This window comes from Desmodus rotundus, chromosome X (genome assembly GCF_022682495.2).
Source record: "Desmodus rotundus isolate HL8 chromosome X, HLdesRot8A.1, whole genome shotgun sequence".
NCBI classification, from domain to species: domain Eukaryota; kingdom Metazoa; phylum Chordata; class Mammalia; order Chiroptera; family Phyllostomidae; genus Desmodus; species Desmodus rotundus.
The window spans coordinates 61416510-61558015 of record NC_071400.1 but is presented as its reverse complement, the minus strand read 5'-3'; the positions used below and the strand labels follow the sequence as shown (position 1 = coordinate 61558015).

Here is a 141506-nt window from a genome sequence, read left to right as displayed (position 1 = left end):
ATAAGCCAGTCAGTGAAAGATAAATACCACATGATATCACCTATATTTATAATCTAATAAACAAAATAAACTAATGAGCAAAATAGAATCAGAGGCATAGAAACATAGAATAGACTGACAGCTGTCAGAGGGGAGGGTGGAAGGGGCCTGGATGAATGAAGGTGAAGGGATTAGGTGAAGGGATTAGCCAAAGAACATACATGCGTGACCCATGGCCATAAACAACAGTGCGGGGAATGCCTGAGGGAGTGGGAAGGCTAGGTGGAGGGAGGCAAAGGGGGTAAAATTGGGACAACTATAATAACATAAACAATGAAATATAATTTAAAAATAAAGTTCCAGTGTGCCCTGGCTGGTGTGGCTCAGTGGATTGAGCACTGGCCTGCAAACCAAAAGGTCGCCAGTTCAGTTCCCAGTCAGGAAACATGCCTGGGTTGTGGGCCACATCCCCAATGGGGGGCATGTGAGAGGCAACCACATATTGATGCTTCTCTCCCTCTTTCTCCTTCCATTTTCCTGTCTAAAAATAAATAAATAAAATCTTAAAAAAGAATAAAATATAAAGTTCTAGTCAGTCTTTATCAGTATAATGAAATATTATATAATGAAATATATTAGTAACCATTAAAAACTCTAAATCAATGGAGAGAAATTACAAATGCCAGAATAAATAAATGGTTATATCATGTTCATGATTGGGAAGCGCTGATACTTTTAAGATATCTATGTCTATTTTCTCCAAATTTAACTGTAGATTCAATGTAGTACCAATCAGGTTTCTAGAGGCCTGTTTTTCCATAGAAATTGATCAGCTAGTTGTAATATTTTCATGGAATTCAAAGACAACCTGAATACCTAAAATCATCTTGAAAAATATGAATAAACATGGACGGCTAATACCACCTGATTTTAAGGCCCACAGAAAACTATGGTAATCAAGACAGGGTGTTATTAGACTAAGGAGAGAGATTTGGATCAATGGAACAAAACAAAATAAAAAGTAAACCAATAAATATATTGTCAACTGGTGTGTGTGTGTGTGTGTGTGTCTAGGATGGAAACAAATCTTTTTTTAAAATTTTAACCTGTGAACTAATGCCATATGTGGGAATTCTGATTTAATGAGATCAAAGTCACACATATAATAATGATATGACTCCTCACAAAAAAGACCCTATAACCACACACACTGACTAGTTATTTCATTGTTTTTGCAGCTGCTTTTTAAAAAATCCTCTCATTATTTATATTCATTTTATTTGTTATCTCCACATGCAATTTTTATTATTCAGCCATCCCAGACATCCCTCAATTCACTGATGTCTTCTTAAAAATTTGTTTTTAATTATAGTTGATAAACAATATTATATTAGCTTCATGTGTACCACATAGCGACTCAACATTTATATCTTATAAAGTGATCACCATAATAAGTCTCGTAATCATCTGCCACTATACAGTTATTATTGAAAATATTTCTTACGTTATACATTATATCTCCATGTTTTCCATTGATTTTTGAGAAATGTACCGAGGTAACCCATGGAGAGAGAAATTTGTTTTTCACAAATGTTGCAGGAACAACTAGATAACTATATGAAAAAATAAATCACTACTCTTACTTGTCATGAAACATAAAGATGCTGCATAAAATTCCATCGTGTAAACGTACCATCGTTTTTTGATCCACTCATTTACTGATGGGCACTTAGGTTGCTTCCAGCACTTGGCTATTGTAAATTGGGCTGCTATGAACATTCGGATGCATAGGTTCCTTTGAACTGGTGTTTCAGGGTTCTTAGGGTATTATGTGAAATAAGCCAGACCATGAAAGACAAATACCATATGATCTCACCTTTAAGTGGAACCTAATCAACAAAACGAACAAGCGAGCAAAATATAACCAGAGACACTGAAGTTAAGAATAAATTGACAGTAACCAGAGGGGAGGTGGGAGGGAATGAAGCGGTGAAAAGGGGGAGGGGTTTTCAAGAACATGTATAACGGACACAGGGACAGCACCAAAGAGGGCTAGGATCAAGGGTGGGAGGAGGGGATGATTGGGGTGGAGGGGAGTAGTGAGGGGAAAATGGAGACAACTGTACTTGAACAACATTAAAAAACAACATAAAAATGCATTTTTTAAAATCTTTTTTTTAAACATCAATGTGTGGTTGCCTTTCACACACTTCCTACCAGGGACCTGGCCCACAACCCAGGCATGTGCCCTGACTGGGAACTCAACTGGGAAACCCTTTGGTTCACAGGCTGGCACTCAATCCAATGAGCCACACCAGCCAGAGCTAAAAATGTATTTTACATGGATGATAGATCTAAACATAAAACTTAAAACTTCAGAGTCTCTAGAAGAGAAACGGAGAATATCTTTATGATGTTGAGATAATCAAATATTTCTGAAGACATAAAAAGAATCATAAAAAATTTATCAATTGGACTTCAAAATTAGAAAATATGATACCATTAACAAAATGAAAAAGCAAGTCATAGAATAGGAGAAATTATTTCCATAATATATCTAATAGAATTAATATCTAGAATATATAAAAACTATGAATCAATAATCAAAAACAAAGAAAATCATTAAGATGGACAAAATAGTTGGACACTTCAAAAAAAGGTATTGAAATGGCCAATAAGTATGTGAAAAGTTATTTAGTCATCGTGGAAATGTATATTAAACCACATGCTATATTACTAGAAAGCCACTAGAATGGCCAAAATTTACAGTATTAACAGCAGTAAGTTAATATTTATTATTATTATTTTTTATTCTGACCAGAACTTTAAGTACCTAGAATTCTCATACATTGCTGGGATAAAGTGGTATAGTGAAAAAATTTTGGCAGTTTTTGTTTTAATTTTTTTAATCTTCAACCAAGGATATACTTATTGATTTTAGAGAGAGAGAAACAGAGAATGTGAGAGAAACATCGATCAATTGCTCCCCATACATGCCCCAACTAGGGATCAAACCTGCAGCCTAGGTGTGTGCCCTGACCAGGGATGGAGCTGCAACATTGTGGTGTATGGGATGATGCTCCAACCAACTGAGCCACCCAGTCAGGTCTTGGCAGTTTTAATTTTAGACAAACACCTAGTATATGACCCAGACATTCTACTATTTACCCAAGATATATATCCACAATTGTCCACCAGAAGACTCATGCAAGAATGTTTATAGAGCTTGTATGTGTATATCAACTTAACATTTATTTTTAAAATAATGCATATGAAGAAATATATTTTCACATAAACAAAAATAGTTTATCACCAACACAACAAAACTAAATAAACTTCTAAAAGATGTACTTCAGGGAGAGGGAAATAATTCCAATGCAAAGAGGGATGGTAAACAAACATTTTCTAAACACATAGCTAAATGTAAACAAAAAGCTTCTATAAATACTGATACTTTTAATTTCACAGGTCTAAAATGTTTCACCACAGTAGCATACAAGTTGGTTAGAAATGCCCTTGTAATTTACAAGTATTCTAAGGTCCTGCTGTTCCTTAAGAGGAAAGATTAATAACGATAAAAAAAAAAAATTAAAAAAAAAAAAAAAACAAAACAAAAAAAAAAAAAGAGGAAAGATTAAGATATTAACTTTAGTTTTTGATAATTTTGAAGGATAACTAATAAAACAAAAGAAATACAGTGTATCACCTCCAAAACATTAAATTGAAGAATCTCAAGAGTATTCAATGTTTATATTACTTGGAAGGTTTGAATGATTTAGTTTAGGCTGTAGAGAAGTTGTCACTTTTTTTTACGTCTAATTTCAAATCTTTCTTCGATACTTCCACATAGATTGTCCCTGCATGAAAGATATACATGTAAATCTTTCATCATTTCTCCATATTTTTCTCCACAGTTACAAAATAAATCATAAATATTACACACAAAACTCTGGTCAATCTTCTCATTAGTAGGTCAGGCCTCCTAAAACAAACATTTAGGAACCAGGGGGCCCAATACATTGGCCGAAGACTGAAGGAGAAAATCTTGTGAAGACTTCTAGAAAATGCCCTGACTCGTATGGTTCACTTGGTTGCACATCACCCTGAAAGGCAGAAGGTTGCCGGTTTGATTCCCGGTCAGGGCACACGGCTGGGTTGCAGGCCCAGTCCCCGGTTGGGGGAGTGTGAGAGGCAACCAATCAATGTTTCTTTCACACAGTGATGTCCCTCTCCCTCTTTCACCCTTCCTTCCCCTCTATCTAAAAATAAATAAAATCTTAAAAATAAGATTTCTAGAAAACAGCACTCTCAATCAGTAAACATTTGGATCATGATAATCTCCCATATGCTTAGCTATCCTTATCCATGTTACCACTGCCTTCTTCCACTTACATGCTCAATCTGTTTTCCTCATAATGCCAAACTTCTATCATCTATACATCCACTAGTTGAGAGTCTCCTTATCATTTGATACTCATTGCATACCAAAACCATCCATCCCTGAATTAATCATTCCCTCCTCTGACTTCCCATGGTGCTTTGTGCTTTTCTATCTGTTCATATGTCTGTCTGGAATATCCTTTCCTTACTCCATTGACTGGCTATCTATTTTAAATCTTAGTATTCAACTTAGGTATCACTTCTTTGGGAAGTTGTCCTTGAAACCTCCAGGCTGAGTTACTTGCCTCATGAGCACTGATCACAGTTGGGTTTCTTAAATGAATGAGTAAAAGAATTGCTGAGAAGCTACCAGGACCCAGTTGACATTTAATGACACAAGGTTGTAGAGGACCAGGTCTGCACAGATCTGTGTCTTTCTACAATGATGAAAATGTTAGAACTAGTTTTTCTCGTATGAGAGACCAACAGTGCAAAAAAGATGTATATATTGTAAAACTCAGTTTTAACACTGGTCCTGCCTCCAGTGACTGTACATCTCAACCAAGGCCCTAAGGAACAACTCAAACATACCTTATTTCTGGTTGATGAAGTGGAAATATTCTGGGCCCTAAGCCTGGTTGGTTATAAATCACGGATTGAGGTTTCACTGAGAAAGGAGATCCCACTGAAACTGGAACCTATGAATTCGAATGGAAAAGAAAACAAAAAGTCAAAAAGTGAAAAGATTTTTTTGTTGCTTATTCTATTACAATTGTCCCAATTTTTTCCCTTTTGTTCCCCTCCACCCAGCTCACCCCCCTCTCCACAGTCAATCCCTTCTCCATTGTCCATGTCTATGGATCATTCATATCTGTTCTTTGACTAGTGCCTTACCCTTCCTTCCACCATTCTCCCCTCTCCCACCCTCCTCCTACAGCTATCAGTCTGTTCCATGCTTCCATGACTCTGGTTCTATTTTTCTCATTAGTTTATTTTGTTTATTAGATTCCAGTTATAAGTAAGGTCATATGGTATTTGTCTTCTACCAACTAGCTTATTTCACTGAGCATAATACTCTCCAGTTCCATCCACATTGTCACAAAGGGTAATAGTTCCTTCTTTCTCTCTGCTGCATAGTATTCCATTGTGTAAATGTACCACAGGTGCATTTGATCCACTCATTTACTGATGGGCACTTCGGCTGTTTCCAGCACTTGGCTATTGTAAATAGCACTGCTATAAACTAGGGGTGTATAAGTCCTTCTGAATTGGTGTTTCGTCATTCTTAGGATATATTCCCAGCAGTGGAATCGCTGGGTAAAAAGATAGTTCCATTTTTAGTTTTCTGATGAAATTCCACACTACTTTCCACAGTGGCTGCACCAGTCTGCATTCCCACCAACAGTGCACTAGGGTTCCCTTTTCTCCACATCCTCGCCAGCACTTGTTTGATTTATTAATGATGACCTTACATCTGTTAGAATGGCTATCATTAAGAAAACTAAAAAGTGAAAACTAGTTAGTATTTAATTTCTCTCCTAATACAATAGTACCAAGAGGACAAGGAGCTCCTTTAGAGTAATCATTACATTTGATGAATGTCAACTGAAAGAAATGTTAAGTGCCAAATACAAAAAAGAGAGAAAAATAGATCTCTGAAGTAGCTGCTACTGATAATGAGTGACATGAGGAGACCTAAAGAATAGTTCTTGAAAAGCGGAGACTCTATGAGAAATAGAACTTCTAAATATAAAGGCCAATAATTCTCATTGGAAAGGGAAGGGAAGGCTATAGGTAGACATGGAACATGTTAAATATATAATGGTGTGTATGTATCTTTGATAAAATATTTTAGTAAATGTATGTGAGTTCATATGAATATTTAAAGTTAAATGTGAAGGATGTACAGGAATTGTCCTGGTGCAAGGAGTGAGGGCAAGGTAGGCACACCAGGGGGAGGGGGTGCGTGAGCTTGACTGAGGTATAGTTGACAAATAAAATTGTGTATGTTCACGATGTGCAATGTCAATATGGAGGTTCCTCAAAAAATTAAAATGGAACTGCTTACAACCCAGCGGTTCCACTTCTGTGTATACAGGTGGGGGCAAAAGTAGGTTTACAGTTGTGAGTGTGCAAAATAACAAATATTACAAATAAATACTATAAAAATAAATAAATAATACAAGAATAAACTCTGTGTTTCATGTACTCACAACTGTAAACCTACTTTTGCCAACCTCTGTATACTCATAAAACCCCAAAACACTAATTTGAAAGAATATATGCACCCCTATATTCACCGCAGCATTATTTCCAATCGCCAAGCTATGGAAACAACCCAGGTATCCATCAGTTGATGAGTGAATAGAAAAAGCTGTGGTACATATATGCAATGGAATGTTCCTTGGCCTTAAAAAACAATGAAACCTTACTATTTGTGACAACATGGATGGACTAGAAGGTAGTATTAAGTGAAATAAGTCAGTCAGAGAAAGACAAATACCATGATTTCACTTATACGTGGAATCGAAAGAACAAAATAAATGAACAAAGTGTAAATGGATTCGTAGATATAGAGAACAAGCTGATGGCTGCCAGAAGGGGGGGATTAGGGACTAGCTGAAAAAGTTGAAGGGATTAAGAAGTGCAAATTGGTAGTTACAAAACAGTCATAGGGATGCAAAGAACCTCATAGGGAATATAGTCAACAATACTGTAATAACTATGTATGGTGCCAGATGGGTACTGGATGTGTTGGGGGGACCATTTTGTAAAGTATATGATTACCTAACCACTATGCTGTACACCTGAAACTAATATAAAATAATACTGAATGTAAACTGTAACGGAAAAATAAAATTCTAAAAATGTACAATATGATAATTTGATATACATGTATATATACAGATTTTAAAATGTATTCAAAAGATAAAAGGACATTTAATGCAGGACAAATATAAGCAGGTTGCACAGACCCATTAATATAAGACTGAGCATCTCCCACCCTGTTTAAAACTCTTAAAATAGATCCTCATTGACTGTAGATAGGGTGTAAACTCCTTGGCACGAGTAACCAAGCCTACTGCTTCTCTGTCTTTATCCACTGTGCTTTTCCCTCACAAGTTGAGGCAATATGATGTGTACTCACAGGCAACTGGGTAAATTAGAAACTGTTCAAAATGGCTCATGTATAAAGGCTAATGATTAATGTGTTGACCTGCTGAGATGTTTCTGGTGATAAGCTGTAGGACTATGTCCTTGGTCTTCTAGGTTAGCTTTATCCAAATTATCAATGAAAATGTAGAGGACAGGTTCACTGAGCATGTGAATAACATTCATTGGAAGGTATAATGACTACATTAAATAGCATCAGAAACCTTAATGTTCTCAACAGTCTAGAGATAAGGTGCCAACTGAGTAAGATGAAGTTTAACAAAAATAAACTATTATGCCTTGCACTTGGATCTTAAAACATACTATGAAGGTGTTTTATATCCCCGTGGGGAAGAAAGGACAAAGACTAATATAATTTTAGTTAGTAGTAAGCTTAAGTTTTTTAAATTTATTGGGGTAACACTGGTTAATAAAATCATATAGGTTTCAAGTGTACCTTTCTATGATACATGATCTGTATATCGCATTGTGTGCCCACCACCCACAGTCAAATCATCTTCTGACACCGTATATTTGGCCCTCTTTACCCTTTACTACCTTCCCACCCCTTCCCTCCTGGTAACCACCATACTGTTGTCTGTGTCTATGAGTTTCTTTTTTATATCCCACATATGAGTGAAATCATAAAGTTCTTGGCTTTGTCTGTCTTACTTATTTCGCTTAGCATAATATTCTCAAGGTCCCTCCATGTTGTCACAAATGGCAGTATTTCATCTCTTCTGATGGCTGAGTAATAGTCCATTGTATGTATGTGCCACACCTTTATCCAATCCTCTATCAAGGACAATTTGATTGTCTCCATGTCTTGGCCACCATGAATAATGCTACAATGAACATAGGAGTGCATATATGTTTGCAGATAAGTGTTTTTGCATTTTTTGAACTGATACTCAGAAGAAGGGTTGCCTGGTCAAATGGTAACTCAATTCTTAATTTTCTGAGGAAACTCCATACTGGTTTCCATAGTGGCTGTACCAATTTACATTCCCACCAGCATTGAATGAGGGTTCCTTTTTTTCTCCACAACCTCTGTAACACTTGTTTTTACTTGTCTTGTTGATAATAGCCATTCTAACACGTGCAAGATGATATCTCATTGTAGTTTTGATTTGCATTTCCCTAATGGCTAGTGAAGTGGAGCATCTTCTCATATATCTGTTGGTCATTTGTATGTCTTCTTGGGAGAAGCATCTGTTCAGGTCCTCTAATCATTTTTTAATTGGATTGTTTAGTGTTGAGCTGTACAAGTGCTTTATATAGTTTGGATATTAACCCCTCATTGGAACTGTTGTATGCAAATATCATCTCCCATTTAGTTGGTGGCTTTTTTGTTTTGTTGGCAGTTTCTTTTGCTGTGCACAGCTTTTTAGTTTGACATAGTCCCATTCATTTGTTTTTGCCTTTAATTTGCTTGCCTTTGGGGTCAAATTCATAGAATGTTCTCTAAGGCCAAGGTCCATAAGTTTAGTACCTATGTTTTCTTCTATGTAATTTATTGTTTCAGATCTTATATTTAGGTTTTCATATATTTTAAATTAATTTTTGTGTTGGGGACAAACTGTAATATACTTTCATTCTTCTACATGTGGCTTTCCAACTTTCCCAGTACCATTTATTGAAGAGGCTTTCTTTTCTCCATTGTGTGATTTTGGCTCCTCTGTCAAAAATTACTTGCTCATATATATGCGCGTATATACATATAATTTATTTATTTATAATAAAAATATGTTTATTAATTTTAGAGAGACAGACAGACATCAGTATGAGAGAGAAACATCAATTGGTTGCCTACCATACGGGTCCCAACAAGGGATTGAAGCCGCAACCTCGGTATGTGACCTGACTAAGAATCAAACCCCCAGCTTTTTGGTGTATGGGATGATGCTACAACCAGCTAAGCCACACCAGCCAGGGCTATACATGTGCTTTTATTTCTGGGGTTTCAATTCTATTCCATTGGTCTGTCTGTTTTTCTGCTAATACTATGCTGTTTTGGTTATTGTAGCTCTGTAGTATAATTTGAAATCAGGCAATGTGATACCTCCAGCTTCATTCTCTTTTTTCTCATATTTGTTTTGGTTATTCAGGATCTTTTGTGGTTCCATACATATCTCATGGTTTTTTTGTTATTTTGTTTTTTTTTTTTAATGACATTGGGATTTGATGGGGATTGCATTAAATCGGTATATTGCTTTGGGTAAAATGGCCATTTTAACTCTGCCGATTCTTCCAATCCATAAACACAGAATATCTTTCCATTTCATTTTGTCTTTTTCAATCTGTTAATAATGCTTTGTAGTTTTCAGTATACAGGTCCTTCACATCCTTTGTCAAGTTTATTTCTAGGTATTTTATTCTTCTGGTTGCAATTGCAAAATAAATTGTTTTTTAATTTCTTTTTATGAAATTCCATTGTTAGCATACAGGTATGTAGTGGATTTTTATAATTAATTTTGTATCCTGCAACTTTTCTGTATTTGTTTATTGTTTAAAATAGTTTTATTCATGAAGTCTTTAGGGCTTTCTACATATAGAATCATGTCATCTGCAAAAAGTGACACTTTTACATCTTCATTCCCAATTTTGATGCTTTTTATTTCTTTCCCTTGACTGAGATTGCTCTGACTAGGACTTCCAGAACTATGTTGAGTAGAGTGGTGAGAGTGGGCATCCTTGTCTTGTTCCTGATTTTACAGAAAAAGCTTTCAGTTCTTCACCATTAAGTATGATATTAACTGAGGGGTTGTCATATGTGGTCTTTATTGTACTGAGGTACCCATTTTACTGAGTTTTTAAATCATAAATGGATGCTATATCTTATCAAATGCTTTCTCTACATCTATTGATAAGATAGTATTATTTTTATCCTTTGTTTTGTTAGTAGTGTGTTACATTGATCAATTTGCATGTGTTGAACCATCTTTGTGTCCCTGGAATGAATACCACTGGATCATAAAGTGTTATTTTTCAAATGTATTGTTGTTTGGTAGAATTCACTAATGAAGCCATCTGGTCCTGGACTTTTATTTTTGGAGAGGTTTTTTATGGTTGTTTCAATTTGTTTGTTTTACTTTTGTTCATGCACAGTTGTCTTCATTTTCCCCCCACCACTCCACCACACCCCAGCCATCCCCACCTCCCACCCTCCATACTACCCCCTTTTGGCTTTGTCCATGTGTCCTTTATACATGTTCCTGATGATACTTTCTCCTCCCCCCCCATCATCCCCTCCCACCACCCTTCTGGTTACTGTCAGTTTGTTCTTAATTTCAGTATCTCTGGTTATATTTTGCTTGCTTGTTTGTTTTGTGGCTTAAGTTCCACTTATAGATGAGATCATATGGTATTTGTTTTTCACCATCTGGCTTATTTCACTTAGCAAAATGCCCTCCTCATTGTTGATCAGTCTATTTAGATTTTCCAGTTCTTCATGATTCAGTCTAGGAACTTATCACTTTTTTCTAGGTTATTGAATTTGGTGGCACATAGTCTTTCATAGTATTCTAGTATAATCTTTTGTATACTGTGATGTCTGTGTAACTTCTCCTCTTTCATTTCTGATTTTCTTTTCTCTTTTTTCCTTAGTGAATATAACAAGGGATTTGTCAATTTTATTAATTTTTTTAAAAAACTAGCTCTTTGTTGTATTAATTTTTATATGGTCTTTTTGTTCTTTATTTCATTCAATTCTGCTCTAATTTTTATTATTTCCTTTCTTCTGCTGACTTGGGTTGCTTTTGTTCTTCTTTTCATAGTTCTTCAAGATGTGATGTTAGGTTGTTTACTTAGTATTTCTCTTGTTTCTTGAGATAGGGCTATAATGATATAAACTACTTTCTTATAGTAGTTTCCGCTGCATCCCAGAAGTTTTGATATGTTGTCATATTGTCATTCTTATGTGTCTCTATATATCTTTTGATCTCACCATTTATTTATTCTTTGACCCAGTCATTTTTTAGTAGTATGCTTTTTAATCTTCACATATTTGTGGGTTTCTTTCCTTCCTTTTCGCAGTTGATTTCTAATTTAAAAGTAAGCTTAAGTTTTAAGTTTTCCTGTACTTCCTCCTGTATTTCCTGCCAGAAATTTAGGAGCAGCTCCCAGCTGTCTTCAGTATACAGGGCTGCCATGTCTGCAGGATGAAACAATGGGCCAGAGTAAGGTACCAGGACTTTTTACCTTACAAACCAGTACTGCTTAGAAATCGTTAAAATTGCTCTTGCCTGGGGACGGAGATCTTGATATACTTCCATGATGCTATCAGATATTGAATTCTGCAACAGCCCCATGCAGTGGCTAGACTAAGCACTTATTCCCTTCTGGGAACCTGGGTGTGCATACCTCCTTCAGTCCACCTGGGTCTGTAGTTACTTGTACCCAAGGAGTGGGATACCCCTTCTGTAGTCCTGCTAATCCTCGGGCTTAATTTCTATCTGGCTCCTGACAGCTCCACTCCCTAGGAAATTGGCTCTATTTCGTTCACTTGTCTGGAAAGAATCCATGATATAACCTGACTTTTTATGTGGCCCTTCAGTTTTTACTCTGCAATCCACACATTTTGCCTCAAGCCCTTTTATACTAACAATAGATGCCTTTTGATTACTGATCACTGACCCGGAATCTACCACTATCCTTTTGGGATTTGGACCCATCATGACTTTCCATTATTTTCTTGTGGAATATCGCAGTTCTTATATTCCTAATATCCCTGTTCCTATTCCTATTCAGTCTACATTCTCCAGTCTTATATCCACATTTACTTCTAGCATACACGCACAACTAGCATTATATAATACTCTAATCCTCTGCTGGGGGTTAACTGAAAAATATAATGATCACAGAAGTTATACAGAGTCTAAGAAGAAGACTGAAAGGAGATGTGAGGTAGGAAGAAAACTAGAGAGTATGGTATTTCTAAAAAAAGGGGGAAAGTGTTTCAAGAAGCATTCTTGTCCCTCAGTGACCATTCCTTTTCTACCTCCATTGCAAGTTCTTCTTCATCTTCATGGGAATGACAGCTCATCCCGGGGCTCACTCCTTGGACCTGCGAACCAGTCTAAATTTATCCTCAGTGATCTCATCCACTCTCTAATGATACTCTTCAAAGCTTTTGTGCTAACCATTCCCTCTCCCTGAAATAATCTTCCACATAGCCTTTTCCCTCTCCTCTTTGAATTTCTGCTCAAGACTGAGTCACATTCTCAATAAAGTTCACTGAATAGCCTATTTAAAATAGAAACTTACCCCAATACTCATAATGCTTCTTCCCTGTTTTAATTTTCTTTACACACTATTTTATTTATTGTTTGTGCCACCACCACCACCATTAGAATGTGTGTCCTTCAAGTACATGGATTTCTGTTTCTTTTAATTATTGCTATATTCCCAGCTGCTAAGATAGTACCTGAAATACAGTTGATGCTTAATGAGTATCTGCTAGCTGAGTGATAAGAGAGAAGAGCTGAGTTAAGAAGGGCAGAGAACTATTAGATTTTGTCACATGAAGTGGGTTGAAAAGTGAACCAGGGAAAAAAACCTAAATGTCCATTAATAGAGTCATTGGTTATTTCTGTCTTCTTTCAAGAAGTATTTACTGAGCAGCCTCTATGTACTAAGTCCTGTTCTAGGTATTCTGTATGCAGTGATGAACAGGACAAAGTCTCTGTACTCAGGGAGCTGATATTTAAGTCAGGGGAGACAGACGATAAACAAACAAACATATATATCAGGTGTTCCTAAGTCCTATGAAGAGAACTAATGCTGGGTAAGGGAGGTGGAAGTACATGGTAATAGTAGGATGCTATTTATAAAGGGTGGAAAAGAAAGGACTCTTTTGGTCAGATTCCAGAGGAAGTATGGTAGTAAGCAAAATGGGTACCTAATAAAAGAGTGCTGCAAGCACAGTATAGAGAACCGTTCCATGTGGTGTGAGGAATGTAGCCAAGCCCCTGATTTGGAAAACTGACAGGGAGCAAGGTCAGTACACAGGACCCACACCCATGGATAGGTTCTCCTGTGGGGAACCAGGCCGGCATTGTACCCAGGCTGCTTTGAGGCTTACTTTTGCTAAAACTCCCTCACCCTGGATTGAGGCAGCAAATGTTTACTGAGTATCTCTAAAGTAACTTCCTAAAATTTGTGCTAAACCTCCCAAGTGTAGAGTGTAACCATTTCAACCACTTCTCCCCTTGATCTGTAACATCCTTCTCTTTGAAGTAATTAGCAACGTTCTTTCCTTTGTTATCTGTAAAAGGTAATCAATCACCTACAGCGAACCTGTGCATAGTAAATGAGGACCATCTTCGATGTAATGTACCCAGAAAAGCAATAAAAGCCTGTACAGGCAGGGGTTGGGGCCCTCTCTCTCATTTAGAGAGCGTCTGTGCCATCCCTTCTCTCCACAGGACTTCTGTAGTCTGTGTGAATTTGTTCGCTGTGGGCTGGAGTCCGCATCAGCACAGGGCACAGTAAGTACAAAGGTCTGAGATGCCTGGTGTGCTCAAAGAACATCAAAGAAGCCCTATGTGTAGAATGAACTATGAAAGGCAAGAGTGCCAGGAGATGAAGGCAGAGAGGTAGTATGGAGAACCTTGGCATTTACTGAGAGAAACAAGGATGGGGGTGGGGAGTAAGCTGCAGCAGAGTGGCTTGATCTAACTTACACTGTACGTCAACCACTCTGGCTGCAGTATGGAAAAGACTGTAGAGACAAGGGCAGAAGCAGGGAGACCAGGTAGGAGGCAACTGCAGTGATCCAGGTGAAAGATGATGGTGACTTAGAAAACTTGAGAATGCATTCTGAAAATAAAGCCCACAGCATTTGCTCATCAATTGGATATGGAGTAAAAGAAAGAGAGGTGTCAAGGAAGACTCCAAGGTTTTTGGACTGAGCAACTGGACCGACAGAATTGCCATCAGCTATGATTGGGAAGCCTGTAGGTAAAACAGCTTCGGAGAGATCAAGAGTTTAGTTTTGGACATGTGAAGTTTGAGATGCCTATTACACACCCAAGTGAAGATGTCAATTAGTTAGGTATATAAATCCAGATAACAGCAACAAGCTCTAGGCTGGTGATACAATTTTGGGAGTCAGTGATACATAAATGTACCTTTAAAGCCATGACTTGGATGAAATCACCAAGGGAGTGAGTGTCCATAGAGAAGGTGCTCAATGATTGATCCCGGGGTACTCCAATATTTAGTACTGGGAAAGAGATTGAGAAGAACAACCAGCTGAGAGCATGATATCCTGGAAGTTAAGTGAAAAAAGCAATTCAAGGAGGAAGGAGTGGTCAGTTGCATAAAACGCCACTGGTAAGACACAATATGGACTGAGAAGTGACCACCGTATATGGTAATATGGAGGTCACTTGTGACTGAGATAAAAACAACAAGGATAGGCAGAATCCTTACTGGAATAGGTGCAAGTGAGAATGAGACAAAAAGAAGTACTGACACCATACAGAGAACTTTTTTGAGAAATTTTTCAACAACTGGATAAAACATACTACTAAATGGTACTACTATATTCATATGTGGAATAGCAATGAGCCATCATAATTAATATATATCAATCTAGATAGATCTCAAAAACATTAGTACAGAACAATGCCAATTATAATCAACTTTTAAAAATCATGTAGAATAGTACTATTCATTTTCCCACAGGAAAAGTATGTAGAATTTATCATAGTCATTGTTTCTGAAGAAGTGGAGGATGACTGGGACTAGGAGTCTGCCAAGAGGACTTTGATTTTATTTGTAAAGTTTCATTTTCAAATGAACTGAAAAAATTATGCTAAAAGGTTTACATTTAGGATTCCGGCCAAGATGGAGGCATAGGTAGATACGCTTTGCTTCCTCACACAACCAAAAGAAGGATAACAGCCAATTTAAAAATGAAAAACAATCAGAACAGCCAGAAGATTAAACTATATGGAAGTCCAACAACCAAGGAGTTAAAGAAGAAACAGTCATCCAAATTGGTAAGAGGGGAGAAGATGGGAAGCCGGGGTGGTAAGGATGCACGACAAGGCAGCAGCTGGCACACCGGGGCAGGCGAGACAGTGGCAGACCATGTGGTCCAACATTCGCGTGCAGATAAGCTGAGAGGAACAATGGGGGAGCGAGACAGATCACACAACCCAGGGTTCTAGCACAGGGAAACTAAAGCCTCAAAATCTCTGGCTATAAAAACCTGTGGGGATCATGGCAGTGGGAGAAACTCCCAGTCTCACGGGAGAGTCCGTTGGAGGGACTCAACAGTTCCTAGAACATACACAAGCCCACATACCACAGAATCAGCACCTGAAAGGGCACAATCCACTTGTGGGAAGCAAGGGAAGTTACTGAAAGCAGGGCAAGAGCCAAGCAAGTGGCATTGTTCCCTCTCAGACCCCTCCCCCACAGACAGCACCACATTGCAGAGAAGTGGGTTGCACCACCCTTGTGAATACCTAAGGCTCCACTCCTTACAATGTAACAGGTGCACCAAGACAAAGAAATATGGCCCAAATGAAAGCACAGATCAAAACTCCAGAAAAAGAAGTCTAAGAAAACTTTGTCTAAGTGACGAGGAGATAGCCAACCTATCAGATGCACAGTTCAAAACACTGGTAATCAGAATGCTCACAGAAGTAAGTGACTGAGTACAGTTGCAAAATAAAGGAAGAAGTGATGGCTATACAAAGTGAAGTAAAGAAAAATATACAGGGAACCAATCAACACTGAAGGGAAGGAAACTAGGACTCAAATCAATGACTTGGAACAAAAGGAAGAAATAAACATTCAATCAGAAGAGAATGAAGAAACAAGAATTCAAAAAAATGAGGAGAAGCTGAGGAATCTCTGGAACAACTTTAAACATTCCAACATCCAAATCATAGGGATGCCAGAAGAAGAGGAAGAGCAAGACACTGAAAACTTATTTGAAAAAATAGTGAAGGAAAAGTTCTCCAGTCTTGCAAAGGAAATAAATATGCAAGTCCAGGAAGTTCAGAGAATCCCAAAGAAGTTGGACCCAAGGAGAAAAACACCAAGACACATCATAATTAAATTCTCTAAGGTTAAAGATGAGGAGAGAATCTTAAAAGCAGAAGAGAAAAGGAGACAGTTATATACAAAGGAGTTCCCATAAGACTGTCAGCTGACTTCTCAAAAGAAACCTTACACGCAAGAAGGGGCTGGAAAGAAGTATTCAAAGTCACGAAAGGCAAGGACCTACATCCAAGATGACTCTATCCAGCAAAGCTATCATTTAGAATGGAAGGGCAGATAAAGTGCTTCCCAGATAAGGTTAAGTTGAAGGAGTTCATCATCACCAAGCCCTTCTGATATGAAATGTTAAAGGGACTTATCTAAGAAAAAGAAGATCAAAACTATGAACAGTAAAATGACAACAAACTCACAACTATCAACAACTTAACCTAAAAACAAAAACAAAAACCAACTAAGCAAACAAGTAGAACAGGAACAGAATCACAGAAATGGAGATCAAACGGAGGGTTATCAGCAGAGAGGGGGAGAGAGGAGAATGGGGAAAAATGGTACAGGGAATAAGAAGAATAAATGGTAGGTACAAAATAGACAGGGGGAGGTTCAGAATAGTATGGGAAATAGAGAAGCAAAATAACTTATATGTATGACCCATGGACATGAACTAAGGGGGGGAATGCTGGAAAGAGGGGGGTGCAAGGCAGAGTGGAATAAAGGGGAAAAGAAAATGGGACAACTGTAATAGCATAATCAATAAAATATACTTTAAAAAGTTAACATTTAGTAATTCAGGATGTTAAAGCACGGATGTTTGCTACCCTTTCAACTTTCCTGTATTTTTTACATTTTCCAAAATTGACACCAACAACAAAAACATGAGTTGAGTGAACCGGTGGTGAGATTTATGGACTGAATGACTTCAAAGTTTTCATTACCTGTACTACGTTACATGAAATTTATGCAATGTACCAAAGTTATAAAAAGGAGTACTGATGGTTACAAACAGCTTTTGAGTATGTAAAGGAAAATTTTAAATTATGAAAACATTTCCAAACGTGCAGAACAGAAATAAGAGACGACAATGAGTTAGAAAACAGTTGGATAAAAAACCTGAAATCAGAAAAGGTTCAGATATCTGACCCGTATTAATAATTTTTCCCATTGGAAAGTCTTGCATAATAAGAAAAACTCAGCCTTATTAAGTCCCACTCAGTTTTGTACTTGCTTGATGCAGAGTGCAAGTGACCCCTAACAGCAAGACGGCAAATAAAATAAAGCAAAATCAAACAACAACCACACTCTGCAAAAGGGAGGAAAACCAGCAGCAAACAGTAGCTTGTAACTCTTGGTGTAAAGCAAGAATATAAAGTAAGTTACATTTGAATCTCTATTACGTGCATATTATTCCTATTTTGGATTATCTATTAATTCTGGAACAGCTCTCCTTAACCCACTACTGCACATCCCTTCTCCTCCCCATTCCTCGGGTTCCCTTCTCTACTTCACTTAGCCAGCTCACAGAGCCTTTGGGGAAAGCGGGCTGTTCTTCCAGCGTAAGGAAAGGATATGGATAAATGGCCTTCCATTTTAAATTATCTATATCTCATTGTTTTCTGTTAGTGCAAGCCATGGGAAGTTTCACCTCAATCTCCTGCTTTCGATATATTAAAAGGTTTTTTCTTACCATTCCATACATAGGCACATGCTGTGAAGTCACTGGACAGGCCACTGGAAGTGGTACCTAGAAGCAAAGTATCAGTTACTATATAGTACATTTTCTACTTATATTTAATAAGAAATATAATAAGATACAGAAAACATTCTGCTGTATATTTAATATTGATAACAAATATAGTAAGTAGTTTATAGCCAGAGCAGTGATTTTTCCCCGAGCATGAGAAATTTAGGAGTTTTAAGGACTTCTAATTACTGGTATGTTGTGTTGGAAATCACAGCACAGTTCAAAGGAGCTCAACTTCCCGAGGAGTGGGACTTGCTTGGACAACATTACACACCCGAGAGAAATATGAACTTTCAGAAAGTTCATATGAAATATGCCAAGAAAGAAATGGTTATGATTCTTCTTTTTATACAGCATAAATAAAACAATAACATTCATAAACAAAATGAAAGAAAAAAGGTTTGGTTTTTTTTTTTTTAAAAAGACAGGTATGCTTTATTTACTTTTTATTTTTTTAATTAAACATTTTTTTAAATTGTAGTTCAATTACAGCTGTCTGTATTTTCTCCCCACCCCTCCACCCCACCCCAGCCAAACCCACCTCCCTCCCCCACCTCCACCCTCCCCCTTGATTTTGTCCATGTGTCCTTTATAGTAGCTCCTATAAACCCCTCTCCCCACTGTCCCCTCCCCACTCCTCTCTGGCTATTGTTAGATTGTTCCTAACTTCAACGTCTGTGGTTATATTTTGTTTGTTTGTTTCTTTTGTTGATTAGGTTCCAGTTAAAGGTGAGATCATATGGTATTTGTCCCTCACTGCCTGGCTTATTTCACTTAGCATAATGCTCTCCAGTTCCATCCATGCTGTTCCAAAGGGTGAGAAAGAAAAAATTTCAACCATAATCTCACTACCTCCAACAAATAAAACTTTCTTTTTTAAAAAAGATTTTTAGTTAGTTCTTTTTAGAGATAGGGGAAGGGAAGGAGAGAAACATCAATGTGTGGTTGCCTCTCACATGCCTCCTAGTGGGGACCTGGCCTGAAATCCAGGCATGCGCTCTGACTGGGAATCAAACTAGCAAACTCTTGGTTCGCAGGCCAGTGCTGAATCTGCTGAGCCACACCAGTCAGGGAAACTTTCTTAATTTTTCAATGTCCCCTTCTAGTCTTTTGTTATGACATCATTAGGATATATGAGATAATGTGAAAAATAAAGACAATTTGGCTTTCACCACAACAGATGAAAAGCAAAGTAATATACAGTATTAGTGCTATCAGCATAACATCAAATTATGCCTGGCTTTGAACCATGACTTATTTTCCTTGCCTATACCCGTCACAAGTTTACTCCTTGGCTTACTCTCTTTGTGTACTGCCGGGCGATATGAGAGACAGCAGTGGGCTTCGACCTTAGACATAACCCAGCATGCTAGTAACTGGCCAGAAGAGACTTGAACAAAGAGGCAAAATACATCTTTGATATCAATCTTTCTGATATTCCAAAGTATTCTTATACCCTGGCTCCTCATTCTGCTATAAAAAGTTTTCTTTATGCTTGATATATAGTATCTGAGCCAAACTGGTAAGTGTCTCATAAATAATTTGTATTCTTGAGGCATGTGCCCTATTACCGGGCACTTGCTACTCAAATCTGATCCACGGACCAGAGGCATCAACATCAGCTGGTAGTTTGCCAGAAATGCAGACTCTCAATCCCCGTCGTAGACATTAGTACATTTTAACAAGACCCCCAGGTGAGTCATATGCACATTAAAGCTTGAGAATAAGAAAGTATAGCAAGGATCTAGAAAAGTCTGTCAAGGAAGAAGTATTCCCAGCATTTTCACAATTTCACTAGAGCATCTTCGTTATTGTTAGGGAGAATGCTTATTCTCCTTGCCTTCTTATTTTCATATCCCTCTCTGAGGACTGAGGAACTTTAATTTAATGGTCTATGTTTCATATACTCAGTGAGTAGGAGTACTGTGCACAAAATCTCTATCATCAGCAGCAGCAGCACCATCACCATCATCATACTGCTGGCTAATATTTATTGAGCACTTACTGTGACCTAGACACTCTTCTAATCAGTTTACATGTATTGCTTCATTTAACACTCACAACGACCCAGTGGTCCACATCCTTTAAGTCCTTGGGGACAAATGTGTTTTGGAATTCACAATGTTTTGTATTTTAGAAAGATAATTACAAATTACACATAGAACATATTAGTAACACTCCAGGTGAGCTGAAATAGCACCCTCTAATAAAACACACTAATATTTCTGCAGCAAAACGCAAGTCCAAAATTCATGTATGAATACTTACACTTAGTGAAATAATGATGATAGCCTCATTATAGTTCAGATAGAGTTTTTCAGCCAAAACAGTTTGTTGCAAACCTCAAGAAAATCTTATTTTCCAGAGAGTTTTGAATTTTAGAACTGAAGACAATTTATTGGAGACCCATACTACAACCTTCAATCTATTAGCAACTCCTATCAATTCTGTGTGTGTGTGTGTGTGTGTGTGTGTGTATAATCTATCTTTCAATCTACTGCCACTACAGCATTCTAGACCAGGCCACTCTAGATATCTTGCTTCAACAACTTGAAAAGATCTCTAGCTCACTTTCCTAATCCGTATGTTATTTCCTTATTATCCATCTTTCACACTCCTCCTGGACTAATGTTTCAAAACTATAAAAGTGACTGCTCATAAGATAAAGCCCAAACTACTACACAAGCTTCTACAAGATCCGGTCTCTATTAAACACCCTAGCGTTATCTCTTGGTGCACCCATTATAACTTATGTTGTAGCCATGTTAAACTACTTATAGCTCTCTGAATAGCCCATGAAGTTTCCTGACTTTGCTCACGCTGCTCCCCCTGCTTAGAATGCCCCATTTGCCAGTGTTGTCAAGTCTCCGCATCTCCTTTTGCCTCACGTTCAGCAACTTTATGAAATTAACCAACACACCCTCTACAGTATTTCACCTTAGCACTTATAATATTCAATGCGTCCATTTGACGGCATATCTTCCTGCGATACAGCGGCTGTCTTTATCTCTCTGCACAGTCCCTGGTGCCTAAGAAGTGCTCAATAAATGTGGAGCCAAAAAGTAGAAGTGAAGATTCTGTGATGGGGAGATAACTATAGATCTTATAGAAGTCCTGAATTTGAATTTTCCCATTTTAATTTATGAAACAGCTTAATATGTCTACAACAAATGTTAGCACAATACATTAAATTGATTAAAAAGAAAACATTTCTTGCTCTGCCCTCTTCCTTTATACAAATTTATATACTATTATTCATATATGCCAAAAAAGTTAAAATTAAAAAGTAAGGTGATGATACATCACAAATTTTACCTTGTACACAAAAGGCTCAATAGAAATGGGACTCAATGACCAGTTCATTCCTTCAGTAACTTCCATCTTTGAAGACTGAGGAGACTTCATGTCAAATCTAAAATGGGATTTATAAATCAGTCTATTTAGGAGAATGACAAATCTACCATTTAAACATCTAGTCAGGATACAGCCTTTGATACAATGTTTATGCTTACGAACAAGTAAGAGATAACAGGAAGGAATCACAAAACAAAGTCCAAAAAAGGCCACTAGCTATTTTCTATATAAAGTTATCATTACAAACTTAATGTCTCAGCTTAGGTTTGATAGATAATTCCAACTTTAAACTCCTCACTCAAAAAATCTGAGAGTCTATAGAAAGAATTCAATAGTAGCACTTCCCTATAAACAAACTGACTTGAGTGAATACATTTTATTCTAAACTATTTTAATAGTTTTAGAGAAAAAACTAGTATTCTCCATGGTAGTGGGTCAAAAGGGCGTAAGTATAACTAGCTGTATAACCATGATGACATAGCTTAACCTCTTTCCTTACTTGTAAAATGGGGATAAACAATGCTTTACTTATCTGCTCTATAGAATGAGTTATTAAAGTTATGAGAAAAATAATGTCATATAGGAAATATTTTATATAAATAAGAGAATGCGTAGAAAGAAGTAGAAACAATCTATCGGGCATCTATTCTTACTAGGCTCTATTAGGTGTTTTCACAATCTTAAATATCATTTAATTTTCATAACAACCATTTGAAGCAAGCATTATAAATTCTCATTTTATGGATGACAAAACAGCCTCAGAGAAAACAAATATGTTGCTTAAGATCCTATAGTTAATGAATGGCAGGACTAGGAGCCTATACTAGAAACTAGTGGTTAAGTTTATTATCCTTATCTTCTACCTCTTTTTCATCTCCTCTACCAAGTCACGTAATACTCTATTCTGCATACACTTTAATGATAATTCTAAGACATGGTTCTTGTCTCTAAAAGCTCATATTTATTCCATATTCACCATTTGACTAATCCACATTTAATTTTTATCTGTGATATAGACTGTAAGAAGTCAAACAGTGCAAAAAGATCTAAAACTAAAACATCAGTCACCAGTTCCCCTTTCTAAAAGTAGCCACTCTTTTCCTTATGGTATTTAATTCCATTATCCTTAAGATGTTTATACTACTATGTCTTAATTTATAAATTTTAGATGTTATTGATTTCCCCTGGATGATACAACACTCTGATACAATACTTCCCACCTCCTCTCATCTTTGAAATATTATACATGTACCTAATATAGAGGTTAAGAGCTCCAACTGTAGAGCAAGACGGCCTGGGTTCACATCCCACTTCGCCCACTTAACAACTATACAAAGTTGGACAAGTATCAGAATCTCTGTATCTCAGTTTGTCCCATATGTAAAACGTGCATTGTACATTCATTGCATTCAATCAACAAAAATCCATTAAATACCTACTAAGTACCAGTTACTATTCTTGGTGTTTGGAATACAAAAAACAGATGAAAATATCTGCCTTCATGGAGCTTAGATCCAGTGGAAGTAATAGCTATCCCAAGTAGAAAGATTAAATGGCTTATGTGTAGAGCATTATGCTAAGTGAAATAAGCCAGGCAGTGAGGGACAAATACCATATGATCTCACCTTTAACTGGAACCTAATCAACAAAAGAAAAAAACAAACAAAATATAACCAGAGACATCGAAGTTAAGAACAATCTAACAGTAGCCAGAGGGGAGGGGGGAGGGGACAGTGGGGAGAGGGGCTTTCAGGAGCTACTATAAAGGACACATGGACAAAATCAAGGGGGAGGGTGGAGGTGGGGGAGGGAGGTGGGTTTGGCTGGGGTGGGGTGGAGGGGTGGGGAGAAAATGCAGACAACTGTAATTGAACAACAATAAAAAAATGTTTAAAAAATATAAAAGATTTAATGAAAATTTAAAAAAATGACTTCTGCGTAAAATAGAATGAACAGTATCTGGCTCAGAGTAAACAATAAAAGTTAGCAGCAAATGATCTGTCATTTTCATTTTTTCCTGAACACATCTCTCCTGGGGCGCTATATCCTTCTGTTCCAATGTAAACTGGCTGCTGTACAAATGTTACCCTGGGACTTCAATTGTTGTTACACTGGGACGCCCACCTCTCATTTAAGTATGGCTTTTTGTTTCCTTGAATCCCATGTGTTCCTCTTTCTTAGTTCATTTCTATTTTGCTGGAGCACACCCTGCAAGAGCTTACTGAGCAAAGGTGCACAGTAGGAATATTTTTTAGGTTTTGGGTGTCTGAAAATGTTTATCTCTTGCATTTGGTTGAGAGCTCGTCTGAGTACAAAATTTTAGATTGGAAATAAATTTCACAAGAAGAATATTTAACAGGTTGAAGTATTATCTTCTATCTTCCAGGATTATTGTTTAAAGGCTCAATGTTCTATTTATTCCTGATCAGTTGTTTGTACTAACTTTTCCTCAGTTCTTGACACACATCTTCTCTATTCAGCCTCCACAATATTAGGATATTTTGAAAGTTCAATTCTGGATCTACCATTATCCTTTTTATTCTCTATCAAGATGAGTTCATCTAGTCTTATGGCTTTAACTACCACATTTATTATTAAAACTCACAAAGTTTTATCTCTAGCCCTAATATTCAGACCCACATGTCTACCTGTCTCTTGGATGTCTAATATATATCTCAAACGTAACATTTCAAAACACAACTTGATTCAACTTAACTACTTAAATTATTTCCCTTCCAATCTTTCTCATCACAATACATGGCACCATCATCCAAAAACCTAAACACCATTACTTAATCTCTTTTCCCTCATCTCTAATACCAAGTACTATCAATTCTACCTCCAAAACACATCCAAGATGCATGCACTTTTCATTCTACCACCTCCGTGACTACCATCCCAGACAAGATGTTTCACATGACATGCTCCAAGAGAAAAGAAGCAGTCTGTACAGGTAGTGCAACTTTAAAATATATTCCTGGATTTTATATGTGAATATTTTATTTAGAATTCTGACATCTATAATAAATGAGATTGGTTAGCAGATTCCTATCTTTGTTGAGCTTTGATATTAAAGTTATATCATTTCATACACTGAATTGTACATCTTTCCTTTTTTCCTAAAGCCTGGAATTGAAATGTCCTATTCTTTAAGGGCTAAAGTTCAACCACAAACCCATGATGCTTCAGCAGATCTTAAATTACTTTTTCAAAAACTTATGTGGTGACTTTTCTAAGTATGCTTTTGCTTCTTCTGAGATGAATTTATTATTTATATTTTGCTTGGAAATAATCAATTTTCTCCAGATTTTCCAATATGTTATAGCCAAACAGTTGCAAAAAGTACTCCCTTATAATTATTTTAATCTCTCCTACATCTGTCATGTCAGCTCTCTTATTCCATATGTTATATACTTTTACAGTCTCTTTTCCCTTTAATCAGACAAGCTCATTTTATTGAACTTTAAAAAGAAATGTTTGGATTTATTCTTTTTTGAAATGTTATTAAGCTTTTATCTTTATGAATTTTTTTAGGTTTTTTATATATTAATTTTTTATTTTTTATTGTACTTTTTCCCCCTTTACCATTTAGTCCCCTTATATGCCCCTCCCCCCAGCAATCACCACATTGTTGTCCATGTCCATGAGTCCTTCTTCCTTTTTGCTCAATCCCTCCACCTCCTAATCTTCACTCCCCCAGAGCTGTAATCCTGCTCTCCATCTATGAGTCTGTCCCCATTTTCCTTTAGTCCAGTTTGTTCATTGGATTCCACATATGAGTGAAATCATATGGTATTTGTCTCTGACAGGCTTAATTCACTTAGCATAATGTTCTCCAGATCCATCCATACTGTTGTAAAGTGTACAATTTTCTTTTTTACAGTCAAGTAGTATTCCGTTGTATAAATGTCCCATAGTTGTTTTATCCATTCATCTACTGATGGACACTTGGGCTGCTTCCATATCTTGGTAATTGTAAATAACTCTTCAATGAACATAGGGGTCCTTATGTTCTTTCAAATTAGTGTTTTGTGTACCTTTGGATATACTCCCAGAAGTGGGAAAACTGGGTCAAAAAGCAGATCCATTTTTAATTTTTTGAGGTGTCTCCATACTGCTTTCCACAGTGGCTGCACCAATCTGCATTCCGCCAAGAGTGCAAAAGGGTTCCCTTTTCCCACATCCTCGCCAGCACTTGTTGTTTGTTGATTTATTGATGATGGCCATTCTGACAGGTGTGAGATGGTGTGTCATTGTGGTTTTACTTTGCATTTCTCTGATTAGTGATGTTGAACATCTTTTCATATGCCTATTGGCCATGTGTATGTCCTCTTTGGATAAGTATCTATTCAGATCCTTTGTACATTTCTTTAAGTGGGTCATTTGCTTTTTGGTGTTGAATTTTGTAAGTTCTTTAGAGATTTTGGGTATAAACCCCTTATCAGATGTATCAGTGAATATTTTTTCCCATTCCATGGGTTGTTGGACCTGGGCTCTCTATTCTATTCCATTGATCTATATGTCTGTTTTTACAGCAGTACCATACTGTTTTGATTACTATGGCCTTATAGCATAGTTTGATATTAGGTATCATGATTCCTCCAATTTTATTCTTCTTTCTCAGGATCACTGTTGCTATGTGGGGCCTTTTGTGGTTCTACATAAATTTTTGAAATATTTCTTGGCTGGTGTAGTTCAGTGGATTGAGCGCGGGCCTGCAAAGCAAAGGGTCACAGGTTCGATCCCAAGTCAGGGCACATGCCTGGGTTGCAGGCCAGGTCCCCAGTGGGGGGCATGCCAGAGGCAACCACACACTGAAGTTTCTCGCCCCCTCCTTCTCCCTCCCTTCCTCTCTCTCTAACCCATACTTCTCAGGGGAAACCCTTTGGCTGTTGAAATATCCCTCTGGAACTTCGGCTGCTGCCTGTTGGAGCCCAACCAGCCCACTCGTGTTTTCTATGCGCTATCAGTCTCATTTTGGTGAAGTGGTTTCTTCTGTCTGTTCATGGTTATAAGGCTTCTCTCCAGCTAGTGTTCAGTTGGTTATTCAGGATGATTTCTCTACAATTTAGTTGTAATCCCAGAATGGTCCTCAGAGGAGGTTAGTGTAGCTTCCACTTACTCCTCTGCCATCTTGGATCTCCTATCTTTATAAATTTTATTATCCTAATACATTTTTGTTATATCTATTTTCTTACTATAATAAAAACTAAATTACTTTTAATTTCCTTTTTAAACAATGATAAAATTTTCCTCCAAGTTTTTCACACTGATCTATTAGCTTTGGTATCAAGTTCACTTTTTCATTAACTCTAAATAATCTGTAAATTTCCTTTTGATTTCCTCTTTGGCAAAAGGATTATATTTAAGAATTTATAAGTACTTAAGATTTTTCATGGTAACTATTTATTATTCTTAATTTTATTGGATTATGAAAAAATATAGCCTATAAAATTGTTAAGTTTTTTGTTATGCTTTTCTTTGTGATTGCTTGGAAGAAAATAAACATTCTGTGTGTATGTACAAGCAAGTTTATTATTTATTATGTATTATTCAAGTTCCTCTATGTCCTTACTTGTGTTTTATCTGTTAGATCTAATAATGAATGAGCTTTACAATCAATGATAACAACTGTATCTTTCTCCAAATAGTTCTAATAATTTTGGCTTATGTATTTAGCTTTATATATACAGTATTAAGACTTTTGGGAGTTCTGGCCAAGATGGAGGCATAGGTAGACACACTGGGCCTCCTTGCACAAACAAAAGAAGGGCAACAGCAATTTAAAAACAAAAAACAACCAGAACTGACAGAAAATCGAACTGTATAGAAGTCTGACAACCAAGGAAATAAAGAAGAAAACTTCATCCACACTGGTAGGAGAGGCGGAGATGGGCAGCCGGGGCAGAGAGGACTCGCAGCAAGGCGGTGGCTGGCGGACCCAGCAAGGTGGCGGATTATGGAACAGGGCAGGCCAGGCTGCAGCTAGCAGACCCCACAAGGTGGTGGCTGGCATACCCCGCGGCCCCACATTCGTGCATAGATAAACCGGGAGGAACAGCGGGGAAGCAAAACAGACCACGCAATCCAGGGCTCCAGTGCAGGGAAATAAAGCCTCAAACCTCTGATTGAAAACACCCGTAGGGGTTGAGGCGGCAGCAGGAGAAACTCCCAGCCTCGCAGGAGAGGTCGTTGGAGAGACCCACAGGGACCTAGAGCATGCACAAGCCCACCCACTCGGGAAACAGCACCAGAGGGGCCCAATTTGATTGTGGGTGGTGGAGGGAGTGACTGAAATCCGAGAATGATCCGAGGGAGAGAGTGGAGCAAGCGCCACTGCTCCCTTTCAGCCCCTCCCCCATGTACAGCATCACAGCGCAGCAACCAGTGTTACCCGGCCCTGGTGAACACCTAAGGCTCTGCCCCTTTACATAACAGGCGCGCCAAGACAAAAAAAAATGGCCCAAAGGAAAGAATACATCAAAGCTCCAGAAAAAATACAACTAAGCAACGAAGACATAGCCAACCTATCAGATGCACAGTTTAAAACACTGGTAATCAGGAAGCTCTCACACAATTGGTTGAATTTGGTCACAAATTAGATGAAAAAATGAAGGCTATGCTAAGAGAAACAAAGGAAAATGTACAGGGAACCAAGAGTGATGCGAAGGAAACTGGGACTCAAATCAACAGTGTGGACCACAAGGACGAAAGAAACATCCAACCAGACAAGAATGAAGCAACAAGAATTCAGAAAAATGAGGAGAGGCTTAGGAACCTCCAGGACATCTTGAAATGTTCCAACATCCGAATTATAGGGGTGCCAGAAGAAGAGGAAGAACAAAAAATCAAAAACTTATTTGAACAAATAATGAAGGAGAACTTCCCTCATCTGGCAAAGGAAATAGACTTCCAGGAAGTCCAGGAAGCCCAGAGAGTCCCAAAGAAGTTGGACCCAAGGAGGAACACGCCAAGGCACATCATAATTACATTACCCAAGATTAAAGATAAAGAGAGAATCTTAGAAGCAGCAAGAGAAAAGGAGACAGTTACCTACAAAGGACTTCCCATAAGACTGTCAGCTGATTTCTCAAAAGAGACCTTACAGGCAAGAAGGGGCTGGCTGAAAGTCATGAAAGGCAAGGACCTACATCCAAGATTACTGTATCCAGCAAAGCTATCATTTAGAATGGAAGGGCAGATAAAGTGCTTCCCAGATAAGGTCAAGTTAAAGGAGTTCATCATCGCCAAGCCTTTATTATATGAAATGTTAAAGGGATTTATCTAAGAAAAAGAAGATAAAAAAAATATGAACAGTAAAAATGACAGCAAACTCACAGTTATTAACAACCACACGTAAAACAAAAACAAAAGCAAACTAAGCAAACAAATAGAACAGGAACAGAACCACAGAAATGGAGCTCACATGGAGGGTTATCAACAGGGGAGTGGGAGGGGGAGAGAGGGGGGAAAGGTACAGAGAATAAGTAGCATAAATGGTAGGTAGAAAATAGACGGGGGGAGGGTAAGAATAGTATAGGAAATGTAGAAGCCAAAGAACTTATATGTATGACCCGTGGACATGAACTATAGGGGGGGAATATGGGAGGGAGTGGGTGGGCAGGATGGAGTTGAGTGAAGGGGGGGAAATGGGACAACTGTAATAGCATAATCAATAAATATATTTTTTTAAAAAAGACTTTTGTATCCCCATAAATAGTACCTTTTATCATTATATGATATTCCTCCTTATTCTGTATAGTGCTTTTAACCTTACATTCCACATTATTAATATTGTTAATATGATCACTCCTGCCTATCTGGGGTTTCCATTTGTCTGTTAGGGGGCCTGAAAATGTAGAGATTCACTTACTGGAGTAATATTGATTATTGTATGATGCTGATCTGGTACTTTTGTTGTCTTTGTTTAATAAAATAAATTATAAGTATTACTTATTTAATACAGTCTATATCATAAAGTAAGAATAAACCCAAGAATACAAAGAACTATGAAGAATGCCAATATTCAAGACATACTTAGAAAAAGAAGATCCTTCAAATGAACCATAAAGAGACTGTCAGAGGGGAGGAGGAGAAGCATGCAATACAGTATACTTTAACCAAGAAATTTACCTACAAAAATTGGATTAGTATATAACAAATAAATTTCCTACTTTAATTAAGTAAAAAATTCACATAGTATAGAGTTTTATAACAAATTATCCGTATATCTAATTTTAAAATAATTATTTTTCTACTTGTTACTCTTATAAGCCTCTTCCTCTAACATGTATTTATTGGCTGCCTTTTTAAAATAATAAAAACTTACTTGTTGATTAGATTCCACATTGAACAAAATAAACTGATAAATAAAATAGATCCAGAGGCATGGACACATCGAACAGGCTGACAGCTGTCAGAGGGGAGGGGGTTAGGGAACTGAAGGTAAAGAGATTAGCCAAAGAACATATATGCATAACCCACAGACACAGACACCAATGTGGTGAAGGCCAGGGAGGGTCAGGGGCTAGGTGGAGGTGGAAAAAGTGGGGTGGAAAATGGGGGACATCTGTAATAGCATCAACAATAAAAACACTTACTTGCTGACTAAGCTTTCTCCAAATTTAGAACTGCTTTCTCCAAATTTACAATCTGTTTTATAAAAAAAAAAAACCTTTGCATCTTTTTTATATAAATACTTTTCTCTTAAAATGAACTTGAAAGAACTCATAGACACAGGAAACAATGTGGTGATTGTGGGGGGCAGGGGTGGAGATGGAACAGGGCATTGAGGGGAATAAATGGTAATGGAAAAAATACAAAAAAGAATAAAAAAGAAAAAATATAAATAAATAAGGACAGTAGCCTCCTGGAAAAATAAAAATATATCTACATGTAAAAATACTAATTTAAAAAAGGATGGGTACTTCCTAGGGGTCTAGTAAATAAGTCATCAAGATGGTTTCCTGTTATTGTTCCATAAGATTGTCTGGCTTCAACAGGTTTGTAGATTTATGAAGATCATATTATTTGTAATATATCACGTAGACAAAATAATCTGAAAATAAAAGACAGAATTAGATGGAAATCTAAGCCAAATTTCTATCAATACAGTAATTACATATACGTACCTTTCCATTACAAACTAACAGGACTTCAAATTATTAGGTTAATGAGTATAAATAAAGTCATGTTAAATTATTCATTAAATAAATTTTAATTGAACAGCTGTTATGTGCCAGGCCCTGTTCTAGGTGCTAAAGATACAGCAGTGAATAAAAAAGATAAAAACCCCCGCTTTCATGTAGTTTACATTCTATTGGAGAAAGAAACTAACCAAGACAAATAACGCATATAATATGTTAGATTGTGATAAATGCTAAAGAAAAAAACATCAGGAAAAGGGTATGATATGTTGGTGGAGGTTGGGGATACTTAAATTTTAGATAGGAAAGGCTCACTGAGAAAGGGACTTTTAAGCAAAGAACTGAAGGATGTGAAAGAGTGAACCGTGAGATCCAGCAGAAGGAACAGCATGAAAAAAGGCCCTGAGGAAACAGTGTGCTTGGTCTGTTTAAAGAATAAAAAGCTTCTGCACGGCTAAAGAAAACATCAGCAAAATGAAAAGGGAGCCAACCATATGAGAAAATATATTTGCAAATGATACCCTGGACACAGGTTTGCTCTCCAAAATATATAAAGAACTCACACAACTCCATTCCAGGAAGACAAACAATCCAATGAAAAAATGGGCAAAGGACCTGAACAGACATTTCTCCAAGGAGGACATACAGAGGGCCCAGAGGCATATGAAAAGATGCTCAGCATCACCAGCAATCAGAGAGATGCAAATTAAAACCACAAGGAGATACCTCTTCACACCAGTCAGAGTGGCCATCATAAACAAATCAACAAACAAGTGTTGGAGAGGATGCGGAGAAAAGGGAACCCTAGTGCACTGTTGGTGGGAATGCAGACTGGTACAGCCACTGTGGAAAGCAGTATGGAATTTCCAAACTGGTGGTTGCCAGAGGAGAGGGATTTTGGGGGACTGAGTAAAAGAGATGAAGGGATTATAAAGCATAATTTGGTAACTGCAAAATAATCACCTGGATGTAAGTACAACATAGGAAATATAGTCAATAATATTATGATAAATATGTATGCTGCCAGTTGGGGCACTAGAAATATTGAGGGGAACACTATGTAAAGTATTTGATTATCTAACCACTAAGCTGTACACCTGAAATTAATACATAATAAAAAAAGGAGGGGAGAAATGGACTGTAGGGGCAAAGACAGAAGGACGTAAGTGGTCAGAAAGCTCTTGTCCAGGTTAAGACACAATAGTAACCTGGACTAGGGCGATAGCACTGGAGATAGTGAAAAATGGTCAACTTTTATATATGTTTTGTAGGTAAAGCCAACAGATTCCCTGATGCATTAAATATGGGGTATGACAAAAAGAAAGAAGTCAAGGAACTCCAAAACTTTTGGACTGAGCAACTAGAAGAAATGAATTGCTATTTTCCATTAACTTAGATGGGAAAACCCATGGATAAAGCAATTTTGGGTTAGAGTACCAGGAGCTCAGTTTGGGACATACTGAGTTTTGAGCCACTATTACAAATTCAAGTGAAACCACTGAATAGACACAATTTGGGAGTTCAGGAGGAATGGCTGTGGCTGGAGATAGTAATTTGGGAGTTCTTATCATGTAAATGGTATTTAAAGCCATCAGCTTGGGTGAGATCATCTAGGAAAAGAATACATACGGATAAAGAAGAGAAATAAGGACAAATCAGTGAAAAAATTCTTTTATAAAAGGAGCCAAGAGTTTGATAAGAAGAAAACTAAAAGGCAAACCTAAGAAAATGTATCAAAGTAGAGGGCTATGTACAATGCTATTGAGGCTTTCCAGAAAGGTGAAGACTGAGAAATTATCATTGGATTCCGCAACATGGAGGTCACTGGTGACTTTGACAAGAGCAATTTTAGTAGTTTGATGGATACAAAAACCTGATTTGCATTACCTAATTACTTAAAGTACTTAAAGTAATTCAAAAGCAAATAGGGGAGATATTAACACATCTTTCTTAGTAATTCTAAGAAGCAGACAAAATAGTCAGTTAAGATATAGAGGATTTAAACAATACAGTTAACAACTTTGACCTAATTGATACTACAATGAGAACAATGACAGGATACAGTTTTCAAGTGCACATGAAACTTCTACCAAAAAAAAAAATTATCATAGGCTGGGCCATGTATCAACAAAGTCCAAAGGACTGAAATTTCCGAGAAGGTTCTCAGACAAAGTGCAACTAAGCTAGAATTCAATAACAAAACAGATAATTAGGAGACCCCTATATACAAGTGGTTTTAAAATGCATTTCTAAGTAACACATGAGTCAGGCCCCGTTCTACATGTACTGACTCATTTATCCTGATAATGGCCTTAAGAGGGTAAGGAAGCTGAGGCACAGAGAAGTTAAGTGATCTGTTCAAAGTCACCAAGTCTATGAATGGTAGAGTGAAATTTGAACCCAAGCACTCTGGTTCTATGACGAATAGTTTTAAATCACAGTGATGTAAGAGAAAAACTGGTTTCAGCTGGCCACAGAATTTGCAACAGAATTGGTTCAAGGAATGATGGTTAGACAACCTGGGCCAAGTGCTCAGGGAAGCATATGTGGAAATCACCAGAAGTCACTTTGGGTCTGTTGGTAATCAGGCCCACAGGCCTTTATAATAACGGTACTAGTAGTTCCCTTAGTCCCCCTACACTCTACTTGGGATACATATTCACAGTAGAGTCAATACACAGCTTGTCAAACACTACATTTAATAGTGTTGTAGTATCTATTGTAAGCACTAATGATTCCCAAACCATAGGGACTCAAAAAAGCAGTCATTCTTTAAGCAAAAGTACAGTTTTTGCTATACATATGGTTTTACTCAAAGGACTTAAGTTCATCATACTTTTGGTTAAACTCACCCATGGAAATTGCAGGTGTATCCATTGAGAATACATGCACAAAAGAAAAACAAAAACATTTAAAATAGATACAGTTGAAGTTTTTGAGTCAAATTAAGAAAAAACTTTAATTCAGATACATATAGCTCATTATAACATGGATGTGTGTCTAGAAGATCAGGTAATGTTGTTGAAAAACTATCCCCCATTAAAAAGCAGAATATGACTGATCATGAGCAGTCATGTGTCAGAAAATGTATAACCACCAGCTCTCCAGGAAAAAAAAACAGAAGGTCTGTTTTTAGTGTTTGTCCATTCCTGTGGTGTAAATACTTCCATCATGGCCAATTTCAAGTTACTAATGTGACATCAAGCAGCTTGTAAAATTCCTGAAAATTTAGCAATGGGATCTTGTAAGCTGGTGTGAGCTGTATCCAGCATACTACTTTAAGTATGAAGCAAACTAACCTTAAGAAATTACAACAGACTTACATGTTAAGCATTAGAAGGTATCACACTGTATGTATGTATGTTTCTTTGTAAAATTTATCTTTAAATTAGTAATTGCTTGCATGTACAAAAATTCAAAAATTACAAACTGGTACACATTGAAGATTCTTTCACCTATCTCTTTCCATGAGCCGCCAAGTTCTTTTTCAAGGAAGGATATTTTATTCATATTTTTGTATATAGAAATTATATAAACATATACATATATTCTTTCTTTTTCTGTTTTCAAAAACAAAGATGTAGCTTACTATACTTTGTTTCACATCTTGCTCATCTTCCATTTCACAATACATCTTGGCTATCATTTTATTTCAGTACATAAAAACAAGCCCCTTATTTATAGTCATTTTGCAATTAGGATGTTGCAATGGATATCCTTGTCAATACACCATTTCACAACTGTGAATATATATATATGTATATGTATATGTATATATGTATATATACGTACATATATATATACATATATATATATATGTATATATATATATATAAAACATAAATTCCTAAAAGTGAAATTGCTAGGTCAAAGACTGCTTTCAGGAAGAGGCACCAGAAATAGTAGGTGGCTATACAGTGGAAGAATTAAAGATTCAAATCCTGTCCTCAATTATTACTGACATTCATATAATATATTTGTATTATATTACTGATATTCATATAATATATTCATATTATATATTGAATATTATAGAATATTTGTATTATATGACATAATCATATAATATGTTCATGTTATATGACATAATCACATAATATTACCTGAAAACAAAGCTTGGCTTGATGAAGCTTTCCCAAGTGAACTATCTGAGATGGAGGGAATCAATGAATGCTGGAGACTTAAGAGATCACAAGAAAGATGAGGCACACTCACAAATAAACAGAATCACATAACTGAACCTACATTTCTTTAATTCATCCATCTATCTACCTTTCAATCGATCCATTCATCCAACTATATACTAATTATACATCTACATGTGATGGAGAGATAAATAAGAAATAGTCAACAGACTTGTTGACTATCAGAAGGTGATAATATATATCAAGTATAAGCAACATAACTAAAAGTGCAATGAATAATACATGACCTTTACAGAAATTTTAGACAACTGAAAAGTACAAAAAAGAAAATTGAAATCAACCATAATTTTCCACTCAGAAATAAACAGTGGGAACATTTCCAAGTGATATACTCCTTGAATGTTATTATTCATACTATCTTGTAGTTAGTTTGCCATGCCATTAAATAATCATCTACAACAGTTACGCTCATTGGTGCAGCCCCTAAGGGAGGAAATCAAATTCTTCAAAAGAAGGGGATATTCCAGTCCCAACCTCTGACTTTGAGAATCACTCAGTGTAATAAAAGATGTTCCTTTGGGAATCAATCACCCTTGTGAAAAGGTGTGAGTCTTCACAAAAGACTGAAAATCTCTATCCTGTATTATCATTTAAAATCACTACACAGTATTCCATCATATTCAAAGCCCGTAATTTATTTAGTCACATGTTGTTAAAATGAGGGAACTTATTTAGAGAGAAACAAAAGTAACCTATACTCAGATATTTATTAACTTACTTGGAAGGAGGAAAATCATCACTTTTCTCTTCCAAAGAAGCTAAATGCTGTTTTAGTGCTTCAAGTAAACCGAGGGGTGCCTAAAAATACAGTTATTATGAAAGAGTTATTTTCTGATACTTTTTAGCAAATTCATAGTCTCCAATATCATAAAAAGTTTGGAACAAAAATTAAGACACCTATATAGAAAATTCATTAAAGCTAAATAACTGCTACAAGTAAATTCACTATTAAAAGTGACGTCATGGTACCAAATCAGATTTTCAAACTATTCGTTTTTGTGCATTCTTTAAAACCAATAGCAAAGGCAGAGGGATCCAAGATAGCAGAGGAGTGAGTGGAAGCCATCCTAACTTCCTCCCACAACCAATCTCAAATTACAACTAAATTGTGGAGAAATCACCCAGAACAAACAATTGAACAATAGTGAGAGAGAAGCCTTGTAACCACATACACAGAAGAATCAGCTTCAGCACAATGTGAAAGGTAGGGAGTATGGTGGAGACTCGAGAGGGCTGGCTGGGTGCCCAAAGGTGGCAACACCAGAGGGATAATTAAGCAGCTGCTTGGATCCCCCTGAGAAGTGTGGGGTCTAAACCCTAAGCTGGGATCCCCAGTCTAGAGCACCAGAGCCCAAAAAGTACACAGATAACATCCAACTGCAAAAAGCAGCAGGGTTGCTCTCTGCCAGAGATGGATGGCTGGAGATGCAAAGAGCCATTTAAAGGGCCAACACATAAATTTTCATTTGCAGGCACTTATCTGGGTCTCTGGCAAAGGTGGGGGCAGAGTGGGCTAGAGATGCCTGAGGAGACACTGGGGATGGAAGATTTGGGAAGAAAACTGAGAAAGTAGCCACTGGGACCCCAGTGTTGAATCACCCCCCCATACTACAGCAGCCATTGTGCTCAGGCAGACCACTCCCCTCCAAGGGGCAGCAGCCTGAGGGGAAGCAATAGCCCTGACCCCAGGAGGGACTCTGCCCCGGCTCTGTGGTGCTTAAGCCTGACTGCTGAGTGCAGAGTGAACAGATTAACAACTGAAGCAGTCAGCCAGGACAGATCCATGGTAGTCTCAAACAGGCTCCCTAAGGTCAGAAGGGGTCACCATCTGACATCACCAGAGGCAGATCCAGAAATAAAAAACAGTGGTAAATGCTAGATGCTACCAAGACAAAAATCCACCGTGATCTTCTCCATGATTTGCAGTATTTTCTTTCCTGCATAGCTTTTCCATGTTCATTTTTTGTCCTTCAAGTTTGTGCAAATTAAGTCACTAGATTTTATACTATAGTTTATTTCAATTCACAGATTTTACCCCTTCCTTCTCTTACCCCACTTTACCTTCTTCTTTCCTCTTATTATTCTCGTTTTAAATTGTGTTTTCTCTCTTGGTACAACTTGTTTCCATTCCTCACTCTTACTATTTCTCCCCCGTCCAGCCTCTCAAAACCAACTTTCTTGTCTGTGGGCATCTCACATTTTTTTTCTCACTCTTAAAATACCTGCATTCTCTCTCCACCTTTTGCAATCTTTCCTTGCTGGTTGTGGATAGGTTAGTTGTTGTTGCATTTTTAAAATTTTATCTCTAGATCTTGACTGATTTTGTATTTTAAATCTCAATTTTACTGTTACTCTCTACTACTCTTTTTCGTCTCAAATTTTACTTTTGCACCATCTTAACCTGTTTTTTTCTTTCTTTATCTTTCACGCTGCCCTGTTTTTCTTTTTATCTTCATCTCATATTTTTGTTTTTCCCTGTCTTAGCCTGGTTTTCATTCCTCACTCTTAGTATTGCCTCTCCCCCTGTCATCTCAAAATCACTTCCCTTTCCTCAAGATATCTCTTAAGCTTTTCTTTCTTTCCTTTTTCCCTCTTATTTCCATTCCACCTAAAATTAATAAAATTTTAGCTCATTTGTGTTTTTATTGTTGTTCAAGTACAGGTGTCTCCATTTTCACCCCAACACAGCCCCCTTACCCCACCATCCCCACCTCCTACACCCAAACCTACCCCCTCTGGCTCTGTCCATGTGTCCTTTATACATGTTCCTTGATGGCCCTTCCCCTATTCATCTCCATTATCCCTCCCCGCCTCCTCTTGTTATTATCAGTTTGTTTTTTATTTCAATGTCTCTGGTTATATTTTGCTTGCTTGTTTGTTTTGTTGATTAGGTTCCACTTATAGGTGAGATTGTATGGTATTTGTCTTTCACCGTCTGGCTTATTTCACTAGCATAATGCTCTCCAGTTCATGCCATGGTGGATCTTTATCTCCAATTTGGTCCCTATTTTTTTACTATTTATTTACTTTTTTCTTTTTCTTTCTCTCTCACTCCATTTTATTTTAATTCCTGTTTAAACTTAACACTATATGCTTCCCTTCTCTTACTCCATTCCATCTTCTTCGTTCCCTTTTTTATTTATGATGTAAATTTTACTTTCTCTCTTCGCATTCCTCCAATTCTCTCCTCTAATTAGTACGCCTCCCTCTATGCTCCCAAAATTATTTTGTATTCAGTAGGTCATGTCATATTCACACTCCTTTCTTATAATAGTCTCAATCCCTTTACACCCCTATTAATACTGGTTCATTTGCTGTCGACAGTGGGACTGTGGGGGGCGAGTTATTTTTACAGATGTAGTTTTGTTGTGGCAGCACCTGCACAACAGCACACAAGATGTGGTGGGTGAAGTGACAGTCAGCCAGCTAGAGGGAAGGACCCACCAAAGAATGACCCAACAACAATCAAAACCCAATTACATCCAGAGAGCCAACATAAACAGCATGAAGGGCATCCCAGAGCATCAAGCTCAGGTGATCAAGGAGACTGCACCACTGAAACACACAGGTCTCCTACCATAGAAGTTCACACCACAAACTCAAGAAGTCAAACAGATCAATTTAAGAAGCAGAAGCAAACAAGAAGACTCCCTAAAACAGGAAGACAAAGAAACAACCTCCAATCGAATGGAAAGGAGGAATCCCCAGAAAGAGTGTTAAATGAAATGGGGGCAAGTAAACTATCAGATACTGAGTTCAAAACAATGGTTATAAGGAAGCTCAAAGATTTAAATTGAGAATTACAAAAACAACAGGGAAACTATGAGGAACTTACTGCAAACTATATCAGCATGAAAAAGGACACAGAAACTATCAATAAGACCCAGGAGGAAATGAAGAATGCAATTTCTGAATTGAAGAACACAGCAGAAGGAATCAAAAGCAGGCTAGATGAAGCAGAGGATCGATCAGCAAGCTGAAGGACAAGGGAGAAAAAAATTACCAGAAAGGACAAGAAAAGGAAGAGATACTCAAAAAGAATGAAGAATGAAGAGGAGTTAAAGGGAAATGCAGGACAACATGAAATGTAATAATATCCGTATAATAGGGATATCAGAAGGAGAAGAGGGGCAAGGGATAGAAAATCTGTTTCAAAAAGTAATGATGGAAAACTTTTCTAATTTGAAAAGAACAAGTCACACAAGTCCAGGAAGCACAGACAGTCTGAATCAAGATAAACCTAAAGAAGCTCACTTCAAAAAACATCATAATTAAAGTGACAAAATTCAAAGACAAAGAGAGAATCATAAAGGCATCAAAGGAGGAACAGGAAGTAACATAAAAGGGAGACCCAATAAGGCTAGCAGCTGACTTCTCAACAGAAACACTACAAGCCAGAAGGGAACGGCAAGAAATATTACAAGTAATGAAAGCAAAGGCCTGCAACCAAGACTACTCTACCCAGCAAGGCTCTCATTTAAAATATAAGGTAAAATAAGGAGTTTCCCAGACAAAATAAGGCTGAAAGAATACACCTCCACCAAACCAGCATTGCAAGATCTGCTAAAGGGACTGCTTTAAGGAGGTGAAACAAAAGAGTGAGAGAGAGAGGAACCCAGGTACAAAGGGGAAAAATGGCAATGAATAATTACCTATCAATAATAACCTTAAATGTAAATGGAATAAATGCACCCAACACAGGAGCACCCAAATATATAAGGGAAATCTTGGAGGACTATAAGAAAGATATAGAGAGCAACACATATAGTAGGGGATTTTAACACCCGACTGTCAACAATGGATAGATCTTCGAAAAAAAATCAACACCGATATTGTGGCATTGAACACATCCTAGATCAAATGGCCTTAACTGATATGTATAGAACCTTTCACCCCAAAGAATCAAAATACACATTCTTTTCAAATGCACATGAAACATTTTCAAAGAGAGACTACATGATAGGACACAAAACAAACCTCAACAACTTCAAGAAAACTGAAATCATATCAAGCATTTTCTCGGACCATAAGGGCTTGAAACTAGAAACCAGCCTCAAGGAAAAAATTCAAAAAGAGTCAAATTCATAGAGACTGAATAGCATGTTATTAAACAGTGAATGGGTTAATAATGAGACAAAAAGAAGAAATAAGAAAGTTGCTGGAAACAAATGAAAATGAACACACAACAGCCCAAAACCTATGGGACACAGCAATGGCAGTCCTGAAAGGGAAATTCATAGCAATATAGGCCTACCTAAGAAAGATAGAAACATTTCAAATAAACAACCTAATCCTACATCTACAATAACTAGAGGAACAACAACAAACAAAGCCAGGAGCAAGTGGAGAGAAGGAAATAATCAAGATCACAGCAGAAATAAATGACATAGAGACTAAAAGAACAACAAAAAGGATTAATAAATCCAGGAGCTGGTTCTTCGAAAAGATAAACAAAATTGACAAGTCTTTAACCAGACTCATCAAGAAAAAAAGAGAGAGGACCCCACTAAATAAAATCAGAAATGAAAGAGGACAGATTACAACAGATACTACAGAAATACAAAGGATTGTAAGAAATTACTACGAACAACTGTATACCAAGAAATTTGAAAACCTGGGCAAAACGAATAAATTTTTAGAAACATATGATCTTCCAAACTGAACCAAGAAGCAGCAAAGCCTGAACAGATTCATAACAGCTAGTGAAATTGAAGCAGTCATCAAAAAACTCCCAGCACACAAAAGCCCTGGACTGGATGGTTGCATAGGAGAATTTTACAAAATATTTAAGGAAGAGCTAACCCCTATCCTTCTCTAGCTATTCCAAAATATCCAAGAAGAGTGAAGACTCCCAAACTCTTTTCATGAAGCCAGGATCATCTTAATCCCCAAACCAGACAAAGACACAACAAAGAAAGAAAACTATAGGCCAATATCACTGATGAACATAGATGCTAAAATCCTAAAAAAATGTTGGCAAAACACATCCAGCAATACTTTAAAAAGATAGTACACCATAATCAAGTGATCTTAGCTATAAGGGGAACCTAATCAACAAAACAAATAGGTGAGCAAAATAGAACCAAAGATATTGAAATAAAGAAAAAATTGATAGTGACCAGAGAGGAGGGGGGAGGGGGATAATGGGGGACAGAAATGGAAGGGTCAAGTCAAGGAACATGTACAAAGGACCCATGGACAAAGACAATGCGGGGAGGGAGGACTGAATGTAGGAAGTGGGGGTGGGTAAGGTTGGGGAGAGTACTAGGGGGAAAATGGGGACAAGTGTAACTGCACAACAATAAAAAAAATTTTAAAAACAACAGCAAAAGTCTCTTAAAATGATCAAAGAACTACCAAAATGCCTATCCTCTTTGGAGAATACATTGGCCTTGAAATCATTTATTATTTGTGGTTCCTTCAAGAATCACATGATCGTAAAATAAATTTAAGTAAAACATTAAGGAGAAGAGGGAGAAAGGTAGAGAAAGAAACTGAGAGATAGAGGGAAAAAAAGGGAATCTCACTGAGGGTAGCAATGTAATCACGGTTTCTGGTCTCTGCTGAAATGTCCCCTCCTTAACAGAGATTTCCTTGACTACCCTACATAAAAGAGTGCCTAGCAACAGTCTCTTTACCCTCACTATGCTTTTTCTTCACTTATTTTTATTCAAATTATAGGTTTGTTTCTTTGTATGTGTTTTGACTGTCTCCTGGCAATAGAATACAAATGTGCACAGGGACAGGGTTTTTTCCCCCGTTTTGTTCACTGATGAATCTTAAGTGCTTGACGTGCAGTAAATAATATTTGTTGACCGAATGTGGATGCATCTTTTCATTCTCTACTCCCATCGCAGATGGAAAAAGTGGGCTTCTGGCATAAGGTCAGTTCCCCATTAGGGTTCTATAAATTCCACCATCTCTCTCCTGATCCAGTCACTTACTCTTCAAGAAAAAATATTGACAAACAGTATACAAGGCACGAGGGATACAGCCACATGCAAAAACAACCTGTTTCCAGGCTTCATGACCTGAGAAGGTCTAGTCTACAGGTCTAGGGGTGGAGACATACCAAATAATCGCATGAAGAAATGTAAAATCAAAGTTGTGAAAAGTACTATGAAAGAGAGGTACTGGATACTCCGTGTTTAAGCAGGGGAGTCTGACCAAGTCAGGGAGGCTGGGGAAGCAAGCCTTCCTGAAGAAAGTAGCAGTTAAGCTGAGAAATGAAGGACATCTAAGGGATAAGGAGAAGAAGAGGAGAGGAATGGGCACTGTAGGTCGGAGAACAGCATGTGCAAAGGCCCCAGGAAGGGCATATGACACAGACCAAGAATAAAGAGGAACCATGTTGCTAGAGAGGGCAAAGGGGAATGTGAGTGAGATGAAGCTGGAGAGTAGACAGGGATTAGGCAATGCAGGATCTTAAATTAAAGGCAATGTTGGGAGTCTGGACACTCTCTTAAGAATACTGGGTGACCACTGCAGGGCTTTTAGGTGAAGGGTGAAAGGATCAGATCTGTGTTTTGCAAGCTATCAGATATGCATTATGGTTGCGTTGTGTAAAACAAACAGCAGGGGGCAGAATATATGGAGGCAGACTGGAAAGTGAGAGATGATAGAAGTTAGGGTGATGGTGTTGCGGCAAAGAGAGACAGAGATGGGCAATGAAATGCCACTTGGAGGAAGGTTTCACAAAGGAGTTGTTTACAGAGCTGTAGGTAGGGCTAAGGGAAGATTCTGAGGGGAAAACGGGAGTGCTATTAATGATTACAGTGGCGGCACAGGTATTAAGAAGGGCAACAAGCACATGGGCCTGAAAACAGTCAGAGGAGCCTGGATACCACTCAGTGCAGAGGAGTTGCCAGAACAAGGCAGCCAAGCAGAAATGTACTCAGAGGGGGCGAAAATGTAGGGACCAGGAGAAGACCTTCCCAGGGATGCATGATAACAACATATACCCCCTGAGCACAGAAGAATCAGAGCAACCATCCCTTCACAGAGCTCACAGGCCCCTCTGCAGTGGGCAGAGCAGAAAGTCTGAGGCCCAGGGTGAACCTCAAAGGTTCAAACACACAAGATGGGCAGGGAGTGGTAGAGGGCCCCCCAAAATGATCAGGGGACTGACTGCCAGTTTCACCAGGGCAAACACGCATTTGGCACATGGACCAAGTATTTCTGTTGTGGTTCATCCCCTCAGGCATTCAATAAGTATATAACAAAATAACTAACACAAAAGAAATAAGATAAAATAAATATCAATATTTGAACAATATTGATTAGAAACATTGTTTTTCATCTGATGTGCTTTCAGACACTTCAGTGACAGCTATAAATTTGTGCAGATGCTGCCACCCGAGGTCAGCAGATGTGATTAGCAGAACGCTGCTTAGAATGACTGAACACGTAAAATGCACCAAGGTGCTTTACAAGGAAAGGGTAGCTGTGAGGCCATAAGGCCTCTTCAGTGAAGCACACAGCTACCCTCCGCCCCCCTCAAACCAGCAAGCGCTGTGGGAAGGGTGGGAAAATGCAGCCAGGCACACATCAGGGTGAAACATGAATAGGTCCCCGAATTTGTGCCCCTGGAGTTTTGATGAGGAGTGTGGCCCAGAGACGTATGTTTGAACTATTCTAGTGAAAAGTAAAAATACATCAGGTTGCAGACAGAGCAGACCCTTCTACGTGAGTCACACCCACCACGAACTGCACTGAATGGGTGAAAGGACAGGGATGGACACAGCTGCTCCCAGGAGGAGGCTCTGTGAGCCCCAGACAATGTCAATGAAACCGAGGCAGAAAGGATTAGCTGAGGAAATCAGGGAGAGTGCCTTGGAAGAAAACAAAAGGGGTTGAGTGAGCCTTAAAATGGTGAGCCTACACCTAACAGCATCTACTCACATAAAGTAAAGACTGTTGGAAGCACATGAAGAAACTGGCCAGCGTATAGTCACAGAGGAAGACCTGAACACCCTTCGAGGGATGTAGTGGCGGATTGGCTGAAAAGGCTTCTTGAATTCGTGCATTGTTTTGAGTAGACGTCTCTCAGAGACCAAGCAACTGGGGCAAAGGTGAAGATGACTTAGTTCCCATCTCTCTAGGCTCCCTCCCCTCCCACAGAGCCTTGCATTTTACTCCATTCCAGGGTTTCCAGGGCACCTGAGAAAGCTACTGAAGGCCATACATGACAAATGACTTTCTGTACTGGCTGAGGGCCAGAGACCACAGTACTAAGAAAAAAGCTCTTCTAGGGGGGTGGGCAGGGCAGGATAGAGCAAGGTGGGGAGATTTGGACAACTGTAATTGAACAATTATTATTTTTTTTAATTTTTATTGTTATTCAATTACAGTTGTATGCCTTTTTGCTCTTCTGGCTCTGACTAGAGTGTCTCAGTTGGTTAAGCATTATCCTGCAAGGCGTAATGTTGCAGGTTCAAATACGGTCAGGGCACATGCCTGGGTTGCCAGCCCACTTCCTGGCTGGGGGCCTGCAAGAGGCAACCAATCAACATCCTCTAACACATCAGTGTTTGTCTCCCTCTCTTTCTCCATCCCTTCCCCTCTCTCTGAAAATAAATAAAATCTTTTTTTTTAGCTTTTAGTTAGAAGGAGATGATTTATGGAGGAAGGAATGGGGATCTGCATGAAAGTTTACCAACAAAGACCCTCACCTATCTTCTGCAGCCTTTCTGACAGGCCGTCTACTTTGTTTCTGATTCAGGTGTCCTAGAGACCAGAGCGAGGGTAAGGAGAGAGGGTGGCACAGTGGGAAACACGGACCTCCCTCTTGGAGCTCCTCCACTCAAATGTCCCCCTCAAGATCCAGCTACAGGTGCAGAGCACTGAAGGAGGTCGAGCCCAGGTCAGTTAATGCTTGCCTGTCCCCATACTGGCTGAGCTGTGGTTCTCAGCAAAGAAACCCTTCACCATTGCCTTATGGGACTAAGTTCATTGTAGAGAAAAATAAGAGAACTACATTTTGGGAGGTATCCAATCGTGTTTTTGTAGTCTTTGTTCTGTCTTTTTCAGGAACTCGAGGGCTCAGACTGTGTCTCATTCATTACAGCAGCCTCCTCCTGGTAGGGGTCAAGCATGTGTTTGTGAATGAATGTTGATTGAAATCCACTGGTTATGGTGCCTTTGGGCAATGAAACTCCATCTTCTCCCCTACTAACTGAGATATCCTCACTGTCTCTCTGCCTGCTTATCTGACTTCTCATTCAGGAAGCCATGCACTGATTTACCCAACAGTGGTTCCCATTGTGGACCACTCTGTGGGGTTCAATGTCTATGTACAAGTCCCTCATCTGTACTTGAGGAATGCTTGTGCTGATACCTGAGAGGTGTATATATTTAGGAGAAGACATCAGGCAGAAACTCCCTCCTTCTCTGCAACCACACCTAATATTTGTATTGGCAACCATCCTCTATTCCTTGCCTCCTCCATCCTTTTATTTGAGACCACTGCTTCCACTTGTGTTCTGGATCCAATATCCTCTCATTCCCTAGGGGACCTCAATCTAGTACCTCTCTTCACAGGCTTCTTCCCATACACATGACTACCCCCTAATCCAGGCTCTGCCTGAACAGTGTACATTCCTCCAGTCACCACTAAGGCAGGTCTGCACACCAGAGTCAGGAACCTGATTGGATAAAGAATAAAGGCCCTGATTTATGAAATGGGGAGAGCTGCGGGGATGTCCTTAAAGTCCTGAGTCTCCAGATCCCCTAGAAACCTCTGAGCCTGAAGAAGTGTCCTCCCCCAACTTTGGTGAAGATGATGCCCCACAGGTTATACGCTCCATCAGGATCTGCCCCTATTCCGCTCCTGGTCTCTAGGACTCTAACTACAGTTAAGTCGCAGCAGAGCCCAGGTAGGGACATGCCTCTGAATCAGCCTCCAGCTGCCCTCCAGGATGAATAGTAAATAAAAAACAAGATCACCCTCTAGGATGATGGAAGAACTTAGTGGCAATCTTAAAGATAAAAAGGATGCAGGGATGATGATCCTCATGATCTCAATGTAATTCACCAATATGGCCCCCAAAGTAGTTGGGCCCTGGAGAACGACAAACTACAGCACACTCAATCAAGCAGTAATTCAATCGCAGTCATGGTGCCAGCCACTGCAGTTTCTTTGGTAGAGATGGCTTAACAGTCTCAGGTATGTTATAGGTAGGTAAAACTTTGGTAAATGTCCTACTTTCCATTGCTATCAAAAGTGTGGATGAGAAAAAGTTGGTAGGCACATGGAATAAACAACAGTATACATTTACAGTTTTGACCCAATCCTCTGTCATAAAATGGTCAGAACACATCTAGACCATTTAGTTAACCCTCAGAAAATCACATGGATGCACTTGCATCCATGACATCATGCTGACTGAGTCAGATGAGCAAGAAGTGGCCAGAACAGTAGAGATCTTGGAGAGCTACACGTCCTCCAGAGGGTAGTTGATAAAGATTCAGGAGCCTTCTACATCAATAAAATATGTAAGATTTCAGTGGCCAGGGGTCTATCAGGAAATCCTGCCCAAAACATAAAGTACTGCATCCAGTACCTTCCACCATTTAAAAGGAAACACAACACCTGGTAGGCCTCTTTGGGTTCTGGAGGCAACATGTTCCCACACCAGGGAAGACTGCTTTGGTCCGTAGCCCAAGTGATCTAAAATCCTGCCATATTAGTTTGGGGCTCAAAGCAATAAAGGTCTCTGTACAGCTTCTGGCTTGGCCAGCCCTATGATACAGCTGGAACGGAGCACAGGCGGGTCCGGAGGGCACAAGCAGGCTGCATGAGCAGGTTGCCAGACCCTCGTTTCATCCCCACCTGTTGCATTTCCACCTCTACCTCACATCCACACCCATTTCCATGTGAGGGATTCCTCATGACCAACTTCTAGGGAAGGAAAAAACCTGAGTTCATTGGATTTTTACAACACTGCTATTAGACAGACAATACTATTACACCAATTTTGCAGTTGCAGAAATGAGGCATAGAGAATGGAATGAGTTGTTTGAGATTACACACCTGAAGGGTGGACAACGCAGCCTCAAACCTAAGTTTATTATTCCAAATATTCTGCTGTTTCCACTGATCAGTTTTGTGCACTTAAAAAGCATGGTCTAGTTGTTATACTCATACTATGAGTCACCATTTAGCACTCAGAAGAAAACAGCCTCTTTATAAGACCAACAGCTCACAGACCTATTCAGAAGACATAAGTCTATGTGTATATACCAGCAATTGTCAACCAGTACATCATAAGAATTTTTAAAACATGCAATACCTGTTTAGTCAGGGACACTGACCTCTTTTCCCTTAGATTGTCAAAGAAAAAAATGACAACAGCCAACACAACAACAGCCATCCAGCATGAACGGATCAAAATTATACCTATTTTTTGGTCAGATCAGCAAAAATAAATTTTTTTGGTGTGCCGCAGAATTTTACTAACTAGTTTATGTGTGCCATGAGATGAAAAAGGTTGAGACCGCTGGTATATACATATATTATTCATGTGGAAATGAAAATACACATATAAGACTTCCAGCCAAGACGGAGGTGTAGGTAGATACACTGTGCCTCCTCGCACAAGCAAAAGAAGGACAACAACAAATTTAAAAACAAAAAAACAACCAGAACTGCCAGAAAATCAAACTGTATGGAAGTCCAACAACCAAGGAGTTAAGAAGAAACATTCATCCAGACTGGTAGGAGGGGTGGAGATGGGCAGCTGGGGCAGAGAGGACTCACAGCAAGGCAGTGGCTGGAGGACTGGGGTGGTCAAGGCCGTGGCTCATGGACCAGGTGAAGTGGTGGCTGGTGGACCGGGTGGTCCCACATTTGCATGTGGCTAAACCAGGAGGAACAACTAGAGAACAAGACTGCACAACCCAGGGTTCCAGCCCAGAGAAATAAAGCCCCAAGGCCTGTGACTGAAAAAACCTGTGGGGGTTGCAGTGGTGGGAGAAACACCCAGACTCACAGGAGAGTTCGTTGGAGAGACCCACAGGGTCCCAGAATGCACACAAACCCACCCACCTGGGAATCAACACCAGAAGGGCCCAATTTGATTGTGGGTAGTGGGGGAAGTTACTGAAAGCCAGCCAAGAGCCCAGCCAGTGGCATTGTTCCCTTTAGGACCCCTCCCCCACGTACAGCACCCAAGTGGGTTGCCCCACCCTGGTGAATACCTAATGCTCCACACCTTACTACGAAACAGGCACACTAAGACAAAGAAAATGGCCAAATGAAAGAACAGATCAAAGCTCCAGAAAAAATACAATTAAGCAAGGAAGAGCTAGCCAACCTATCAGATGCACAGTTCAAAACACAGGTAATCAGGATGCTCACAGAATTGGTTGAGTTGAAAATTAAAGGAAAGAGTGAAGGCTATGAAAAGTGAAGTAAAGGAAAATGTACAGGGAACCAATAGTGATGGGGAGGAAACCTGGACTCAAATCAACACTTTGGACCAGAAGGAAGAAATAATAATTCAACCAGAACAGAATGAAGAAACAAGAATTCAAAAATATGAGGAGAGGCTTAGGAACCTCCAGGACAACTTTAAACATTCCAATATCCAAATCATAGGGGTGCCAGAGGAAAAGAGGAAGAGCAAGAAATTGAAAACTATTAGAAAAAATAATGGAGAACTTCCCCAATCTCGCAAAGGGAATAGACTTTGGGAGGTACAGGGCAGAGGTGAATAAAGCGGGGGAGGGAATGGGACAACTGTAATAGCATAATCAATAAAATATATTTAGCCCTGGCTGGTGTGGTTCAGTGGGTTGAGTGCTGGCCTGCGAATCAAAGGGTGGCCTGTTCGATTCCCAGTCAGGGTACATGACTGGGTTGCAGGCCGGGTCCCCTGTGGAGGCCATGTGAGAGGTAACCACACATTGATGTTTCTCTCCCTCTCTTTCTCCTTCCCTTCCCCTCTCTCTAATAATAAATAAATAAAATCTTTAAACATTTTTAAATAATAAAATATATTAAAAAATTAAAATTAAAAAATAGATAATACACATGTAAGTATATGGCAAAGGATGGATTCTCAGATTATAATTAATGTAATAAACACACAAAGATAGAAAAGTCATTTAAATACACAAGAGAGATACACTGACCTGAGTAATATATGGAATGTTGTTTTGGTCAATTCCAACTTCCTGAATTCACAACAGGGTGGGTGGAAGCACACATTATAGCAGAGCATGGCAACAAAGAAAGTAACTGTGAGACCAATGTATCCACAAAAGAGAAAACATCCCAAAAGCATGAATGCATTGCTAGGCTGGTACCTGTCTACTTGGGTTGGCCATAAAGTTCATTTGTTTCTTTTCTGAAATATGACTCTACTAGCACTTAGTTGTCTTTAACTTCATTTGAAAGAATTTTGTTAAGAGTGTATTGTGACAGCTGTCAAACCAGCTTGCACTTAAAAACAATTTATCAGATCAGTGAGATTTTGCCCTGGCTGGTGTGGCTCAGTGGATTGAGTGCTGGCCTAAGAACCAAAGGGTTGCTGGTTTGATTCCCTGTCTAGGGCACATGCCTGGGTTGCAGGCCAGATCCCCGGTAGGGGGCATGCAAGAGGCAACCACACATTGATGTTTCTCCCCCTCTCTTTCTCCCTCCCTTCCTCTCTAAAAATAAATAAATCTTTTTTAAAAATTGGTTAACTTTTGTGTAGCCATTTGAATATTTAAGATGAAAAAAAATAAGCAAAACTTTCAACTTTATTGTTTTAAGAAAGGTAAAAACACAACTGAAACACAGAAAAAGATTTGTGCAGTGTATAGAGAAGGTGCTGTGACTGACTGAATGTGTCAAAGTGTTTTGTGAAGTGTCGTGCTGGAGATTTCTCGCTGGACGATGCTCCACAGTCAGGTAGACCAGTTGAAGTTGATAGCGATCAAATCGAGACATTAATTGAGAACAATCAATGCTATACCATGTGGGAGATAGCCGACACACTCAAAATAGCCAAAGCAATAAAGTTATTGGTGAAAATGAAAAAAAAAAAGTCTCTTATTTTACAGAAAAAACTAAATGGACTTTTTGGCCAACCCAACAGATCAACAAAAACACCAGGCTAAATAAAGTAGCCCTTGAACACTTAAGCACAACCTTATACTTATCCTAAGGATAAAACTATAAAATAAAAGACTCATCAGATATTGAGTCTTTGCTGTCTCGATATCATACAAATGTGTTCTAATTTTTAATGAATCAGAGTTAGCTATTATTCATATTGTTCTCCCGTGGGTAATACGTCTTTTTTCCCCATTTTCAGAAGTTCTACTACTGGTTGCCTAGGCGTGGTTCTCTTTGTATTTATCCTGCTTGGGTTCTTCTAAGTATCAGGGTAGATGTGGGGCTCACGTTATGTCTTTCTTTCTCTCATTGATCACAGACCTGTTCTACCTGAAAAGACATCATATATAGTTTGCCCCAGTCTTAGAGTCGTTTCTGCTGAGAGGGTGAGCTTATGATCGGTTATCATCATGGCTGCAAACAGAAATCCTTGTCAGACCGCTTTCGTGCAGAAGTGCATTGAAAAGTACATTTGAGGTACTTAATTTTAGTTTTTAGTTTTACTGTTTACAAGATAGTTTAAGTGTTTGCATGGTGGTAGTGGTAGGGGGGATAGTTACATTGGATATTAAGCTACTATACAAAACAGAAAAGCCTGGGATAGAAATAGAGTTGTATACCTCTGCGACTTTTAGAAACTGTGCCAGTCTGGTTGTTCTGTCAAGAAATTTGATGTAAATATCCAAACTTGCCTCACATTGGCTCTTCCTCATGTCAAAAAACTTGCCTAAAAATAGAAAAAATATTATCATGTAGAAGCCAATAACTTAGCAATTTTCAAGTTTCCCTCCATTCTGATGATTCTATTTTAATTGCTTCTGGATATTATTTTAACTTGTTCCAAATAATTACAGTTTTAATCCAGCTCTTTTGTTTTAAAAAGCAACAATACCACTCAATTTATATATTTAACAAATTTCTATGGAGTAACTACTGCATGCGAACACTGGTGCTGGAAATACATCTAAAGTTTAATAGCATACAGAGATTGTTTGGATAGTTTAGTATCAACTTCTGTAACTTCTAGTCTGTAATCTTTTTGAAAACTCTGAAGCTCTCTGAGGGAAGGGGCTGTGTTTCCTACTCTGTTAGAACTCTACAAATGTATAGGCACTTACACTGCAGTATAGGAAAAACATCTCAAGTTCTCATCAATGAAGTCTGGAGAACCATAACTATGAAATGAATCATTCGTAAGGGCAAAACAATGACAGATAATTCCTGAAAAGCCTACAAAATATATGCTTCTATATGATCAATAACAATTACTTATGTTATAGGCTATATTTTCTTAGAAAACTCTGAACTGTATTTTGACCTTGGTGGAGCGGGCCTTAATGACTAATACATAAATATGGCAACCCATATTGATTCCCTGGTAAATTTCCCAGAAATATCAGTTAACACTTATGACCTTGCAAATATCTCCTGTTTTTAACCTAAAACAAATGTGAATCTAAATATAGACATAAAAGATTTTTATAAATAAATTGTTTTTACCAGTTTTTTAAAGTATGTAACATTTATTCTTTAGCCTACCTAGCAGATTAAGGATTCCCTCATTGTAGGCCGCAAAGAGGCAAAGAGAATCCTTAAAGAGGAGCATGAAAGCAGCATGTATTATACCATTAGTTAGTTCCTCAGGATTTGCCTGGAAGTTAAGTAAAAGAGTAGTCAGTTACCAGCACAGTTTAACAAAATTTCTTCCCCGACCTATAGTTAAACAATGCCATTTACCAAAGTTTTAAAATAGTATTTATAAAGCTCTTACCTTAAAAGTAAGAAGAGCATCAAATTGAATTTGAATTACTTGAAGTGTGGTGAGCAGCTCTCTAGTATTCATAGTTCTCATCATACCATCCATCCTGTAAAAGACCAAAGAAATTTATAACATCAATAATTAAGAGTTCGAGAAGCACTGTGACATCAGCATATTGAAATACAGCTGTGAAAAAATTTTAAAAAGAAGAAATCATCTGTGTTTTTGACAAACTACATATTATTGCACATATGTATTTCAGTATTTCTTGATTACACATGAATAATATTTACTGACCCTCTCTTGGTTTTGGTGATGTCAGATGAAATCAGTCTACATGCGAGTGACTTTTCATTCAAGTACCTGCTATACTGTCTGATGAAAGTTGACATAGTAGGGCCTAAAAATAAAATATTTTAATTATTTTTAATAAACCAATATTAACCATTTGCAACATATGTCAATAAATGCAAGGACTTTTCACTCCACATTTACCCGTATATCTCAACAATATCTTTGAAGTACAAAAGCTGGAATGGCCTTCATTAATCATCTAGTCCTACATTCCTCAAACTTTCTGTTAAGTATTATTTTTTATTTTCTAAAAGCCTTGGTATCACCTCATGATGTGGTGTTGATGGTGACATTCCTGAACAGAGGAAATAATTAAACTTTATCAATTTCTTTCACATTTCCATAAAATCTACTGGAAATTTTTAGCATTTCCCTAAAACTCCCCATCTCATTGCAGTCATCCCTCCCTCGCTCTCCCTCCGTGCAGCAAATGACCTTGACTCCTACTGAATAAGCAAAATGGAGGGGAAAAAAGGCCATGATGGAAACTCAACTTCCAAACGTACCTTGATTCATTTATTAAATTTATTTATTCATTCAACAATTGTTGAGTGCCTACTGAGCCAGGCCTGTTCTAGATGCTGGAAGTTCAGCAGTAAACAAAATAGATAAAAATCCCTGCCCTCATGAAACTTACATCCGATGTGGAACTGACGGACAAGCAAAAGAAAAGAAACACACGAGATGGTTAGTCAGTGGGAAGTGGAAAGAATAAAACCAAGGCAGAGAAGTGACATAGGGTTGTGCCACGATTTTTGGTAGACTGAACAAGGAAGGCCTTGCTGAGTAAATATCGATACCTGGAGAGTTCAGTTTCCTCTATCTTTAGCACATAGCACATTCCATTATTCTCAGTAAGCACTCAAGTGTGCTGTATTAATGAATTTAGAAATTATCTACCATCATAAAATGTATAACATACCACACCCTTTATAATTTGAAACCATCTTTAAAAACCAGGCATGGTTTTCAGAACTCTTCCCTCCTTGCCACACAGGAATATTTCCATCAAAGAATCAGCTTACCTTCTGTGACACTGTTATCCAGGAAGTTGTGTAAAGTGAACAAAGAGTCTCTGGATGCAAGATGCTTGATAAAACGCTGTCGAACAAATGTGCCAAATCCAAAAATTAGTTTCTTCCCACAAATAAGAGTGCTTTAATGATTTTTGTCATTGTGAAAGAGTTCTTAACATAATTCTATCATACAGGTACTTCACAAGCACTGATTAAGGCAAGCATGATCATATCCTGGGCTACACAGCATAAGGACCTGCAGCGGTGTCTTCTGTTTATATGCTCCCAAGTAAATAAGGGGTTAAACAGTAAAGCTCATGTGTATACACACCCTTTTCTCCCAAGACTTCCTATCTAGCCATTCCTCCTTTTTGATTTTGAGAACATTTAATTAATTACAGAGTTATTCTAATTCATAGTGCATTACTTGATAATTTAATTTACAGAAAATTTTTTAAAATATATATACACCTGTGTACTCCACTCCTCTACCCAGAAATGACAACTGCTACCTTTCTGACATATCTGTTTCAAGTCTATTTTAAAATAAGAGGATTAAAGTATTAGAGATAAAGTTAAAAATACCCTTAGCCCCATCCCTAAGTTCCATTTCTTTCTCCTACCTGGAATAGACCTGTATTGTAATTGTAATATGCTATCTTTACTCTATTTTCTTTATAGCTTCATATATATTTGTTCTATAGAAAAATATTAAATGCATTTTTAAATTTTATATAAATGGTACTATACTCTATGATTTTACAATTTGTTGCCTCTATTAGCATTTTTTTTTTTTGAGTTCTAGCCTGGTTGGTATACATCCCATTTAATGCAATGTAGTATTTCATTATACAAACACACCTCATTTTAGTTATCTGTTCCCTACTTATTGAAATTTAGGTGATTTCTACTTTCTAAATATTATAAATATCCTATGAGTAGTGGATTTGCTGGGTTACTAGGCTGGGCATTTTCAGTTTTACTAAACATGTCTCAACGCTCTCCTTTGACAGTGATAAACTGCAGCAAGTAATATCTGCATGTCATCCAACGGTGTATCAGTTCCCATTTCCTCAAGATCTCTGCAACTCTTGACACTGCCATGCATTTTAGATTTTTCTCATTTGAGCATGTTCTCTGACAGCTATCAGTCATTCTGGTTTCCCTATCCAAGAATTGTCTGTTTAGTTTTTTGTTCATTATTCTGTTGTACTGCTGTTTTCTTTCTTTCTTTTTTAACCCTCACCTGAGGATATGTTTTTTTTAAATGAGTTTTAAGAGAGAGAGAGGAAGGGAAAAGGAGAGAGACAGGTCAAGATCAATTGGTTGCATCCCATATGCACCCTAACTGGGGATCGAACCTGCAACCTTTTGGTGTATGGGACAGTGCTCCAACCATTGGAGCTACCCAGCCAGGGCTGCCCTTTTCTTATTGATAATATATTCTAAATATTAATCTTTTGTCTGTAATATATAAAATCTTATTCCAACTTCATAGTACCTTCCCTTCTAAAATGTCATAAGCATATTCTCCTACATTTTCCTCGATTTTAAAATTTAGGTTTTGCATTTATAGATATTTCATTCATGTGGAATTTATTTTTGTATATGAAGTAAGATAAAGATCTCATTCTATTTTTTCCATAGGGATGTTACTTGTACCAAAAGGCTTTATTTTAAATTCCAAAAAAAAGATGTCTCAATGAAATGTACTTAATAAACACCTTTTTCTTTAAAAATGTAAAAAAATAAATAAATTCCATACTTCCCCCCATGTTTTTAGTGCCACCAAGCTCCCACATAAGTATAGTTCTACTTCTGAGCTCGCTACTGTGTTGCATTTATACAAAGGTTGTATCTTTACCAATACCATGCTATGTAGTTACTAATGCTTTATAGTAAGTTTCAAAATCCAGTAAATTTCCAAATCCTAATTTTTTAAAGATTTTATTTATTTATTTTTAGAGTAAGGGATGGGGAAAGAGAGGGAGAGAAACATCAGTGTGCGGTTGCCTCTCTTGGGTACCTTACTGGGAACCTGGCCTGTAACCCAGGCATGTGCCCTGACTGAGAATCAAACCAGTGACCCTTTGATTCGCAGGTCAGTGCTCAATCCACTGAATCCCCACCAGCCAGGGCTCAAATCCTAATTTTTAATGCAAAGTTTACTGAGATAAAATGTTAGTTTAAAGTAGAAAACAGTAAGTAATTTAATGTTATGGAACATTTCGGCTGTTTGATAAAATATAAAAAGTGTATGTGGGAAGAGGTGGACAGGTGATGATGTAATACACTCAGGTATCCAGTATCTTGTGGTAAAATAAAGCTGCTACGTAACAATACATTTTGGGGGGCTTTCCCTTTTGGTCTAAATCATCTAAAGAATTGAGTAAAATATCCAACCTTTTGTCCACTTTATTATCCATTGGCTAAAATAGTATACCTTAAATACTGCTTATAAAGATATATTCATATACAAAATGAAAAAATCAGTTTTTAATACCCACTGCTCTTCGCTTCTCTTATTTGTCACAATTGAAAGTAAAATGTGGTAAGCCTTTGTCAAACCAAGAACATTTCTGCAGTTGTAAATGACTACCACTCCCATACCCACCGTGCTCACCTCATTCCCATGCACCATAAGGTGATGCACCGTAACTAGGGCTTTGAACACCACCACCCAGCTGCTGCTCCTGGTTTTCTCAGAAAGAACATCAGCCAGGTGTTCAACACTCTTATTTGTTTCATTGATGTACTGTATTAGATCTAAATGAGAGAAAACGACAAGTATTAAAATGTAGACTGAGAAATAATTTTCAAAATCATAATTGGTAACTTTAAAGACAGATGCAATCAAATCTCAGAGTAATGACAAAGGGAATAACCTAAGCATTTTCTTCATTACAAGTATTATCATTTATAATGACGTGTTACATGATATTTAAAACCTATGTACCCTATAGTTCTGTGTACTTGATGAGGGTAGGGACTGTGCTCACTTTGGTCACCAGTGTTCCCCCAAGATGCAGCACAGTAGTTGGTACATAACAGGTTACGGTAAATACTTGTTAACTGAATAGGACTCAAGAAGGTAACATACCCAAGGACATACAAGTAGTTAAGTGGCAGTGGCAGGGATTTGAAATTGTTGTTATACATGCGCACTGTCATGATGATAAGAAGATACAATTTCAGAAGGCAAATATATATTAAGTCAATGGACTTTTAAAGTAAAATGCCAAGATGTGATGAAAAGACTGAGTCAGCTATGAAGGTTTCAACAGCGGTAGGATTTGGGTAAATTGCCTACAGCACATATTATTTAAATAAGTCCTTGTTCACAATGAACTCAAACGACAGGGAGTGGGGAGATCCTGGAGGCTATTCTGTCTTTGAACAAAAGGTAACTTTAAGAATCAAAATACTTTTCCCTGGAAACATACACAGAAAAAAAAAGTGTTGCAAGGGACACTTTAAAGCGGGGGTGTCCAACCTGCGGACTACGGACCGCGGGTGGCTTAGGATGGCTGTGAATGCGGCCCAACACAAAACTGTAAATTTATTGAAAACATTAGGACTTTTTTTTGTGACTATGTGTCACAATGTATTTAATGTGTGGCCCAAGACAACTTCTTCCTTCTTCTTCCTTTGTGGCCCAGAGACGCCGAAAGGTTGCATATTCACGAACTTTAGGTTAAGGACTACCTGTGGGACGATCTGCTTGATAGACTTTCCTTCATTTCAGAAGCCTCTCTAATGTCATGACTTATACAGGGGCCTGGGGTGGACTTCGGAATAGAAACCTCTCTCCGAAACCCGGGGTGTTACTGTATCACGTCTTGTGTACTAAGTTACTTCAGAATTATAGTTTGGAGTTAAAAAGCCCAGTGGTTCTCTTCTAGCTGCAATCGAAATTCACCAGAAGTGAGAGCCCAATCCCTCGGGGCCTGCAGCCACGCGGACTATGGAGGGGAGGGCTGGGGGGGGCCGGGGGCGAGGTCCCCCGTTACAGGTGCTCGGAGCAGGCCAGCCGTCTGTGAGCCGCCGGCCCTGGAGCTCCTACTTACCAGCCAGGTGTTTCGGCTCAGGTTCCGTTAACTCATCCGTGGTGGCCGCGAGGGCAGCCTTGGCCACAGATGACCCCATGCGAGCGTCGCCGCGGTGGACCGCTAGCCACGAGGGCGATGGCTCCAGAGCCTGGCCCCTCCCCTTCCGGACCTGCCGACTGAGTAACGGACGGCACCCCTGGTGACCGATGGGGCGCCTGAGGTGACTGAAGAAACGACTGGCCCTGCGTGTAGTTTTCACCAAATGACTTTTTTTGTGGAGCTTGATGCAGATCTGCAACAGCGTGCGGTGGGATTCTAAGTCTGAGGTGCCCCGGTACTGCAAGAAAGTTGGGAAAATGGCTGCGGGCCCCAGAAAAAGTTCTGAAGACAGGATGGGGCTTGGGGCGGGGCGGACCCGGGGCGGGGCAGGGGGACTCCCTGCGCAGTAGGCGCTCAAAACAAACAATCATGGAATGAGTGGTCTGAGGGAGGGGGACATTTTGGCGGCTCCAGGTGAACGCTCTGGACATCTTCAGATCTTTTGAAGTTAAGCAGTTGTAAGACGGTACTTCGGGAATCCTTACTGGGGCATTTTTAGAAGCTTCCATCATACACTATGTGCGCAGTATCTTTCCAGAGGTGATGTGCTCGGATACAGAGGTCCATACACTTGTTTAATAGTATTCCGTTATTATGCTTTCAACGTCTCTGGAATCTGTAGTGATGTTAACGTCTGTTCCTCATATTGGTAATGTAAGGGTCCTATCTCTTTTTTTTTTTTCTTGATAGGTGTGCCCAGTTATGAATTTGATTTTTCTCGAAGAAACTTTGGATTTCATTGATTTTTTTCTATAGTCTGTTTAATATTCCATTGATTTTTTTCTATAGTCTGTTTAATATTCCATTGATTTCTGCTCTTTATTATTCCTTGTCTTCTATTTGCATTCACTTTCTTTTGCTCTTTATTTTTAGAATTCTTTATTTTTTTTGTTGTTGTTCAAGTACAGTTGTCGCCATCTTCACCCCACCACGCCCACTGCCCCACCCACCCCCACCGCCCACCCTGGAACCCACCCTCTTTGGCTTTGTCCGTGTGTCCTTTATACATGTTCCTTGATGACCCTTCCCATTTTTCCCCTTGTTATGCCCCTCCTCCACCCCTCTGGTTACTGTCAGTTTGTTCTTAATTTCAATGTCTCTGGTTATATTTTGCTTGTGTGTTTGTTGTATTGATAAGGTTCCACTTATAGGTGAGATCATATGGTATTTTGTCCCTCACCGCCTGGCTTATTTCACTTACCATAATGCTCTCCAGTTCCATCCATGCTGTCGGGCAAACATGTTCTTTCTCTCTGCTGTATAGTATTCCATTGTGTAAATGTACCACACTTTTTTGATCCACTCGTTCCCATACTGTTGGTTCCCTTTTCATTTCGCTGATGTTTTCTTTAGCCATGCAGTAGCATTTATGTTTTGATGAAGTCCCATTTGTTTATACTACCCTTTATATCCCTTGCTATAGGAGACATCTCAGTGAAAATATTGCTGTGTGGAATATCTGAAATTTTCCTGCCTATGTTATCCTCTAGGACTTTTATGGTGTCGCAACTTACATTTAAGGCTTTTTCCCACCTTGAGTTTATTTTTCTGTATGGTATAAGTTGGCGGTCAAGTTTCGTTTTGGTTTTTGGTTTGTTTTTTTTTTTTGCATGTAGCTGTCCAGCTCTCCCAACACCATTTGTTGAAGAGGCTATTTTTACTCCATTTTATGCTCCTGACCCCTTTGTTGAATATTAATTGACCATAGAGACATGGGTTTATTTCTGGGCTCTCTATTCTGTTCCATTGATTTATGTGTCTGTTCTTATACCAGTACCACACTGTTTTGATTACAGTGGCCTTGTAATATAGTCTGATATCAGGTATTATTTTTTCCCCTTTTAAATTTTGTATTGTTGTTCAATTACAGTTGTCCACATTTCCCCCCATTACCCTCCCCTGCCCAAACTCCCCCCACACACACATTTAATACTCCCATCCCTGTCATCTTTGTCCATGGAGATTTTATACATGTTCCAGTATCAGGTATTGTGATCCCTCCTACTTTGTTTTTCTTTCTCAAAATTGCTGAGGCTATTTGTGGTCATTTATGGTTCCAGATAAATTTTTGAAATATTTGTTCTATATCTGTGTAATATGTCATGGGTATTTTAATAGGGATTGCGTTGAATATATAGATTGCTTAGGGTAGTTTGGACATTTTAATGATGTTAATTCTTCCAATCTATGAACATGGTATATGCTTCCATTTATTTTTTACTTCATTAATTGTTTTCTTCAGTGTTCAGTAGTTCTCTGAGTATTGGTCTTTTACCTCTTGGTTAGGTTTATTCCTAGGTACTTTATTTTTCTTTTTGTTACAATAAATGGGATTTTCCCCCTAATTTCTGTTTCTGATATTTCATTGTCGGTATACAAAAATGCCTTCTAATTCTGAATATTGGCTTTGTATCCTGCTGTTTGGCCAGATTCCCTTATTAGGTCAACTACTTTTTGGTGGAGTCTATAGGATTTTCTATGTACACTATCATTTCATCTGCAAACAATGACAGTTTTACTCCCTCCTTTCTAATTCAAATACATTTTCTTTCTTTTTTCTTGTCTGATTGCTGTGGCTAGGACTTGCATTAGTATGTTGAATAGAAGTAGTGAAAGTAGACACCCTTGTCTTATTCTTGATCTTAGTGGGAAAGCTTTTAGTTTTTTGCCCATTGAGTATGATGTTGGCTGTTGGTCTCTCATGTATGGCCTTTATTATGTTGATTCATGCTCCCTCTATACCCACTTTGCTGAGTGTTTTTTTATCATAAATTGATGCTGTACTTTATCAAATGCTTCTTCAGCATCTATTGATATGATGTGATTTTTATCTTTCCTTTTGTTTATGTGATGTATTGCATTTATTGATTTGCAAATATTGTACCATCCTTGCATCCCTGGGATGAATCCCACATGATTACAGTGTATGATCTTTTAATTGTATTGCTGGATGCTGTTTGCCAATATTTTGTTGAGGCTTTTAGTGTCTATGTTCGTCAGCAATATTGGCCTATAGTTTTTTCTTTGTTGTGTCTTATCTGGTTGTGGGATTAGGATGAAAGGAGTTTGGGAGTCTTCCCTCTTCTTGGATATTTTGGAATCGTTTGAGAAGGACAGGGGTTAGCTCTCCCTTAAATGTCTTGTAAAATTCTCCTGTGAAACCGTCTGGTCCAGGGCTTTTGTGTGCTGGGAGTTTTTTTGATTACTGCTTCAATTTCACTAGCTGTCATGAGTCTGTTCAGGCTTTCTGCTTCTTCTTGGTTCAGTTTTGGTTCAGATTTTATGTTTGTAGAAAAAACTCCTATGTTGGGTACATAAATATTTACAAGGGCTGTATCCTCTCATTGGATTGATCCCTTTATCCTTATGTAGTGTCCTTCTTTGTCCCATTATAGCCTTTGCTTTAAAGTCTATTTTGTCTGATATAAGTATCGCTACTCAGGCTTTTATTTCATTTCCATTTGCATTAAATATCTTCCATCCCATTACTTTTAGCCTGTGTGTGTCTTTCCTTCTCAGATGGGTCTCTTGTACACAGCATATATATGGGTCTTGTTTACTTATCCATTTAGCTACCCTTTGTCTCTTGGTTGGAGCATTTAAGCCATTTACATTTGAAGTTATTATTGATAGGTACATATTTATTGCCACTTTATTGTTTATAATAGTCATTCTCTCTGTCTCTCCTTCTTAAAGGAAACTGCTTAACATTTCTTGTAATACTGGTTTGGTGACAGTGTAGTCCTTTAGCTTTTTCTTGTCTGGGAAGCTCTTTATTTCTCCTTCTATTTTATTTTATTTTATTTTTTTCTGGTTGAAACTGGGATATTAACTTTGTATGTAAGTTTTTCTTTTTGTCTTTTTCTGGTATTATACAATTTTTTATTTTTCTATTACAGTTGGCATACAATATTTATATTAGTGTCAGGTGTACAACCCAGTGACTACACATTATATAACTTACTAAGTTATCACTCCGGTAAATCTAGTACCCACCTGACACCATACATAATTATTACAATATTATTGACTATATTCCCTAGGCTATACTTCACATCCCTGTGACTACTTTGTAATTACCCATTTGTACTTTTTTTTATTGTCCAAATACAATTGTTTCCATTTTACCATCACCACTTTACCCCACTCCACAGATCCCCACCTGCCACCCTCAATCTTACCCCCCTTTGGCTTTGTCCATGGGTCTTTTACAGATGTTCCTTGATGACCCTTCCCCTTCTTTCCCCCATTATGCCCCTCCCCTCTCCTCTCTGGTTACTGATAGTTTGTTCTTTATTTCCATGTCTCTGATTATATTTTGCTCACTTGTTTTGTTGATTGGGTTCCAGTTAAAGGTGAGATCATATGGTATTTGTCCCTCCCCACCTGGCTTACTTCACTTAGCATAATGCCATCCAGTTTCATCAATGCTATTGCAAAGGGTAGGAGCTCCTTCTTTCTCTCTGCTCCTAGCATTCTATTGTATAAATGTACCATAGTTTTTTTTATCCACTCACTTACTGATGGGTACTTAGGTTGCTTCCAGCACTTGGCTATTGTAAATAACACTGCTATGAACATTGGGGTACATAGGCTCCTTCAATTTTAATGATAGCCTAGCTGGGTAATGTAGTCTTAGTTGTTGGCCCTTGCTTTTCATCGCTTTGAAGATTTTGTACCACTCCCTCCTAGACTGAAATATTTATGTTAACAGCTGACATTTTTAGGGAAGCTCCCATGTAGGTAACTGCCTTTCTCTTCCTGCTTTTAAGACTCTTTATCTTTAACCTTTGGCATTTGAATTATGATGTGTCTTGTTGTAGGCCTGTTTGGGGGTTCATCTTGTTTGGGATTCTGTACTTTCTGGTCTTGTGTGTCTTTTCCCTTCACCAGGTTAGGGAAGTTTTCAATCATTATTTCTTCAAATAGGTTCTCAATCCCTTAATCTCTCCTTTCTTCTTCTGGTATCCCTACAGTACAGATGTTGTGACACATCATGTCCCAAATGCCCTTTCGACTATCCTTTTTTTTAAAGAAATATTTTGTTTTTTCTGCTCCGATTGTGTGTTCTCTATGTTCTCTTCCAAGTCATCGAGTCAGTCCTGTGCTTCATCAAACATGTCGTTGATTCCTTCTAGTGTATTCTTCATTACAGATACTGTGTTCTTCATTTCTATTTTTTATGGTTTCTATGTCTTTTTTCATGCTTACTATCTCATGTTCTTGCTGAGATCATCCATGCTTCCCCTCAGTTACTTGAACATTCTTGTAACCATTCTTTTGAACTCTGTATCTGGTAGATTGCTTTTCTACATTTCATTTAGGTCTTTCCCTGGGCATTTCTCCTGTTCTTTCATCTGGAGCATGTTTCTTTGTCTCCCCATCTTTTGCTGTCTCTGTGTTTGTTCTGTGTATGAGTTAGATATGCTATGTCTCCCAATCTCATTATGATGGCCTTATGCGGTTGGTATACTGTTGGGCTCAATAGTGCAGCCTTCCTGATCACCCAAGCAAGGTGCTCCAGGAATATTCTTCATATGGGTTATGTGCCTCTCCTACTTTAGTTGTCTTGATTGCTATTGGTCCATCTGTGCTCAGGGTTAATCCTCAGGGTGGCTGACTGTGAGGATTGACCCCCAACCACAGTGTAAGGGCTGCTGTGCAGATGCTAACCACATGAAGCGGAATTTGCCCTAGCAGATTCTGGTACTTGCTGTGATCTCCCTTTGGATGTGCTGCCTTTGGAGCTAATTGGGTCCTGCTCTGATGTTTTCTGATGCCTGCCACCTGGTGTGCTGGTTCTAGGGCCTCTTGGGATGGACTCTGGTGCAACCAATATCAGGCATTGCCTGCGACTGCCCCTGGGCTACCCATTTGAAGCTAGAAAGCTATCCACAGATTGTGGCTGCCTCTGCTGGTCCTGAGTGTACATGGGAAGGGCCAAGCTGAGCACCAAGGCTGGCTTCCACCATCACTGGGCATGGGGACAAGTCAGCAAAAGGCACCCCAAGATCCACCTCCACCTGTGTCCACCTGCCAGCTGCCTGTTAGGCTCAGTCACTGAAAGTTCGGGCCTCTGGTGGTACCCAAGTTGCATGAGGTAGGTTCTCATGTGTCACCAGGTAGGGAGCAAGTGGTGTTCACCAGATTGATACAGATTTAAACTTGATGCCAGTGCTAGGTCTGAGGTCACTCAGCAAATGTCCCAGGATACACCAAGGCTAGCTGCCACCCCCAAGTTCCCACAGACCTTTTTGGTGTGGAAGGGTCTCAGGGATTCAGCAGCAGGAGGTCAGCAGAGTTTAGACCCATACAGACCAAGATTTGGCCATATGAAAGCAAAGATCTGCAGAGGCACAGTGGCACCAGTCCAGCACGTGAGGGAAAGAAAACACCTGCCCTAGAGCCACACCAGTCTCTCCTGGATTGCGCCTAGACCTCTTCAAGAACCTGAGCTCAACAGGTCCGGGCCCCCAGCAATTAGGAGGGTGTGGCTAGTGGATCTCCACTGGAGGGGTGGTGCAGGTCAGGCTTGCATGAAGTGGGTGATTGATTCTGCCCAGAGCTCCGTGAATGCCTTAGCTTGACAGAGGGGAATAGGGGTCAGGAGAGTGGGGCTAGTAGATCTCCTATGGGGGGGTGGTGCACGTTAGGCTTTTGGAAAGGAAGGCCCCTGCCCCAGTGCCCCACCATTCAGTCCTTGACACTTCCTGAGTCCTCCTGGACCTCTACACCATGGGCTCAGGCAACTGGCTCCTCTGAAGGGAATGTGCTCTGCAAGGTGTTGCAAGAGGGGCTAGTGCATTCCCTCAGGCTGATGCCATATGGAGGAGAGTTCTTGATCCAAGAAAGATGGCATCTTTGGTGTGGGAGAGGAACTCAGCACAGTGGCCCTATCAGCTGTCCCTTCGGCTCTCTCCCCAGAGCCACACAACCCAGTCTCTCCTCACATGACTCTAGTCCACTCTACTCACCTTCTGCCAGAGCCTAGGGGAATGGCTGTGAACTAGATTTTGTGCACTGGCCCTTTAAGAGGGCCCCTGGGTTTCTAACAGAATCCCATCTCTTCCTCGCAGACTGAATCCCTGCTGATTTTCACAGCCACATATTATGTGGGCTCCTTCTCCTGGCTCTGGTGCTCTGGGCTGAAGAGCCCCACATGGGGTTAAGACCCCACGCTCCTCACGGGGGAACTTTGCAGCTGGGATGTCCCTCCCGAATCTCACCAATGCCCATGGCTCTGCCCTTCCTACCAGTCTTGAAATGGCTTCTGTAAATCTTTGGTGATGAGACTTCTGTTCAGTGAGTCTTCAGTTGGTTATTCACGTTGATTGTTTTATATTTTAGTTTTAATTCCAGTTTGGTCCTGGAAGGAGGTTAAGTGTAACTTCCTCCTACTCTGCCGACATCTTGGATTGATTCTATTTTTTTTCTTTGGAAAAAGGTTTATATCAATGCTTCTACTTTCAGTCCAACACCATAAGGTTCATTTTACCCTTCCCTGTTGTCACATCCGTAAATTGTTTCTCTGACACTGAAAAACCTACCTCACCCTTTTTTCATCAACATTTACTTATTTGCTCAATTAATTCACTTACTTATTTGTTTAGTTTAACTGATTCCTGGCTGATGTACCACCAAGACAGCTGAGAGGTCATATATAGTAAGCAGGTGGAAATGTAGGTCTAGAGTTGAAATAAAGGTCCAGATGGAGAAACAGATTTGTCTGTTAACTGCATATAGGTAAACAATGATAGAGAAGCCTTTGAATGAATTTGAGAAGAAACAGCCAAAGAGAAATACCAGAAAAGATTAGAACAGCAGAAGCCAAGAGATAAGATTTCAAGCAACAGTGGCCAATTGTGTCTAGACTGAGAGATTCATTAAGGACAGGAAAGGCATCTATTGACTTTCACTGTGTGGAGGACGGTGGTGACTTTGGCAGGAGTGGTTTGAATGGAGTGGTATGGGCAAAGGTCAGAATGCAATGAGCTGAATAAATATGAGAAAACAAAGAAAACAAGTGTTTATTGTTCCCATTAGTCTTGGCTATGATTTAAAACAGAATCTGCTAGCCAGAAGGGAATACAGGGTTGTGAGTGGAATGCAATATATTGTGTAAGCCAGACTGGTGCGGGTGGTAAGTAATGACACATCTTGTTTACATCACTGTTCCTTGTAATGCTTAACACTTAAAGACTGAACACTTGGCTAAGAGGAACCTTGGTGGTCACCTACTCTAACATTATAAAAAGAGAGAAAATAAAGCCCAGAAAGGAAAAGGGACGTGTGCTCAAGGGTGGCCTGTAAAAATATTCAAATCATTTTATTGCCCTTAGATTTTTTATCACTCTTATTTCATAAAATAAATACTATAATTTCTAGTACCTGATTTAATACTTATAACTTTTAAAAATATTTTTTTATTTATTTAGAGAGAGGGGAGGAGGTAGAAATAGGGAGAGAGAAACATCAATGTGTGGTTACCTCTCATGCACTCCCTACTGGGGGCCTGGCCGGCAACCCAGGCCTGTGTCCTGACTGGGAATTGACCGGCGACCCTTTGGTTTGCAGGCTGGCACTCAATCCAATGAGCCACACTAGCCAGGACTATAAATTTTTATTTTGCAAAATTATAGTTTTACAGGAAGTTGCAAATAATATGAGTACCACATACCCTTCACCCAAATATCTCCCATTAATAAGAGCTTACGTAAGTATAGTACTACTTCAAAACCTACATACTGAAAATGGTACAATACTACTTACTAGATTGCAGAACTTATTTCAATTTTACATGCATTAAAATTTGTGGGTGTGTGTACATCTATGTAGTTTTAGTACAGGTATAAATTCACTAAATCAACACTACAATCAAGATACAAAACTGTTCTATCAGTACAAAGAAATTCCTTGTGTTATCCCTTAACACATATGTTCCATACCCCTCCATCCCTATGCCTGGCAACTATTGATCTGTTCTTCATTTCTGTAATTTTGTCATTTCAAGGAAGTTTATAAATCAATTATATAGTATGTGACCTTTTGAGACTGTTTTTTTAAATATTCATCATGACACCTTTGAGGTCCATCCAAGTTGTATGTGTCAATAGTCTATTCCTTCTGATTACAGAGTAGTATTCCATGGTATGGATGCTTGGTTTCATTGGTTTAACCACTCAATTGCCGGACATATGGGTTGCTTCCAGTTTCGGGCTATTACAAATGAAGATGATAAGGACATTTGTGTACAAGTTTTCTTGCCAACACAGGTTTTCATTTCTCTATGATAAATGTGTAGGAGTTAGATGGCTGAGTCGTATGGTATATGTATGTTTAACTTTATTAAAATTTCATTTTACTTTCCTATCAGCCATGAATGAGAGATCCAGTTTACATGCTCAACAGCATCTGGTATTTTCAAAAGTTTTTCTTTAGCTGTTCTCATAAATATGTAGTAATAAATCACTGTGATTTTAATTTGTATTCCCTGATGACTAATGAAGTTCAAGATCTTTTTCCTGTGCTTGCTATCCATATTATCCTCTTTAGTGAAATGTCTTTTGCTCATTTTCTAATTGGATTGTTGGTTTTTACTGTTATATATTCTAGATTGATCAGATGTATGGTTTACAAATAATTCTCTGAATAATTTCCTCCTCTGAAATTTTTGCAGAGCAAAAGTTTTTCATTTTGATAAAGTCTAATATACTAACTTTTCCTTTTAGGATTCTGCTTTGGAGGTGAAGGCTGAAAACTTGTTGCCTAGCCCAAGATCATGAAAATTTTGCTAAGATTTTAATTCTAAAATTTTTATAGTTTGACATCTTATATCTTAAGTCCATGGTAGATTTTGAGTTAATTTTTATATAAACTGCATTTTATGTCAAAGTTAATTTTTTGCCTTTGGGTGTCCAATTTTTTCCAGCATCACTTGTTGAAGTGACTGTCCTTCCTCCACTGAACTGCTTTTGCACCCTTGTCAAAAATCAGTTGGTCACATACTATATCATTTTGATTACTACTGCTTTATAGTGAGTCTTGAAGTCAGGTAATGTGAGTCCTTCCAACTTTTTCTTCAAAATTGATTTAGCTTATTTAATTTTATACCTGGATACTTTAATTTTTCCTATAGGGAAAGAAAAAAAATAGAGAAGAACTGTGGCTTTGAGAAATTAGGGAAAATACAGCACTTACACTGCATATGCCCTAGGGTAGTGGTTTGCCTTAGAAGCAGCTGGGGTTCCACCCAGAGATGCAATTTGACCTCCGAGTGATTCTGGTGCAAGTAGTTCTGGACTATATTTTAAAACATGAAAAATAATACTCTAAGGAGAAACAAGAAACAAAAACAAAATCCAACACTTTGTCATTGATGTTGGGATTAGGGCTCTTATTGTTTACTTTCTTTATACCTCCTCCAGTTCCCACTAATTTCCAGTATGCAATTAGGCTTGACTCTTTCCTGAAGATACACTTACCATCTATGGTTACACATGGTAAGAATAATACAACAGAACTTTATAAAGTATGGTTTTTGTTATATTCTAAATCCTGAATACCTCTGGTAAAACACATTTATACTATAATGAAGTTCCTAGGTAAATAGGATCTTCTGGATACAATTTTACTTTAGAATCAAATATTCTAGAACTCATCTATTTGGTTAGAAAGGCACTCACGTAGATTCAACTTTGATATGTATCTCAGAGTATGTATTTCAGAGATCAAGAAGGAAGACATAATCCTTATATACTTATTTACTTATGTAACATAAACATTGTAACTACAAAACTGAAACATTAAATACTCTTCTTCCTTCAGCTTATTCTAGGGAGTGAGTGCCTCTAAAAATGAATATAAATATTTCCAAGTTAAATAAGGGGAGAATAAAAGTTTGAAATATACCCTCCCCAGAAATTTTATTACAGGTTATCCTTGCCAATGCACATTCCATAGCCTTTGAAAATAACATTTAGTTTTCTCCTTAAATAAACTTGCAATGTTTTTTCTAAGCCAGTTACAAGTAGAGGGTTCATTAAGCCCCTATGAAACTTTTAGGAAGACGTCTTGTTTTTATTCCATACATAAAACTCATCCATTGGGATATAAAAAAAAGATGCTCCATTGTCTGCCTACACATGAGGTGTGTGAATTTTCAGAACATTGAAAAAATTTTTTACCCCATTTTGTCTTCCACTTTATTCTAGAGAAGAAAGTTCTTTCATAAGCTCTTCCTTTTCTTGTTCCAACTCCTGCAAATGCTGCTGATTTTGCTCCAGTCTGTCCTCCAGCCACTGTAGGAGAGGCCCGCTGACTGCTGACATCTGACTGCACAGGTTCTTGGTAAACACTTCAATAGAAAAAACACATGAGATAACCCTCCACCACCAGCAGCCCCTCAACTGTACGCACAGAAAGAAGGAGTTGGAGGAGGAAGTAGAAAAAGTGCAATAAGTAGGACTGCCAGACAATTTTGTACAGCCAGCCAGAGGAAAGAAAGAACAGCTAAGCAAAGTTACCTATTCTGAGGCATTCCTGAACGTCCCTGCATCTGTAGGCCAGAGGGAAGCCCAGCTAAGCAGAGAGCAGAAAATGACCAGCTCTTTACTCCTTTAGGCAAAAAGGCTAAGAGCTATAGAAGGGTTTCTTTTCCAAACCCTCGGCCCTTCCCACAGTGTAAATGACACTAGCTTCCTAGAGAGCTAGAACTCTGCCTTCTGTAACTTAGTTTTCCACAAGTCCAGTAGGAAACTGCTTTGCAAATGTTATGTACATTGAAGAAATAAATACATTACTTTAACTCACTTGAAATCTCCTCCTTTAAAATGAGGAAAAACCATAGATGAAGACTAAGAGAGTTTCATCATCTTTCATGCCTTACTATGAATGTTTAGCTTCATAGTGAGACAAGGATTCAATGGCACTCTAATTTTTTAAAATAAATTCCACCTAACAGAAGTATCTTTTTCTCTCTCCTAGTATATGACTTATTGAAAATGACCCCTGTAATATGGTGGGATATATCTTCCAAGATATGTGTATATGTGTATGTGTACATACATGTATGTATATATACTTTAGAATAAAAACTGATTTTGGATGTTACCTTTTCCTCACATAACAATATGCTATAGACATCTTTCTGTTTCAGTAAAGATCTAGCTTTCCTTCTTAACAGCTGTACAATACTCATTGGAATGCATGTACCAATTTAATAAACCCTCTATTGAGAGACGCTTCAGTGGCATCTGGTTTTTCGCTATTATAAAGACTGTAGTTAATACCCTTTCAATTTATTTTTGTACCCTTGGTCCTACAAAGTTTTGATGGATACATTTCTGGAAGTGGAGTTGCTATATACAAGTCCATGCATATTTAAAAACTGATTATCCAGCATTTTCTAGATTATACTAAATTATACCTCCAGGAACAGTACATGGGTATGTTCACTTTTCTCAGTTGAATCTTTGCCAAAAGAAAAATGTGAAAAACTAATAATTTTGTCTTAATCCATACTTCTTTTAAAAATTATTATGAGCAATTTGATTTTTCTGTAGGGGTCTATAAAAGTCTTTATTCCTTTTCTTTCTGAGTTCAGGGTTTCAGATTATATTTAGGCCATTACCTCCTTAGACTTTGAAAAGTACCCTCTTATAGTTTCCTCCCATATTTTTTTCCTTTTAAAAGATTTTATTTATTTTATTTTTAGACAGAGGGGAAAGAAGGGACAAAGAGAAGGAGAGAAACATCAATGTGTGGTTGCCTCTTGCGCACCCCCTACAGGGGACCTGGCCCACCACCCAGGCATGTGCCCTGACTGGGAATCGAACCCACACCCATTTGGTTTGCAGGCCGGCACTCAATCCACTGAGCCACACCAGCCAGGGCTGTATTTTTTTCACTTTAAAATGAGCTTTACAAGGGTATAATTTACAGACAATAAAGTGAACCTATTTTAAATGTACAGTTCAGTAAGTTTTGATAAGTGCACACACGTTGTAACCACTCCTAGTCAAGGTATAGACCACTTCTATCAGCCCACAGGCTCCTCTGCAGGTACCTTTGCAGTCCATGCACCTCTGGCCCCAGCAGATACTAATGTGCTTGCTGTCACCACAGTATAATTTTGCCTATTCTCAAACTTCATATAAATGGAACTACAGAATATATAGCATTTTGTGTGGTGCTACATCCAGGTTGTTCCTGTACCAGTACAGTAGTTTATACTTTTTGTTGCTGAGCAGTACTCATTCTACAGATGGATTACACTTTGTCCATTCACCCACTGTCAGACACCTGGGTGTTTCCACTCTTCGGCTATTGCGAATAATGCTGCTATGAACGTTCCTGTACATGTTTCTGTTTGAACACGTGCTTTCAACTCTTTGGGGTGTATGCCTAGAAGAGGAGTTGGTGGGACATTTGGTAATTGTAATTGCTAACCCCTTTCCCAAAGTGGTTTTACCATATTTAACAGTAAAAGTTTAAATATAGCTAGAATTTATTTTTGTGTAGGAAGTTAGCTAGGAATCTATTTCCCCCTAATGGAAATAGAATATATAATAAGTCCATGAAGGTTAAGACTGTCTCTTTTGTTCAGGACTGTGACCCAGTCCTAGAACAGTAAGTACCTAGTTCAAATGTTTCTTGAATGAATAAACTTAAAAATGAACTATCCCAATACTATTTAGTAAATAATTCATCCTTTTAAAATTGATTTGAAGTAATATCTTTCTTAAATATAAATTCACTCACACACAAACACACATCCCTATTTCTCGGCTTTACTTGGTTGTACTGATTTGTCCACTTCTGACTTAAATTACAATACTGTGGCTTTAGAGAATGGCTACATTATATATGATGTCTGTCTGGAAAAAGTCCAGCCATTGTTAATAGAATGGTTTGCGTGACATTAATGTAACCTGGCAGCCAGGAAGAGTGGACTGGAATGAGTGTGCGTGAACAATGACAACTTCACTGTACTAGTCAGTGGGGGTGGTAGATGCCGTTCACTTAGCATGTATACTGTGTGGCCACTGCATTCAAAATGATTGAGCAACAAATCTGCATCGAATTTTGTGTTAAGCTTGAACATTCCTCCCTGGAAACTATTTGGATGATTAAGAAGGCTTTTGGGGATGATGCAATGAACGTAGTGTAAATAAAAGTGTGGCACAAACACTTTAAAGATGGGTGAGAATCTGTTGATTCTGGAAGGCCTGCAGCAAGCAGAACACCTGAGAATGTTGAACATGTACGGGCTGCAATCAACAAAGATGGACAACTGACAGTGCGCAAACCAGAAGCTGATCTGGAGGTTACAAAAACTACTGTGTCTGAGATTTTGACTCAGGATCATGGCATGACATGTATTGTGGCAAAATTCATTCTGTGGCTTTTGCTTCCAGAGCAGAAGGAATATTGTGCTGCAGTTGCTAATGACTTGATTCAAACCGCTACCAATGAACCAGATTTCCTCAAGAAGGTCATAACTGGAGGTGAATTGTGGGACTATGGCTATGATCCAGAAACGAAGGCTCAGTCATCCCAATGGAAGTCGCCTGGTTTCCGTGCTCAAAGAAGGCGTGGCAAAGTCGCAGCAAGATCAAGACCATGTTAACTGTATTTTTTGACTGGGAAGGTGTTGTCCCTCACAAGTATGCTGCTCCAGGCCAAACAATAAGAAATACTACCTCAGTGTTCTTCACCAGTTGAGGGATGCAATACGATGAAAATGGCTGCAGCTATGGGCAACTGGTGATTGGCAGCTTCATTACAACAACATGCCTGCTCATGCATCATGTCTTGTTCAGTTTTTTGGGAAAACATCAAATCACCCAGGTGATTCAGTCCCCCTACAGCCCAGATTTTGCACCCTGCAACTCCTGGCTTTTCCCAAAACTAAAATCACCTTTGAAAGGGAAATGATTTCAGACCATCAGTGAGATTCAAGAAAAATACAATGGGGCAGCTGATGACGATTCCAGCAAAGGATTTTGCAGAGTATTTTGAACAGTGGAAGAGATGCTGGGAGAACTGTGTTAGGTCTCAGGGTGCTTACTTTGAAGGGGACTGAGGCATCATTGTCCTATGTATAATGTTTCTTGTATCTTCTCCCATAAATGTTTCTACATTTCACAGTAAGTGGCTGGATACTTTCTGGACAGGGTTTGGTATATTACCAACTTTTAATTATTTGTCAGGTTTTATCTCTAGACAGATATTATGGGACAAATATACTGAGCCATCTCTCTCTTCTTTCCCCTGCAAAGTAATTATCTGTAACACTCGAAAGCCTCCCTTTCTTCACTGGTGACTTTGTCAGCCACTGGGGAAGATTGCACAGAATGGCCTGAGAGTCAGGGTTAGAGAGGAAGTGTGGGTGTATAGCTGTATATGTTGCAGAAAAGTAATTTTGTGTATTGTATTGAGTTTGCTGTTCCTTGGGCTTGCATAGATATTCCTTCTATATTTATTGGCATGAAAGAATTTCCTCCCTCATGCCCTCTCTTTCATCTGTCTGTCTGTCTATCCATCTCTTTCAACTCCCACCACCATAGGATGGTAGTGCTGTGCTAGAACCAACTTAGACTACCTCACGAAAGCCAACTGTTGAAATTTCAGAAAGTCCGTGATCTGACTGAGGCCATGTTAGTGCTTTGAAATGAGCCATGGAGGGGTATTATACCATGGAAACAGGCAAAAACACCAAATCAGGGCCCTCCCTGCTCCCTGAGAACTGGTTATTAAACATGTACCAGCACACCGCTGAGGAAGTCTATCATAAAACTTGTTCCTGTCTTTCCTCCAGTCCAGGGCATTCAATAGTAAAACTGGGAGCAGAACTAATGAATGGCAAAGCTTTTGAGAAGTGAAACTTGGGGATAACTTGTACTCAACACTTCAGTCACTGAAACAAAATTTACTCCCGTCAGCTGAGTATTTCAGAGATAACTGTTTATACTCGAGAAAAAAATCTTACCTGAGCCATTATGGATCTTGGTTACCGAGTCCAGATGTGTAAGACTAAAGGGATAAAATAGTTGAGGTTAGTAACAAAGCAGCAGTGAAGGGTCATGGACTATATAACAAAATGATAAACTGCACCAGACCTCTGCCAATCTGGATTAGATGAATATGTGTAACCGAAATTCCCATTATTGTTAAATTTTTCATGATTTTTGAGACGTGACTCTATTCAGAACTTTGATATAATTCAAAGAGATAATTTTGAAATTACTGTCTCACTGAAGCCTTCACATAATATTGGGCAAGACCCAGTGCTTGGCATCAGGGCTACTAAGATGTTGTAATTTATTACTTTTTTACATCCAAAAAAGTGTCTTCACCCTTGGAGGATCCAAAGTGCAGCAGGAGACACACAAATGTTAACAAAATTGTTTTCATACAGCGTGAGAAGCGTTGTGTTTGAAGACCGCTATAAAGCATTCTCACAGAGAGGGAAAAGGAAAGTGTGCTCAAGAGTTGAGCTGCTAAGATGAAAGGACAGAAGAGGATAACTGAGACTGGGATCTAGAAGCGGAGAAGAGGAGCCAGGGAAGTTTCTACCTGTGAATCCTTCTGTATGCATCCTGCTCCTCCTGGCACAGGATCTTGGGCAGCTCAACTGCTGATTCAAGGCACACTTTCCCAATGGTTACATGAGGTACAATATGGATTGGGATTTCAATTCTCTCATACCTGAAAGACAATCAATTCAAGTCAGTTTTTTGGGTTTTTTTTTTTTTGTTTCCAACTTTCTTGAGGTATAATTGGCAGATAGGAATCACATATATTTAAGGTTTACAAATTGATATTTTGACACACATTGTGAAATGATCACCTCACTCAAGCTAATTAACATACTCATCAACTCACATAATTACTATGTTTGTGGTGAGAACACTTAAGATTTACTTTCTTAGCAAAATGCAAGTTATAATACAGTATCATTATCTTTAGTCACCATGTTGTACATTAGATCTCCAGAAATCGTCCTGAAACTTTGCATCCTCTGACCAACACTTCCTCGGTTTCTCCTCCACCAACCCACCCCGGCAATCACCATTCTACTACTTGCTTCTGTGAGTTTGACTATTTTAGATTCCACATATTAGTGAGATCATATGGTATTTGCCTTTCTGTGTCTGGCTCATCTCACTTAGTATAATGTTCTCCAGGTTCATCTATGTTGATGAAAATGGTGTGTGTATATATATACTCATACATACACACATATCACGTTTTCTTTATCCGTTTGTCCACTGACAGACATTTAGGTTGTTTTAGTAGCTTAACTATTGTGAATAATGCTGCAATGAGCATAGAGTACAGATATCACTTTGAGATCCGTATTTAATTTCCTTTGGATATGTACCAAGAAGTGGCTCAGTTTTTAATGCTGAGTTGTCATAATCAGAAGTTATTTGTAGTTTTAATAGAAATCTGGGGATACGGCATGCTTCAAAGGTTAAACATTCCTATAATTCATTTAGTAGCTCAACTTCAAAGTGGATAGAGTTCAAACGGAGTCCATCTGGGGAGGAAATTGGAAGTACATTTGCAGAGCCAGTATACTCTAATCTCACAGAAAATCTGAGGCCACTTCTACAAACTTAACAGAAGCTTTGGGCCCTCAAGGTCCTTATGGTTTGTTCCCAAGACCAGGGTAATAGCGAGTTAATACTGTTTGCAGTCAGGAAGTTGTCAGTGAGATTGAACACTGATCACAAAGCCTGAGGACGAGGAACTGCAGCCTCTGATGACTCCATTAGATTCAGTATGTAGGTGGGGTTACTCATCTAAATGTTTACTTGTGCTAACTTAGTGTTCACCAGTGGCACTTACTTCCCATTCTCTTTCCTGGGGGGGAAAAGGTAAGAAATTCGTAATTACTTGCATTTTCATGCTACGTGGGAGAATCAGCTTTGCTTACTACTAAGGCCAACCAATCCACCTCCATCTACTTCTCGCCCCAAATACACCTAAACTCAACCTGCTAGTGGGTTCACTGTAGCATCCAGGTTGAGGGCTTCTGGCACTGTGAGACCCCATTGGCACACTGTCATACAGCAGCACAAAATCTAGCTCTCCTCTCTTTCTTTCCCACCCAGCAGAATGTGTCTGGGCCCCATACCACAATCCAGATGGAACACAAATGATGGAGGACTACAAACACCCTCCCTACATCTAAGCAGTCAAGGAGGAACTCATGAAGGAGTATGCCATAGCTGCTTGTGGTTTGCAGAAGGTTCTTTAAAGTAATACACTGTGACTATTATTACTGATTTTCCAGAAACCCTGAAGAAGTCAATCTGCTACTGCTGTTAGTCTGCTTAGCAGTGTTTCCCACTGAGTTTGTCAGAACCAATGAGCAGTAATGGTTCCAGTGGCCCACTGAGACTGAATATACATCTTCATAAACTCCTAGTGGAAAGAGCTAGAACTTCTATCAGTTTATTCAAAACTACCATCTCAGGACCTTTAGAGATCCAAAGCTTAGTAGGGATTGTCCTTCTGCTAATGAACTAGATGGTTAAGACCAATCACCCTGTTGAGAGCAACTACAACAGCTGGGCAAAACAAAATAGCATCTCTTTGAAGTTACTAGGTAACTACCAAAGCAGTTAGTAATTGTGGGGTCAAGATCTGGGAAAGGAGGAAAATCCAGAGATGAGCCTGACATTCAATGACAGTATTCCTAGAAAAGCATTTTCTGGTTTCAGAGGAGGAAGCTTACTGGCTGGGAAGTTGAAGAGAATTTCCCAAAAGGGCTTACAGGTGTTAGGTGACAAAATAGGCATTCAGGGCTTGTCAGATGGGAGAGGCCCTGGTAAGTTGTTTCCAGGCTTTGGATTGGGACCTTAACAGAATATGTACTAAGAGTAAAATTAGGGTGGCCCAACTTTGAATCATCCCAATTCCTAAATGGATTAATATGAGCTGATAATTCTGCTACCAGTTATGATGTAGCTCACCAAAGACCATTATACCCTCCAAAATAACAAGAAAACAACAGATAAAAAAATATGTAGATTTAAGAAAAGATCCCAGAGAACTGTGGATACAAAGATAAATCTAAATGAACTACATTCCTGAGAAAAACAATGAGACGGTTAGAGACCAGTGGCTGCTCTCCTCCCTGTGGGTGTCTGTGTTGTCTGGGGACACAGGGTGCGGCTTGTCACACACAGATGAATGATGCTGGGCTAAGAGGAATGTAATGGGGCTTGTAACAATCATGGGGTAGTGTGAGAAACTGAAATACGTAGAAGCCTAAAAAACAGTCAGTTCTCTCCTCCTGCTGATTTTACCCCACAGGCAGGACTTGCTAAAAATACAGACACAGAGGAAGCTGTGACCTGAGCTAGAACACAGAAAGATACTTGTAATTTCGTGTTGGTTACACTTAAAGTTGCTGCTAAAAGGTGGGAACTGGAATACACATGGGACAGGTCTCACCCTGTGCTAAAATCCCGGCAAAAGGAAAGTAAAACAGAAAATAACAAAAGTAGCAACACAGCTCTAACACAGTTAACTTTTGGTTGGATGGAAGTGATGAGTCTCCCATTCTAGTTGTTTGATAGGGGAATGGGCGTGCCATCTCTGGGGAATAATAACATTTAGTCTAATCTCCAGATTTTAATCATTCTGCCATAAAAGGCTTAAGAAGAGAAAAGAGGAAATATGAAAATATGACAAATGATCAGAGAAAAAAATCAATAGAGGAAGATGCACAGATGACATGGATATCGGAATTACTAGACAAGGAATTTAAAAATAACTAATGATATGTGTTAAGAAATTAGAAGGGAAGATGGACAAAAATGGATGAAAAAAATGAAGAATTCCAACACAGAAATACAAGCTCCAAAAAGGAATCAAATGGGGTGAATATGAGCAAGATGGTGAACTAATGGGCTTCAGGCCCTCACACTGACACAGAATCACTGAGTTAACAATGACATATGGAACAGAATATCTTCAAGAGAACTCCAGAGATCAGTTAAGAAGTTACAGCACCCAGACCAGTATAAAACCAAGAAGAGATCCCAGTGAAGGGTACAAAAATTATGGTACCTTGCGTGCCTCTTCATGCCCACCCCTCTAGCTGATGTAGCATGGTAGAACTGGGAAGAAACCTCCCATACTGTGGATCCTCTCTCAGGATGGAAACAAAAGAGTAGACCTTGCATCTAACATTCTTGCTTGTCTGGGGGCTACCCAAGGGAATGGTTTCTTAGTGGCCTTGCTTGGAAGTCACTGAAAAGAAACACAACCACTGCTGCATGTTAAAGCTGTAGTTTCACAGACATAGGCCAAGCAGAGCAAGAGATTACAGGCTTCTGAGAAGCAGGGACAAAATCCTCAGGGAATTTTATTTTGGCTTCCTTAGGGAATTTGAGGCAACTAAAAGCACATGCACAAGCACAGAGAAGATACATCCTTAAAATGCTCTGAGAGGTCCTAGAATCTCTAGCTAGACTGATCACTGAAGGTCTTCCCCTGCATAAAGCCAGTCCATAAAGAGACATGGTTGTTTTTCAAATGCCCAAGCCTCAACAACAAAACATCACAAAGCGTATGAAGAAAACAAGGAAACAGGTCCCAATCAAAGGAACAAAATAAAACTCTAGAAACTGACCCTAAAGAAATGTAAATCTATGAGCAGCCAGAAAAGGAATTAAAAATAACCATCATAAAGATGCTCAATGAGTAAAAAGAGAAGACAGACAACTGAATAAAATTATGAAAACAATGCATGAACAAAATAACAATATCAAAAACCAGAAACTATTAAAAAGAACCAAACAGAAATTCTAGTGAGGAAAAATACAATAAATCAACAGAAAAATTCATTAGAAGGATTCAACAACAGATTTAATAAGGCAGAAGAAAGAATTAGTCTTGAAGACTCTGGTCAAGATGGTGGCGTGAGAAGACATGGTTTGCCTCTTCACACAACCGTATCAAAATCCCAACTAAAATATAGAACAACCATCACTCAGAACCATCAGAAATCGAGTTGAATGGAAGTCTGACAACTACGGAATTAAAGAAACCACATCCATCCAGACTGGTAGGAGGGGCGCAGACATGGAACAGGCTGGTCTCTCACCCACGTGTGGTGGATAAAAATTCGGGAGGGATATCTCAGGAGCGAGGAGACCCAGGCCCCTCAGCCCAGAGTTCCAGTGCCAGGAAGGTAAGTCCTCACAGCTTCTGGCTACAAAAACCAGGGTGGATTCAGTCAGTGGAAGACACTGCTGGATAACCAAGCAGTTCCTCTTAAAAAACCCACACACAGACTGACCTACTCAGACTCACTCCCTCTGAGTTCCAGGACCAGCACACCAGCTTGAAAGGCACCAGTGGCATACAGGGAGAAACCAAAGTGTCTGGCATCCAGGAGAGCAGAGGCCATTGTCCCTTTTCTAAACCCTCTCTCCACAGAGCCAGCAACCTGGTACCTCATCTGAGACTCCCATCAACCTGGCTAACAGCATTTGACGTGCCTTGGAGATCCCCAGAGACTCTGTCCCAATGGGACCGCTCAAGCTGCTTTTCCACATGAAGGCTGGTCCTGGCTCATACTTCATAACTTCCTAAATCCTCTCAAACAAGGAACACCTGGCCTCAGTGAGCTCCAGGCCCGGCAACAGCAGCAGCCAGCCTAGATTCACACCTTGGCTTCACCTGGGAATCTGCAAGCCAACCACCAGTAGGAGCCACCTCAGATTGCTTTATAGCTCAGGCAGGATGGCCGCAAGCAAAACACAGGTGGAGACTGACCTTGACCTGCACCACCTGGGAAATCCCAGGGTCAGCGCACACAGACAACAGCTACAGTCCAAGTTAGAGCACCATCACCTTGCCCCTGCACAACTGATCCTCCACAGAGGGTGGAGGTTGGTGGGAAGTAGTCATAGCCAATCCTTGCAGCTCACTGGCCTGGGTAAATTCCTCCCATTGATCTGCCAATAGCAATCAAGGCTCAATAACAAGAGGAGTTTGTACTAGCCCACACAAAGGGTGCACCGTGAGTACCCAGCTTGGGTGATAGGGGAGGCTGTACCACTGGACTCTATAGGGCACCTACTACATTAGGCCATTCTACCAAGACAAGGAGTCCAAGAAGTTCTACCTCATACATAAAACAAACACAGGGAGGTCGCTAAAATGAGGAGACAAAGAAACATGGCCCAAATGAAAGAACAGATCAAAACTGCAGAAAAGGGGCTAAACGGAGACAAGCAATCTATCAGATGCAGAGTTCAAAACACTGGTTATAAGGATGCTGAAGGAACTTAGTGAGCACCTCATCAGCATAAAAAAGCCCCAGTCAGAAACGAAGAGTATACTAATTGAAATAAAGAACAATTTATAGGGAAACAACATTTGAATCAATGAAGCCAACAATCAAATCAATGATTTGGAACATAAGGAAGCAAAGAGCAACCTATCAGAGCAACAAAAAGAAAAAATGAATCCAAAAATATGAGGATAGTATAAGCAGCCTCTGGGACAACTTCAAGAGGTTCAACATTCACGTCATAGTGTGCCAGAAGAAGAAGAGAAAGAGGAAGAAATTAGAAATCTATTTGAAAAAATAATGAAAGAAAACTTCCCTAATTTGGTGAAGGAAATAGACGGGAGAGTCCAGGAAGCACAGAGAGTCCCAAACGATTGGATGCAAAGAGGTCCACTCCAAGACACATCATAATTAAAATGCCAAAGTTTAAAGATAAAGAGAGAATCTTAAAAGCAGCAAGACAAAATAAGTTAGTTACCTAACGGGTAGTTCCCATAAGACTGTCAGGTGATTTCTGAAAAGAAAGTTTTCGGGCTACAAGGGATTGGCAAGAAATATTCAAAGTCATGAAAAGCAGGGACCCACAGCCACGACTGCTCTACCCAGCAAAGCTGTCACTTAGAATCAAAGGGCAGATAAAGAGCTTCGCAGACAAGAAAAAGTAAAGCAGTTCATCACCACCAAACCATTAGTATATGAAATGTTAAAGGGACTTAATTAAGAAAAACAAGATGATCGGCTTTCAAAACACACACACACACACACACACACAGAAAAATAAGATGATCAAAACTATGAAAATAAAATGGCAAACAATACAAATCTATGAACAATTGAATCTAAAAACGAACTAAGCAAACAAGAACAGAGAACCACGGATAGACAATATTTTGATGACTGCCCGATGGGAGAGAGGTGTGGAGGAATAGGTAAAGCAGTGAAGGGATTAAGAAGTACAAATAGGTAGTTACAGAATAGCCATGGGGATATAAAGTACAGTATAGGAAATGGAGCAGCCAAAGAACTTATACGCATGACCCATGGACAGGTACAAGGGTGGGGGGACTCCCTGAGGGAGTGGGAGGTACCAGGTGGAGGATGGCAAAGGGGAAAAATTGGGACAACTGTAATAGCATAATCAATAAAATATAACTTAAAATAGATAGGCCCCAACTAAATTCTGTCTATAAGAAACTCATTTTATATGTACAATTAGGCTGAAAGTGAAAATATGGAAAAAGATATTCTATGTAAATAATAACCAAAAGAAAGCAGGGCTATCTTTACTAGAGCAAACAAAATGCACTATAAGTCAAAAACTGTTAAAAGGGACAAAGACTATACCAGAATAAACTGTAAGACACGATACCATAAAAATCCTAGAGGAAATCACAGGCAGTAAAATTTCAGATCTCTCACACAGCAACATTTTTGGTGATATATCTCCTAGGGCAAGGGAAACAAAGGAAAAAATGGGGCTACCTCAAATTAAAACGCTCCTGTACAGCTAAAGAAACCGTCATAAAAATGAAAAGGGAACCCACTACATGGTAGAACATATTTCCCAATGATATATAGGACAAGGGTTTGATCTCCAAAGTTTATAAAGTACTTAGATGACTCAACACGAGGAAGACAACCAATCCAATCAAAAAAGTGGTCAAAGGACCTGAATAGACACTTCTCCAAGGAGGACACACAGAGGGCCCAGGGACATATGAAAAAATGCTCAACATCACTAACAATCACAGAGATGCATATTAAATCCACATTAAGATATCACCTCACACCTGCCAAAATGGCCATCATTAATCAACAAACAAGCGCTGGCGAGGATGTGAAGAAAAGGGAACCCTAGTACATACTGTGGAAAACAATATGCAATTTCCTCAAAAAATTAAAAATGGAACTGGCTTCTGACATAGCGATTCCGCTGCTGGGAATATATCCTAAGAATCCCGAAACACCAATTCAAAAGAATATATGTTCATAGCAGTGCTGTTTACAAATAGCCAAGATCTGGAAACAGCGTAAGTGGCCATCAGTAGATGAGTGGATTAAAAAACCGATACATTTACACAATGGAATACTACTCAACAGTAAAAAAGAAGGAATTCTTACCCTTTGTGACAAAATAGCATCTCTTTGAAGAGCTGCTAAATAGAGCTATTTGAGCTCTATTTGAAGAGATGCAATAGCATGGATGGAATTGGAAACTATTATGCTAAGTGAAATAAGCCAGTTGGTGAAAGATAAACATGGTATGACCTCACTTATAAGTGGAATCCAATTAACAAAATTAACTAACCAGAAAAATAGGACCAGAGGCATGGAAACATGGAACACACTGACAGCTGTAAGAGGGGAGGGTTTGGGCGGGGACTGGATCAAAGAATGTGAAGGGATTAGTCAAAGAACATATATGAATGATGCGTGGACATGCACAATGGTGAGGACTGACTTGGGTATGGGGGACAGGCTTGGTGGAAGGAGGCAAAGTGGGAAAAATTGGGACAACAGTGGACTTCCCGCCAAGATGGAGATGTAGATAGATACACTGTGCTTCCTCAACAACCAAAAGAAGGACAACAACAAATTTTAAAACAAAAAAACAACCAGAACTGCCAGAAAATCAAACTGTATTGGAATTCCAAAAACCAAGGAGTTAAGGAAGAAACATTCACCCAGACCAGTAGAAGGGCAGAGACGGGCAGCTGGGGTGGAGAGGACTCGCAGCAAGGTGGTGGGTGGAAGACCGGGGTGGGCGCAGTGGCGGCTGGTGGACCAGGTGAGGTGGCGGCTAGATGAGCGGGCAGTTCTATATTTCCATGCGAATAAATCAGGAGGAACAACTGGGAAGCGAAACAGACCACACAACCCAGGGTTCCAGCGCAGGGAAATAAAGCTTCAAAGACTCTGACTGAAAAAACCTGTGGGGCTTAACTGGGGCTTAAGGCAACAGGAGAAACTCCGAGCCTCACAGGAGAGTTCGTGGGAGAGACCCACAGGGTACTAGAATGTACACAAACCACCCACCCGGGAATCAGCAACAGAAGGGCCCAATTTGCTTCTGGGTAGCGGGGGAAGTGACTGAAAGCCAGCCAAGAGCCAAGCAAGCGGCACTGTTCCCTCTCTGACCCCTCCCCCACATACAGCACCACAACGCAGTGACGTGGGTTGCCCCACCCTGGGGAATACCAAAGACTCCGCTCCTTACTACAAAAGGGTGGGCTGAGACAAAAAAAAAAAAAAATATATATATATATATAGCACTAATGAAAGAACGGATCAAAGCTCCAGAAAAAATACAACTAAGCAATAAAGAGACAGACAACCTATCAGATGCAGTTCAAAACACTGGTAATCAGGATGCTCACAGAATTGGTTGAGTATGGTCCCAAAATAGAGGAAAAAGTGAAGGCTATGAAAAGTGAAATAAAGGAAAATGTATAGGGAACCAACAGTTACGGAAAGGAAATCCAGACTCAAATCAACGGTTTGAAGCAGAAGGAAGAAATAAACATTCAACCAGAACAGAATGAAGAAACAAGAGTTCAAAAATATGAGGAGAGTCTTAGGAACCTATGGGACAACTTCAACCATTCCAACATCCAAATCATAGGGGTGCCAGAAGGAGAAGAGGAAGAGCGAGAAATTGAAAACTTATTTGATCAAATAATGAAGGAGAACTTCCCCAATCTGGCAAAGGAAATAGACTTTCAGGAAGTCCAGGAAGTCCAGAGAGTCCCAAACAAGTTGGACCCAAGGAGGAACACACCAAGGAACACACCCAAGGAGGAACACACCAGATCATAATTACATTAGCCAAGATTAAAGAGAAGGAGAGAATCTTAAAAGCAGCAAGAGAAAAGGAGACAATTACCTAGAAAGGAGTGCCCATAAGACTGTCAGCTGATTTCTCAAAAGAAACCTTATAAGCAAGAAGGGGCTGAAAAGTAGTATTCCAAGTCATGAAAGGCAAGGAAGTACATCCAAGATGACTCTATGCAGCAAAGCTATCGTTTAGAATGGAAGGGCAGATAAAGTGCTTCCCAGATAAGGTCAAGTTAAAGGAGTTCATCATCACCCAGCCCTTATGATATGAAATGTTAAAGGGATTTATCTAAGAAAAAGAAGATAAAAAATATGAACAGTAAAAATGACAGCAAACTCACAGTTATTAACAACCACACCTAAAACAAAAACAAACTAAGCAAACAACTAAAACAGGAAGATAATCACAGAAATGGAGATCACTTGGAGGGTTATCAGCAGGGGGAGTGGGTGGGGAGAGAGGAGGAAAAGGTACAGAGAATAAGTAGCATAAATGGTAGGTAGAAGATAGACAGGGGGAGGGTAAGAATAGTGTAGGAAATGTAGAAGCCAAAGAACTTATATGTATGACCCATGGACATGAACTATAGGGGGGGAATGCAGGTGGGAGGGGTGTGCAGGTTGGAGGGGAATAAAGGGGGTAAAATAAAAAATAAAAATTAAAAAAGGGGGTAAAATGGGACAACTGTAATAGCATAATCAATAAAATATATTTTTAAAAAAGCATAGAGAAAAGGATATGACACATCTGTCCTAAGTTAGTGGAGAAGGAGAGAAAGTCATGAGAGAGGAAGCTGTTAATGTATCACTTTATGTTGGGGCTTCAAGTCCATGCGAGATAAGTATATTGGGCCCTGGCTGGTGTGGCTCAGTGGATTGGGTGCCGGCTTGCGAACCAAAGGGTTGTCAGTTTGATTCTCAGTCAGGGCACACGCCTGGGTTGCAGGCCAGGTCTCCAGTTGGGGCCATGTAACTACACATTGATGTTTCTCTCCCTCTCTTCCCCTCACTCTAAAAATCAATAAATAAAATCTTTAAAAAAAAAGAAGTATATTGGCTAAGTGAAGGTGAGCACTGACCATGAATAGAAGGACTACTGCCCTGACTCCTAAAACCAGCACAATGCCAGGACGTCTTCTTTCTCTACCGCATAGGATTGTTCACGTCACCTGCCCAACACTGCAGATGCCAGCTTATGGAGACAAACATCGGGAGAAAGGGAAGCAACTGAAGGACTGGGAAATTATCCCCTGGAGTGATTTAAACTTGGAGAATCTTTAAATTATGGGATTGGATTGAATTATAAATAATATTTCTTCTTCCCAGGTAGTGGGTAGGTTATGGATTGTTTTATCTGGGGATACAAGCAAATAACAATAGTAGAGAATTTCCCAGACCTGAAGGACACGTGCTGTTTGATTAAAAGCATCTACCAATTTGAATCATAGAACAACCACAATCCAGCTATATCATAGAAAATTTCACAACCTCAAGAATAGAGAAGTTCCTAAAAGCTAACAGAAAGAAAAAAAAAGTCCCCTACAAAAGAACAAGATTTGGACTGGTTAAAAGACTTCATCAACAACACTGGATGTTTAAAAACAATGAAACGATGCCTTTAAAGTTCTGAGAGGGAAAATGTTGATATAGAATTCTTTCTCCATTAAGATTATTAATAAATAATAAAAAATTTTCTCAGACAAGCATGGACTGAGAAGGTTTAGTTCAAATGTGCACATTTCTTAGGAAGCTACCAGAAATCTTTAACAGCAAAATGACAGAGTGAATCAAGAAAGGTCATGAAATCCAGGCAGCAACAGATCCAGCCCAGGAGGATAGTGAAGGAAAGTGCCAGGACGTCAGCTGAGACCAGGTTAGGGTGGAAAGAAGGAGGGTTTCGGGGAGCAATCCTAGGAAAAGTAGGGAATCCAAAGAATTTTATATTACTCCTAAGGAATTTGGAGCTCAGTAAGGTGATGAAGGCACAAAAATAAGGGGGGAAAAGCCATTCCAAAACCTTATGAAAAAGTAAGATATACAAGAAAGAAAATATCACTTTATACTGCTTGATTGTACATGGAATAATATTTACATAATCATAATATAAATGCTTTATTTTCTACTCTTAGAATCAACTAGTAGACAAAGCACAGAAAACACAATTATTTTTACAACACAGAACAAAAATATTTGCAACTGTGAAAATACAAAGGTTTGTGGTAAAACTGCAAGTTTTAACAGTAGGGAGCCAAAAGATATTGTCTATTGTCTGTTGTTGATAAAATAAATAAAAAGGGTAAACTTCATTAAAGATTAGAAAAGTAACCAACAGAAAAGTGAAAAGTAGTAATAAAAGTGCCCCAAAGAAAATGAAGAAGGGGCAGTGCAAGTGAACTAAACCTTCATTTGTGAGAGCAAGATGATGTAATAATAAGAATAGATATTATCTGAAATTAGTAAATCAAGAAAGGGTATTGAAAGTGTATTTATTTAGAGATATCAAAATAAACATCAGAACTAAAAACAGAATTAGGAGAAAGAAGCAGTTCCTTTTGACTGAGACTACTTATTTGAAGCTTCCATACTATTTGATAGTTGTGTGCATGTGCATGCATTACTTTGATGAAAATTTTAGAAATTAAAGTTACTTGATGAAGCAACACTTTTGCATGGTTCAACATCCCAAAGCTATATAAAGGGTACAACGAAGTCTCCACACCCCCTGCTTCCTCATTCCCACTTCCTCTCTGCTATTGTGTTTCCTTTCATATATTCTATGTATCTATAAACAAGTATGCTGGTATATATTTCCCTCCATAGTCTTACATGAATAGTAGCATAATATATACAACATTCTTGTACCTCACCTTTTTTATTCAACAAACGTATCTTAGAGATATTTCTGTATTACTATCGAGCTTCCTTGCATTTTTTAATGACTACACATTAATCCATTATTCGGATGCATACTTTAATCACTCTGTGCTGACAGACATCTGTTTTTTCCAGTTCACTGCTATTTCGAGCAATGCTACAATGCTATTATAAAAAATTAACAATTATTATAAAAGAATTTAAGAGAGTCTTTGCTTCTGTTTCCCAATTAGATAATGAACTTGGCTTTCATCTTTGCATCCTCAGTGCCTACCATAATGCTTAGCATAGAGTATATACTAAGATTTTCTAATTTAGGTTGAATTGAATTTAAATGAGAAAAGTAACCTATGTGAACATTTGAATGTGATACTATAATTCTAAAATCAAGTTTATGGAACAGCAAAGACAGTGCATCTATACAAATCTATAATACTCCACATACTCAGTCTTTGTGTTATAACCCACCAGAAAAAAGGAAAAGTAGCACTGCATCTCAGTTCAGAATAATTGCAGGAAAGGAAATGCAGGACTGGGCTGTGATGATGTAATTGCAGTAAAAGCTGCTTATATGATCCCAGCTCTCTGGGTCCCCAATATCCAAGATGTTAAAAAAGATTCTAACTCCTTACAGAGATGTTAATGGGTATAAGTAGACTACAGAATTCTTAGTGTCTTACCAGTGAAATAAAATGAAACAAAAGAATCAAGTTCCGGGACTAGAGATTAACGCACTGATACATACATGCATCTCTGTCATACTTACTCTGAGCTCTTTTGGGCCTGAACGGATTGAAAGCAAGTGTAGAGTACCCGGCCAGTCTACAAAAAATAAATAAGAAAAAAAAAAAGAATGGTCACACAGTGAAGGATTAATTTTGAAAAATGTATAGCAACGTAGTAGATTCTAACCTAAACTCAAAGGCCACTCTGAAAGTGGAAGGTTAAAAGAGATTACAAACATGGAATATGCCATGAATCAGTTTCTGTAAGAACCGTGTAACTAACTCAACCTGAAATGGCCACAATCAAGTATCTGCTCACGTGACGGCAGAGAACTATTCACAAACATGAGGACCAAGAAACTAAGAACGAGAGTATTCAAACTGCTTTGTTGGAAGCTGACAAACTTATTCAACAAGTATTTATAATAAAAAAATAAATTTATGATTACAAAAACAAAAGCATTTCATACGAAGTATAAAGTTCAAAATACTGAACTTCAGTTTGTGGAAAAGTGATTTTGTGAAGAATATTCATTGTTAACATAGATTCTGAGAATATATCTAATGTACTAAAGATAGGACTCACTTGATATTTTTGGCAAAGTTCATACCTACAATGTTAAAAAGTAATTTTTTTGTTTGAACGGACACATACCAAACCTCGACATGAACATAAAATTCAAAAAGTACTCTAAATAGGGAAAGGCAAGACCAGCCATTGATCGAGTTAACTTCTCTGAGCTTCAGTTTGCTCATCCATAAAATAATGCATCATAATAATCCTCACAGGCTTGTTGTCAGGGTTAGAGCATACTTAGGTAAAACACCTAATGAATGTGTGCCATACAACAACAGGTGATAAATGGTAGCGCCTGTTACTATCATTAGCAATCAAAATATATGCAGAATCTGGCCACTTCTCATTGCCTCCATTCCTACCACCATGGTCAAACTTCCATCATCTCTTTCTAGATGACTGCAGTATCTTCCTAACTGCTTTCACGTATACCACGGACTCCATAACCTCCTCCCTCCCATGCTCCCAACCCTCCTGTCCAATCTACTACTAACACAGTAACCAAAAATATCCCATTAAAATACAAAATCACTCTCTAGCCCAGTGATTTTCAACCAGTGTGCTGCAAGAATTTTTAAAACATGCAATACCTGACTATTTAGTCAGGGGCACTGACCTCTTTCCCCTAGATTGTCAAACAAAAAAATGACAACAGCCAACACGACAATAGCTGTCCAGTGTGAATGAATCAAAATTATACCTATTTTTTTTGTCATATGGGCAGAAAAATATATTTTTAGTGTGCTGCAGAATTTAGTAATTCGTTTATGGGTGCCATGAGATGAAAAAGGTTGAAAATCATGGCTCTAGTGGCTTCTCAACTCAGAGTCAAAGTCAAGGCCTTACAAGATCTGGCCCTAGTTATCTTCCTCACCTCCATGTCACATGACCAAATGAGTTATGGTGCAAATCAGGACACTTCCAAGGAGTGAATTACCTGAACAGGAGACTGGGATAATGAGGTAAAACTGGGACTAACAGAGGCAAACTGGGACATATGGTCACGGTCTTCCTCACTCTGCTGCAGCCACACTGGCTTCCTTGATGTCCCCTGAACATGACACACTCACCTCAGAGTCTTTGCATTGGCTATTTCCTCTGCCTGGAACACTCTTCCCCCAAGAAATCCACAAGACTTGCTCCCTCATTTTCTTCAGGTCCTGACTCAATGACCTTTCTCACTGAAACCTTCCCTGGCCACCCTATTAAAATTGCAAAATGATTTTTCTCTGTGTGTGTATAAACACACACACACACGATATAGATGTGCACATGTGCGCACACACACAATACCTTTGTATTTTTATCTTCTATGAAACAGGAAAAAATAAGTCCTACAAAGCCTTGATCCATCATCTGGTACATGGCCTGTGTACGAACATCTGTAAATAAAAATAAAAATCTGCTGTCAAGAAACTGTGTGGTATGTAATCCTCCCAGGATTCAGATTCTGTAGGCAAAAAAAGAGGTATATTCAGGACAATATGATTGTCAAAGCATAAATATTCTACTAGGTTAGAGAAATACTATGGGAGGCCTGCAATTAAATAAGAAAACTTATTAATAACTGTAGACTGCCTAGCGCAACACTAGTCCTGCTATGAAATGTAGCATAGAAAAAGAAAAATGGAAAAATTCAATTAGCCCCCAAAACTCAATAATTTTTCTCAGGGGACTCAAAGAGAAAGGAAGGTATTGGAAGGAAACAAAAAGATTTCCTAGAATAAACTTTTTAATGGACAGCTTCTAGGGAAGTGAATACATTAGACTTGATACTAAAGAATGAAGTGTAGAACTACTACAGAGGAAATTCTTAAGAGGAAACCACTGTATAAAAGTGATTGCAATAGAATTAAATTCAACATTTCAAGGAGTAGAAACAAAATTCCACAATATGCTTATGCAATTTTTGCAAAGGAAATCATAAACAGGCACCAGATAACAACATTTGAAAGGATTAACTAAAAGATTAGGAAAGACTAAACAGAAGCAAAATATAAAGATCTGAAGCCTTCAGACCACTGTTAATATGAAGGATATAAAAGACCAGGTATTATAAGAAAACACTGCAGTGCATGGTTTGGTCCAGTGACTTACGCTCACTTTGTTTGACAATGTGTCCTTAAACATTCTTTTGCACTTACACCTTTTGATCTGGATTGGGACTTCTCCCTGGTGCCTTCCTAAGTAAAGAGCGAGACCAAACAGTACCTAGCAATGAATATGAAGGGAATACTGAAAACTGTTGCTGAAAATAAAAAGCATTGTATGAACAATCTCCGTAGTGCTATAGAACCTTGGTAAAAATCTTAATACCTCTAAGCCTATTTCTTCATAAGTTAAATAAGGATATAGACAATCCCTGCTCTCAAAGGGTTTTGTATTTTAAAAATTGCAAGGTTTTTTTAGCACAATGCCTAGCACATCAAAGGTACTTCGTAAGCATTCTTCCCATTCGACCTCATCCACAACCATCGTTGAAGAATTACTATCTGAGTCTAAAAAGGATGACTGTCCGTAACCTCCCAGCCAAATTGCTTTTGTCAAGATCACCAATGATCTATTCTTGGTCCTCAATGTACCAGATTGCCTCCCCCTTGAAACTGTCTTCACTTGGCCTCACACTCCTACTCTTCCCAACTATCCTAACTTCCTTGCTAATCTTTCCCAGTCTCTTTTGCTGGATCCTTCCCCTCTTCCCACTCCCGAAATATCGGCATACCAAAGACTAAGCCTTCAGTCCTTCTCTCTTCTCTAGTTCTACTCGCTCCCTGGAGGATTTCATCCAGTTCCATGGCTTCATACCTCATCTCTACACTAGCCACTCCCAACTCACACCCAATAAACTGTAGTCCCAGACTCCAGAATTGTATATCAATTATCTACCTGACAATTTGACTTAGTTGTGTGAATACAGTGATATGCAGAATAGCAGGTCCATGAACTATCTGTTACCTATTCACAAGGAGTCAAGACTTTGAGCTGTCATGCAAATTAATGCACTGCTTCCTTCACTGATAAAGTCTTAAGGGGGGGAAATGACACTATGTGCTTAGTGTAACAGATGATTGATGTTCAGTATTAAGCTCCTTATCTTATTGATCACAGATAGCTCATAAACCAATGCCAGCCTAGGTATCACTTGCCTAACAGACATTTGAAATTCAACAGGTCCAAAAGCAAACACCTGATTTCCCCCGCAAAATCTAATACCTCCCAAAGCTCTCCCACCTTGATCAGCAGCAACTCCATCCTTCCGGGTGTGCAAGCTAAAAAAAACACTTCTGCACATTTTTTATTCCTCACTCTCATACCCTATAACCAATTCATCATCCTGTTAGTTCTACCTTCAAGACATAACCAGAATTTGCTCACTTCTTATCACCACCTCAACTACTACCACAACTCAACAAAGCCACCACTTCTCTCCTCGATCACTGCAACAGTCTGCTATCACCCTACAGTCTGTTCTCAACCCCGTACCTAGCAATCCTTCCTAAAGTTAAGCCAGATCATGCCATCCCAATTGCACTTAAGAGTAACAGTTAGAAATCCAGTGTCCTACAATTGCCTACATACTTCCTGGTGCACCCAATACCACCTTGTCCTCATTTTCTACCACTCTGCCTCTTTGTCACTCAGCTGCAGCCACACTGGTCTCCTTGCTTTTCCTCATACACTCCAGGCACTCCTCCTCAGGGCCTTCGCACTGGCTATTCCTCTCTGACTGCAACACTTTCCCCAGATATTTGCATGGCCGACTCCCTCACTTCCTTCGTATTTTTGCTCAGCTGTTAACCTCTCCATGAGACTTAATCACCCCCACCCCACAGGCCCGTCCTATGCCCCTCACCCTGCTTTACATTATTTGCCTCAGGTATCTTAATTACTTTTAATTGACCTCCGAAATGCCAAATCCATAAGATACCGTTCAGTCTAAATTAGTGCCACCCAAGAGAACATTCTGCAACTGACTGTCCAGTTTTTCTTTCACCATTAGGACAGATCCCTATTTCGTCAGTTGAATACCATATGCTGTAGTTCCCCTGCATTGAGGGACAACAGTATATGAAAAATATTTGTTTTTAAACACTACGCACACATTCTGAGAGGAGATGTTCACATTTATGAGAAGTACAGGACAGTGAAACAGTCTAAATGGACAAAAGAATCACTCTTCCTATTTCCTGGTATGAAAGTAGAATAGTATAAACACAGTATTTTTTCATTTACTCTTGATTAAAAATTTTCCTGAAACAGAAACCACAGGCCACACAGGTGACAATAAAGAATTTTAAAAGAATGGGAGACAATATACACAGATGCTATAAAAATACAAACCCATGCCCTGGGTGATGTGGCTCAAAGGACTGAGTGTCAGCCTGCAAACCAAGGGTCACTGGTTCAATTCCCAGTTAGGGCACAAGCCTGGGTTGCAGGCCGGGTCCCCAGTAGGAGGCACACAAGAGGCAACCACACATTGATGTTTCTCTCCCTCTCTTTCTCCTCTCTCTAAAAAAAATAAATAAAATCTTAAAAAAAATTACAAACCCTGAAGCTCTGGCTGGGTAGCTCAGTTGGTTAGAGCATTGTCCCAATGTGTCAAGGTTCTGGGTTTGATCTCCCATCAGGACACATACAAGAAGCAACCAATGAATGCACAAGTAAGTAGAACAATAAATCAATGTTTTACTTTCTCTCTCTCTGTCTCTCCTTTCCTCTCTAAAAAATTCAGTCAATATAAAAAAATACAAGCCCTGAGATAGCCATTATCTTACAGTAAAATTACAGTTTAGCCTTCACTTATTCTATACTTTGTCCTAATAGTGTTTCCAGCTAATCCTGTTTGCTAAAAAAGGCATTACAAATGTATTATAATATCAAAAAATTGTTTATAATGATTCTAGGGAGTATTGACTTGTAGCCTGTAGAACAGAATGCTTGCTTGGGAAAAATGAATTTGTTAAAATGACTGGTTGTACAAAACTGCTTAATTAAAGTTGCAGCCTATATCTGTCATGGGAGGCTGATCTAACCCACCAACTTTGGTGATAAATTCAGTCACTGCCTCACTGTTTATAGCTGTCCTATTACCTGACTCTGTATGAAAGAATTTAGCAGGTCTGAAAATTAGGGACAGCCTGAATTTTAAGAGTAATTTTAAAATAGTGCCAAGTCTCATGAGATTTATGAAGCAGCCTGCATTATTTGAATCACCTTCCTTTTACTTTTGCAAACCATGGATAGGTAAAATTCAGGTAAGTTAACTGTGTGAGCATGATATAACTCAACTCTCTTTCCCTAGCCCCAAACCTATGCTTCCTCCATTTCCCGTTTTCATAAATAGCACTCCCTCCTCGGCCACTACCACGCTCCAACAAAGGCACCACCACTTCCATTCTGGATCAAAGCAAGACACTGGAAAATGCTTGGGCCCGATGCATACAAACCCCAGCTCAGATACTGATTCTACCACTTACTTAGCTGTCTGGTTTTAGACAATATATTTCAACTCTGAGCCTCACTTAGCTTCTTCCCTTAAGAGTCACACACTCTTCATGATTACTTGGGAAGTGTTTCAAGAAGCAGAGAATAGTTGTAGTGTCAAATGCTACATGAGACAGAGACTTAAAATGTTCACTAGATTTTCAACATGGATGTCACAGACGACTTCAGCAAGATCCACTTCAACAATGCAATAAGCTAAAAGCCAGACCAGAGCGGAGTGCGGAGTGTGGGTGAATGGTGAGAAAGTGTAAGTGTAGACACATCTCTGAGTTTGGCTGTGAAGGTGAGGAGACGGTATGCACCTGACGGGGAAGTGGGACTGGGAGAAGTTTTTTGTTGTGTTTTCTTCACCATGTGAGGTATGAGCATGTTCGAAGGCTCTCTGAGGGTAGAGACCTTACTTCTCTCCTTCACTGCTTTATCCACAGCACCTTGAAGAGGGCCAGACACATAGCAGACACTCTAACTTATTTGTGGAAGCAACAAATAAATTATGGGTAGAATCCAGCACAGCAGAAAGGAATACAGATGTAACAGAGAGAAGTATAATGAACAGTGTAAGGTTCTTGAGAACATGGGAGACAGAAATTGAGAGCAGGGGTGATGGATGGGTATTAGCCAAAAGAAAGGATACACTCTCTATTGTAACAAGAGAGAAAAGAAGAATATGGGTACAGTAATAAGTAGGTGAGTAAAGACAAATGGAGAAAATTCCTTTATAATTACTCCTGTTTCCTCTATTAAAGTAGGAAGGGTGCTCTCTGCCGAAAGTAAAGGAGGAAGTGGGGAGTTCAGAACTTTCAGAATGAGAAAAAGTCCAGATTTGAGACGAAAATGGCACGAAACTAAATACCATGCACGATCTCAGACTGGATCCTGGACTGGAAAGGGAAAATTGCCATAAAGAACAAAATTGGGATAAATGGCAACATTTGAATAAATTTGGTACATTACAAAGGGAATTATATCAAATTTCCTGATTTGAATAACGGCACTGTGGTCATGAACATGAACATCCTTTTTCTTGAGAAATAAGTTACTTTCAGATACTGCGTGTGTTGGGGGGATACAGAGAGAAATGATAAAGCAAATATGGCAAAAGGTTAACAATTGTTGAATCTGGTTCTTCATGCTATTCTTGCAATTTTTCTGCAAGTCTGATTTTCGTTGTTTTCTTAGGTTTCGTTGTTTTCTTTAGGTTTCTTAGCTTATTGTTCAAGTACAGTTCTTATTAGTTTGTATTTTATTTATTTTTATTGTTGACACTATTACAGATGTCCCCTATTTTCCCCTCTTTTGCCCACCTCCACCCAGACCCCGCCCTCCCCTCCCTCTGGCCCTCCCTGTGTCTGTGCCCATGGGCTATGCATATGTTCTTTGGCTAATCTCTTCATCTTCTTTCATCCAGTCTGCCCCCCAACCCTCTGACAGCTGTCAGTCTGCTCCAAGTTTCAAAGTCTCACTGTGTCTCCTTGACCTGTATTAATATTACCCTTGCCTTTGGAAACCCTAGACCAAAACAACAACAACAACAACAACAACAAAAAACCTCGCTTTATACTCTTAAAGGAATGAATACTTTCTTTTCCATTCCTTACACGGAAAATTTTGTCCTTTGTATATTTTATTTCTATGGTGGGGAACATAATTTAACAGTTAGTTTCATTACTTACTGTGCCTTTTATTGCAGAATGACCTATCTTCTCTCACCCTTTTGCTAATGATGTAACTGCTACTTTTATTTTCTCCATACAGTTTAACCTAGCCTGCTACTTTTTGATCAAGTTTTTAGGTTTATAGCTTGTCTTTAAGGATATATTATTGTGTTTATTTCTTAATCCTGAGGCTTTTATTTTTATAGGTGTTTACCATGTTTAAATTGCTGGTACAAATGTTCTATTTCTTCTTTATTGTCGTTGCTCTTTGTTTTAACCTTAATACTGTGTTTTTCTTCCCCACAAAATCATAAAGTCCAAATCCTAAGTTCCAAGACAGCAGAAACCATGATTGCATTATTCCATAGAGGTATCCAATATTTGTTGAATAATCATTTATGCAATAATCCTATAAAATGTTTAAAACACTGTCTTATTTAACCCACTGCAACTTAACCTAATTCTACTAATAACCTCATCATAAAAAGCGTTAAAATGTTTGTTACACACACAAATGCACATCACCGCCACATCCCTCTCCCTCCCCACCTTATCTTTAATGGAAAAAAAATTCCACTCCTTCTCTCTTGTCATTCTTTAACATAGCTTGGACTTATTTTCCTATTAAACATAGCTACTGTACATATTTAAAATCAACCTGTTTTTAGTCATCACTCATTTTCCCCCCAAGGCTTGCTAATATAGGGCCCATTTGACTCAATTCTTGAACAGCTATTTGGAGATGAGTTGTATCTTTCTATCTACGAAGTCCCCTAGGCTCTAAAATCCACAGCAATCTATTCACTGTGAACACCAGCTTAGTTGGGAGATGATTTTTTCTTTAGTTCTACCCATAGTTTTATTACCACAAATATTTTGAGATGCAGTTGAGAGACGTGATATATTCTTATTGTTAATTCTTCAAATGTCTGCCCTTCAACTTTAGGTATTTAATCGTACTCTCTGTGTGTGTGTTTTGTCTTCAAGAGTTTTATAAATAAATGCTTTGGTATCTATCTTTGGTATCATAAGCATAGAATAAAATGCCATATACATGATTTCATATACTGCTCCTAACAACTCTGAGACCATAACATGCTCTCCATTTCTGTCAGAGAGGAAAGTACGCCACCGAGAGGTTAAAAGGTCTTCTCAGCTAGTAAGTGACTGAAACATGGAGCAGACTGGCCGCTGTAAGAGGGGAGGGGGTGGAGACTGGATGAAAGAAGGTGAAGGGAGGAGCCGAAGAACATGTGTGCATGACCCATGAACATGGACAACGGTGTGGGGATTACCCGGGGGTCTGGGTGGAGGGGAACAAAAGGGGAAAATTGAGATAACTGTAATAGCATAAACAATAAAATATTAAGAACTGGGATTAAAAAAAAAAAAAGTAAGTGACTGAAATGACATTTTAACACAGACCTACTTCGTAACAGAATCCAAAGCTGGTGTTCCCAACGCTCATGGCACAATAACTCTCTGAACTTGCTACATGCAGTTTAAAATATTAACACTCTTAGACGTTTCTTTGAGCATAGCCTTTATTACAGTTTGTTATTTGTTCCTTTGGCTTACCCATTAAGAATTACTGTTTCCAAGTAAGATCTCAATGTTCCAGTCTCCAAAGCCACTGTGTTGAATTATTTTCTTTTGGCCCCTTAATCATTTTGTGATTTAAAGTTGATTTTCTCAGCTACATTCCGCAGTATCCTGGTTTTCTAACTACTCTCACCGCCGCATCGCAAATGCTTCCCTAGGTTCTTGTTTAACAGCTTGGCTCTTCCACCCCTGAGAGGAAAATCCAATCATTCTCTGAATTATGAACACTTTTTCGGTATTAAACTTCAGAGACCGATAACATGTTTTTTGTTTCCTTAAGTTCTCAGGGAGATACTTTTCTTACCACAAAATTTTACATCCTTTCAATTCTAACTTATTACCAGAGTGACAGTAACTGTTCAGAAATATACACTTTAATAATTGCTCAGGAATACACACTCCATGTTCATTAGCAGTTGGTACTTGCCTCTTTCTGGCTGACGGCACTATCACAGGAGAAATGTGAGCCTAATCTGACTTTAGTGTTGATGGTAGCAGGAAAGCAATAGCTTTTATTACTGAGTAAAAGTTAGGTACGATCAAACACTGAATTTATTCAGTGATATTAAGGTTTTACAGGAATACATTCATAGCCATAAAAACAACCTTTACTGGGACATTAGTGAGCCAACAAAAGAATCTGAATATGGTCAGTAATTTAAATAAGGTCAATAATTTCAATAATAGTATTATATCAATATTAATTTCTCAATTTTGATAAATGTACTATAATTATATAAGAGAATATCTTTGTGTTTAGGGAATTCACACTGAAAAGTATTTAGGAGTAAAGGAGAGTAGTGTCTACAACTTACTTTCAAATACTTCAAGGAAAACATTGTTCTCAGATGCAAATACACACACATACAGGTACACACGGATATAGTAGAAAGAGAGAATGACACACCAATGTTGTAAAATGTTAGCGTTTGGAAAATCTAGGGACAGAGTATTCAAGAATTTTTTGTACTATTTTACCAACTTTAACCCTCAAATTATGTCAAAATAAAAGTTAAAGACATCTCTACTCTTGTTATTTCAAGTTCTACTTTCAAACTTTTTCTTTTCCATTGAAAGAACCACTTTGATAATACACTTTGTGTTAATACAGGGTATCTTAGGCATGCCACTACTATGTTACAGTGGTCAGGTATACGTTTCTGTCGGCAAGAAACAGAGCAAGTGCATTACCTCCCTTATCCTAAATTAGTATTGCGCTGGGGCCATGCACCAGAATTCCTCGAGGAGCTTTTTCACAATACACCCACCTATGACCTGCTGCCAGAGGTTCTAACAGTATATCAGTGTTGGAAAAAATGAATTTAGTACAGTACATTTTACAAAATCTCTCCCAGGTGATTCTGAGAAGTATCCCTCCCCACACTGAGAATCACTACTCTAGATACAGAACCACCCATCTATTATTAAAGTCGGAGACTGCACCGCTGTGGATTTTTGGCATTCGTATCACAGCAAAGATGAACATAGAATTTGCAATCAACTCAAGCCCCTATAACTAGAAACAGAGCATCACCATGGGAAGAGCACAGACTTAGAAGACAGACCTGGGTTCAAATCTCAGCTCTGCTGCTTAGTTAAGCCTGTGAGTCTCTATTTAATCCTCAGTCCAAGAGGGAAAAATTTCCAACTCACAGGTTGCCATGAGGATTAGAGAAGAAAACATTCATAAACCAGTAGCACATAGTTAAATGTTCAAGAAGGTTATTTTACTTTCCCCAAGTACAGTTATTCTACTTCAGGAAAGTCAGGTAGAAACAAAAAAATGACCACGATTCAGGGAAGGGGTAAAGCTAGAAAGAAAGAAAGTAATTTTGTAATATTATACTGATTAGAGTGGTAAGGAGGCAGGCTGAGAACTCCAACAGCTAGGACTGAATGTGTGTTACACAGAGATTGTGAACATCAGTTTGGTAAATTTCACCCTTCATACAGGAGCATGTGGGACAGTGGCATTCAGCAATCACCAATTTTCAGTTACCTTTCTAAAAAGATTGTATTTATTTATTTTAGAGAGAGGGGAAGGGAAGGCAAAAGAGAGGGAGAGAAATATTGATTGGTTGCCTTTTGCACACACCCCAATCGGGAACCTGGCCCGCAACCCAGGAATGTGCCATGACTGGGAATTGAACAGGCAACCTTTGGCTTTAGGGGACAATGCTCAACCAACTGAGCCACGCAGGCCAGGGCAAAGTTACATTTTTTTTTTTACTGGGTGGAAGGCCAGGTCCCCAGTAGGAGGTGCTAGAGGCAACCACACATTGATGTTTCACTGCCCCTCTTTCTCCCTCCCTTCCCCTGTCTCTAAAAATAAATAAATAAATAAAATCTTAAAAAAATATATAGCACAATAAAAATAAGGACACCTGATTAAGGAAAATTAGATTTTGGTTTAAAACAACCATAGCCCATATCATGGAAAAGGAAAACTACATTTATTTCTAAGAACAATAAACATTGCAACCCCATTATACTTACCAACATGTGAAGGCCAAACAGTTATATGAGGATGGGAATGATACCAGCCCACAACTCTCATGGGGCGACCTGTTAGTTCAGCCAACCTGTGTGAATGTCAAGGTATTTTCTTCAACTTGGTGGGAACAAAATCTGTGATGCTAACAATGGCTCACAGAGTATACTGAGGTTTAAAACAAACCATTTACAATGTAAGATCAATAAAAGAATGAAATAAGGTTGATGCCCAGAATTTCATGGACTTCCCATTTAAAATAAAACAAACAAAGGTGTTTCTTTTTTATAAATGGAATCCATTTGGTTTCCATTATTATATATAGTTACATCCTCTTAATCCAATTTAGCTAATGGTTGATCACTCAAATACTTATTAGTGTGCTATCTGAAGAACTTTTTTAATCTTTGGAAGTCACATTATTAACTTGAGTATTCTTCCACTCTCTCTCTAGCTCCATCCTACTCCGATTTTTGAAAAAGAAATACAAGATTTTAAAAATTCATTTGATTTCTCTCCGGCAGGCTGCCAATGTCAACAATAGCAAGTAGGGTAGTTTCAGAGACCAAATAAACCTAGTTCAGTCTCCCCATTTGTCTGGAAATATCTCCCAAAGGAATACTTTCCTCCTTAGTCCTAGAAATAAAATTTTCCCAGAATTCTGAGTCTCTAACTTGAGATAAGATATCAACTCAGACATAAGGTGTCCCCTTCCGCTGCTCACTGAGACTGCTGCTGCTGAAGTGTAACCCACTGGCTCACTTCCCTGCGAGTTACATTAAAACACAATAATCCTTTCTGTACAAGTAAGTCTGAGAAAGGACACATTTTAAGTAACTTTTTATTTCCAAATGCCAAAAGAAATCACTTAACTACTGTAAACTCATTTCTTCAGCTGCAGACTGGGCAAATCCAGCTCACACAGCAGCGAAGAGTAACTGAGGCAACCCCAGCAAGGCATTTAGCATCATGCCTGGCCCTGAGTCAAGTGCCTAACAGCACTCACTGTCGTGTTAGCACATTAACACGCGACAATGCGTCCAGCCATCCCTCTCCCACTTTGGGACTGGACTAGTTTTAAAGTTGTAATAGATTATAACCTTATAATCTATAAATCTATAGATTATAGATTTATATTTTATAGATTATTATAGATTATTAATAATCTATAGATTTATATTTTATGGATTATAGATTATTCATAGATTATCATCACAATAATAAATATCCTTTATACAATTATTTTCTGGGAATTTTATTTTGGCAAAGTTTGTTTTTGTTTGTTTAAATACCAATGAATGGGCTTTCTGCTTCTGGCTAAAATGGAATAAAAGGGACTGGACTTACCCTCCTGCCTGAGACAAGCAAACAAACTGTATTATATGAAACAGAAAAGCCAGTAAATGGGAAACAAACAAGATGAGCGCTTGAGAAAACTTCCAGGCCACAGAGCAGAAAGGGGATTGAGGTGGAGCTCGCCGGTTCCCTGGGTTTAGGACAGTCCAGTAGGCAGGGCTAGCGAGGCGGAGGACGGCAGGGAAGAGAGTGGCAGAGGGCGAGAACACTGCCTAACTGCAGAGGGTCCCCTGGAGTGATCCGCAGACCACAGATCAGCACAAGCGTGTGAGGAAACTACAGGAGGCCAGGGGGAGGGGGGGTGTTGGGGGCGGAGACCTAGCTGAAGGGATGAAAGGTCACCATGCCCCGTGCTCAGGCAGGACAGGGACTGGTGGCTGTCCCCACCAGCCAGGATGGTAACCTTCACAATTTGGAAGGCTTCAGGCAGGGCGCTCAGAAAGGTTTTGCGTCAGCAGTGTGGGGGGAAATGACTCCCATTCTGAAAGGGCCCACACAGCAAACCTTTGGAGCCAGACTCTAAAGGGTCCAACTATTCTGGGTAACTTAATAGCATTGAAAAGAAAGCTGAAAAATTATGTGTAGAAGTACAAAGACATCCAGAACCCAAGAGAAAAAACATGTATGGCATGTGACCTAAAATTACCAGACATGTAGAGAAAGAAGAAAATCCAATCCTTAAAGAAGAGATGGAAAAGAGGTTAGTGGTGGTAAGGGTAGGAACGTGGGGAGGCGCAGAGTAAAAAAAAAAACAGTCTTAAAAGATCACATACTGTATGACTCCATTTACCAAACATTCTTGAAATTACATTATACAGATAGAGAACAGATGAGTGACTTCCAAGGGTTGGGGTAGGGTGACTATACTGGAGGAGCACGAGGCAGGTCTTTATGGCGGTGGAATAGTTCTACATCACCATCCAGATGGTGGTTACGCATATCCACACATGGTAACGCATATCCATACACTGGGCGTAGAACAACCCATTGTATCAATGTCAATTCACCGTTTACATATTATTCTGTAAATTATGTAAAATGTAACCTTCAGGAGAAGGGTACAAGGTTAAGGAAACAGGGACCTTTCTATACTATCTCTGCAACTTCCAATGAATCTATATAATTATTTTAAAATAAAGAGCTTTAAAAAAGGTACATGCCACAAAAATGGACGCTACGTTTGATTATATAAAAACGCAAAAACAATCTGGACAAAAACTCATACACCCTCAGTAAGATGAGAAAAATCATTATCCTTATCACAAAGGGCTAATTTTCTTAACACACGGAGTGCCTATAAATTCAGAAAAAGATTTCCAAATAAATAGAAAAATGGGCAAAGGAAATAACCAGATACTTCAGAGGAAAATACAAATAACCCTTTAAAAAATGAGATACAATTACAGAGTGACAACAATCAAAAACTTTGATCTACCAGGGCCTGGTAGCACAAACACAAAAACAAAACTCTGACAACACACACCGTTTGTGAGTGTGCAGGGAAACAGCAATTTCACGTCTAGGAATTAGTCCTACAGACACATGTACACATTTGTGAAATGCAGAATATGTTAAGTACTTCTAAAAATAAGAAAATAATCATAAATTCCTATAGTCACAGAATTTATCTGTAAGGATACATGAAAACCTGATAACCCTGGTTATGTCGAGGGACGGACCGTGGGGAAAACTGGGGCACAGAGGTTGGAGAAAAATGCTCATTTTTGTACTCGAACAACAACAGAAGTTAAAAAAAAAAGAAAAATATTTATTTTGTGTACCTTTTTGTTCCTGTTAAAAGTTTATACTATGCATACATACATACAACCTATTTTTAAAAGTTACTTTTAAATTGACTACAAGATTAACTTAATCCAAAAGACCAATAAATTAGACTTAAGATGGCAGCAAGGTAGGCGGGACGGAGTCCCCTTCCCCTGCACACGGGTGACACCTACCCGATCTACTGATGAACAAAGGGAACAGCCAACAGCACCGCAGCATTTATGATAGGAGACCAAAAAGTATAGAGGACACTGAAAAAACAGCCGGTAAGGGGACTGCTTCAGGACAAAAAGGTCCCTGGGACCAGCGTGGGGACCAAGGTGACTGCAGCCCCAGGCCCTCTCCCACCGGGCCTGCCGCAGGACTCCCAGGAGAGCCGGGTTACAGCTCCCTCCCCTGCCAAACAGGCCGAGCAGCACGGAGAGAGACCTGGTTGCTTGGAAGGGGAAAAAGGACGAAGTGGTAAACCCACGGAGACCGTGGGCCGGCTGGGGGGAGTTGAGAGTTGGGCCGTGTGGGGCCCTGACCGGGACAGTCCCGGTCTAGGGGGACAGGTGGGCTGTGCGAGAGGACAGGCCCTTCCTTGTATGGAGCAGCAGGACTGAGCAGGAGGATTTTCTCAAAAAGAAAAAGACCCTCGGGGGCACTTTGGGGAATTCCCCTGCAGCAGCGGCTCCAGCCTCCTCTCCACCCGGCAGCCCGCCGGGCACTCCCACGGGGGCGTGGGGGGCATCAGCCCACATCCTAAACACCAGGGAGAGTACAACCCAGAGGGACCTGAGACCCAGGCACCAGGGAGAGTGCGCACCATGGAAGGCCCCGCGCACCGGTAGCCCGGAGGAGGGTGCCCGCCTGAATCTGTGGGTCCAGGGGCTGCTGGAGAGCTGGGCCTGAGGCTGCCTGAGTGCTGGTCCCCACGGAGAAGAGCTGGGCTAGGCCGCCTGAGTTGGCTGCAGCCAAAAAGATCAGCAAAACTGACTTGGCCAGTTTGAAGTTAGAAGGCTTGTTTGTTTGTTTTTAAAGTAGTTATTATTACTTTTATATTATTTTTTCTTTCTTTCAACACCTTCTTCCTCTCTTTCCTGGTTTTTTGGTCTACTCCTTTTTTCTTTCCCTTTATCTCTCTTCTCCCTTCCGTCTTCTTTTTTTAATCCCCACAAGTGAGACAATAAAACCTGGAACTGTGAAAAGACCAGAGTTGGACCCAAAGAGGGGGCATCCCAACAGCAGAGACAGTGAGACAAATTTCCCTTTGCTACTCCAGACAACTTGCAAGTTATTGTATATTTGTATTATCATTTTTTTTCATTATTACATCACTCATTTTATTAGTATTTTTGTATCTCTCTTCTTTCTGTTTAGTCTTCTTCGCTTGACTGGTTAATTTGCATTGTTTGACTGGTTTCCCCTGTTCTCTCTTTCACAGTGTATTGTTAATTAACTGTCTTTCACTTCACTTGGGTTCCATTAGCACACTACTCTAGGACCTACACGCCCTATTCTAGTTACTGAGATCACATAGATTGTCATATGACTGTTGCTCCATTACTATTATAAATAATAGCTGTTCCATACATTTGTAAATACTACACAGAACCCCTCCCAGATCTCAGACCACTTCACTGTTTCCTGAACTTTATTACTGGTGTGGTTAAATCTATTCCCTCACACATTACACCTATTTTCTACCCTTTACTCTCACTTTACCCCATAATCTGACCTCCCACAAGCTCACACCTTTCTAGACCCAACTCACAATCTTCCCCCCACACACACAAACAAGAGTCTTATCTTCTTTCCACCCTTTCTAAAAAGTGGCTAGATGGGTGAATTATCACAGTTAACACTATACATATCAAAAGAATCTCCTATCTCTTCTCTAAGGGCTGGAACTTTAAATACCACATAATACACTCCTGCTGTCTTAAACCATTTCACCTTGCCCCTACAACCTATCACAAAAAAGAGTAGGTAGAAGCTGTGAAAACCAGGATACCTCCTGGAAGACGAAACCCACCAACAAAGGAAACACCAACAGCCAAGAACTGAAGAAGGCGAAGGAGGGGGTGGAAGTCACACTAACTCAACCCAGGACCTATCTGGAAAAGTAACTAAATAGTGAAGAAATTACTCAGAACAAACAAATGAACAAGAGCAAGAGAAAAGCCTCAAAACCGTGCACACATGGAAGAACCAGCTCCACCACAACCTGCCCACACCTGCACAACAGAAAACAAGAGGTGGGGGACAGACTGACCCTCAGATAACCAGCTGGTGGGAAGGACCCACTAAAGAAAGACCCAAAAATAACCAAAAACCAAAGACATACACAGAGCCAACATAAACCACAGCCCAAGATCAGTAAGCTCAGGAGATCAAGGAGACTGTACCACTGAATCTCACAGGTATCCTACCACAGAAGTTTACACCATAAACCCAGGGGGTCAGAACAGAGCAACTTAAGAAGCAGAGGATAACAGGAAGAGTCTCACAAACAATGGGAAGACAAAGAAACAACCCCCAAATGAAAGAAAAGGAGGAAGTCTCAGAAACAATGCTAAATGAAAAAGAGGCAAGGCAACTATCAGATATTGAGTTCAAGCATTGTTATCAGGAAGCTTCATGAGCTCACAGAGAATTACCAAAAACTACAGGGAAACTACAATGAACTCACTGCAAACTCTATCAACATGAAAAAGGAAACAGAAACTATCAAAAAGGTCCAAGAGGAAATGAAGAACACAATTTCTGAACTGAAGAACACAGTAGAAGGAATCAAAAGCAGGCTCGATAAAGCAGAGGACCAGGTCAGCAAACTGGAGGACAAGGTAGAAAAAAACACACAGAAAGAGCAAGAAAAGGAAAAGAGGCTCAGAAAGAACGAAGAGGGGTTAAGGGAAATGCAGGACAACATGAAACGCAATAATATCCATATAATAGGGATACCAGAAGGAGAAGAGGAAGAGCAAGCGATAGAAAACCTGTTTGAAAAAGTAATCATGGAAAATTTCCCTATTTTGATGAGAGAAAAAGTCACACAAATCCAGGAAACACAGAGAGTCCCAATCAAGAGGAACCCAAAGAGTCCCACTTCAAGACACATCATAATTAAAATGATAAAATTCCAAGATAAAGAGAGAATCTCAAAGGCAGCAAGGGAGAAATGGGAAGTTACACACCAGGGAGCCCCAATAAGGCTAGCAGCTGACTTCTCAATGGAAACGCTCCAAGCCAGAAGAGATGGCAAAAACTATTCCACGTAATAAGAACCAGAGGCCTGCAACCAAGACTACTTCACTCAGCAAGGCTCTCAATCAAGACAGAAGGCCAAATAAAGAGTTTCCCAGACAAAAGAAGTCTAAAAGAATATACCGCCACCAAACCAGCTCTGCAAGAGATGCTAAAGGGACTGCCTTAAAGAAAGGAAGGAACAGAGAGAGAGAGGAACACAGGTACAAAAAAACGGCAGTGAAGAAGTACCTATCAATAATAACCTTAAACGTAAATGGATTAAATGCTCCAATCAAAAGACATAGAATAGCTGAATGGATAAGAAAGCATGACCCACACATATGCTGCCTACAAAAGACCCACCTCTGGACAAAGACCTACACAGACTAAAAGTGAAGGGCTAGAAACAAATTTTCCAAGCAAACGGACAGGAAAAAAAAGCCGGGGTAGCAATACTCATATCAGACAAAATAGACTTCAAAATGGGCCATAAAGAGACACCCAGAAGGTCACTTCATCATACTCAAAGGAACAATCCACCAAGACATAAACATTGTAAATATATATGCACCCAACATAGGAGCACCCAAATACATAAAGAAAATCTTGGAGGACTTCAAGAAAGATATTGACAGCAACACAATTATAGTAGGGGATCTGAACACCCCACTGTCAAAGATGGATAGATCTTCCAAACAAAATATCGACAAAGATATTGTGGCATTGAACGATGCCCTAGATGAAATGGACTTAACTGATATATATAGAGCCTTTCATCCCAAAGAAGCAAAATACACATTCTTTTCAAATGCACATGGAACATTTTCAAAGATAGACCACATGATAGGACACAAAACAAGCCTCAACAAGTTCAAGAAAATTGAGATCATATCAAGCATTTTCTCAGACCACAAGGGATTGAAACTAGAAACAAATCTCAAGGAGAAAACCCCAAAACACTTAAAAACATGGAGATTGAATAGCATGCTATTAAACAATGAATGGGCGAAGAATGAGATTAGGGAAGAAATCAAAAAGTTTCTGGAAACAAACGAAAATGAACTCACAACAATCCAAAACCTATGGGAAACAGCAAAAGCAGTCCTGAGAGGGAAGTTCATAACGATAAAGGCCTACCTAAAAAGAATAGAAACATTTCAAATAAACAACCTTACCCTACACCTACAAGAACTTGAGGAACAACAACAAAGACAGCCCAGAGCAAGTACAAGGAAGGAAATAACCAAGATCAGAGCAGAATTAAATGACATAGAGACTAAAAGGACAACTCTAAGGATCAATAAATCCAGTAGCTGGTTCTTTGAAAAGATAAACAAAGTCGACAAGCCTTTTAGTAGACTCATGCAGAAAAAAAAGACAGAGGACCCAAATAAACACAATCAGAAATGAAAGAGGACAGACTACAACTGATACCACAGAAATACAAAGGGTTGGAAGAAATTACTACGAAGACCTGTATGCCAAGAAATTTGAAAACCTAGGTGAAATGGACAACTTTCTAGAAAAATACAACCTTTCAGAACTCAATGAAGAAGAAGCAGAAAGCCTGACCAGACCAGTAACACCTGATGAAATTGAAACAGTAATGAAAAAGCTTCCGGCACACAAAAGCCCTGGACCAGATGGCTTCACAGGAGAATTCTGCAGAGCATTTAAGGGACAGCTAACCTCCATCCTCCACAGATTATGTCAAAAAATTCAAGAAGATGGAAGACTCCCAAACTCGTTTTACCAAGCCAACATCATCCTAATCCCAAAACCAGATAAAGACATAACAAAGAAAGAAAACTTCAGGCCAATATCGCTGATGAACAGAGATGCTAAAATCCTCAACAAAATATTGGCAAACCGCATCCAGCAATACATTCAAAAGATCATACACCATGATCAAGTGGGATTCAACCCAGGGATGCAAGGATGGTACAATATTTGCAAACCAATAAACATAATACACCCATAAACAAAAGCAAAGACAACAACCACATGATCATATCAATAGATGCAAAAAAAGCATTTGATAAGGTACAGCACCCATTTATGATAAAAACACTCAGCAAAGTAGGGGTACAGGGAGCATTCCTCAACGTAATAAAGGCCATATATGAGAGACCTATGGCCAACATCATTCTAAATGGACAAAAACTTAGAGCTTTCTCACTAAGATCAGGAACAAGACAAAGATGACCACACCTATTCAACACAGTATTAGAAGTCCTAGCCACAGCAATCAGACAAGAAAAAGCAATAAAAGGCATCCAAATTGGAAAGGAAGAAACGAAACTGTCATTGTTTGCAGATGACATGATAGTGTACATGGAAAATCCTATAGACTCCACCAAAAAACTATTCGACCTAATAAATGAATTTCACAAAACAGCCGGATACAAAGTCAATATGCAGAAATCAAAGGCATTCTTGTATACCAACAACGAAACTGCAGAAACAGAAATCAGGAAGAAAATCCCATTTGAAATAGCAACAAGAAAAATAAAGTACCTAGGAATAAACCTAACCAAGGAGGTAAAAGACCGGTACTCAGAAAACTACACAACATTGAAGAAAGAAATTAAGGAAGACACAAACAAATGGAAGCATGTACCATGGTCATGGATTGGAAGAATTAACATCATCAAAATGGCCATACTACCCAAAGCGATTTATAGATTCAATGCAACCCCTATTAAAGTACCCATGACATATTCCAGATACAGAACAAACATTTCAGAAATTTATATGGAACCAAAAACGACCCTGAATAGCTGCAGCAATTTTGAGGAAGAAGAAGAAAGCAGGAGGGATCACAATACCTGATATTAAACTGTATTACAAGGCCACTGTAATCAAAACAGTCTGGTATTGGCATCAAAACAGGCACATAGACCAGTAGAACATAACAGAGAGCCCAGAAATAAACCCAACTCTCTATGGTCAATTAATATTTGACAAAGGAGGCAGGAGCATAAAATGGAGCAAAAATAGCCTCTTCAACAAATGGTGTTGGGAGATGTGGACAGCTACGTGCAGAAAAAATGAAACTCGATCACCAACTTACACCACACACAAAAATAAATTCAAGGTGGATAAAACACTTAAATATAAGTTGTAACAACATAAAATTCCTAGAGGAAATCACTGTCAGGAAAATCTCGGACATTCCATTCAGCAACATCCTCAGAGCCATGTCCCCTAAAGCAAGGGACACAAAGGAAAGAATAAACAAATGGACCTCATCAAAATAAAAAGCTTCTGCAGGGCTAAAGAAAACAGCAATAAAATGAAAAGAGAACCAACACTATGGGAAAACATATTTACCAATGATATCTCGGACAAGGGTCTGATCTCCAAAACATATAAAGTACTCACATGACTCCACTCCAGGAAGACAAACAACCCAATTAAAAAATGGGCAAAGGACTTGAACAGACACTTCTCCAAGGAAGACATAGAGAGGGCCCAGAGACATATGAAAAGATGCTCAGCATCACTAGCCATCAGAGAGATGCAAATTAAAACCACAATGAGATACCATCTCACACCAGAGTGGCCAACATAAACAAATGAACAAAGAAATGTTGGAGAGGATGCGGAGAAAAGGGAACCCTAGTACATTGTTGTTGGGAACGCAGACTGGTGAGGCTACTGTGGAAAACAGTACGGAATTTCCTCAGAAAACTAAAAATGGTACTGCCCTTTGACCTAGCAATTCCGCTGCTGGGATTATACTCTAAGAACCCTAAAACACCAATCCAAAAGAACCTATGCACCCCAATGTTCACAGCAGCACAATTTACAATAGCCAAGTACTGGAAGCCACCTAAGTGCCCATCAGCAAATGAGTGGATCCAAAAACTATGGTATATTTACACAATGGAATTCTATGCAGCAGAGAGAAAGCAGCAGCTTATACCCTTTGCAAGAGCATGGATGGAACTGGAGAGCATTATGCTAAGTGAAATAAGCCAGGCGGTGAGGGACAAATACCATATGATCTCACCTTTAACTGGAACATAATAAACAAAAGAAAAAAGGAAACAAAATATAACCAGAGACATTGAAGTTAAGAACAATCTAACAATAGCCAGAGCGAGGGTGGAAGGGATAGTGGGGTGAAGGGTTTTCAGGAAGTACTACAAAGGACACATGGACAAAACCAAGAGGGAGGGTGGAAGCAGAGGAGGGAGGTGGGTTTGGCTAGGGTTGGGTAGAGATGTGGGGAGAAAAATGAAGACAACTGTAATTGAACAACAATAAAGTAACTGCAAAATAGAAAAATAAATAAATAAATAAAACTTGTTAAATACCTAAAAAAAAAAAAAAGAGAGACTGATAAATTACTAAAACCACTGATACAAGTTTAACTTGGTATAGCTGAGGTAGGGAGTCGAAATCATAGCAAGTAAATGTCCCGTTTGATGACTTTTTGGTGGTATTTAACATGGAATATTACATTCAGTTTTCAGCATGGCATTTGTTTTGAGACAGCCTCAAAAGAGAATCCTCCGAAATGATAGAGACCAGGATAGTAAAAAGCCTAAAAATTAAATGATATGAGGAAAATTGGTGGGGGGAGAGGGGACTGAAGAGGTCTAGTGGGGAGAAGGAGGAAGGGACTCCCCACAGAGCTCGCTGTCATAGGACTTGACCTAGGGATCTTTTGGTATTTAAGAGCAGGAACATTAGAAATTTTTAATTCTTCCAATTAAAGCCACTCAAAAGGAGAAGTGGGCAAACATTCTGATTAACCAAGCAATTGGATCTAAGGGGTAAATATGAAAACTGAGAATGAGCCACCAGGAAGAGAACCTGTGAAATCTCCTAAAGCCGGCTAAGGTAACAGAGGAACCTGGCCTAGAAGCCCCATAGCACATAAAAGCTTCTTATCAACCAATAAGGATATCTCTGCCTCTGTTGAGGCGGCAGATAGTTGCTCCGGAGAAATTTCCACCCGATCCTTCCTCTTATCAGAGCGTCGCAGGATGATGACCGAATGAATGTGAACAATTCTGACGGTGTCGACCTAAAGGAAAATCCACAGAAATGTTTAGTTCAGTCTCTCGCCAGTAATATCTCTCCCGGCATTTACAGAATTGTATTGTATTACATCATCAGGTTAAAGATTCCATCGTATAAAACTGATATTTTTCTCATGAATAATGGAATGTTTCAAATAAAAGATATTCAACATCAACATATACATTTCAAAAAAAAATACTAAAGCTAATATTTAGATCAAGGAAGGACTTTTTGAACGATCAATTAATAATCATTTATTTACAAATATGTGCAAGACACTGTCCCACAAAAGAATACAAGTCAAAATGCTAATAGTTTGGTGTGTGCAAGTATCACACATGAAACTACAATAAAATAATGTAGTAGATTAATGCTATAGAAGCTCAGAGGGAAGGAGTCACTTAAATTAGAACAAAAATCTTCACAGAAAAGGCAGACGAGTGTATGTATTTCCTGACTGCTGTGCGTGCAGATAGAATTTCTGTAGACGCTAAATAGATGCTAGTAATATATTTGAAAGACAAGTTGGCCACCTGATTTTAACATTAGTATAAAAGTTTAGATGGGATGGCAGATAGTAAGGCTAAGGAAGATCGCTACAGTATTGATAAAAATATACAGGCCGCCAAATGCCAAGCCATGATGTGCAGGATGAACTGGACAGAGGAAAATTATTTCAGATAGCCTGGATATGAAGTAATGATAAAGTACCAGACTAACTGGATGGCGGAAACGGAAGAGACAGAATTGAGATTCATTAAGAAGGAAGAATCCACAAGATTTGGTAGCTTATGGACCATGGGTGATAAGAGGACAGGAAATTGTCAAGGATGACTCTTCAAGGCTGAAATGGTAAAACATGGCAGGCAGATGTAAGTTTAGCAAGGATCAGGAAGGAAGATGAGAGTGTTTTCGGATGAGCTGGTCTGGGATGAGAGGATGTAAATAAAAACAAGGAATAGTGTGGAGAGGGGGAACAGAGGTCCAGGCCTAAACCAAGGAGGGTGCCCATATTTTGGATGGGGTACAATAAAAGGAGCCAGGAGGGAAGACACAGGAGTCAAAACAAGAACAATGAAATGGTTCAAAAGTTACAGGGGAAAAGATGGGTGTGGCATTGCCAGATGTTGCAGGGATGTGGGTAAGATCTGAGAGGAGACTTTTAGACCTACTACAGTGCAGTACAGCAGCCATTACACACCTATGGCTATTGAGCCTGAAATGTGGTCCCCTTTCATGCCTTTTCTACCTGGCAAACTCTTTCATAGCCTTTAAATTCCCTTTGATGAGTCATTAAATGCTCATTCTATAGAGAATTAATCATTCTCCTCACAATATGACATTATTAAATAATACCAATACACACCTTTGCTAGCACTTATACCACGCTGGGTTCTCTTTGTTGACCTAATTATTTCTTCCTCTACTAGAATGCAAGATCCTAAGAGCAGGAACCTGTTTTAGTTATGTTTGTACCCCAGTGACCATATAGTATCTGGGAGGCATGGAGTACACAATATAGAAAATGGGGATTCAGAAGGTAGCAGCCAGGCCATGACTGGTGTAGCTCAGTGGATTGAGTGTGGGCTGTGAATCAAAAGGTCACCAGTTCGATTCCTGGTCAGGGCACATGCCTGGGTTGCAGGCCAGGTCCCCAGTGGGGACCACGTGAGAGGCAACCACACATTGATGTTTCTCTCCCTCTTTTTCTCCCTCCCTTCCCCTCTCTCTGAAAAATAAATAAATAAAATCTTTTTTTAAAAAGATGATGATGACAGAAGCCAAGCAGGTGGAAGCTAAGCCCACTTGCCTATGCCCCCAGCATGGATTTTCAGCTGATCTTTCCACAAGTGACCTGAACATGATATGAATTTTTGAAGCCAAGGAATACAGAGGATGCTTTGCACCATCTGGTAAGAGATTTTCTAAGTCGAGGGGAAAATACCCTGTGTGAGGTACCTGCATCCGAGGAGAGAACAGATAGAAAACACAGCTTAGTGGCTCCCTCCCCTCCCAGAGCAGGGCCCTGGTCCCACAGAGGCAAAGCACCAACCCTAATTGGGAGACTTGGAAGGATATACAGAGTCTGGGAGACTCAGGCTACACACACACACACACACACACGCACGCACACACACAGTGAGCAGCACATCCATAGCTGCAGTGCCAACTGGGAGAGCTCCAGAGAGAAACTCTATCTCCTAATACCGTCTGAGGCACTGGCAGGCTGCAGCCAGCCCTGACCAAGACAGACTTCATGCTTTTGGGGAGATGGAGTGCATGGAGAAGGGGCCCAGGGCTTGGTGCTGCAGTGTAGGGGCCACATAGAGACTCTTTTAAAAGAGGAGCTGAGGTAAGACTTGCCAGGGACCCTGTGCTCACGCAAGTGCACACAGCAGCTCTACCAACAAAGAAACCAGAACGAAAGCACAATTTGGTTCCACTGAGTCCAACTTCACAGGCAAGTGTCACGCTAAAGGGACTGTGGGACCTAACCCAGCATGGTTGGTAAGCAGGGGGCTGTGCAGAGTGGAGAGTTTGGGTCTGAATCTCCAGGGAGAGTGGCAGGCTGGGGACTAGAAGGCCAGGAGCTGAATGTCTGAGATTCACTGGAGCCAGGCAGGTCCCTCACAGGCAAGTGTGCCTGACCCCCACCTGTGGGATTGCAAACTCTGCAGATTAGTGAGGCCAGCTCAGGAGCCCCCTGTTCAGCCACACCCACAGGGGAAAGGAGAAGCTCTGAAAGGGCCCTTTCTGAACTTCTATCAGACCCTACGAGCTACGCTGGTTCCTCGGGCCCTGGTCCACTGAAACCAGCAGAGCAGAGGGATGAGAGACAGGCGCAACAAGTGGGGTTTAGGGCCCCACCCAGCCTCAGCTCTTATACAGAGCTGCCCTTCTTACACAGATTTGCCCCTCACAGGAAACGGACAGCTAATCCATGAGAAACTACACATTATTGGAAAACAATCTGGGACAAACCAAGACCTGTGGCAGGGGGGCAGGGAAACTTCCCTAGACTGAATAGCATCCCCCAGGGGTGACCCAGGGATTCCACCCTCCCGACTGCAGCAGAGGCCCACTCTGGAGGCAGGCAGAGGCAGCACTGGCAGTGCTCTCAGACATCAGATGAACCACTCCTGTGCCTTGTGCTGATGGAAAAGCCAGAAGGGCAGAACAGTGCGGACCAGCCAAACCTGAAGGAGACAGCAATAGATGGGGGATCACTGGTAGTCTCGAAAAGGCTGCCTAGGGCTAGACTAGGACACCATCTGACATCACCAGGGGCGGATCCAGAAAGAGAAGACAGAGGCAAACACTGGACTCTGCTGAGATGAAGTCCACCGCGGTCATCTTCATTATCTTTCTCTCCTGCATAGCTTTTTAACATTTTTTTTTGTTTTTCTTCAACTTTCTTCCTATTATTTCACTATTTTTTTAATTTTAGTTTATTTCAAATCTCGTATTTTGCTTCCCCCTTCTCTTACTCCATTTTCCCTTTTCCTTCTTATTTTTATTTTAAACTTTATTTTTCCCTTTCTACAACTTGTTTCTATTACACACTCTTACCATTTCTCCTCCCTGCAGCCTCTCAAAATGATTTTTCTTGCCATTAGTCATCTCACATTCTTTTTTCTCTTTCTTATAATGTCCTTATTCTCTCTCCACCTTTACTAATCTTTGCTCACTGGTTGTTAATAAGGTGGTTGTTGTTGCATTTGTTCAATTTTCTTCCTAGATGTTCACTATTTTTATATTTCAAATCTTAAATTTCACTGTTCCCCTCTCCTACTCCATTTTGTTTTCCTCTTGCCCTTTATTTTTTAATTTTAAATTTCACTTGTTCCCTTTCATTGCCTGGTTTTCATTCCTCACTCTTATTATTTTTTCTCCTTCTATCCCCTCAAAATCTCTTTTCCTTTTTTTTTTCTTTCTTTTTTCTTATTTCTTTTCCACCAGAATTAATCTTTGCTCATTTGTCACTGATATTGCTGTGATGGATGTTTTTCTTTAATGTTGTTCCTATTTTTTCACTACTTAAAAAATTTTCTTAAACCTCATATTATACTCTTTCCTTTTCTTACTCCATTTTGCCTTCTCCCCCAGCCCCATTCTAATTTACAATGTAAATTTCACTTTCATTCTTTCTTCACCTTGTTTCCATTCCCTACTCTTATTATTTCTCCTCCCACTACCCTCTCAAAATAATTTTTCTTTCCATTACTCATCTCATATTCATTTTTCCTTTCCTACAATAGTCTCAATGTCTTTCCGCATTTATTAATATTTGCTCATTGGCTGTTGATAGTGGGGTTGTGTGGGGGGGATATCTTTGTGGATGTGGGTTTGTTCCTTGGGCTGTGGTTTTGTTCTGGCAGCACCTGCACAACAGCACACAAGACGTGGTGGGTGGAGTGACCCTCAGTCAGCCAGCCAGAGGGAAGGACCCACCAAAGAGTGACCCAACAACAACCAAATTACAATACCCAATTACAAAACCCAATTACAATAAGAGAGCCCACATTAAGGGCATAAAGGGCATTCCAAGAGCACTCAGCTCAAGAGATCAGTAAGACTGCACTACTGAGCCTCACAGGCCTCCTACCACAGAAGGCCACTGCATGAAGACAGGGAGTGAAAGCAGATCAATCTAATATGCAGAAACAAATGAAAAGCCACCTAAAATGAGGCAGAAAAGAAACAACCCCCAATTGAAAGGAAAGGAGGAATCCATAAGAAGAGACAAAGAAGGTCACTATATAATACTTAAGGGAATAGTCCAACAAGAGGAATAACGCTTGTAAACATACATGCACCCAAAATAGGAGCACCTAAATATACAAGGAAAATCTTGGAGGACTTCAAGAAAGATGTCAACAGCAACACACTCATCATAGGGGATTATAACACCCCACTGTCAACAACAGACAGATCTTCCAAACAGAGAAGCAATAAGGATGTTGTGGTATTGAAGGACACTCTGGATCAAATGGACTTGACTGATATATACAGAACTTTTTTCTTTTTTTTTTTTAATTTTTATTGTCATTCAATTACAGTTGTATGCCTTTTCTCCCCATCCCTCCACCCCCACGGTGAGGGACAAATACCATATGATCTCACCTTTAACTGGAACATAATCAATAGAAGAAAAAAGCAAACAAAATATAACCAGAGACATTGAAGTTAAGAACAATCTAACAATAGCCGGGGGGGGGGGGCAGTGGGAAGAGGGGTATACAGAACTTTTCACACCAAAGAAGCAAAATATACATTCTTTTCAAATGCACATGGAACATTTTCAAAGACAGATCATATGGTAGGACACAAAACAAACCTCAACAAATTCAAGAAAACTAAAATCATATCAAGCATCTTCAAGGATCACAATAGCTTGAAACCAGAAACCAACCTCAAGGAAAAAACTCAAAAACACTAAAATACATGGAGACTGAATAACATGTTATTAAATAATGAATGGGTTAACAATGAGATCAAGGAACACATCAAAAAGTATCTAGAAACAAATGAAAATGAACACACAACCCAAAACCCATGGGACACAGAGAAGGCAGTCCTGTGAGGGAAGTTCATAGCAGTACAGGCCGACCTAAAAGAGGTAAAAACATTTGAAATAAACAACCTACCCCTACATCTATAAGAACTAGAGGAACAAGAGCAAACAAACCCCAGAGCAAGTAGAAGGAAGGAAATAATCAAGATCAGAAAAGGATTAAATGACATAGACAGTAAAAAAAAAAACCCAAAAAACAAGAAACAATTCAAAGGATCAATGAATCTAGTAGCTCGTTCTTTGAAAAGATAAACAAAATTGACTAACCTTTAGCCAGACTCATAAGAAAAAATGAGAATGGCCCTCCACAAATAAAACCAGAAATGAAACAGGATAAGTTACAACTGACACCACAAAATACAAAGATTTGTAAGAAATTACTATGAACATCTATATGCCAAGAAATTGGACAACCTGGGTGAAACAGACAAATTTCTAGAAACATACAATCTCCCAAACAGAATCAAGAAGAAGAAAGCCTGAATAGACCTGTAACAACCAGTGAAATTGAAGCAGTAACCAAAAAGCTCCAGGCACACAAAAACCTGGACCAGATGGCTTCACAGAAGAATTTTACCAAACATTTAAAGAACTAATGCCTATCTCTCTCAAACTATGCCAAAAAATCCAAGAAGAGGGAGGGCTCCCAAACTCTTTTTACAAGGCCAGTATTATCTTAACTCCAAAACCAAGTAAAGTCACAACAAAGAAAGAAACTACAGGCCACTATCTTCAATGAATATCGATGCTAAAATTCTCAACAAAATGTAGGCAATCTGGATCCAGCAATACATTAAAAAGATCATACACCATGATCAAGTGGGATTCATTCCAGGGATGCAAGGATGGTACAATATTCGCTATTACACATACAATGTCATACATCACACAAACAAAATGAAGTATAAAAATCACATGATCATATCAATACAAGGTGAAAAAGCATTTGAAAAAAAATTCAGCACTTATTTATGTTAAAAACACTCAGCAAAGTAGGAATACAGGGAGCATAACTCAACATAATAAAGGCCATATATGAGAAACCTACTGCCAATATCATACTCAATGGGCAAAAACTAAAATGTTTCCCCTTAAGATCAGGTGTCTGCTTTGACCACTTGTATTCAATGTAGTACTGGAAGTTCTAGCCACAGTAATCAGACAAGAAAGAAATAAAAGGCATCCAAATGGGAAAGGAGGAAGTAAAACTGTCATTATATGCAGACAACATGATAGTGTACCCAGAAAACCCTAGGTGTCCACCAAAAAACTACTTGACCTAATAAGTGATTTTGACAAAACAAGAGGAATACAAAGTCAATACTCAGAAATTGAGGGCATTTTTGTGCACAAACAATGAAATATCAGAAAAAGAAACCAGGGGAAAAATTCCATTTACTATAGCAACAAGAAAAATAAAGTACCTAGGAATAAATCTAACCAAGGAGGTAAAAGACTTGTACTCGGAAAACTACAGAACACTGAAGAAAGAAATTAAGGAAGACACAAATAACTGGAAGCATATACTGTGTTCATGGATTAGAAGAATTAACATAATTAAAATGTCCATACTACCCCAAACAATCTACAGATTCAATGCAATTTCCTTTTAAAATCCAATGGCATATTTCACAGATCTAAAACAAACATTTCAAAAATTTACAAGGAATAGAAAAAACGCTTAATAGCCTCAGAAATCTTGAGAAAGAACAACAAAGTAGGGGGATCACAATACCTGATATGAAACTACACTACAAGGTCGCTGTAATCCAAACAGTCTGGTACTGGAATAAGACCAGACCCATAGATGAATGGAACAGAATATAAAGCCCAGAAATAAACCCAAGTCTCTATGGTCAATTAATGTTTGACGAAGCGGGCATGAGTATACAATGGAGTAAAAACAGCCTCTTCAATAATAGGTGTTGGGAGCATCTTGGATGTTGCTGGTAGAATTTTTTTTATCTGATATATCTCCCAGGCAAGGGAAACAAAAGAAAAAATACACAAATGGGACTACATCAAACTAAAATGTTTTTGCACAGCAATGGAAATTATCAACAAAATAAAAAGATAACCCACAGAATGGGAGAACATATTCGCCAATACATCTGATAAGGGGTTAGTATCCAAAATTTATACAGTACTTACAAAACTCAACACCAAAAAAACCCCCAAACAACCCAACTGAAAAATGCACAAAGGATCTGAATAGACACTCCTCCAAGAAGACATACAGATGGCTCACAGACATATGAAAAGATGCTCAATGTCACTAATTATCTGAGAAATGCCAATTAAAACCACAATGAGATATCACTTCATACTGGTCAGGATGAGTACCATTAATAAATCAACAAACAAGTGTTGGAGAGGGTATGAAGAAAAGGGAACCCTAGTGCACTGTAGGTGGGAATGCAGACTGGTGCCGCCACTGTGGAAAACAGTATAGAGTTTCCTCAAAAAAAAAAAAAAAAGGAACTGCCTTATGACCCAGGGATGCCACTGCTGGGATTATACCCTAAGAATCCTGAATTACCAATTCAAAAGAACCTATGCACCCCTACGTTCATACCAGTACTATTTACAATAGCCAAGTGCTGGAAACTGCCTAAGTGCCTATCAGTAGATGAGTGGATATTTAAAAAAAAAACCAAAAAACCCCAAAACTATGGTATATTTACACAATGGAATATTACCCAGCAGAAAGAAAGAAGGAATTCCTACCTTTTTCCACAGCATGGTTGGAAATGGAGAATATTTTGCTAAGTGAAATAAGCTAGTTGGTGAAAGATAAATACCATATGATCTCACCTATAAGAGGAATCTAATGAACAAAATAAACTAACAACAAAACAAGAGACATGGAAACATGGAACAGACTGACAGTGACCAGAGGGGAGGGGTGAGGGGGCTAATAGTGGAAAGAAGGGGAAGGGGCTAGTCAAAGAACATGTATGAATGACCCATGCACATGGACAACAGTGTGGTGATTGCGGGGGTGAGGGGGTGTAAGGGGATTAAATGGTAATGGAAAAGAATACAGTAAAAAATTTTAAAAAAAGAAATTCAAAAGCAGACACAGAAAGAGACTTGACCTTCCAAGGAGCAACAAGACAAAGCTGAATTTTCATTGTAGTTTTCACTTGTGTTTCCCCAATAGCTAGTGAAGTTGAGCACCTTTTCCTGTATTTGTTGTAAAATTGTATGTCTTCTTGGGAGAAGTGTCTGTTCAGGTCCTCTGCCAATTTTTTAATTGGATTGTTTTAAGTTGTATGAGTACTTTATATATTTTGGATATTAACCCCTTGTCAGAGCTTTTCTTTGCAAGTATCTTCTCCCATTTGGTTGGTTGTCTTTTATGTTTTGTTGGCAGTTTCTTTTGCTGTGCAGAAGCTTTTTAGTTTGATATAATTTTATTCATTTATTTTTGCTTTTACTTCCCTTGCCTTTGGGGTCAAATTTATAAAATCTCCTCTAAGACCAAGATCTGTAAGTTTAGTACCTATGTTTTCTTCTATGTAATTTACTGTTTCAGGTTTTATAATTGATCCATTTTGAGTGAATTTTTGTATATGGGGACACACAGTGGTCTAGTTTAATTCTTTTGCATGTGGCTTTCCAATTTTCCCAGCACCATTTATTGAAGAGGCTTTCTATTCTCCATTGTACCATCTCACACCTATTAGAATGGTTCTTATCAACAAGACAAGTAATAGCAAGCGTTGGAGAGGTGGTGGAGAAAAAAGAAATCCTCATTCAATGCTGGTGGGAATGTAAACAGGTACAGCCACTATGTAAACCAGTATGGAGGTTCTTCAAAAAATTAAGAATAGAGTTACCATATGAACTAGCAACCCCTCATCTCTGTATCTACCCGAAAAATTTGAAAACATTTATTTGCAGCCACATGTACCCCTATGTTCATTACAGCATTATTCACGGTGGCCAAGACATGGAAACAACCGAAGTGTCCCTCAATAGATGATTGGACAAAGAAGGTGTGGTACGTATATACAATGAAATACTGCTCAGCCATAAGAAAAGATGAAATACTGCAATTTGCAACAACATGGATGGATCTTAAGAATATCATATCAAATAAGTCAGACAAAAAAAGTCAACCATGTGATTTCATTCATATGTGGGATATAAAACTAAAAGCAACAAATGAACAAACAAGAAAAAAAACCCAAGAACTTACAGACACAGACAATAGTATGGAGGTTACCAGAAAGAAGGTGGGTGAGGGGGAGGAAAGGGTAAAGGCGAGAAATACATGGTGATGAAAGAAGATTTGACTCTGGGTGGTAAGCACGCAGTGCAATATACAAATGACGTAGTGTAGAACTATACACTTGAAACCCATATAATTGTATTAACCAATGTCATCCCAATACATTTAATATAAAAAAAGAGAAAAAACCTGATTTTTCAACAGAAACCAAGCCTAAAGAGAAGGGAGTAATATGTTAGAATACAAAAAGAAAAGATCTAGGAACTGATAATTCTATATTCAAAGAATACAAACTTCAGGAATGAAGGCAAAATAAAGACATTTTCAGATGCAAAAAAAAATTGAGACAATTCATTATCAGCACAGAAATCCTAAAGGGAGTTCTTCAGGCAGAAGGAAAGTCCCAGCTATGAAGGAAGGAATGAAGAACACCATAAAGGGTAAAATATGTATGTAAATATAAATGAATAATGAATGTACAAAACAATAATAACAATGTCATGCGGGGTGTGAAATATCCACAGAATTAAAATGTGTGACAACAATAATCCCAAAGGTGGGAGGCTATAAATGAAAGTGTTCTTAGGTTCTAGTATTATCAGAAAAATGGTAAAAATAGCCATTTGTATTAGACTAACAAATCAAGGATGCATATTATAATATGTAGGACAACCACTAAAAGTGAAGTAAAAGAATGTTATAACTAATTAATGGAGGATCAAAGTGGAATAATAAAACATAGCTGATAAATTCAAAAGAAGGCAAGAACAGAGAGACAAACATAAAACAAGTGGGTAAATAACAGAAAAATACATAAAAATAAATTTTAAAGAAAGCAGTGGGTCAAACAGAAAGCAAAAAGATGGCAGCAATAACTCACATATATCGACAATTACAATAAATGTAACTGGACAAAATAAGCCAGTTAAAAAGATTACCAGACTAGAGCTGCAACAGACATTGAGGTCAGAGAGATCTGTCTTCAGATCCTTTTTCTGATACTTAACTGTGTGACTTTAGGCATGTTACTTAACATCTGTGAGCTCTGCACTCTGTATCTGTAAAATGGGGATAATGATAGCCAGCGAACTCATAGAGTTGTTGGGAGAGCTGGATTTGGGTAATGTATGTAAAATACTCACCTGTAAAATGGGTACAACAGGACTAACCTCACTGGGTCATCGGGAGCGTGAATTTAAGCAAAGCACCTTTACAAGTGCTTGACACATGGCAGGTAGCCAATAAATATTGGTCATTCTGACTGCTGTTATTAATACCCCATAGATGCTAATTAGTATAAATGATTCCAAGCTCTAGAACATCATCCTCAACTGCCTACTGGACATCCAAGTTTAGCCAGACGCAGACATCTTAAACTCACATGTTCAAAACTGAACCTTTCCTCTTCCTCAAACCCTTCAACATTCCTCCTACTACAGTAGTTCCAAAAAGCCCGGCTGCAACTTGGAATCACCCAGTTGTCTTTACAAAATCCTGATGCTCATTCAGTTGGTCTGGAATGATACCTGGGTGGCAGAATTTTGAAAAGTTACGCGGGTGAATCTAATGCGCAGCCAAGTTTGGGAACCACTGCCTGCCATTCAGAACCATTAACCTAAACTGCTTTCATATTCCTTTCCAACACTTCATCCCAACTACTGCTACCCTATCTGTGATACTCATCACTTCTTTCCTTGACTACTGTGCTAGCCTCTCCACTGGTCTTCTTGCCTCAAATCTCTCTTGCCTCTAGTCCTTTCTTACATGAGTCTGACATACCTTTGCTCAAAATCCAATGAGTGTCCCATTACCTTAGAATAAAGTCTCATTAGTGAAGCATTCAGGGCCCGTCAAGATCTCATTTCTGTTACCTCCTTCCATTTCTTTACATGGATCCAAGTTCTAACCATGGCAAATTATGTCAGTTTCCAGATTATGTTGTGCTGTTTCACTCCTTGTATCTACAGAGTGTTATGAATGGACTGCTTCCCTCTTTTCTGTTTGGGTAACAATTTATCCCTGCCAGTTCAGCCCAGATTAGATAGCCCCTTCTGTGCAACGCTAGCTCCTTGAGCATATCCATTACAGTGTTTATATACTGTCTCTCTTCCTCGATGTGACTACTGTATCCTGTTTATCACTATATACTTAGGCCACCATGTAGTGCCTCCCATATAGTATGTACTCAATAAGTACATGTTATATGAATCACATGTACATCCTCCCACATGTACATCCCCCTACAGTAGGAAATTAGTGTTACCTGACCATTACCTATGGAAAGCCATGCCAGGGAGTGCAAACTTTCTGAAAAGGGCCAGATGGTAAATATTTTTAGTTTTGTGGGCCATGCAGTCTCTGTTGCAGTCATTTGGCTCTGCCACTATAGTACCAAAGCAGCTGCAATACATAAACGAATGAACGTAGCCAGATTTGGCCCAAAGGAGGCCAGGGCAGGTCATTCTTTGCCTACCCTTGATCTATACACAGGAGCAAGACACAGGAGCAAAAGGAACTGGGCTTTAGTATCTTAATTCCAAGACTGAAAAGGTGTAGGGGCCGATCTAGCCAAGGTGGAATATCTTTCTTCTTATGTGACTATGACCAGAACAGTCTTCCTCAGGCCCTTCGGTTACCCGTGGCTTTCAGGGACATCTGCCAGTCCTTTGTGGCCTTTATTTACACTTGTTATATTTTGGTTTTCATCTATTCCTGGGCTGGTCTTGCCATTGTCTCCTGAATTTCTTTTGCTCACTTCTCTTAGGCACTGAAACCTTCTCTGACTAGAGAGAGAGAATATTCACCCTTGGCATCAACTCCTACTAAAATGCATTTCCAATCTTAATGACATAATTTTATTTTTTCAGCAGTCTATTCCCTTACCTTGAATTCTATGTCAATTTGTGCCATCCGAACAGATATTAAACTTCATGAGTTCAGTGACCTCACCTTTTTAGTTAGTGTTGGCATGGCATATCCTAAAGTCACACAGTAAGTATCAGAAAAAGGATCTGAAGGTAGATCTCTCTCACCTCAATGTCTGTCACAGCTAGAGCCACAAGGGAGGTGACGTTGCCTAGGAAGATATTCTGGAAAGAGAAGGAGGCCAAGGCAGAAACTTGGAGAATATTCAATGTACAGGCAGGGAAGGAAGAGTCCAAAAAGGATGGGGGTAAGGGGGAGGAATAGGGAGACACAGCAAAAACAGAACAAACAAACAAAACCTCATGAGAGTTCTGAGTTCCAAGTTAAAAGATTAAGAAAAGCACCAAGAAATAACCCACTAATGTAGCAATGAAGACATGGCTGGAGAGGTAGAATTAGAAACCTGATTTTGGTGGGTCTGAATGGAGAAGATAAGTAAGTTATGATTGTTGACTATTCTTTTAAGAGGTCTGGCTATTGCCCTGGCTGGTGTGGCTCAGTTGGTTGGGCATCATCCCACAAACTGAAACGTTACCAGTTCGATTCCTGGTCAGGGCATATTCCTAGGTTGCAGGTTCGGTCCCTGGTTGGGACAAATATGGAAGGCAACTGACTGATGTTTCTCTCCCTCTCTGTCTCCCTGCCTTCCCCTCTCTCTAAATAAAAATGAATTAAGTTAAAAAAAAATAAGAGGTCTGCCTATTAAAGGAAGGATGTAAGAGTAGTGACTACAGGATGATACAAAATTAAAAAGTTATTTTTCTTTCCTTTCTGAAAATGAAAGTAATTTAACTGCATTTGTATCATATGGGAAAAGAGCCAGGTCCTGGCCAGGTAGCTCGGTTAGTTAGAGCACCCTCCAAATACCCCAAGGTTGCAGGTTCAATCCCTGTCAGGGCACATACAAGAATCAACCAGTGAATACATAAATACTGGAATAGCAAATGATGTTTCTCAGTTTCTCTCTCTCTCTTTTCCCTCCTTTCCTTCCCTCCCCTCCCCCTTCATCTCTCTCTAAAATCAGTATTTTTTTAAAAAAAGAGCCCGACAACGGGAAAAGGTTGAAGACTCAGAAGAAATCAGAAGATAGGATATTTTATAAGTAAGGTCTTTGAAGAAGCTGAAGCTCTGAATAGGAAGTGAACTTCTTTCCTTCATATGGGAAGAAAGGAGGCAAAGTGGTCAACAGGATGAAGTTTGTATACAGGGGTAATAAGTAGATGGATTTGTTGCCCTATAGCTTGTATCACTTCCATTATATGCTTGGCAGGAGGAGAGGACATAACTTATTTTTACTATCTTTTAGAAAAGCATTGGTCTGCACCATACTGGAAAAAAAAAATTAACTGTTCCTATACAACAATTAGATTGAGAAGCATTACACTAGACCATAAAGGCTAGAACATACCAGAAAAGAGAATGTCAAGGTAGACTAAGAACTATGAGCTTTGGACAGTTTGCCTATAAGGAGAGAAGGGTTGCCCAGTAGACCCTGGGACTCAGGATAAAAAGATAACAATGGCATGAACCAACCAGAAAACAGACAGATGTCAGCAAGGAGGAGAGCTGACAGTGATTATTCATCTTGATCAAGTAGTAATAATTTGCTACAAAGAACAGAAAATTAGGTACTATTCCTAGTGACTAGACTTTACTAAGGAGAACACCCCACCCAGCCACAATGTGGCCCTACACAGAATGGATTAATCCCTGGCTGAATTCATCAAACAGAGCACAGAAATCCCTCCCCAACTGCAAGTTTCCATCATGCAAAATTCTAGTACACATACCTTTTCAGCAACTGTGCGCATTTCAGTTCCAGCATACGTAAATTTAGAGTCACTCCTTTTGGAGATAAATTAGAAAAAAAGGGAACAATAAAACCTTAGCAGAGACAAAGAAGGAGGAGAAACAGTAAACTGAAGCTAAACCTGTGCCCATCCATCCACTAGTAGCAGTCTGGGGCACATGCATACGTGGCTGAGTGCATAAAGTTTTCAAGGGCAAAGCTAAACTCCTATAATCCTTGGTATTAAAGAGGTGGGTTTGAGAGTACACATCCTGCCATTCTTCAAAGTTAGAATTAAAATAACCCAAAGTTTTCACCACCTCAAGTATCCAAGCTACTGGGGATCTCTGAGATTATAGGGCTCACCATGGGGAGGCAGAAAGCCATGGAGATGGAAGAGCCAATTTAGACGGAGGAATGGACCAATAGGGGGAAATGTCTGTTAATATGCATATTATCTGCCACAAAAGATTACCAGTATCTCATTGCCATTTTAGGAAGAGAGAACATAAAACATAACAAGCAAGAAAATGGAAAGTAACAGCACCATATCAGTCAACAAAATTCTATCTGTAAGAGCTTTCACAGTTTCACGCAATCTTGTTTCCCTCAACCACATTTTTCATGTAAGGTGATACATATCTCAACTAAAAATCCTCCTACCAGGAAGTAGGGTGTAAAGCAACCTGCCCGTTGGGGCTTTACTCAAAGTGCCTCATTGAGGGAGCTCCGGACCGATAATGGTAACTTAAAATATAATCCATAAAAAATGCAATCCATACACAATGTTGCTGAGCCCTTCATAATTCTGAGTTAATAATGACATGCAGACCAAAAGACATGAGTAAACAAATGCTGTCTTACCTTGTGTCATCATTCAACTAGAGTGGGAAAGAGGAGAAAACATTATTGATCATATTACGCTTATTTGACGTACATGGATGCAGATTATACGAAAATTAGGTCATATGGGCCCGTTCACGGACATGAAAAACTGGAGAATTTTTAATTCGGATTGTAAACAACTAAGCTCTAATTCCTCATCCTCTTTCGCCCTTCTGCAACACCTAACGGGCGCGGAAACTTACGCGTCTTTGAAACCCTCTCCTCTCAGGTAGATACAATTAAAATGCGTCCTGGAGGGAAGACTGGAGGTGAGGTAAGGAGCCCTAATAGTGGTCAATAGCTTCTTAATACACTGACGTCCTATTATACCATAATGTCTTTCTGACCTGACTTGCGGTTTCCGTCAATGGGGTGCTAACTCCAGATTTAAAAAAGAGACCGGAGATTACCAGAGAAAAAAGCCCTCCTCCATCCTCAGACTTAAGCGGAACGCTGGGGGTGACGTGAGGCTAAACTAGCGTCAAGAAACCACAAACCAGACCCTCGCGACAAGGCCATCCAAAGGATCTGTCCAAGGATCTACGTCAGGATCTAAGCCCGAGGCCTCCGCAGCCCTGGGCGCTAACTAACGTCAACTCCAAGGACTCGCTGGACTGCTCTTCAGGGTTCCGGCCAGGCTGGCCGAGCTACTCACCTCCCCTATACACAGTCCCATCACTTCCTCCTTCTCTGTGCTCAGAGCGTGGTTGAGACAAACTAGGAAAGCATCCGATTCAAGATGAACCGCCTGCACCGCCTGCACTACCTGCACCGCCATCTTGGTCCGACGCTGCTCACGTCCGCCTCAGGCCCCCTCAGGCCTGAACAACCCGGAGCTCCAGCTAGCGGGTTCCGCGGAGGCGGGACTTGGGGAGCGCGGGCGGGGCGGGCGCTAGGCTGGAGCGTGGAGGCGGAGCTTGGGGGCGGGGGCGGGGCTGCCCGGCGGCACCTGGGAAACGCCCGCGCCGGTTGGGGCAAGGCGTGGCCGTCGGGACGGAGGGCGGTGGCCGGCCGCTGACGGGGCTTTAGGCCGGGCGGCGGGGGCGGTGGGGGTGGCTGGGAGGCGGTGCTCTCGGGCCGTAGGCGGACGTGGTACGTGAGCGGCTCCGGGGCGGTCGGGTAGGCGTTTCCCCTGTGCCGTCGCCCATTTTACCCGCCCGCTAAGGAGAGCATTACGCGGCCTACACGCTCTGGGTGCAGTCCTGAGGCAGCATCGTCGCGCGCACCAGTCCCTGGAGCTAGTGGGACGCTCTCTGAAATTTAGTCCTAGGATAGTTAAGGTTTTATTTTGTTTTGTTTCCAAGTTACGGCCCCTGAATTTTGTACCACTCTCCCTGGACCTCTTCCGGTTGCCGGCACTTGCCTCGTAACTTCGGTTCGGGTGACCTCGGCCCTGATACCAGCTTGATTGGCCCGAGGTGGGGACCTGGAAGTTTTAGCCTCTCTGATCTCGAGGCGGATTAATTAGCCCAAGAAACATTATATTCATGTGAGTAACCTCTTGCAGAAAGTGCTGTACTCTATCTGAAAAAGTATCATTGTTAACCTGGGCTGCTGCTACTTTCTACAAAGGCTTTTGAGTATTTGTTACGGGGAAGAGGAGTGGGGGACTTCAGTTTTGATTGAAAGTCGGATGTGTCACAGTAGTTACCCACCTTTTTCAGCTCTCCTTGTCTTGATGCTCGGACATGGTGAAATTATAGGTAAAAGTGATTTTCTTTTGACGTGTGCCTAACGTGCCATGGGTTGAAAGCACAGACCTTTTAACTCCGAAGTTTAGGAATTGCACGTGGATTTTAGGAACGATTCTAAATCAAAGAAAAATATATGCCTTGCCGCCTCCACAGCCCACCAGTGTTTATGTTTTGTTTGATCTCATTTTCCCTGTGTAGTTTTGAAGCCAGGCAGACCTGGAAGTACTGGAAAGGGAACATTCCCAAGGTGCTACCTGAAGCGGTGTTGATGCTTTGCTCTTTTCTCCCAAATCAGTTCCAACACAAGTTTCGCTACAGATAAGGCCCTCATACAGTAGAACTATTTGATATGCATTCCAGTAACCCCCATTTTTGCCAAATGCTTAAGGATCACATGGCACATCTTTCCACGATAAGTGTTGATAATGAAGCTTGGGAGAAATTTTACGTTTGCAATTACATTGGACCCATCTAAATATTCTCTTTAAGTTTCGATTTTGCACCATATATTATTTTCAATTACTGTTTGTGGCTAGTATGCTTTGCCCTCATGGGGCTAGAATGGATGTTATTATGTTCAGTCATGGGATATTTTGAGTTTATAAATTGTTTTTAGGCACGTTCGAAAAGAAAACCACCTTTGTTGTTGATTTTGATCTCATAATCTAAAATGACATTCCCTAAATTTTATAATGCTAATGGCTGCATTTTACAACCCTAAATGTTTAATTGGAGTAGAAAAAAAACTATTAGCATTTATGGCAAACTTATTATGGGTTAGAAAATCTACTAAGCATTTATATACCTTTTATATGTAAACTGCCCCAGTTGGAATCAGGCTCTGCAACTTCCTAGCAGTGTAACCTCAAGCAAGTTACCTAACTTCTTTGTGCCTTACTGCCCTCATCTTTAAGTGGGGAAAATAATCAGGTGATTATGAAGATGAAAAGTATCTATATATAAAACTTTAAGAAGTGCTAAATAAGTGTGACTATCATGATCAATATGTTCTTTAATTCCCGTTTCACGCCTCAGAAAACTGAGGTGTAGAAAGGTTAACTTGTTTGAGGTCACAAAGCTAGTAAGTGGCAAAATCAGCATTTATACACAGGCCAGGCTGACTCCAGGGCCTTTGTTCTTGGTAACCTCACCCATTATAATTGGGTGAGTTCATTAATTGACTTCAAATGAAATAAGTGTATTCAACTGATTAATGTTTAAAACTGTTAAAAAAAAAAAGACCTGGAAATTTAATTATCCTTTCAAAAAAGACAAAATAATTCATTCTGTAAAGGAAAAGTAACGGTCTTACTCAGATTAGTACCTAAGGAAGCCTTCTATGTTGTATATCATCCATTTAAAATATAATTTACAAAATGCCTTACTAAGAAATAGTCTCTCTAGGCCAGTGTGGTCTCTGTGGCATCGAGGTGACCCCCATGGGGACAATCTCTTTTCGTGCCTTCATGGATGATAAAGCTATATAAAAACACGTTTTAAAATCCATTGGAATTTGCAGCTGGTAGTATTCCTTGAGTTGCATGGAACAAAGTTATGTTCTGTCTATTATATTGCACCTTGTACTTCAGTTTATTTTGAGGTTTTAAGAGATTCATCAAGTGTCACATGCAGAGAAATGTTCTCTAGTCAAATAAATTTGGGAAATGTTAAACAAAATAAAGTTTCTTTTTTTGTATAACTTGCCAGAGCTTTTACTATGTTAATGTGCTTTATGACTCTACAAGATTCCCAAACTTATTTGACCAAGGAAAAGGTTAGGGGCAGGTATTCCAAGAATCACATTTACACAACCTGTAATTCTGTGGGCTTTGATCTCAATCCCTATCCCTCAGCCTTTGTGTTTCTCCGCTGAGGATGTTAGTTCATGTTCATACCACAGCTTCTCGGTCGGTCCCTTGATCACTGCAATTGCCTTTTACTGGGCCTTCATGCTATCTCTGAGTGGGAGCAGACACAACTTCAGGGTCATGTGCTGGCATTTGTTCCCAGGGTCATCCTGCTGGTGCCCAGCATATTGGCTTTTGGATCACAGCAGCACACCATGCTGCCTTTCTTCTAAGAATATTTTGTAATGATACAGTTGCTAGGACATATCTGTAAAGTTGAGATGGCCCTGAAATCTGCAACACTTGGTTTCTACTTTCAAAGTAGTCACACTTATTTCTTTTGTACTTGAAATCCAGACTTTAATAATATATTTTATTTTGACATTAGCACTGGGGTTTTGTTTGTATCACTCCTTCCCAAAAATCTGGGGAGGAGGAGAGGCAGAACAATTGTATCTACTAAATGGAAAAAATACCTTTGAAAAAAATATATATAGCTATGTAATACTCACACCTAGAGATTCAGTCTCTACTCAAGTATATATGGCCTTCATCTGTTTCCCATCTCTACTCACCTTATATATCCACCCACTTGCAGGAATGTTATTTGACTAGTATTTGAGATTTGGAGTGCCCAGTACTATATCATTCCTGCAATTAAGAGCTTAAATACTGTATTTGGGGAGAGACAATACTTCTGAAATAAGCAAAACAAATACGCAATGCAGTTTATAATTAGATGCCAAAATATGAACTTTAGTTTAGACATAAATGCTATAGTAGCCAGAGAGGCAAGAAGCTTTTGTAGAGAAGGCAGGCACCTGCACTCTGCCATACTTGCTAGTACTGAGATAGAGAGGCCTGAGGAGGCATTTTAGGCAAGTGGAAAGCAAGATCAAGAATATGAGGCTAAAAATGAGCCTGGTATTTGGGAGAAAGTTTATCTCAAATATGGTGGTTGTGGTGCTTCCTGGAATTGGCAGCAGATAGGATGTAGCAACTGAAGCTGATGAAGAATTCCAAGAGAACTCGTAAATTTCTGCAGGATCAGGATGGGTGTTGTTGCCATTGAGAGAAGCCAGAATTTAATTAAGGAGAAGGGGTTTCACTTTAGATGAGTTTGAAATGGGAGAGTCATATAATATGGGAAATTTGAAATGAGAGAGCCCTATAAGGTGGGAGCTTACGATGGGCTCAGAATCAGGGTACAATGGGCAAAACAACGGTGATGTTCTTAAATTATTTGCTAAAGTCAGACCATTTCTTAAATCTATAAAAGATATTTTCTGTTTTCCCTTTAAAGGAAGATAAACTAACTGTTTAGAGAGAAAAAATCAGACTCATTGTTGTCTTTGAAAAAGGGGCTTGGTTTAACTCAGTTCTTCCTGGCTAACTTTGTCCTGGGCTGCATCATACTGTGTTGTGGCATCTCATTTGCCCTTGACAGTCTCACTTGAGGGTTTAACAACTTCCCAAGCTGTGCTGCACTTCCTTTCCCACCTAATGGAAATAGGAGGCCTTTGTTTTGCAGGTGGGGGGGGGGTGTAGATCCCCCAGTGGTGTATCTCTTTGCTCTGCCATAAGTAGAAACACAGTGAAAAACCATGCTGTACAAAGTGCAAAATGCAGGTGAAGTTATAGTAAGGCCCTGAAATGAGATCCAGGGTTGGGCAGAGCATCGTTGTGGGTTTAGAGCCTAGCCTGCCTTATGTAAAGAGCTTGTCCAGGAGGGGGGTTTCCTCTATACCTCTCAAAGGGCAGAGGAATTTTTCTGGCCTTTTGACTTGGAAAATCAGAATTAAAACTCACACTAGTATGGAAAATGGGCTTCTGTGACATCCTGAAGCATTATGAAAATGAAACAAGGACCTAGATGGATAACTATCATTTTCTCTCAGCTCCAAATCACCATGATCCCCAAAGTCTCTTGCAGCTCAAAAATTCTGTGAAGCTACCTTAAATATTTTCCCTAATATGAAAACCCTTTTCTGGAAATGCCCATCTGCTATAAGTAACCTTTCTAAGTAAACTGACAAATACATTGTTTGCTGTTAAAACAAACTTTTGATTCAAATTTAGAAAGCCATGCACATGATTCAGCTTTTACAATCTTAACCTTTTAAAATGAAAACTGCTTTTACATGGGGAAGATGGCATCCATGTACCTGTTATACTGCATTCCTGCCAATTAAGTGTGCCCATAGGCACACTCCTGTGCATATTCTGTTGCTAACTATATTTTATAAGACACTGCTTTTTGAATGCAGACTTGAGATCACTGCCAGCTTCCTGTGCTGCTATGAAGGAGCCCCCCAAAAACATAATTTATTTATAAAAGAATTGTATACTTATTCTTACATGTTTAAACTTCAGTCACCTTCAAAGTACTCTTCATTTGATACTATACACCTACCAAGACATTTTTTCCACTGTTCAGAACAGTTTTTGAACTCGTGGATTTTGATGCTTTTTAGTGTTTCTGCTGGTTTTTGTTTCACTTCTTCCACATTGGCAAAACATTTCCCTTTGAAGACTTTTTTCATCCAGGGAAACAAAAAATTTGCTCAGGGCAAGATTGGGTGATTAGGGAGGGTGGGGCATGGGGGTTATGCCATTTTGGTCAAAAACTGCTGAACACTCAGCAAGGTGTACTTGTAAATCACCCATCATGAAATGGGCAAATGCATTGAAAGAGTCTTCAAAAAAAAAATCACTGAAGCTAAACGCAGCCTCTCCCAACAAGGCTAGCTGGTATACTGATACAGATGCGTGCCTAGAATACTCTCCTAGTGGGGGAAGCCTGTACTACAAGGGGCCCATCCTCCAGAAGATAATTCCAGTTTTTGGGGGGTCCCCACTCGTAGTCCTACATTTGCTACACAGAACTCCTTACCTAACCGAATCCTTGAGTGCTTTGTAGTCAACCCAAGGCTCTGCTTGAGTGTCACTTCAGTGTCTTACAGGGAGCTTCAGATGTCCTTGGTTCTATTTAGGCTGTTCAAGTAGACATATATGAGGTTTGGTACTGGTTGGTGGTTGCTAGTACCAGGTCACCTTGCTCACTGGTGAGTTCATTCAAACCCAAAAAGTCACACCTGTGTCCTGTGCGCGGGTGCTGCAGGCTTAGGTGGAGAAAAGCAGGGCTAGAATTGGAACTCAAAGCCCAGAATGGCAGGAGAGGATGTGGGGGCTCCACCCGATCACCTCTGGGTTCACCAAGAGGGTATCTACCGCGACGAATACCAGCGCACGTGGGTGGCCGTCGTGGAAGAGGTAACTGTTTATATTTTGCTTATTTCTTTATTGATTTTGCTTTCAAGAAACTTGGTTTTTAACTAGCCTCAATATCCTAAAGTCTTTGGTTTTATTTTTGATCATTTTTTTCCATTAGGGGACGAGTTTCCTAAGGGCACGGGTCCAGCAAATTCAGGTTCCCTTAGGTGACGCAGCTAGGCCAAGTCACCTTCTTACCTCCCAGCTACCTCTCATGTGGCAACTCTACCCTGGGGAGCGCTACATGGATAACAACTCCCGCTTGTGGCAGATCCAGCATCATTTAATGGTACACATGTTGCTTAATCATTTTTCATTGTATTGGGACTCTTACAACAGAGTACTCTATAAACTTTTCTTCTTCTGACAGGTCAGGGGAGTAGAAGAGCTGTTGCTTAAGCTTTTGCCTGATGATTAACCTGGTATGTATTTTTGTTTCTCCACTGTCTCTCCTTCGTCTTTTTAAGTCTGTTTGGTTGTGGTGATTTTAATGATCTATTTTTCTTCCAGGTGCTGGAATTCTAGGAAGATATGCTCCTCTGATCTGTTCAGTATATGGCAATCACTTCATCCACCACTGCAGTGCACCCACCTGTGGGCCTGGGGGAGGGAGTGGGTTGAAAAACTGCTCAAGAACACAGAAGTTTAGGAAGGGTCATGAAGAACACCTCAAGTGGAACTGCAGAGAGAGGGTTACGCAGGCAGAAAGCAAGTCAACAAAAGCACTTAGTCAGGATACGTAACTTGAAATTGACTCCATTGGAAGTTGCCATAGAACCTTTAATGGACATCATCAGCTGGAACTGGGATCTGATGAATCCCACAAAAGTCAGCACCTGCTACAGAACAGATGATCTGATCACCAAGGACTTGGTACTGATTTAGAGAGAAGAGAGCAGCTCCTAGCAGCATCAACATCTATTGGTCGCTTATTTGCCCTGTAGCAATTCACCTGCCTTTCCTTCTCCCATCCTGTAAATATTCTAGGTTTTGCTCCAGTGTTTCCCATCCCAGTACTGGCCTAACTTGGATCTACTGAGAACTTAGGGGGATCTGGGCGGGGGAAAGAGGTCATTTGCATTAATGAAATCAGCTACAGAGGCTCCTGGGCCTTTTTTCTTTCTGAAATTGTGTCTTCAAATTATTAGAAATTGCTGATCAAAATCGTGGGCACTTAAGTTCATTCTCTGGTTACAGATATTTTAAATAGTCTTTTCTGTAAGAGCTCCAAAAAAACATTTTAGCTGCTTAACTAGCACCTTTCTCAGGGCCAAATATTGCTGCTTCCTAGGAAAGCATTTACTGCCTGATAAAGAATTTCCTGAGTTAAAATAGCTATAACAGTTTATATGTAAAAACCTTAGTTTTACTTTTTAAAAATCTTGGGAACAATAGCTACCATGTAGCGAGTCCTTACTGCCTTCCAGACACTATTCTATGCACTTTGTATACTTTATCACATTTAATTCTTCCATCAATGCTTTGAGGTAGGTAAGATCCCCAGTTTACACACAAATGATAAGAAAAAAGGCTCAAGGAACTTGATCATTTACCAAGGGTGTTTTTGTGAATGATAGAGTCGGGCAGTGGGCAGGCACTTTGGGCAGCGGTGTCGCTCCTCTAGCCCAACATTGGTTTACAATATTCAAAATGAGTTCATTGAGTTCAAGGGTTTTTATTTCCATGTAAAGCTACTTATATCTTCCGAATCAAGTGAAATGGATATTATAAAAATACAGTTGATTCATCCTATGAATGGGAAGAGTATTTTTCAGTGTGATTGTCTTCCAGCAATTGGAAGTGCATACTGCCTGTCTCTGAAGAAAATTCCTTCTAGAGGGGCTTTAAAGTCTTTATGAATAAAAGACAAAATAAAAATCATTTTTCTTATTTTAGTTTTCTGGATATGCTGCAGAAGGATCCGTGCCAGAAACAAGCCTGTGAAATACAGAAATGTTTACAAGGTACCATGTTCAATGCTTTTAAAATATTTTTCCCCTTTATCTGTGAACTAACTAAAGAGACCAATTGTTCTTTTTATCAGCAAACTATATTAACTCCTCTCAGAATATATTTCTGTAATTAATTTAGCCTGAAGATCTTCCTGAATGTATAATCAAAGATACAGAAAATAAAAAGTGGTATGATCTAAGCTTGGAGCTTGCGGTCCTGGGTGTATAGTAGAATCTCATGGAGCGCTATAAAAACTTGCCTAGAACAATGAAATCAAGCTGCCTGTTGCCAGGGTCTAGGCAGGAATCTGTCTTAAGAAGCTAACCAAGTGATTTTAATGTGCAGCCAGAGTTGAGAATTACCAAGCTGAGCAAAGTCCTTTAAAAAAAAAAAAAAAACTATTTTTTTTCCTTTTTAGTGAATTGATTTGAATGACACTGGTTAACAAAATTATACAGGTTTCAGGTGCACAATTCCACAACAGATCGTTTGTACACTGTATTGTGTGGTCACCACCCCAAGGCAGGTCTCCTGCATCACCATTTATCCCTCCTATACCCTCCTCTACCTTGCCCCAGCCACCCCTGTTGTCCCCACACTGTTATGTGTCCATGAGTTTTTTCTCTTTTTTTTCCTTTTTTGCTTAATCCTTCTACTCCCCACTGACAGCTGTCAGACTGCTCTGTCTATGGGTCTGTCTCTGTTTTGCTTGATAGTTCATTCTCTTTGTTAGATTCCACAAATAAGTGAAATTATATGGTATTTATCTTTCTCTACTGGCTTATTTCACTTAGCATAATGCTCTCCAGGTCCATTCATGCTATTACGAAGGGTAAGATTTCCTTCTTTTTTTATGACCAACTAGTATTCCATTGTGTAAATGTACCACAGCTTTTTTATCCACTCATCTATTGATGGGCACTTGGGCTGCTTCCAAATCTTGCTATTGTAAATAACGCTGCAGTGAACATAGGGGTGCATATATTCTCTCAAATTAGTTTTTGAGGTTTCTTTGGCTGTATTTCCAGAAGTGGAATCATTGGGTCATAAGGCAGCTCCATTTTTAACAAACTATAGAAATGATCCCTGAAAGTATAGTGTTAAGGCAGTTCCATTTTTAATTTTTTGAGGTAACTCCATACTGCTTTCCACAGTGGCTGCACCAGTCTGCCTTCCCACCAGCAGTGCACTAGGGTTCCCTTTTCTCCACATCCTCTCCAGCACTTGTTATTTGTTGATTTATTGGTGATAACCATTCCAACAGGTGTGAGGTGATATCTCAGTATGGTTTCAATCTGCATTTCTCTGATGAATAGTGACATTGAGCATTTTTTCATATGTCTATAGCCCATCTCTATGTCTTCTCTGGAGAAGTGCCTGTTGAGGTCCTTTGACCATTTGTTAATTGGATTTTTTGGCATTTCTTTATAAATTTTGGATATTAACCCCTTATCAGATGTATCATTGGCAGTTATGTTCTCCCATTCAGTAGGTTGTGTTTTCATTTTGTTGGTGGTTTCCTTTGCTGTGCAAAAACTTTTTTGTTTGATATAGTCCCATGTGTTTATTTTTCTTTGGTTTCCTTTGTCCATGGCACTATATCAGAAAAAATATTGCTGCAAGAAATGTCCAAGATTTTACTGCCTATGTTTTCTTCAAGGATTTTTATGGTTTCGAGTCTAACGTTTAAGTCTTTAATCCATTTTGAGTTTATTCTTGTGCATGGTGTAAGAAGGTGGTCTAGTTTCATTTTTTTGCACATATCTGTCCAATTTTCCCAACACCATTTATTGAATAGACTATCTTTACCCCATTGCATGTTATTGCCTTCTTTGTCAAATAGTAATTGACTATAAAAGTGTGGGTTTATTTCTGAGCTCTCTATTCTGATTCATTGATCTATATGTCTGTTTTTTAAAGATTTTATTTATTTATTTTTTTAGAGAGAAGGGAAAGGAAGGAGAAAAAGAGGGAGAGAAACATTAATGTGTGGTTGCCTCTCATGCGCCCCCAACTGGGGACCTGGCCTGCAACCCAGGCACATGCCCCGACTGGAATCAAACCTGCGACCCTTTGGTTCGCAGGCCCATGCTCTCAATTCACTGAGCTACACCAGCCAGCGCTGTATATCTGTTTTTATGCTAGTACCATGCTGTTTTGATTACCATGGCCTTGTAGTCTACTTTGATATCAGGTGGCATGATTCCCCCAACTTTGTTCTTTTTTTCAAGATTGCTGTGACTATTTAGAGTCTTCATGGTATCTGTTCTAGTTCTGTGGAATATGCCATTGGTATTTTAATAGGAATTTCATTGAATCTGTAGATTGCTTTAGATAGTATGGACATTTTGATGATATTAATTTTTCCTGTCCATGAACACAGTTTATGCTTTCATTTATTTGTATCTTCTTCAGTTTAAAAAAAGACTTGTTTTAAAATGGGTTGGTTATACTTACCTGTGGCTGACAGCTCACTTTTTAAAAGCAGTCAGGTTAGAAGGAGGGTGTTAAAAATACAATTGCAATTCAAGCTGCCAAAGTCAGCAACTAAGTCTTTTGGAAAAATATATTTTATTGATTATGCTATAACAGTTATCCCAATTTTCCCCTTTGCCCCCCTCCACCAAGTACACCCATTCCCTCCAGCAGTCTCCCCCTTAGTTCATGTCCATGGGTCATGCATGTAAGTTCTTTGGCTATTCCATTTCCTATAATGTTCTTAACATCCTCCTGTCTATTTTGTAACAACCTATTTGTACTTTTTTAAAATAATTTTTAAAAGATTTTATTTATTTATTTTTAGAGAGAGGTGAAGGAAGGTAGAAAGAGAGGGAGAGAAACATCAGTGTGTGGTTGCCTCTCACGTGGCCTCCACCGGAGACCCAGCCTGCAACCCAGGCATGTGCCCCGACTGGGAATTGAACCGGCAACCCTTTCTATTTGTACTTCTTAATCCCTGCACCTTTCCCCCGGTCTCTCCCCTTCCTAGTCCCAACTAATAATCCTCCAAATGATCTCTGTACCTATGATTCTGTTTCTGTTCTGCTTGTTCACTTACTTTGTTTTTTAGATTCTATTGTTGATAGTTGTGAATTCATTTCCATTTTAATGTCCATAGTTCTGATCTTCTTCTTCTTACATAATTCCTTTTAACATTTCATATAATAATGGCTTGATGATGATGAATTCCTTTAGTTTTATCTTCTCTGTGAATGATAATTCTAAATGATCTATTCTATTCTAAATAATAGCTTTGCTGGATAGCGTGATCTTGGATGTAGGTCCTTGCTTTTCATCACTTTGAATACTTCTGGCCAGTCCCCCTCTAGTCTGCAAAGTTTCTTTTGAGATAAGTCAGCTGACAGTCTTACGGGCACTCCTTTGTAGGTAACTGTCTCCTTTTCTCTTGCTGCTTTTAAGATTCTCTCTTTATCCTTTGGCATTTTAATTATGATGTGTCTTGGTGTGGTCCATTTTGTCTGGGACTTGCTGTGCTTCCTGGACTTGAATGTCTTCTTTCCTTCACCAAAATTGGGAAGTTTTCTTTCATTATTTTTTCAAATAAGTTTTCAATTTCTGGCTCTTCCTCTTCTCCTTCTGGCATCCCTATGATTTGAATGTTGGTATGGTACACTTGAAGGTAACCCAGAAGCTCCTTATACTGTCCTTATTTTTTTTAATTCTTTTTTCTTCTTGCTATTGTAATTGAATGCTTTTTTATCTTATGTTCCAAATCATTGATTTGATTCTCCGCTTCATCCCCTCCACTGTTGGTTCCTATAGATTTTTTATTTCCCTTAATGTAACCTTCATTTCTGCCTGGGTCTTTTTTATGCTGTTGAAGTATCCAGTGAGTTCCTGGAGCATCCTGATAAGCAGTGTTTTGAACTCTGCATCTGATGAATTGCTCATCTCTATTTTGTTTAGTTCTTTTTCTGGAGTTTCGTTCTGTTCTTTCATTTGGGCCATATTTATTTGTATCCTCATTTTGGCAGCCTCCCCGTGTTTGTTTCTGTGTATTAGGTAGAGCTGCTTTAACTCTCTGCCTTAGTAGCATGGCCTATTGTAGAAAAGTGCACCTGAGAGTTGAATGAGGTGGAGCCTTAGGTAATGGCCAGGGCGGGGTAACCGTTACACTGCTCTGTGGCTCTGTGTGGGGGAGGGCTCAGAGAGGGGACAATGTTGCTGCCTGGCTTCTGGAATTTTGCCCAGGAGCAAGCTTACTCTCAGCACTTACCCTGGTGCCAGTCATTTCACTTCTTCCCCATATGCCACTGGTGCCCTTCCAGCTGCCGCCCCTGTGCGGAAGCCCAGAGGGAGTGAGTCTGCATGAGTCCTAAGACAGTTGCAGGTCCTTGAAGAGGAGTGTCCTGTGAGTCCCAGTTTCTTCTGCCACCCCAATCCCCACTGGATTTTACAGCTGGAAGTTATAGGAACTTAACTTCCTGGCACTGGAACCCTGGGCTGGGTGGTGGTCTGGTCTGCGGTTGGAATTCCTCATGCCCGAGGTCTCCCGTTCAATTTTTATTCACCATACATGTATGTGGGACCGCCCATTCCACATCTCTGCACCTCTATGTGCCTCTCTGCATGTCTCCACGTCACCACCCCTCCTGCTAATCTGGATGAATGTGGCTTCTTTAAATCCTTGGTTGTTGGACTTCCATACAGCTCAATTTTCTGACATTTCTGGGTAATATTTGTTTTGTAGTCTAGTTGTAGTTTTTTCTGTAGTTGTGCAGAGAGACAAGGTATATTTTCATATGCCTCCATCTTGACCAGAAGTCTAGCAACTGTCTTAAAAGGCAAAAGTGAATTTCAGCTAAAGTATATTTGATATGATTTGTTCGTTTGGTTTTAAATCAGCCAATGTTTGACTAAATGCCAGAGGACTTCATTTTTTTCAATCAGTGAATGATTATTGGCAGTACAAATAGAAAAAGCTTCTAGACTATCGGAATTTGAAAACTGACTTTTAAAATAATTTCCCATTATTAAAGTAGAGTAATAGAGATGGATACCCATGAATATATAGAAAGGTAGAAAGGAAAAACGTTGAGTTCCCCCAAAGACTCAGCACCAAAGGAACCCTTATTTGTGTATTTCCTTTGACTTTTAACTTCCATGCTTGAACTTTTCATTTTATGAAGTAAGCAATATTTTATTTAAAATCTTTTATTTTTTTAATCTTTTAATCTAAAGTGTTAATGTATAATAATGCCATCTTATTCATCCCTTTCTCCAAATTTAAGAAAAACCAAAAATCTTTTTCACAATTAATTCCTTCTCCCAAATAAATTCCTAACTGATTTGAATTAGCAACCATCAGTTAAAGGAGAACAAGAATCAAGTTAGAGTAGTTGCACCCCTTGCTACAGTGTGGAAGAATGGAGGGCTGGAAGGACTAAGAGTTAGCATTAAGCATCCCCTGGATGACAAGCACAGCCAAAAGGGCTTTAAACATATTAAGTCATTTAATCATATCATCCATGAGATAGATATTAACTATGACTCCCCATTTTACAGATGAGTAAATTAACACAGAAGTTATATAAGTTGCTCAGGGTCACACAACTAGTAAGGGTTACAGTGAGGATTTGAATCCTGTTGGTCTGACTCCAAGCCTGGACTCATCCACCCTGCTATACTCGCTTTGTAATCAGAATAGTCTTTCCTACCACAGACTAACTCCCATGCACCCCATTTTTATCGAGGGACTCAGGTCAATTCCTCCTTGACTTATATATACTAGGGGGTCTGCAAATGTTTTCTGTAAAGAACCAAACAAAATATTTTAGGCTTTGGAGGCCAGGAGGTCTTTGTTGGGCAGACACAGAGAGAGAGAGAGATTACAACCCTTTAAATGTAAAAAACCATTGTTAGCTCACAGCTGTAAAAAAGGGTTGACCCTGAGGCTGCAGTTTTCAAACCTCTGATGCATAGACTTGGTAGGGAAGGGTCTACCAGCCACATGAAAACTGTGTGCAAAATAACATGCATGGTATGGGCACTTTTCTGATTCACCAAATTATAAAGGAGCTAACCAAAAGGGGGGAGGCTAAGAAACACTGCCCTAGAAAAAGGTACATAAGCTATTAACTCAGCCTTAAAGAAAACAAAATTATATAGAAAAATACCTTTTGACCACTTTGTAAATCACACTTTTCTTCCTAATTAACCTGTTGACTGGTCTCTAAATCAGAAAGAATTTACTGGACTTAGATAGATCCTCTTTGTCCCAGATCTGTGCATACAATAATGTAAAAAGGAGTGGGAAGCAATGATCTAAAACTCCCTGTGCCTTATTCCAATGAGATCATGACTAGGGTCTGCCTGTCTGTTTTTCAGCCAACAACTTCAGGGACTCTAAGTGTCAGGCTGTCATCCAAGAACTTCGTAAGTGTTGTGCTCGCTATCCCAAGGGAAGATCCCTCGTCTGTTCAGGATATGACAAAGAAGAGGTAGAAAAGCTGAAACTGGAGCCCACATCACAGTAAAGATCTGCGGAGAAGTTAAATGCTGCACCGTGTTTCCACCAAGCGAGTTTTGTTTATCCTCCTATTCTTCAGGCCAGGTAGCAGCAAATATCAAAGGAAAAAGTCAACTATAAAAGTTAATAAATATGCCATCTATGCAGAACAGATAGAAATATATTAAATATGTAGAATGTAATAAAACTGACCTGTGAAAATAAACCTGCTAAGTGAAAAACTTTTGGTTTGGTACTTGTGACAGTGTCACTCATAAGAAATACATATGTGGTTTTTGTCTCCATTCCAGGCAGAGCTCCTAACACCCTTTGGAATTTCCTAAATAAGAGTGATCAATGTGTCTTTTGTTACACTAACGAGGTGACTTTTAACGAGGAAAGCCACTAGGTAACCCATGGATGGGGGCTGGTTGTCAGGGGAACCAACCACATGATTGGAGGGTTGGAGCTTTTAGTCCCCACCCCCCCAATTTTTGTGGAGGGGAGAGGGGCTGG

General features: G+C 39.3%; 4 protein-coding genes across 9 annotated transcripts; 2 read left to right on the top strand and 2 right to left on the bottom strand.

The window, feature by feature from the left end:
* Window positions 1-3608: 3608 nt before the first annotated feature.
* Window positions 3609-58362, bottom strand: LOC112308180 (phosphatidylinositol-binding clathrin assembly protein LAP). The gene is made up of 16 exons (XM_071220265.1): window positions 58329-58362; window positions 57273-57692; window positions 55829-55971; window positions 53215-53290; window positions 52133-52235; window positions 51848-51941; window positions 51616-51727; window positions 50697-50803; window positions 49107-49148; window positions 35692-35771; window positions 34872-34948; window positions 30223-30274; window positions 21584-21680; window positions 18212-18268; window positions 4951-5057; window positions 3609-3836 (listed from the first exon to the last, which is right to left on the bottom strand). The coding sequence occupies exons 1-16, from the start codon at window positions 58360-58362 to the stop codon at window positions 3779-3781; spliced, it is 1659 nt and encodes a 552-aa protein (XP_071076366.1). The 3' UTR covers window positions 3609-3778.
* Window positions 58363-67149: 8787 nt separating this feature from the next.
* Window positions 67150-126611, bottom strand: BRCC3 (BRCA1/BRCA2-containing complex subunit 3). Of its 4 annotated transcripts, XM_053917120.2 has the most exons (11): window positions 126410-126611; window positions 125734-125750; window positions 124871-124925; window positions 110228-110347; window positions 98943-99030; window positions 88975-89063; window positions 87146-87201; window positions 73929-74060; window positions 73342-73385; window positions 68537-68706; window positions 67150-67482 (listed from the first exon to the last, which is right to left on the bottom strand). In XM_053917120.2, exons 1-10 carry the CDS (start codon window positions 126530-126532, stop codon window positions 68555-68557), a joined length of 876 nt encoding a protein of 291 aa, XP_053773095.1. In that variant the 5' UTR covers window positions 126533-126611; the 3' UTR covers window positions 67150-67482; window positions 68537-68554. The 4 variants fall into 4 exon arrangements, with proteins under 4 accessions (XP_053773095.1, XP_024420112.2, XP_024420114.2 ...); XM_024564344.4 differs by having other exon boundaries at window positions 67150-68706; window positions 126410-126610; XM_024564346.4 differs by lacking the exon at window positions 125734-125750 and having other exon boundaries at window positions 67150-68706; window positions 126410-126544.
* A 238-nt stretch (window positions 126612-126849) lies between these two features.
* Window positions 126850-141232, top strand: CMC4 (C-X9-C motif containing 4). Of its 3 annotated transcripts, none has more exons than XM_024564392.4 (3): window positions 126850-127243; window positions 134465-134532; window positions 140870-141232. In XM_024564392.4, the coding sequence occupies exons 2-3, from the start codon at window positions 134475-134477 to the stop codon at window positions 141016-141018; spliced, it is 207 nt and encodes a 68-aa protein (XP_024420160.1). In that variant the 5' UTR covers window positions 126850-127243; window positions 134465-134474; the 3' UTR covers window positions 141019-141232. The 3 variants fall into 3 exon arrangements, with proteins under 3 accessions (XP_024420160.1, XP_045054576.1, XP_045054575.1); XM_045198641.1 differs by lacking the exon at window positions 126850-127243 and adding an exon at window positions 133307-133441; XM_045198640.1 differs by lacking the exon at window positions 126850-127243 and adding an exon at window positions 133405-133542.
* Window positions 131912-133218, top strand: MTCP1 (mature T cell proliferation 1). Its single transcript, XM_024564390.3, has 4 exons — window positions 131912-132568; window positions 132687-132857; window positions 132939-132990; window positions 133079-133218. Exons 1-3 carry the CDS (start codon window positions 132464-132466, stop codon window positions 132984-132986), a joined length of 324 nt encoding a protein of 107 aa, XP_024420158.1. The 5' UTR covers window positions 131912-132463; the 3' UTR covers window positions 132987-132990; window positions 133079-133218.
* Window positions 141233-141506: the final 274 nt, after the last annotated feature.

Coding starts and splice junctions, on each gene's coding strand:
- LOC112308180 (XM_071220265.1), bottom strand. CDS start 58,362: ATGTATAAAGGACACACGGACAAAGCCAAAGAGG. Junction 51,942..52,132: donor ATCACCAAAACCAAGAGAGG/GTCAGTAAATAT, acceptor GGTCTTTTACAG/GATGGATGGTATGATGAGAA. Junction 49,149..50,696: donor AGTTTCTAAAAGTCGCAGAG/GTATACAACTCT, acceptor TTGTGAATTCAG/GAAGTTGGAATTGACCAAAA.
- BRCC3 (XM_053917120.2), bottom strand. CDS start 126,532: ATGGCGGTGCAGGTAGTGCAGGCGGTGCAGGCGGTTCATCTTGAATCG. Junction 99,031..110,227: donor CCGCCTCAACAGAGGCAGAG/ATATCCTTATTG, acceptor TGACATTCACAC/AGGTTGGCTGAACTAACAGG. Junction 74,061..87,145: donor CAGGCCCAAAAGAGCTCAGA/GTAAGTATGACA, acceptor ATTGTCTTTCAG/GTATGAGAGAATTGAAATCC.
- MTCP1 (XM_024564390.3), top strand. CDS start 132,464: ATGGCAGGAGAGGATGTGGGGGCTCCACCCGATCACCTCTGGGTTCAC. Junction 132,569..132,686: donor GGGTGGCCGTCGTGGAAGAG/GTAACTGTTTAT, acceptor TTTTTCCATTAG/GGGACGAGTTTCCTAAGGGC. Junction 132,858..132,938: donor AGATCCAGCATCATTTAATG/GTACACATGTTG, acceptor TTCTTCTGACAG/GTCAGGGGAGTAGAAGAGCT.
- CMC4 (XM_024564392.4), top strand. CDS start 134,475: ATGCTGCAGAAGGATCCGTGCCAGAAACAAGCCTGTGAAATACAGAAA. Junction 134,533..140,869: donor AATACAGAAATGTTTACAAG/GTACCATGTTCA, acceptor TCTGTTTTTCAG/CCAACAACTTCAGGGACTCT.